The sequence below is a fragment of the Corylus avellana genome, chromosome 7 (genome assembly GCF_965113065.1).
Source record: "Corylus avellana chromosome 7, dhCorAvel1.hap1.2, whole genome shotgun sequence".
In the NCBI taxonomy this organism is placed as follows: Eukaryota; Viridiplantae; Streptophyta; class Magnoliopsida; order Fagales; family Betulaceae; genus Corylus; species Corylus avellana.
The window spans coordinates 8,307,165-8,451,343 of record NC_142496.1 but is presented as its reverse complement, the minus strand read 5'-3'; the positions used below and the strand labels follow the sequence as shown (position 1 = coordinate 8,451,343).

The following is a 144,179-nucleotide window of genomic DNA, read 5'->3' as shown; positions in this document are numbered from 1 at the left end:
GCCATATTGGGCAAGACAGGATGACTAGATTAGCTAGAGAAAGCCTATTAGGCAATCTCGCTAAAGTGTCTATGTCCACATGTGAACATTTGCTTATGGGAAAGTCAATTAGAAAACCGTTTGGAAAAGCCACTAGGGCATCTTTTCCATTGCAATTAGTCCATTCCGACATCTGTGGCCCAATGAATATGAGGGCAAGACATGAGGGGTTCTATTTCATCACATTTATAGATGATTTTTCGCGATACGATCATGTTTATTTGATTTCCCATAAATCTAAAGCAATGGATTGTTTTAGACGATATATGAATATGGTTGAGAATCAACTAGACAAGAGTATTAAAGCTCTAAGAACTGATCATGGACGCGAATATCTTTCTGAGAAATTTAAAAGGCTTTGTGATGAAAAGGGAATAAAAAGGCAACTTACGATGCCAAGTACGCCACAACAAAATGGCATGGCGGAAAAGAGGAATCGAACTCTACTAGAGATGGTTAGGTCAATGATGGCACAAACAAACTTACCAATATCATATTGGGGGGATGCACTTTTGACTGCTGCCTACATTCTTAACCGAGTGCCGTCCAAATCAGTACCTTCTACTCCTTATGAGTTATGGACCGGCAAGAAACCCAATTTGAGTTACTTGTGGTCATGGGGCTCAGCAGGATTTGTTCATGGCACTTCTCATAAGTATAGGAAATTAGGTCCTAGAGAAAAAAAAGTTGTATCTTTTTAAGATATTCATAGCATTCCGAGGGCTACGTGTTGATAGGAGAACAAACCGATGGAAGGGTGATTGAGATAGAATCACGAGATGTGGATTTCATCGAGGATGAGTTTCAAACCAGAGGTGAGGTTGATAGAAATTTAGAGCTCCATAAGACTTTGGATCAAGAGGAAGGCGTTCTAAGTGGCCTAGTTGAGAAGAAATCCCTCAAACTCCTAGGGATAGTGGGAGCATACCACTAGTGGAGGATTCACAAAAACCTCAACCGCGTAGAAGCAAATGTGAAAATCTTCCCCGTTATCGTTTCAAGATTGAAGGGGAAGCTTTCATGATTGCTCCGCATGATGATGATGAGCCTAGGACAGTTTAAGAGGCTCTCTCATCTTCTGCAAAAGATGAGTGGATTAAAGCAATGAATGATGAGATTGAGACAATGAAGACTAACCAGGTCTGGGATTTGGTGAACCTACCTCCAGGGCGAAAGACCATTGGGAACAAATGGGTTCTTAAGGTCAAACACATGGTGAACGGTTCAATAGAAAGGAACAAAGCTCGCCTTGTGGCAAAAGTTTATACCCAACAAGAGGGTATAGATTATGAGGAAACCTTTTCACCAGTAGTAAGGTTTGCCTCAATTCGTCTTATTCTAGCCATAGTTGCTTATATGAATTTGGAACTCTAACAAAGAGACGTTAAAGTAGCTTTTCTCAATGGAGAACAAGATGAGGAGATCTATATAGATCAACCAATTGGTTTTGTGGCTGATGGACAAGAGCGCAAAGTATGCAAGCTCAAACGGTCCATCTATGGCCTAAAGCAATCATTTAGACAATGGTATCTTTGTAACACCCTGAAAATTAATTCATTGGTAATTAACTACATGGTTCGTCTCCCAGCCTTATTCCACTCAGTACAAGACTCAGGGACCTCTACTCCTCAAAAAGACAGAGGATACTAAGTAGTGAAAAATATTAAAGTTCTATAAACATCAATCATTACAACCAAAGCATCTACCAAAGACTTTCAAGTAGCAAAAATCATACTATACACATCATTGTTACAAAGGATTCATGCTATACCTAAATATGCAAGCATGCATAAAAGTTCTAAGTCTACAACATAACTCAAAGTACTAGTTACCATGAGCGCTTGCCTAAGCTTGCAATAAGTCCTCAAGCATCTCCCGGGTTGAATCCTCCAAGATAACCAGATGCTTCACGTTATCCATCTTCTGCTAAGCTATCTATAACAACATAATTGTATATATGGAGGTAAAAAAAGGGAAATAATACAAGGGTAAGTTTGACGACTTAGTGAGTATAAATGTACATGAGGTACCCGCTATTAGTTTGTGGATCCAGTTATTTATAAAGCGCATGCAACATTATGACAATTTATCATTGATGTGATATTTATATATAATATATGTGTATAATCATGAGTAACAGTAATAGTTCAACCGTATGGTCTACCCGAGATATTACCCCTTCTTAGCAGGGTTGACGCTATCCCGAGAGACCTGTAGTACAACACCGTTACCCCAGATATTGCACGGCTACCATACATAACACTAGTGACATGACCGACTCCGACCTTGGGTGGCCCACACTACTAATGATGTCCGTCCTATAATGACCATCCATTGGGAATGGCTGCATCTTGGTCACGAAACCATTGGATCCAAAGCCCACACACACACACATTTGACCATAAAGTTAACTTGTATAGTAAGCCCATGGCCTTTATCCCGCACGTATCGGTGTACCATGTCATACGATGCAATTAATCTTCGCAGTCTTTTACCTGCGTAGTTTTACAAGCCTCATTATTATCTTATTAATCTACACACGTTTTCGCAAAATATGCATGTTTGATATATATATATATATATATATATATATATATATATATATAAAATAGATGTGCAATGCGGGAAAAGTAACAACAAGCATCCATGTGAGTTTACACTCACCCTAGTTGTAAGGCTCCTCTATAAAATTTCCTTGAGGCTCCATAACCTCGAATACTGAGAAAAAGACCTATCATTAGTTCTAAGTCCAAATCAAACGAACCTAGAACATGGAAACAGGAACTGATGAATGACTGACCAAAGTGGCGTTTCCCTAGAACGCTTCTGACCGTACGTCTGGGCTCGTGGCCGTAGATCCGCTAAATTACTTCGGACCGTATGTCCGGGTACGTCCGCTCAGAAAGTTTCAAGTAGAACCTCATTTGGTTGAACCGTCCTCCTATTCTCCCAAACTAATTTCTAAGTTACCAAAAGGCTATCTAGGGTCTCCTAACTCAAAATGAAACCTTCATGCATACGAAATCATGTTAAACCAAGTCAAATGCTAACATTATCAAGATTTAAGACGCAACCTAGCTAGAACTAAAACTAGTAACTTAAGACAACATTTAAGCAACATAACGACGCAAAACGAGCTAGGCTTAAGGGTATTACCTCCTTGAAGCAAAACTTTGAGAACCTCCTCTCTGATAGCACCGAACTCACAAACCTCACACAAAACACACTCACAAGGAGGAATTTTCGCAGAGCCTGGGGGCGAGTTAGGTAATGAATAGTGCCTATAAAATTGAAGGGGTTTATAGCAGATGGCAGTACCAACTTCTCTAAATAGTAGCGGACGTCCAGTACTATAGGGGCGTACGCCCGGTACTATTTACACAGCGGTCCAAAGGCTATAGCATACGATCCAGGTATTATCCAATGGGCATTCCAAAAGTAGTGTACGTCCCGTACTATTGGGGTGTACGTCCATGTACTATTTGCAGAGTACGTCATACTATTGTCAGATTACGTCCGATAGTCCCCCTGCGTACGTCCGCACTAAAAACAAGAGCATACGTCCTCTACTATAGACAAGAGCGTACATTCGGCAACCCTAGCGTACGTCCTCTACTACAAAAAAGAGCGTACGTCTAGCGTACGTCCGTTTCAAAAGTTTAAAATTTCCAAAATGCCCTTCTAAGTTTTCCTAGTGACCCAAAGTCCATCTTAACCCTCTAACTAAGCTATCTAAGCTTAGTTAATTATTTGGGTCACTACAATCTTAGATTCCATCGAGCTATTCTTTTCAATGGGTTCAAGATGATCGAAGAAGATCAGTGTGTTTATGTCAAACGTTCCAAGGGGAGTTTCATCATTTTGTCATTGTATGTTGATGATATATTGTTGGCCGGAAATGATAAGGATATGATAGTCGCCAGCAAAGGGTGGTTGTCCTCCAATTTTGAGATGAAGGACATGGGTGAGGCAGACTATATTCCGAGAGTCAAGATCTTTAGGGATCGATCAAAGAAACTTCTAGGTTTGTCGTAACAAACCTATATAAAGAAGGCTCTTGAACGCTTTCAGATGTATGATTGTAAACCCATTGACAATCCTATTGCTAAAGGCGAGAACTTATGCCTAGAGATGTGTCCTAAGACTCAAGATGAGATAGAAAAGATGACCCGTGTTCCTTATGCTAACGCCATAAGTAGCTTGATGTATGCTATGATGTGTACTCGGCAGGACATATGCTATGCAGTTGGCTTGGTCAGTAGATTCCAGCCTAACCCCGAACAAACCCATTGGAAGGCAGTCAAGAGGATATTAAGATACCTCAAAAGAACTGTAGATTATGTACTTTGCTATCAGGGTTCGAATTTGCGTCTTGTTGGATATAGTGACGCCGATTGGGGTAGTGAACTAGATGAGCGAAAATCGACATCTGGATATCCTTTCTTGCATAATAATGGTGCCATCACTTGGAATAGCAAGAAACAATCCTGTATAGCATTATCGACCATGGAGGCCAAGTATGTAGCTTGTTTTGCAGCGGTTCAGGAAGCTATTTGGTTGAGGAGATTCCTTTAGCATCTTCAGCATCTTAATCATATATATATATATGATTAAGTTTATTAATTAATTTATTTTTTTTAAGTATTATATATTTGTTTCAAATTTAATTTTTAGTTTAATTTTGTTGTCTGGGTGGATTGTTAAGAATATGAATTGTATAAGTATCATATATATAATGCTAGGTTAGACTATTTTATTTATGAACATGAATTGTTTAATTCTTTTAAGTGTCATATATAATATATGCTAGGCTAGGCTATTTTATTTATGAACATGAATTTTTTAACTTTTTTAAGTATCATATATAATGCAAGGCTAGGCAATTTTATTTATTAACATGAATTGTTTAATTCTTTTAAGTGTCTTATATAGTGCTAGGCTAGGCTATTTTATTTATGAATATGAATTGTTTAATTATTTGAAGTATCATATATAATGCTAGGCTGGGCTATTTTATTTATGAACATGAATTGTTTAATTTTTTTAAGTGTCATATATAATGCTAGGCTAGGCTATTTTATTTATGAACTTGAATTGTTTCATTTTTTTTAAGTGTCATATATAATATATGCTAGGCTAGGCTATTTTATTTATGAACATGAATTATTTAATTTTTTGGCTTAATAACTTTTTTGTTATCTCAGTTTTTACTTTTTTTATTTTTTTTCCCCTAAGTTTTAAAACAGGACAAATCTAGTACCCAACCTATAGGAAAAAACAAAATCAATACCTCATTAGTTCCGTTAGTCCCAATTAATGAAATTTCCACGTATCACTCCCATAATATACCACGTGTCCTAAAAATTAAAAATAATAAAATAATAATAAAATAAACTAGCCGGACAGTGGGCGTGCTCCGGCGTGAACTAGCCGGACGGCGCCGCCGTGGCCATACGTGGGTCATTTTCTGCTTCTCCGCCTCTCTCTCTCTCGCCTCACTGTCTCCGTCCCTCTCCCAGCTCTCTCTCTCTTCCTTCAGGTAAGTTTGAGACGAACCAGATGCAGAGGACATGTATGGTATTGATCTTGATCTGCCCTTACCGCAAGTGCAGACAATACCCAAACCGTAAGTTTGGATGAATCTTCTTCCTCATTCCTTGCTAGTGCAGACAATACCCAAACTAGCATTCCAACTCGGCCATCTGGGTTTGCAAAATCAATTTCGTAGAAGCTTTTGCAGAATCAAAAGTTTGCAGAATCATTTTCATTCTCATCCAAACAAGTACAAAACCAACCAACCAAACAACCCACAAATCTTTAACCACCATAAGTCAATTTTCCAAGAAAACCCAACATACTCTCAAATCTCAATTCAGCCACCTACCGAGAACTACCCAGAATTCAGCCATGGCAGAGAACATAAAATCAAAGCCAAAGTTTAATCAACAACAAACTCAATCTTCGATACCCATTCGGCCAAGAATACCCAGAAAATCAACAAAGCACCCAAAACACTAAGAAACAGAGCAAAATCAACCCCTTAGAAACCCAAAACAAGGCAAATCCACCACAACCAAAACAGAACAATCGACCAACCGGCCAAAACACCACAAAAAAAAATTGGACAAAACCCAACCCAGAAAATCAAAAAAAAAAAAAAAAAAAAAAACCCAAAATCAAGCCTCAACTTCAATTGGCTAAGACCTGCCTGGGTTACCGGCGTGGATGAGAGAGAAAGAGGTGACCCACCGGTGTTTTCCATCCTATGTCAATCCAGTGGGGGTGGGTTTGGCTGGTTGGGTGATGGGTTTTTCGATTGCATTCGTGGTATCTGGTGGCTGGCCATCTCCCGTCGATGAGGGGGAGAGGGAAGAGGGAAGAGGAAAGAGAGAGGAACAAAGATGAAGAAGGCAGCTCGTGTGTTTTTTATTTTTTTTAGGTTTAGTTATGATTATTATTATTATTATTATTATTATTTTATTTTTTATTTTTTTAGGACACGTTGCATATTTTGGGAGTGACACGTGGAAATTCTGTATTTGTCCCGTTTTAAAACTTAGGAGAAAAAAATAAAAAAAATGAAAACTTAGGTACCAAAAAAGTTATTAACCCTAATTTTTTTAAGTGTCATATATAATGATACTGTTGATGTATAGTCGGATTTATTTGTGATAATGGAATATTTGTGATAATGAATAGTTGTGATAATGGATTATTTGTTGTAATGGATTATTTGTTATAGTTGATGGGTAGATGGATTATTCATAAAGAGTAATTCTAGAAAGCTTACTTATGTCCTACTAAGAATGATGTGACTATTAAAATCACTATTGGGCTTGTGATTGATCATTATTGGATTTTAATCAAATGATAATTTTAATAGCCACATATTATTAGTAGAACATAAGTAAGTCTTCTAGAATTACTCTAGATGTAAATGGTTAATGAATAGTATTAGTTGATGGATAGATGGATAGTTAGTGTAGTTGTAGTAGATGTGTAACTCATATATTAGGTAGTGCAACACCGGAATTTGGGTAAAATGCCCCCGAAAAATTTCAAAAATAAATATGGGGAGGAAAAAAAATTTCAAAATTACACAACTTAATGACGTGTCAAAATTACACGTCATGAAGAAATGTGACGTGCCAATTTAAAATATGTCACTAATTGGTGACGTGCCAAGATTGGCATGTCGCCTTTAGGAGGGTGACGTGTGTAATTTCACACGTCACCAATTAGTGACATGTGATCAAATCCACACTTCACTAATTTCTGGTATAGACTACAAGTTTTTTTTGCATGTCACCCACATCACTATTGACACGTCACCACACCATTAGTGACCTTTTCTTAGCCTAAAAATGTTACTACTGGTAAGTCATTAAAATGCAACATTTTTGTAGTGACTTCTTATCACCGACTAAGACTCGCTAGGACACTAACTAGGATTCTAACTCTTTATAGAATTTAGAATTGTCTTTACGTGGAACACTAAAACAAAAGTTCCTTATTGAATTAAAAGACTACTGGGGAAACCCTTCTTATTGGCCTACTGCTCCCAAGTCACAAACGTATCAATCACCATCTCAGTTTATTAATTTTTTTTATCCGATAATACATTCGCACATTTCTTTGTTTTCTCTACTCAATTGGGAACTGAAAAGGATAATTAAGACTTATAGAATTTGTTTCATCAAACATACTTTTACTGAACAAGTATTTACTAGCTGTAATTTTCCACTTTTGAGCGAAATTTCGTTTCATAAAAAATAGAAAAAATTATCTTTTCTCCATGAACTATCACTCAATTACTATATACTTTCATCAACTACCAATTTTACATTACAATTCCATCAAAATTACCATTTCATTATTAAAACCCCCATTTCGTCAGTCATGGTCGTTAAGTCGGACGATCAACCCATCACGTGCATGAACAGTACCTGTGAACAGTGTCGTGAATAGTACCTGTGAATAGTGTCATGAACAATACGGTTGACCGTCCAAGTTAATGGCCTTGACTGACAGAATGGAGTTCTGGTAACGAAAGAGTAATTTAATGGGGTCATAATGTAAAGTTGGTAGTTGATAGAAAAAATGATCATCGCGTGATAGTTCATGGGGAAAAGAATAATTTCTCCTAAAAAATTATTAAAAACTATTGGACATTTTCTTGCAAAAGGATTGGCTTCAACAAAATCCCAATCAACTTATAGAGGAGTGAAAATTCCTAGCGAATTCTTCAGTTTTGACTGTTGACGAGTTATGGTGCTGACGTGCAACCAAGTCAACCATGTCAATCAATTGAAGATAGTGAGAACACCACCCCAATCAATTGAACTTTGGGTTGGCGTTTATAGATGAGTTTGGAGCCAAGTTTGAAGTTGTAGATTTCAACATTAACCTGACAGTTGGTTTGGGAAACAAGCTACGCCTATGTATCGTCTTTTATCTATCCTGAATACGATCAATTAAAAAAGAAGATCCTAGGAATGGGATGATGATGATGGAAGAAAGAGAGAGATTGAAATCCATTGTTTAGAAGATCAAGTGATGAGAGATGGGTTTGGAGGCAATATTGTATAATATATGTTGAATGGTGTGAGAGATCAGAGATGGGCGGGTTTTGTCACATTACCAATTATAACATGTTGACGATTTGTTTTAACTTTGACTGAGAAAGGTGACATTGACTCGGACCATAAGTCCCCCACTAGAAAGTTCGCAATAAAATGGCCGAAGGTGAGGTTACGAAAAACACACTAGAGTCCAATCCAGGAATTTTGGCCCCTTTCGAATTTTTTATTTTAATGTTAATAAAAAGTAATTTATGTGATTTAATTTTTTTTTTTAAGAGAAATGTGAAAAAGGTTGTTTGCTAATAGATGAGGCCGAACCCGTGTAGGCATAAACTTTTTTTGTAATATGAGAGGTCAAACACCTAAAATATTTTAATTAAATAGAAGTGAATGATGGAGTCAATGTTCGAACTCGAAACCTTTACTTATGAAAAAAAGAAAATAATATTAAAATAAAAATAAAATAGAAACAAATGATTTTTATGTAGAATATTTAATTAAAATAGTGGGTGAATTTGACGGAATTAAGGTTTGAACCAAAACTTTTGACTTTAATACCATATTAAATTACCATTTATCTCAAAAGATTAATAAATAATGATTTAACATTTTTATTAAAATGGCAAGTGTCAATGCCCAATGGTCACGGCACAATTTAATTATTATTATTTTTAATATATATAATATATTATAAAATCGGTTATTGAATACTTAATTATTAATTGCTTTTGTCAATCCGTATAAATTAACAGTAACGGCAACTAGCTTAAGTAGTTATCTAATTATTATTATTATTATTATTTAAAAAAAAAAATTAGTTATCTAATTATTTAGCTGTCATTATTTTCGGTTAAACCGTTAACAATTTTAACGGTTATTAGCAGTTTATTTTTTATTTCAATCACCATATAATTTTTATTTTTTATTTTTTTTTAAAAAAAAAGCGACAATTATTTACCTTACCACATGCCTAGAGTGAGACCACTCCCGGATTTTCATGTTTTAGTCTTATTTAAATGATATTAAAATGGAGCTTTTTCTTTGCTCTACCATTTATCCACGCGGCCCAAATCCCTTTCAAGCCTGTCATCCTTTCCCCTTCGACCCATATTATTCTAATCCTACCCATTTTACTAGTCGAGTCCAGGCCTGCCCAGAGGAGTTGAAAAACGAAAACATGAGAGCACTCTTAACTCAATCATGCAAGCAAATTTGCCGTCGATTTGCACAAAAAACCAATCTCTTGAGAAACTATTTGCTTTATAAACCTTTTACTTTGAAAGAAAAAAAACTCTTGAGAAAGTCCCATATGAAGAGAAAACGCTTAAATGTTTTAGTCACATTCAAGGATAAATTGTTGATAGTTATGTTGAAGGGCTAACTTTGCATCAAAAAGAGCTGCAAGTGCTTCACCATCATTAAAGTGCGTCACAAGCAAGACCCAAAGTGGCTTCAGTGAAGAGCATGAACCCATCAGAGGAAGTAGCTATTGCTGCTAAGGTTGAGAGAGAATTCCTAATGCTTGCATCAAAGTTTACTTAATTTGATTTAGGGGGAATTGTTTTGAGAGAAGCAGAACATTGGGGGAGGAGTTGTTATGAATGACTGAGTTTTTAGTCTGCCAAATTTTGGTCAAGAATAAGGGAGGCAAAAAGTTGGAAGTGGTGTTTGCAATTGGCCTCTATGTTGAGTGAAAATAAGGTCTAATTATAAATTTAATCCAATCAATTATAGAAAGATCTTCAAAACTCAAAGTGTCCAAAGACCAAGGGGGATAACTTCCAAATAACACACACACAAAAAAAAAAAAAAAAACAAAAACAAAACAAAACAAAAAACAAAAAACAAAAAAACAAAAAAAAAAACAAAAAAAACAAAAAAACAAAAAAAATGGCAAGTTAGAAAGAGATGTTCATAAGTTTTTGGAGAGGACAAAGAGAGTTTTGGTCTTCCCCAAGGCTAAAATTGATCCTTTGATGAATTTTGAGTTTCCAAAAAATGTATATATATATATATATATATATATATATATATATATATATATATCCAATCCTTCTCGAGATGGAGGTTTGGGTAGGAGGAGCGTATGAGATTTTAAGTGAAGAAAATGGATCCAAAAAGGAAGCTAAGAAAAAATTATACATAAAAAAAAAAAGGGAGGGATAATTACCTTTTCCCCTATCAATTATAAAGTATTGTCACTTTGTCCCCATGAACTGACAACCCTATTATGGGCAAAAATGGGATAAAAAATTTCAAGATGGCATCTGAGAAGCACGTGACAGATTGACCGTCTGAGTTAACGCCTTTGACTGACGGAATGAGCTTTTGGGCACAAAATAGTAGTTTAATAGGGACGGGCAGTAGGGTTGTCAGTTATTGAGGGTAAAACGACAATGCGTTGTAATTGATGGGAAAAAAATAATTACCAAAAAAAAAAAAAAAAAAGGCACAAATAAAAGTATTTCTTTCAAAAAAGTGGAGAAAAGAGATGGTCTTTCTCCCTTTTCCTCTCCCAAAAAACAGTCCCGCCAGGCTAATCGATAAGAAATAGTAAAATTAATTATTTAATTAATATTTTAACTATCTCTTCACGTATGGCCCAAACTTCTCTTGAATAAATGAGATGAATTATAAAGATAGAGTATAAACTTAAACTATTACTCTTAATATTCTAACAATTACAACCTACATTGTCCCTTGATGGTGGTTAAAATCTATATATTTTTCATATTACATTGATACTAAAATATTCTCCATTTAGGGTTGATTGTAATCAAATCTTAGAGATTTCATACCATATTTTATATTCTCCCACCTAACATAGTTTTTTCATAAACAGAGAGAGCTTTCTACTGTAAACATCATTCAAGTTAATGAGAATACAATGTGTTAAAAATAGTAAAGATAAAACAGAAATTGAAATGCTCATAAAGTGTGTTACAATGTTGTTTTCCTCATAAGGGTTACAACAAATATTTTTCCAAGATACAATGGAGCCCATAAATCATCTATTGTTTAGTTGCATTTTGCACAAACCAAACTAAACCCGAACGCCTTCAGATTTGTTATTATAGCAAGAGATAGAGACTCAAATTTAAAATACAGAAGGTGTTTGAGAGAAAACAGAAGAAGAGAGAATTTTCTGTGTTGAAAAACTAGACTGTATTGAACTATTTGTAATTTAGTAGTGTTAAAGATAACAGTTATTTATGTATGTTCACTAACGTCACTTAATTTTGAAATTAACAATAATAAACTGTAAATCCAATAGTCATATAACGTTAATCTAATAGTCATAAACTACTAACTAACATTAACAAATCTTGTTTTAATTTTCATTATATTTGATCATCACATTTCCACAAATACTTAATTCTAACCATTAGAGTAAAATACTATCGAGGATGATTCAGTTATAACCGTTAGATCGTAATTGTTAGTAACGATTACTTAAACTTAACTATTAGATTAAACTTAATTTGGTCTCACAATTGACTTTATTAACGGTCCAGTAAATCCTACTATATGATTTACCTTAAAAAATCATATGGTTCAAATCAAACCACTAGATCAAACAATCATGACCATTCAAAAATGAATGATCATGATCGCTCTGAGCTTTGATGCCAAGTGCGTCATCATGTCACGCCCCCAAATCTGGCATTGACCAGTCTGGTAGGGTTACTGTTAATTACCCCAATATAGCTAACTAGAAAACCGTCCCTCTAAGTATCATTAAAGTTAATGCATAGGAATGTGAAATAAATTTGAGTATTCTAATAACCATAAAGGAAGCATATATTATCTTCGAAATTTAGACACAGAGCAACTAATAGAAATAATAAGCTGATCAAACATGGTAACAATATGAAGATCTCTATCTTAAACAATTCCGTAGTGGCAACCTCACCACTCCTCTCTTCCAAGAAGAGGTTTCCAACAAGATATAATAACCGCATAAGTCTAAAGACTTAGTAAGTAAACTCCACAGTTGGATACAACATGAGCTAGTTTTTATTGAGTAGAAATAAACGTGCAATTCGATAGAGGTTTGAAAGAGGTGTTGTCTCTGCTTATACACCATAAAAATATCGTTTTGTTGAAGGAAAGGGGTGCACTTCCAGCGGCAATTGCTTAAGAGTTTTATTATCTCATAACTATCATATATAGTTTTTCTGAGATATTACCCCTTCTCAGCAGGGTTGGCGCTGTCCCAAGGAACTTGTAATACAAACCTTACACTTTGCTTGTAATTTTTTGCCACTTTGTAATGAGTTCTTGTAGTTAAGCTAAGCTTCAATATTCACTATAAATTCAAGAGGAATGCTATGACATATATAGTTTAGGCAATCAAATTTAGTTGTCTTTAATAGTAAGGTGTATTAACAAGCTAATAATTGAGATAATTCATGAAGATTCTCAGTTATTATCTAGCACTAAGATTTCTCTTTCAAGAAAAGATGCATTTTAGTACATTTAAGAATGATCCATGATCGATGACTCCATTGTAGTTGATTGATGTGTGGGTGACCTTGGCGGGGAAGACAAGAACGGCTTGGGTGGGATATGTAAGGAATCGAGGCTTCCTTTCAACATATCCACAACTCTGTTCATTGGTGGTCGGTTTAAAGGTTCAGTCTGTATACACCACAAACTCACTATTATCAGCTTCTTTGCAGTTTCTTTGTCCTCTTCCTTCATAAGGCCCTCCAATCCCAGTTCTTCATCTAGTTCTAGACGCTTGTAAATCCAATGTGGAAAATATAATTCACTAGTATGATCAACCCCGATATCAATATTCTTTCTCCCCCCAACCATTTCTGAAACCATCATTCCATAGCTATAAACATCTGACTTGTGAGATACCCTCCCAATATTTCTAAAAATAAGTTCTGGTGCCACATATCCTACGGTTCCTCTTGCACCTAACATGGATATGATACTCTCTTCTTTAGCGCATATTTTTGCAAGGCCAAAATCAGAAATTTTTGGACAGAAATTCTCATCCAAAAGAATGTTGTGAGGTTTTATGTCAAAATGCAAGATTCGTGTGTTGCAACCTTTATGTAAGTAATCTAGTCCATGAGCAATGCCAAGTGCAATCTTATATGTAGTCTCCCATTCTAATCGACAACTAGCCTTGGAGGGATTTTCTTTGTATATGAACTTCTCGAGTGATCCATTAGGCATAAACTCATAGATAAGAGCTCGTTTAGAACCCTCAAAGCAAAAGCCCAAAAGAGTGACAATGTTGACATGAGATGTCCTACTAATGCTTGCAACCTCGTTAATGAACTCCTCTCCATTACCTCTTGATTCTTTCAAAACCTTCACTGCCACAAGAAAACCATCTTGTAACTTTCCCTTGTAGACACCACCAAAGCCCCCTTCGCCTAATTTATTTCTAAAGAAGTTGGTCATTTTTTTGATATCTGAATAATTGTATCTTCTAATGGCAAGAGGTCCATTGTTCCTTAAAAATGCCTCGACGCTCTTGTGGTTTTGGCTTTCCTTCTTCCAAAAAAAAATTATTTTGCTTGATAAGAACTTTCTCTTGAAGCAGCATATTGCGACCATCAGAACTCCAATTCCAACCGATAAAGGGGCTGTAATCAAATAATAGAAAATTATGAAGTTAAGTGGTGCATAAACCAAAGTAATTCAAACTAGCTATTGAGGGTGTTTTGAACTAAAACTGAAGAAGCAAATTATACGGATGACCTAGCATCCAGTACCTCAAGCACAATAAAAGAGTTAACTTCTGATTGATACGCAAATAGTGAGCCTCTAAGGAAAATCATAAATTATGAAAAATTATCTATTGCAAGTCATAGGGACAAAAACAATGTCATAAGACGGCTCAATATAAGTTAAAAGCTAAGTCAAAAATTAAAATAAGAGGGTTTTAATTTTAATATAGAAATATATTCATTCTTTTATTGCATTAAATAATACTCCAAGTTGGTGTCAATGCAGCGATTACCAAAACTGATAGTAGAACCTTATATCATTGCATGAAATAATACTCAAGGATTTGATAAATAGCTACACCCCACGGAAGTGGTGAAAAGGTGTTACGAGAATTTGTAACCGACCTCTTGAGTTGCCTATCGACAGGATAAGAAGCGGGATCTCGGATCTTATGTTTGCCTATGGTTGCTAGTCTTAATGAAAAGTAGCGTAAGGATATTAGAGGTATCCTCAGCCTCTTTCAAACAATAAGTTTGAGGGATAAATTTATGCATGGTTTCCATTGAATAAACGTCCCCTTTAAATAGAGGAACTAAGCTGCTCAGACTAGAGATCAAACATAGACTACTACTTCTCTGAGAAGTAGAAGATAAGAGACAAACTCCTTGGACTACTTGGAGATGACTCCTATCGACACCGACTAACGGAGATAAACTCCTATAAGAATCTCAACTGGAGATAAACTCCTACAAGACTCCAATTAAATAATGCATGCTATATTCCCTACTAACTTAATACCATTACATTCTCCCTCCCTTAAAAATGCCCTTGTCGTCAAGGGCAAGTTCTGAAAATTGTTGTTGCATCATGGACACGCGCTCCTACGTAGTATCTGCGGGGTTAAATACAAGCAAATGAATCAAAGCTTCTTTGTTGCAATCTTTGCCCCTAAAATCCAATATAGCTTGTAGTTGTAGAACCTGATCCGTGTATGGAATCTTAGGGAGGGAGGTGCTTGGGATTACTCATTGGCCCAACTTCTTCTTGAGTAATGTAACATGAAATACTGGATGTACCTTAGATCCGGTGGGTAACTCTAGGCGATAAGCCACCTCACCTACCCGTTCCACTACTTGATAAGGACCAAAATACTTAGCACCCAACTTCATGTTCACCCTTCTCTCCATCAAAATGTTGTCGATAGGGATGTAGCCTTACATACATAAGGTCACCTAGGAAGAATACCTGTTCTTTGTGGCCTTTACCATAGACTTGCTTCATACGATTCTGAGCTTGGTTGATCTTTAGTTTAACTTGACGTAGTACCTGATCACGTTCCAAAAGGTCTTGTTTTACTGACGCAACTCTTGTTGTTCCCAGAATGTAGGAGAGAAGTGTTGGAAGAGGTCATCCATATATCACCTCAAGTGGTGTCTTCCTTGTACTTGAGTGACAACTTGTATTATAAGTATACTCCACCCATGGCAACCACTTGAACCACTCCTTGGGTTTGTCCCATGTGACACATCTTAAATACATCTCTAATGTTCTATTGACCACCTCGGTTTGACCATCCGTTTGTGGATGATAAGCAAAACTAAAATTAAACCGAGTTCCTTGCAAGCGAGAGAGTTTCTTCCAAAAATTGCTGGTGAAATGTAGGATCTTTGTCACAGACGATGAAAGTAGGCATCCCGTTGAGTTTGAAAATATGCTCAAATAATTTAAAAGCCATTGTGGCCGCTAAGTTTGGATGTTTGAGGGCTACAAAGTGTGCGTATTTAGATAGCTGATCCACCACCACAAAAAATAAATGACTTTCCTTGGGAATGAAGTAAACCTTCAACAAAATCCATGGAAATATCACTCCAAATAGTAGTTGGAATGGGAAGGGGCTGCAGTAATCTGACATGCAAGGTCAATTCAACCTTGTTTCTCTGGCATGCATCACACTCCCTCAAATAAGCCTTTATTTGGGCACATATGCATTGCAGATAGAAAATAGACTTCAAACTATGCCACATTTTATGGAACCCTTCATGTGAACCGATATGCATCTCATGGATTATAGCATTCGTTAAGGGAGATTGTGCCCATAAATAAATCCGATATTTGAAGAAGATTAAACAAGATCTATAACTCCAAGGCCCAATTGCTTTACCTTCCCAAATTTTTTTAACCAAGTTTTGCAACTCCTTTTCGCCAGCTACTTCTTTTTTGATGGGTTCGACCCATTGAAGAACGGGGCTAGGGCTAGAGATAGCTAATACTTGGCCAGACTCTTCTCGGTGTGATAGACTATCAGCTGCTAAGTTTTCCAGCCCCTTTTTGTATTCAGTGGTGAACTCATAACTCATTAGTTTGACCAACCATTTTTGTTGAGCCTTAGTGGTTATGGTTTGGTCCAATAAGTACCTCAGACTTTTATGATTTGTTCTGACAATAAACTTCTGACCTAGTAAATAAGGATGCCATTTTTGAACCGCTGCCATGAGAGCTAACATCTCCCTTTGATAAGTAGAATGTGATTAATTTTTTCCTTTCAAAACCTGCCTAAAGAATGCAATAGATATTGAGTCTTGCATGAATATCGCCCTAATTCCTGAACCTAAAGCATCACACTCTACAACAAAGGTTTTATTGAAATTTGGTAATGCTAGCGGTGGCCTAGTGGTCATAGCTTGTTTGAGGTCAAAAGCCTGTTCCACCTAATCCGACCATTCAAATGCACCCTTTTTTAGTAGCTTGGTATGAGGTCCAGCTATTGACCCATACCCTTGAATAAATTTCATGTGTTATCAAGTAAGCCCCAAAACCCCCCTCAAGGGTTTAACTAATGTTGGCTTAGGCCATTGTAGCATTGCCACAATTTTATTCGGGTCCATAGAAACTCCTTGTTGTGAGAAAACATGGCTCAGATAACTTATTGTGTCTTGACCAAATTGGCATTTTTCACGCCTTGGAAACAGTTGGTGAGCCTTTAAAATTGCCAAAACAGCTTTCACATGCACTAAATGCTCATCCCATGTTTTACTATATATTAAAATATCATCAAAGAAAACCATAACATACCTGCGTAGCAATTCCTTAAAAATCTCATTCATGAGAGATTGGAAGGTGGATGGTGCATTAATTAGTCCGATCGGCATCTCATAGTGCCCGTGACGTGTTCAGAAAGCTATTTTCTCAATACCGTCCTCCGCCATTCTTATTTGATGATAACCCAACCTGAGGTCTAGTTTAGAAAAAATGTGGGCCACATTCAATTCGTCGAGTAGCTCATCAATCACCGGTATGGGAAATTTATCTTTTACAGTTACTGGGTTGAACGCCCTATAATCCATGCAAAACCTCCACGAACCATCATGTTTTTTGACTAGTAAGACTGATGACAAGTACGGGCTAGTACTAGGTCGAACTACGCTAGATTGCAGCAAACTGGTGACCATCTTTTCAATCTCACTTTTTTGATAATGGGGGTAATAGTATGGTCTCACATTAGCTGGCCCATTTCCATGTTTGAGCAGAATTTTGTGATTATGGAGCTTATTAGGTGGCAAACCCTACGGTTCCTAAAAAATCTCAAAGAATTGGTTCAATATTGATGTAGCGTGACGTCATGAGATGCAAAGAATAACAGCAAGAAGAAGGGATAAATATTTCTAGATTTTGAGTCTATCAAAGATCTAAGAAATCTTCTCAAAACGCTAGAGTCTATCTAGGGTTTGAAGAAAAGTGATGAAAAAACTCAACTCTGAGACTTCGTATTGATAAAAACTCAAATATAATAAAAAATCTACGTTCTTGGGATTACAAGCATGTATTTATAGCCCTCAAACTCCTAACCCTAGTAGTAAATAGAAAATAATTCGGTTTAGACTTCTATGACTAATCTCGTCCGAATGAGGCTGTAGACGAGGTTGCAGACGAAGCTCTTGGGAAGTCACTTCATTCATCTTGTCCGAACGACTGCAGGCAAAGTTGTAGAAGAAGCTCTTGGGAAGTCACTTCAGTCATCTCGTTCAGACTACTACAAACGAGGTTGTAGACGGATGTAGACAAGGTTGTCGACGAAGCTCTCAAAAATTACTATGGCAAGTTTTTGAAAGAGGCCCGTTTGGACGGCTTGCGAATGGCTAGCGAACGGAGGCTCTTTTGACCTAGTAAACATCGGAATTAGCAAACTCTCGTGAAACATTACTTTGTATATCTTTGAGTTAGCTTTCCAATTTCACAAAGCTTGCTCCAATCAAAGTTTTCCAACTTCGCAAAGCTTGCTCCAATCAAAGTTTTGAAACTCTAGATATGGCCTTTTTAGCATAACTCGTCAGGTGCGAATTTTCCCTACATTGTCCTCCCTAGATTGGAGAGAATTTGCATTCTCATCATATTAGCTGCTGGTGAACGAAACTTGAGCAATCACCCACCTCGTAATGCTTGTAGGGGATAAGTTCCACCCTACATCAAATATAGACATCAATTGGCATTCAGTGGAACTGGGCCCTCCTTGTTTAGCACCCAATGCAATACTATTGAATTGCCCTTTAGTGGACAACCACCACTCACGTGGCACAATTTGATACACCCATCTTTCTGCCTTTCTTTTCATCTCATTTCCCATAGTTTTGTCTGCTACTACACGGTTTAATGGACACTTCATACCCCTTAGCTCAATCTCCCTCCCTTCCATGAAAACCTCATGAGTAAGCTGGAAAAATCCCATAAAATCGACCCCAAGGTGTGTAGCCACTGTGTCCCTAAATCCACTTCACAGACTTCTAGAGGTAGCATGAAAAAATCTATTACAAATGTCTCACCTTGAAGCGAGAGGAGCATTCCGGTGCACTGACCAGTGCTGTTCAGCTGCTCATTCACCACCGTCACTCTCAACAATCCTGTTGGAGTGGATTTCAGACCAAGTTGTGCCGTTATACGAGAGCTGAGAAAATTGTGTGTGCTTCCGGAGTCCATCCACACTGTCAACCTTTACCTGCCCAATGTTCCTTTCACCCGCATCGTCTGAAGTGTTGGCATTCCCGTGAGAGCATGTAGAGAAATCACTGGATTTTCTTCTTCTCTCTCTATTATACCTATGTATTCCTCTTCATGTGCATCTTCTTCTGTGTATACCCCTTCAATCATGAAACATTTTTTGCATCTATGGCCAGGGACGAATTTATCGTTGCAATTGAAGCATAACCCACAGACTCTTTGGTCTTGCATCTCTGACGAAGATAATCTTCGAATAGCTGGATTTTTGGGATGGACCAAATTTAAGGAAGGAAGGGGTGGCGTCGATTTCCTCTGGGTTGCACGTCAGTCCTCTAAACTCGTTTGCCTTATGCGCCAATTGCGTGCTTCGTACAATCAAGCTAACCCAATTGCATTTGTCACCGTTATGTGTCCCGCCGCCTACACCTCCGTTCTCAGGTTCGCCTTTAGCCCACTCACAAAACACCCAATTAATGTTGGGTGGAGAGTTTCCCTACTCGGCTAAGGAGTTGCTCAAATTGGCGTTGATACTGCATTGAATATGTTTACTACAACTTGGTGAGGTCCCCAAATTGATTTTCAAATATGGTTGGGCCATAACATGTATGGAGGCCAGCCTTCATAGACTCCCATTTCAGGATTTCTTCACTATCTCTAAATAGCTTAACCACATTTGTGCCTCACCTTCTAGATGGTAAGTTGCCATGGGTAATTTATCCTCGTTCTCCGTATGCTTGAATTCAAGAACTTGTTTGACCGTACTAATCCACCTCGTGGGGTCATTCTTTCCGCTGTAGTTTGGGAAGTCCAGCCTCATCTCCTTTTGCCCCATCTAACCAAAGGAACCCGAATGATTTTTGTCCCGAGTTTTGCTAGCGGAGCTCTCTCCAGCCCCATTACTACCTTTAAACAATAAACTGTCTACTTTGGTCGCGTTTTCTTCTAGCTTTCGATTTGTCTTCTTTGACTATTCATCCATTTTCTTGATCAAGCCTTCGATCATGGCTATGAGGCTAGAAAGCTGATGTTCCATCCGATCTATTCTCGGGTCCGCCATTGATGAAGAATTCGGCTATAATGCCTAATTATGATAAGAAGTGGGATCTCGGTTTCTATGCTTGCCTATAGTTGCTAGTTTTAATGAAAACTAACGTAAGGATATTAGAGGTATCCTCAGCCTCTTTCAAACAATGAGTTTAAGGGATAAATTTCTGCATGCTTTTTATTGAAGAAACGTCCCCTTTAAATAGAGGAACTAACCTACTCTAACTAGAAATCAAACATAGACTACTGCTTCTCTAAGAAGTAGGAGATAAGAGACAAACTCCTTGGACTACTTGGAGAGATGACTCCTATCGACACCGACTAATTAAAGGAGATAAACTCTTGTAAGACTCTCAACTGGAGATAAACTCCTACAATACTCCAATTAAATAACGCATGCTATATTCCTTACTAACCATTACAAAAGGGAGCTGCTATTTATGCGTTGAAGATACGACAAATTACCTCAGATGCATTAAAAATTCATGTAAGCTATTCAAGCAAGCATCTTAACGTTAATATCAACAAGAAATTCAATTGAAGAAGTATCTTACCTAATGCGAGAAATATCTTTACATTCCAGTGGCGCTTAGCTGCATGTAAAGTTGTAGAGAAATATTAGTTTTAGTTGAAATAATAAAACATTTAAATGAAAGACAAACACAACCAAATTGACATTCTTTGCATTATACATGTGTGAGTGTGAAATGATACAATCCCACATTAGAAATATGTAAGAAGTGTGAGTAGTAATTAATATAACATTATTACATCCAAACCCTTAAGCCTAAGCTTTTGGGGTTGAATGATGTCTCAACATGCTATAATATAGGTTCTTATAAAAAGACTCCCCAAAGTATCAATCTTCTTAACAAGTGGTATCGGATTTGATGGAGCAAGGACAAAAGTGCGTGACGCGGGTAAAAATCACATAGCTCACAACCACTGGGGGAGGAGAGATCGTTGAGTATACATGTGTGATTGTAACATCGGAAAGATGTAAGAAGTGTGAGTGGTTAATATAGCCTGGTTAAGTCAAAACCCATAGGCTTAAGCTTTTGGATTGAGTGATGTCTCAACATACTATATTATTGTTTCACTAAAAGACTCTCAAAGATATCAATCTCCTTAATAGTTTGAAATCTCAATAGTATTTAACAAAGGTCTGTGAAGATAACTCCACATATATCTCAAAAAGATTCATAATAAGAAAGTTAATTCTATTTCAAATAACCTAAAGGGAACTGAATTTAAATCAACTAAAACTAGTGCTCGCATTGTATAACATTTAACTAAAAGACAAACATATATAGCTAAATATATGTACGTAAAATGTGTGAGTGATTAATATAGCATGATTGCGTCCAAACACATAGGCCTAAACTTTTGCGTTAAGTGCTGTTTCAACATGCTATAACATGGGTTTCTAAAAAAAGACTCTTCAAATATCAATCTCCTTAATAAGTGGTATCAGAGCTGATGAAACGAGGACAAAAGTGTGTGACATGGACAAAATCGACATAGCTTACAACCAAACATGAGGAGGAGATTGTTGAGCATACATGTGTGAGTATAACATTGGAAAGACATAAGAAGTGTAAGTAGTTAATATAGCATAGTTGAGTCCAAACTCATACGGTAAAGCTTTTGGGTTGAGTGCTATTTCAACATACTATATTATTTGCTCACTAAAATACTGTCCAAAGTATGAATGTCCTTAATAGTTCGAAATCTCAATAGTGTTTAACAAAGATCTGTGAAGGTAACTCCACATATATCTGACAGACGAAAGTTAATCCTACTCCAAATAACCTAAAGGGAGCTGAATGTAAATCAACTAAAACTAGTGCTAGCATTGTGCAACATTCTCAAGTAGTAGCATTCTCTTGTCATTCAAAAGACAAAGACAATGCTACTTGAGAGGGAATGAAATTATAAGATTGGAAAAAATTCACTTTACCCCCCTAAAGTTTTAGGAGTTTTTCAATTTGAACCCCAAAGTTTAAGAATTGGCAATGTACCCCCCTAATGTTTCAAAAATTTTTAATTTAAACATTCCGAATCTAATTTATGTCAAATTGGATGGAAATCTATGAAATTACATAATTACCCTCAAGCTTTTTTTTAAAAAAAAAAAAAAAAAAATTTCCAACCAATTTAACGGAAATTAGTAACGGAAGGTTTAAATGGAAAATTTTTGAAACATTAGGAGAGTACATTGTCAATTTTTAAACTTTGAGGTTCAAATTGAAAAAATACCTAAAACTTGAGGGGGTAAAGTAGATTTTTCCTTATAAGATATATAGTGTGGGAAAAAATATCTCCTAGTGGGCCTCACACTTCTACACATATTTAGAAAATGCCCTCACCACTCACCTAATGGCACCTAGGCACTTCATTTTGCACTAGTCACTAGAGGATAAAAGGGGGGCTTTTCCTCTTTCAAATTGTCCAAATTTTTTTGAGGTTAAAATTTTTAGACAACACTACCTTTCTAAATGCACTAACGGGAGAAAATGGAGGGGTTTGAAATGAAAATGATAATTTTCCCAGAAAAGGGGGAGAAAGAAGAGAGAATCCTCTTCTACTTCTCCCTCCCAACTCTCTCCCTTGAAAAAGATTAATCCACAGAGACTCACCTCTCTCCCTCTCTCAAATGCACAGAGACTCACGTCTCTCTCTCTCTCTCTCTCTCTCAAGTTTCTTCATATTTTTGTCCTCCTCCAAGAAACTTATATTTCTAACACATATTGGTTCATTCGAACCTATTTCCTATTGTTTTTTTTTTTTTCATTATATTAAAAAAAAAAAAAAATGTTAACTTAGGCATCGGAAAGTCTTCGGCCCCAACCGAAGACCCTTTGACCTTGCCTTTATTTTGCAGGATCATCAATGACGTACATAAAGTCCTCATGTAGTGGAACCATGAAGAAAAATCATCGAAACAACGGATCCTTGGACAGAAAACGCACCAACATATAGAATTTGTTTCATAAGATAATTTAACATAATTTTATGGAACAAGTATTTAGGGAGTGTTTGACAAACCCTTCTCCACCAAAGCCTTTGTTATTGTAGCTGACGTCAGGGACGAAGCCAAAGATTTTAATGGGGAGGGGCAAAAAAAATATATATGAAATTGATTTATAAAATCAATTTTTAAACTGAAAATATAATACAAACATAGCAATATTTGAAATAAAGTTTATTATGTTCATAATCAAGTAAAATACTAAAGGCAAAATTAAAAGCAATGCTATGGGTACAAGATGTTTAAAATGAGACGTGGCATATTCATGTTGCTTAAAAAATTAAGAACAAATTTGAGTGTCGCTGGACACGAATTTGCGTGTTGGGGTGGTTTTCAGACATATGGTGATTGATGTGAAAGCTGGACGTGAATCTTGAGTGTTTGGGGTGGGTTTCCTTGTAATTTTCACTGATTCATCTGGTTCGACATCAAGAAAGTTGGGTTCAACTCCAGCTCTTGCAGAAACTTAAGTTCATAAAAAGAGGTGAAAAGATCAAGAAACTAGTTTGACTTTGCTTTTGGTGAGAAGATCAGAAAATGTGAGCTTGCATCTAGTTTCAGGCAAACATGTTCGTCTATCTCCTTCATTTTTCAAATGCTCAAAGAATCTGGGGTTGCAGATTAGTTTGCACTTTGCGGCGTAAGTCCCGACTCATCTCTTTAATTCAAAAGTTTTTCTAATGGGTAGGGCCAAATAAGTTTACAATCAAAATATACCTTGTAAACCCCTTTTCGGCTTTCCCCCTCTCCTGCTTTGTTTATATATATATATATATATATATATATATATATAGATATAGATATATATATTGTAAAAAAAATTCTTAGCTCAGGTGACTTAAATTGATGTTGAAAAAAAATAAAAAAATAGAATGTTTAGTATAAAAAAATGAAAAAAAAAAATTTATTTTGTTGTAATTTTTTAATTTGAATAATAGGAAAAAAGTAAATTATGTGATATAAAACATGAAAATGTAAGAATATTTTGATTTTGGTTTTTCTGAGAATATAAAGTATTAATAGTGTTGAAGGGAGAGAAGTGGGTTGCCATAAAGTTCTTATTAGCTTATTTGTAGTTTGATCTATGACCCGTCATACTAAGTGTGCGTGTTTTAATTGTGATTTTACACTCGAACTAGAAAACGAACATCCGTCCGTAATTTGGGTTGGCTTCCACAAACTCCCAATCAATATATAGGGGCGGGAAAATTCGCAGTGATTTCCTCGGTTTTGACTGTTGACAAGCTATGGTGTTGATGTGGTTAATTAAGCAACATATCTAAGATAAATAGATAATGAGAGCATTCTTCTAAATTGAACTTTGGGTTGGCGTTTACCAGAGTCGTCTGACTAGTGTATATAGATCAGTTTGCAACCAAGTTTGACTGGTCAATTTAACTTGCAACCTTTTTACGCAATATTAAAGAAATTTGATAATTAAGGGGAGAAATGACCCTATTCACACAATTCATCTTTTGCTTTTTGTCTGATATGGGCCTTGTTTAACAAACAAGGCGAATATTCGTAAATACTATTTATTTTATTTTTAAAAAAAAATTAACATAAAAATATTCTCATTTTTATATCATTTCATTTATTTATTATATTACATCATTTACTTTTTATTACTATTTAAATAAAAAAACACAACAACTCAAAAAAAATTTATTTTTCAATACAACTTTTTTATTTTTCTATACTAACTATTATACTCATTTTTCCAAACATGACTAGTGGAGTCACTACAAGAAATTAGGTCTTTAGGGGCGACTCAAAGTCGCCCCTAAAGGTCCTAAAGTGGACGCTGTTGCCAACAGCGTCGACTTTTCGACCCTAAAGGTGTCGACGCTAATAGTCCGACCCTAATGATCAAATGTCTAATTATCAGGGTCCACTTAAAAGTCGACCCTAATGATCACTTTTAGCGTCCACTTTATCGCCCCTAAAAGTCGCAATGTTTTGACCCTAAAGATGATGTAAACGGAAGCAAAAGTCGACCCTAATAGTCAAGCATTAGCGTCCACTTTTAGTTAACCATTAGGGTCCACTTTATCGACCCTAATGGTCCTTTAAAAAAAATAATAATAATAACTATCAGCGTCCAAACCAAAGTGGACGCTGATAGTTAACCATTAGGGTCGACTTTTGTCAACCATTAGCGTCCACTTTTGTGGACGCTAATGGTCCAAAATTTTTTTAAAAAAAATTGACTATCAGCGTCCAAATTAAAGTGGACGCTGATAGTTAACCATTAGGGTCCACAAAGTCGACCCTAATGGTCCTAAAAAATCAAAAAAAAAAAAAAATCTGCGATCGATCGCACTCCAAGTGCGATCGATCGCAACATCAGTAAGTTTTCGATCTCAAAATGTAGAAAACCTACTGACGTTGCGATCGATCGCACTTGAAGTGCGATCGATCGCAACGTCAGTAGGTTTTCTACATTTTGAGATCGATCGCACTCCAGTGCGATCGATCGCAGTACCAGTAGGTTTTCAGGTAGGTTTTTTATATTTTGCGATCGATCACATTCCAAGTACGATCGATCGCAAAACCAGGAAACAAATTCATATATTCGTGGAACTTAGATTTATCTTGGCTGCCTTAGAATCCATTTTGGGCTCTATTTTATAATCATTATATGCTGGTTTAAGAGATCCATTAAACTGAAAAATGATGTGCATGTTTGGCGGTAAGGATATCTTTTCCAACTTTCATCCTTGTTCAATTCGGTAGCTTACTTGAGAAAAGACAATATAAAGAACATGGAGAGTTAATCATAGATTATGGTTATCTCATTCTGTTTAGGTAATACGTTTTTATTCCAATAACCTAAGCTAAGTGTTTTGGGTTAGGCAATTCTCCCACAGCTTCCCTGTATGTGTAAAAGAAATTGTAGCCGAATGAACTAACTTTCAGTTGCTTAGCATTTCCTTGGTCTAGGCAAAAATTAATAAATATGGATTTTGGCTGTGGAAAAATATGAAGATTGAGAGGAGAATATTAGCATTTCCTTGGCATTCAGTTTGCTGGAATTTTGACAGAATATTGATAGCTAGTGCAGCCAAGTGCAGGATTTACTCATGAATTTAAGGCTGGAAATTTCGAAACTCTATAAATGTTCCCCTAAAAACATTTATAAAAAGGAAATCTTACCAAGCTTAAAATACATACACAAACATATTTAGGCTTTCATAACACTAACCTTTTTATAGGGATGTCCAAGTCAGCAATATAATGGAGTGTAAAACTGATAAATTCCTGCACATTTTCAATCCATCAGGACAAGGAATTGATAAATATAGTATGCTAGAAAATGTTTTGTACAGAGTTTTGGTCTACCATACAACTCTATAACCTACACCCATAGCCATTCTCACTATCCATTATTACTATAGGCTCGCAGAAGAACAACTAATAAGATGCTTTATGAGCCACAAGACCATTCTCAGAAAATACATAATCGTAGTCATCAATAACTGCAAAGAGAAAAGAGACACTTAATAGTATAGTCATGTACATATGAAAAATTGTGAAGTAGACAACTGCATTTGGCCCTGATTTTGAGAACTATTGAAAACCAATCAGATAATGCTTATAAAGGTTAGACTTGAAACTCATTTATAATCCATAGAAAACATAATGCTTGATTGTCAAGGTTCATGACGAATATTCACATGAAAAATACATTTGAAAGTTAATAACCAAAGTATATTTTTAGATCATGTTGAAACAAATGGAATAATCAAACAGATTTTGGGTTCCTAGCTCTTATAGCTAAGCAATTACCTTTCGAAGTTCCCGCATGAATTCTAACAGCATTGGAGTAACCACCTAGCATTTGAGTGGAAAAAGTTGCATCAAAGACAATTTCAAGCGGATACATGGAAATGTTACTTCCATGCAATAAATCTAAGAAATAACAACTTGCTTACCTATATCCTATGCTGCTGTGACCATAATAATATAAACAATACAATGGAACAAAATTAGCAAGCAAAATGAATCAGAGAAGAAAATTGGTACCTTTCTTGGAGCAGTAAGGGTCCCATCCACATCAAATAAAGCAATTAAACCAGGATTCGTAATGGCCATTTCGCTCAACATATTTTTCTGCAACACCAAATCCACAATATCACAACATCAAAATTATGTAAGACACCACCATTATACCACTAAAACTTTAATAACTAGACAACTAACCGTATCCACAATAGATCGATGACCAAAACACATAAGACCCAACTTATTCTAAAGCCAGCGCACCATCCCAAATAAAAAAAATTAAAAATGCATCTTCTCCACTGTCACACCACCAAAGCAAGCTTTAGCCAAAAAGCTAAAAAAATTCAACACAATCACTCAAAAAACCATAGCCTCATGTATGTTTAGTGTACATAGTTTTTATTAGATGCATTCTCTTGCTAGCGGCAGCTGAAATTAGCTCACAGTACAATTTCCAAATGGGAATTTCAAGAAATGGGCATTGTGCTGAAAACAGAGGAGCAAATTCTCAAAGGGACTGATTGGGAAATCAGGACTCGAGTAATGCGTGCAGGGAAATTCAAGAAATCTGAAATAAATAGGAATCTGTGTTGCAGATCGGGGCTTCAAGATAGAATTCTATGTAAATAAAGCTGTTAATCAGTTTGATTTGAAGGAGTCTCTAATGTCTTTGTAGTTTGTTGTTTGTCTGTAGAAGGTGGTCTAAGTTTGTAGCAGTAGTAAATCTGTGCGCAGTAGCAGTAGGTAGTTGTGTCTCACAGGTGGTAAGTTTGTTTTAGTAAAATGATGCTCATTCATCCAAAAACAAATTTCTACAAATGGGGTTTATACAAGAACAAAGAGAACATGGCAGAGGACAAGAAAAGACAGAAATTTGAAGATGAAAAATCTCATAGAACAAGAACCCAAAAACTTAAATACAAAAACAGAGAAAAATAAAAATAACAGAGAGTGAGAGAGAGACTTGATGACCAGAAGACTGATGAACGGCAGTGCGGCAGATATCGCCAGCCTTCTTACCGGGGCACACGGCATCAACAGAGACTCCAAATGCCTGCAACGCTTGAAAAGGAACCATCGCCTGCAATCAAAAATCACACTGCAAGACATTAATCACATACATCAATTCAAAGGTGCGCCGGAGAGAGAGCTGTCGGAGACAGCTTAGTGCGCCGGAGAGAGAGACGAGCGCCGGAGAGAGAGAGAGAGAGAGAGAGAGAGAGAGAGTGAGAGTGATGAGGGAGGTAAGTGAGAGGGAGAGAGAGGCAGAAATTTCAGAAATTTGAGGGATTTTGGTGTTTTTGAGGTTTGGGGGAAAAAACACAGTGTCTGAAATTTTTGGTTCGAAAATTTCAGACACCGCGCGCGCCACTTGTTGGCGCAAATTAAAATTGAGCATAATCAGCGGCAACAAAATTGGTCGCCGCTATTTAGGATTTTTTTTTTTTTAATTATACTTACAATATTTTTAGAATAATTAAGCACCTTTATATATATATATAGTTACAATTTTTTTTTTTTTTTTAATTATACTTACAATTTTTTTAATTTTTGTTTTTCTTTATTTTCTCTTGTAATATGTTTTTTTTTTATTATTATAATATTAACTAATAATTTCCGTTTAATAAATTTTTATGACAAAGATCATTAAGTTGATATTTATCTTATAATTAATTATAAGATCAATACAAAATCCAAAGATAATATAAGATTAATATAACTAATGCACTAAGATAATATAAAAAGCTTATAGTTCAATTGAATGTTCGGTTAACCTTCAATTGTATCCAGTTTGATCAATCAATTGATCTTATCGTAATCAATATAATTAATTCACTAGAATCTATCGGATGTTTGATCGATCAATTGATTCTATTACGATCAATCGAACTAATTCACTAGGATCGATTGGATTTTCGATCAGATGTTTGATCTTATCACGATCAATCGAACTAACTCACTAGGATCGATTGGATGTTTGATCGATCGGATTTTCGATCCAACATTTGATTGATCATTTGATTCTATCACGATCAATCGAACTAATTCATTAAGATCGATCGGATGTTTGATCGATCATTTGATCCTATTACGATCAATCGAACTAATTCATTAAGATCGATCTCAATCGAACTAATTCATTTGGATCGATCGAATGTTTGATCGATCACTTGATCCTATCACGATCAATCAAATTAATTCAGTAGGATCGATCGGATGTTTGATCGATCATTTGATCCTATTACGATCAATCGAATTAATTCAGTAGGATCCATCGGATGTTCGATCGATCATTTGATCAATTAATTATATATATGAATATATATTATATACATACTTGTTAGTTACTATATACTAACTTAGTATTACTATTAAGTTAAGTGGTAGATCACATGATCTAAAGATGATGTGAATTGTAATTAAAAAAAATAAAAAAAAGATTATGTGAATTATTATATCATATGATCATATATATCACAAATTAAGTGATTAATATTAGAATCAACAATGTGTTTGTTTAGAGATATATGTTGTTGTTATGTTTAGAGTATTATGCTGTAGATATCATTATAAGTTAGATGTTTCGTCATATGGTCTACCATTATAATTTATATGATTATATAAAATGATCAATTGATGATTAAATCATGTGATTATATAATAACAAAATATACATATATAATATGACGTAAGTCAGAAGTATTTACAAACTTATACAAATACAACAATTAAGTACCCAGAGACTTAATAACTAGTTACTTAATAAACTAACATATTAACTAAGTTAATATATTAAATTACTAACCTAGTATAATTTACTATAGGTTATTTTGACAAAAACAAATTATATGTTACTTAATATATATATATATATATATATATATATATATATATATATATATATATATTATACATACTTGTCCGTTAATATATACTAACTTAGTATTACTAAGTAAGTTAACTATTTTCAAAAAACAATGACATGATGATGTGTATTATCATTCTAATTACATTAGATCATAGTTAATTAGTTAATTAAGTATGCTCTAGTGTAATTAGAATGATAATACATATGAACTTGATCTAATAATGTTTTTTTTTTTTTAGAAAACTTTGTCCTATTCTTCATGAATTAAGTTTCATAATATTTAAGTATAATGTATTATCACTATAATTTATATGATTATATGACATGATCAACTGATTATTAAATCAACTGATTATATAATAACAAATTATACATATATAATATGATATAAATATACAAATATATACTAATACAATAATTAAGTATCTTGAGACTTAATACAATAATTAAGTATCTAGAGACTTAGTTTCAATGTATGTTATAAATCCATCTATGTTATACATTACGTTTCAAAAAGCTTAATTTTTTTTTAATTCTTCTAGGCACTCTTTAGGGTCGACAAAAGTCGACCCTAATGCCTAACTATTAGGGTCGACTCTCAAAGTCGACCCTAATAATAGGTCAATAGCGTCCACTCTTAGTGGACGCTATTGGTCATCAAATTTATTTTTTTAATTTTTTTTTAATTCTTCTAGGCACTCTTTAGGGTCGACAAAAGTCGACCCTAATGCCTAACTATTAGGGTCGACTCTCAAAGTCGACCCTAATAATAGGTCAATAGCGTCCATTCTTAGTGGACGCTATTGGTCATCAAATTTATTTTTTTAATTCTTCTACGCACTCTTTAGGGTCGACTTTTGTCGACCCTAATGCCTAACTATTAGGGTCGACTCTCAAAGTCGACCCTAATAATAGGTCAATAGCGTCCACTCTTAGTGGACGCTATTGGTCATCAAATTTATTTTTTTAATTTTTTTTTAATTCTTCTAGGCACTCTTTAGGGTCGACAAAAGTCGACCCTAATGCCTAACTATTAGGGTCGACTCTCAAAGTCGACCCTAATAATAGGTCAATAGCGTCCACTCTTAGTGGACGCTATTGGTCATCAAATTTATTTTTTTAATTTTTTTTTAATTCTTCTAGGCACTCTTTAGGGTAGGGTCGACTTTGAGAGTCGACCCTAATAATAGGTCAATAGCGTCCACTCTTAGTGGACGCTATTGGTCATCAAATTTATTTTTTTAATTTTTTTTTAATTCTTCTAGGCACTCTTTAGGGTCGACAAAAGTCGACCCTAATGCCTAACTATTAGGGTCGACTCTCAAAGTCGACCCTAATAATAGGTCAATAGCGTCCACTCTTAGTGGACGCTATTGGTCATCAAATTTATTTTTTTAATTTTTTTTTAATTCTTCTAGGCACTCTTTAGGGTCGACAAAAGTCGACCCTAATGCCTAACTATTAGGGTCGACTCTCAAAGTCGACCCTAATAATAGGTCAATAGCGTCCACTCTTAGTGGACGCTATTGGTCATCAAATTTATTTTTTTAATTTTTTTTAATTCTTCTAGGCACTCTTTAGGGTCGACAAAAGTCGACCCTAATGCCTAACTATTAGGGTCGACTCTCAAAGTCGACCCTAATAATAGGTCAATAGCGTCCACTCTTAGTGGACGCTATTGGTCATCAAATTTATTTTTTTAATTTTTTTTTAATTCTTCTAGGCACTCTTTAGGGTCGACAAAAGTCGACCCTAATGCCTAACTATTAGGGTCGACTCTCAAAGTCGACCCTAATAATAGGTCAATAGCGTCCATTCTTAGTGGACGCTATTGGTCATCGAATTTATTTTTTTAATTTTTTTTTAATTCTTCTACGCACTCTTTAGGGTCGACTTTTGTCGACCCTAATGCCTAACTATTAGGGTCGACTCTCAAAGTCGACCCTATTGAGCTTTTATGTGATTTTTTTTTTCTTTTTTTATTTTTTTTCCATCTTTCAGCGTCCACTTAAGTGGACGCTATTGGTTAAGTATTAGGGTCGACTATTGTCGACCCTAAAAGTTTTTTTTTCGCCGCTTAAATTTTTCCCGCCCCTAGGATAATTCCCGCGCGTATATTAGGGTCGACTTATTAGCGTCCACTGTAAAGTGGACGCTAATAGTCAACTTTTCGACCCATTATTAGCGTCTACTTCGAGGTGGACGCTAATACGGAACTATTAGGGGCGACTTTGAAAGTCGCCCCTAATAGTTGAGTATTAGGGGCGACTTTTGAGTCGCCCCTAATAAGTCGCCCCTGATGAGTATCTTTCTTGTAGTGAGTGTTATTTGCCAAATACACTCCTAAAGTCATTGTGAGTCCGGTTTATAAACCATCTCTTATATTCAGCTCTATTGTTATTTCTCCCATTATCTTTTATCTATCCTGTGTAGGATGAATTAATGCATGTTTGTTGAATAGGGGATGATTAACTTGGTAGAATGGTAGTAAATTAATTATCTTTTTTACTGGTTCAAGGCTAGAAGCCTAGAACCTCATTAATTCAACCCATATTAGTTAAACGGAAAAAAGCCTAATCCAAGAGAGTGAAAAGTGAGAAGAGAAGAGATCATAGCATACCTTTCATTTGAATCAGACATGTATCATTAGATTGCCATTGGTCACGGCAATAGCAGACAAACGCCCCCGTGGAGTTAGAACCACCGCATACCCCACCTGAATCCTCACACCCCCTACAGAGAATCCCCAATCCATTGCTGTATTCCACCTCAAAACCTTGAACCATTGCTTTCTCAACTGCCGGGCCTCCACCCTGAGGGTCGTCAAGAAGAGCAATAGCACTAGTATTCCGGAGAATCGGAACCTGGATATTGTTGTCGCAATCCCTTCTAAGTCGTGCATGTAATTGGACGCCCAATGGCGATTCGTTTTCCAGGTAATAAGCATTAAATTTCCCATCAGGAGCTCCTTGGCTGCAATTAAATTTATTTCGTAGTGCAGGTATGTTGTTGTCTTGAACATGAGGGCAGCCGTAGAGTAAAGTTAAGTTTTGATCGGTTGAAGCGTAATGAAACAAAGTGTAATTCAAGGTTGTATTTCTCAACTCTGGAGGTGGAGAACAAGGACCATCCAAGAGGTCCAACCTTGAAATGGTAAAGCTTGGATAAGATGAGTTGATGTTTAGCACGCGGAAGTCTAGACCTTCAAATCTCATAACCGGGTACTCATCATCAGTTTCGTGGCAACTGAGCCCATGCCCTGGATGACCGCAATATTCAGGTCGGCCGCCGCCCCAGAAAGGGAACGAAATGTTGACGCTTCCACAGGCATATGTACTGTTGCACACCACAAAAGGATCATCTTCGTCGCAGTAAGACGGCGATAGTATTGTTAAGAAGAAGGAGAGGAATAGGATGATGATGATGGTAGAAAGAGAGAGATGGAAATCCATTGTTTAGAAGATCAAGTGATCAGAGATGGGTTTGGAATTGGAGGAAATGTAATATATGTTGAATGGTGTGAGAGATGGGCGACGGGTTTTGTCACATTACCAATTTACATGCTGACCATTAGTTTTAACTTTGACTGAGAAAGGTGACACTGACTTGGACCGTAAGTCCCCCACTAGAAAGTTCGCAATAAAATGGCCGAAGGTGAGGTTACGAAAAACGCACTAGAGTCCAAATCAAGGAATTTTCCCCTTTTGAATTTTTTATTTTAATGTTAATAAAAAATGATTTATGTGATTTAATTTTTTTTTTTTAAAAGATAAATGTGAAAAAGCTGATTTGGTAATAAAAAAAAAAAAAAAAACTTTTTTAAAAAAAGGGAAAAGAAAAAAAGAAGAAGATATTGGCTTCTTTCTTTTGGAGAAATAAAAAGATGAAAGAGGAATGTTTTGCCAAATACACAAACATCTATCATTTTTAATACTATGTTAAGTTATTATTTGTTCCAAAAGTTTAAGTTAATAAGAATGAATAAATTTAATCACTTAATCATTATTTTAACATTATTTCTCATGTGTAAGCTTAAACTTTCATTTAATAGGTGATTGGCTCAACACATCAAATATTTTAATTAAATCGAGGTGAATGATGGAGTTAAATACTAAATTTTTGAACTCGAAACCTTTAGTTATGAAAAAAAAAATATTGAAATAAAAATAAAATAAAGACAAATGATTTTTACGTGGAACATTTAATTAAAATAGTGGGTAAGTTTTACGGAGTCAAGGTTCGATCCAAAATTTTTGAATTTGATATCATGTTAAATTACTACTTTCAAAAAAAAAAAAATTACTATTTATCCCAAAATGTTAATAAATAATGATTTAGGGTAATGATATAGCGTGTATCATTGTACAATGATGCACGCCAAGCATAAATTTTTTTTTTTAATTTAAAATAATAAAATAATAATAAAAAAAAAAAAGAAATTTACACCCAGCGTGCATCATTGTTGGTGCACGCGGAGCGTGCAGTATATCACTACCTAATGATTTAACATTTTTATTAAAATGGCAAGGGTCAATGGTCATGGCACATTTTAATTATTATTATTTTTAATATATATAATATATTATAAAATCGGTTATTGTATACTCAATTATTATCTGCTTTGAGAATTACTACACTTACAAACACCCTTTACAAACAAACCTTACAAACTGACGTGGTAAAGGAAAAAGACAAAACAATTTTGGGACAAGCTGCCCGTGAGAGACCAGCTGGGTCGCGGGCAGACCCACGCCTGGGTCTGGGTCTGGAAATGGCTTACCTACATAAGAAAATCCTTCACACAAGAAATGAAAGTTTCTACTCAGAAACAACAGCAATGAAGCTTTGATGGAGAACAAAAAAGCAAACGTAGTTGTGTTACAACAGTGGCTGCCCTCATCATTCTCATCCTGGTTTCTCGTGTCTTTCTCGAGCTGTCCAAGGAGCTTCCGCAACCGTTTTCAAAGGGATCCTAAACGACGGCACTGCAGTTGCTGTGAAAAGGATTAACAATGGAGAGGAGCGCGGGGAGAAGGAGTTCAGATCAGAAGTTGCAGCTTCTTGGCTATTGTTGCTGTCCTGGGATGCCTAGGCTTCGTGTTTATGATCAGTTCATCCCAAATGGGTCATTGGATTGTTGGATTTTCCCAAAAAGGGAACCCCAGAACCGGCGTGGTGGGTGCTTGTCGTGTGAGTCAAGGTACAGAGTTGCCATTGATGTTGCTAAAGCACTGTCTTACCTCCACCATGATTGCCGATCAAGGGTCTTGCACCTTGATGTGAAGCCAGAAAATATACTTCTGGATGAGAATTACAGAGCAATTGTGGCAGATTTCGGCCTCTCGAAGCAGGTTGTGGCCAGGCCCACGTGGGTCTGGTCTACCATTTATCCACGCGGCCCAAATCCCTTTCAAGCCTATCACCCCTTCGACCCATATTATTCTAATCCTACCCATTTTACTAGTCGAGTCCAGGCCTGCCTAGAGGAGTTTAAAAAAGAAAACATGAGAGCACTCTTAACTCAATCATGCAAGCAAATTTGCAGTCGATTTTCACAAAAAACTAATCTCTTGAGAAACTATTTGCTTTATAAACCTTTTACTTTCAAAAAAAAAATAAAAAATCTTGAGGAAGTACCAAAAAAAATTTTTGACGTGATAAAAATCACCACGTCAATAAAATTTGACGTGGTAAAACTGGAACATCAAAAAAAGTTTTTTGACGTTCCAGTTTCTGACATGTCAGAAATTTCTAACATGTTAACATTGACACGTCAAAAACTCGGATTTTTTGACACCCGCTTTTTTAACCATTGAGACACGTCAGAAGTCAATGGTAAAAAAAAAAAAAAACTGATTTTTGTAGTGTGAAGAGAAAAAGCTTAAATGTTTTAGTCACCTTCAAGGATAAATTGTTGATAGTTGTGTTGAGGGGCTAATTTTGCAGCAAAGAGAGCTGCAAGTGCTTCACCATCATTTACGTACGTCACAAGCAAGACTTTGGCTTCAGTGAAGAGAATGAACCCAGCAGAGGAAGTAGCTATTGCTGCTAAGGTTGAGAGAGAATTTCCAATGCTCTCATCAAAGTTTACCTAATTTGATTTAGGGGGAATTGTTTTGAGAGAAGCAGAACATTGGGGGATCGAGGAGTTGTTATGGGTGACTGTTTTTAGTCTGCCAAATTTCGGTCAAGAATAAGGGAGGCAAAAAGTTGGAAGTGGTGTTTGCAATTGGCCTCTATGTTGAGTGAAAAATAAGGTCTAATAATAAATTTAATCCAATCAATTATAGAAAGATCCTCAAAACTCAAAGTGTCCAAAGACCAATGGGATATCCAATCCTTCTCGAGATGGGGGGGTTTGGGTAGGAGGAGTGTATGAGGTTTTAAGTGAAGAAAATGGATCCAAAAAAGAAAGCTAAGAAGAAAATTATACATAAAAAACAAAAGAAAGCATAAATAAACGTATTTCTTCCAAAAAAAAGAGGAGAAAAGAGATGGTGTTCTCCCTTTTCCTCTCCCAAAAAACAGACCCACCAGGCCAATAGATAGAGTCGAGTGGATTTGTGAGTTCAGAGTGACGTGGAATTATTCCTCAAAAAAAAAATGCCTTTGGTATATCCCATTTGGATGATGCCATTGGCCTTTAGAAGTGATGGAGAAACATTGAAGTCCAACCAACCCAACACAGAGTTGGGGTCTATATTCTAACTTCATCAACTCAACATACGCCATCCAATCTCCTTTTTCTCTTTTGTTTTCCTCTTTTTGTGTCCCATTTTTGTTACGTGACTTGACCTTAAATTCTGCCTAAAGCAGGGCATCAAACCTCTTGCTCCTTGCCACTCAAATAATTGGCCCCCCTACTCAGAGCATCTCAGATAAAAGTATGCAAAATAGTTACTGAAAAATATAAATTTTTTATCTTTAACTGTTCTTTAATTATATATATATATATATATATATATATATATATACTCCAACAGATTCTTTATTTTCTTTAAAAATTATTTTGTGTAGGAGAGACTATGAGAGAAAGAGGAGGAGAGAGATAAAGTAAAGAAAGAAAGTGAGAGAAAAAAAATAATAAACAATGTTTATAGTGTGAATAGTGTTCTAAATTTTTTTTTTTTAAAAAAAAAAAAAGTTAAATTGCATATTCTGCTAGAAACGAAAAGGCATCCATAATAGTCAGATTTTACTATTATTAGAGATTTGATTATTCTTTTGAAGATGTTCTGAGTAGGACCTTGCAGTACTTAAAAGTGCATTTAGTCTTGCGATTTCGCATATTAAACATATATTTTTACGCAAAATCGTAAAAATTGTCTTTTTTAAGTGTAAATTTTTTTTTTTTTTTTTTTTTTTTTTTTATAAAAAATAGCGGTTTGAATGCAAATGGTGTATTTTTCAAATGCACAATTTCAAAATCTGAACAACGATTTTACCAATGTTTAACTTAAATTTGAAATTGTTATTTTTTAAAATTATATATTTTGAAACTGTTAAACGAACACTTCAGCTTGGGTTACAAAAAAAGTACTGTAAAGTTTTCATGGATTTTCTTAAATCAAATCAAACTATTAACTTTTCTACTGCTAAAGCAAATCCCTTCAAATTTGTTAGTGAATATTCCATAAGATATCTCTTATAGATATGTTAAATTTTTAATATAAAAGTAAAAGCAAACGAATGTTTTATAAGTAAGCTGTACTTGTCACAGACACCCACAACCAACAAAACAAATCAATAAAACAATGCCGGTATGGATCAGCTGCTGCACTAAATTTTGGTACTGATAAGCCACAATTGAGTGTGTTCCATCAGAGAAAATAAATTAAAAATTAAAATAATAATAATAATAATAATAATTAAAAAAAAAAAAAAAAAAAAAAAAAAAAAAAAACATGCACACAACTAACCAACATAATTAATTGAACCAACAAAAGTAGGTTTGAATGCAACGAAGGTTGACGAAATTATAATATGTTTAAATAATATGCACAATAAAGAGGCCAACAATTCACTATGATTTCAGTATAATCTTTTAGGTACATAGTACCAAAATAATGCAATTGAAAATGTTTACAGCAAAGTCGTTTAAACAAGGAGAAACTTCACTTTAACTCTCTGAACTTCTACGCGATTTGACAAATCTCCTAAATTTTTAAATCTCTCACTTTTGACCCTTAAACTCTCAATTTCTCTTAATGTGGACCCCTTCGTTAGTTTTAGCAGTTAAAAATATCAGAAAAGAACAAAATATTCCTAATTTTCATTTTTAAAAAAAATTAAAAAAGTTATGGACTTAAGGATAAAGTTGAAATTTTATACAAAAGTTAGGAGTATAAATGTTATATAACGTTTAAAATATGACGGATGGGTTCAAATTGAGAGAAATTGAAAGTTCAGAGTTTAAAATGAGAGATTTAAAAGTTTAAAGAGTTTGTCAAATCGCATGAAAATTCGGAGGGTTAAACTAAAATTTCTCCTTTTAAACAATTGCTTCAACTCAAATTGAATATTAATTTTTACCTAGGATCGAAAAAGTCCAAAGAGAAACGGTCCATTTCGCCCATTGAAAAATGCACAAGCTAAAATTGACTTTCAATCTTTAAGCAGCGGTTCAACTACTACGTTCGTCCTCCAACTTTGACCCTTATTATCAACTACGTCTCTAAACCATCAATTGTATTAATTTACTCCTTAGGCTTATAATTAAATAGAAAAAAATATAAAAAAAGTCTCATAAACTATTAGCTGTTTGCAATATAGCTTCTTAATGTTCAAAAGGTACTAAAATAGCCCTCCAAATTACCAAAATGTATCAAAAATGCTACTTTTTTTTTATTCCTATAATACCCCTAACTTTTTAACAAATAAAATAATAAAATAATTGTAAAAAAAAAAAAAAGGCCAAAAATTAGTGAAAAATACAAAAAAAAAAAAAAAAAAAGTTTTTTGGAATAAATGAATAATTAGTCACCGTAGTTAACCTAAATTACAAATTGCTTCATGTCGTATTAAAGTAAAATCACAGGGCGAATAAAAACAATTTTTTAACAAAATTTGACTCTAGGGACTAAATTGTTTGTTTGTTTTTTTTTTTTTTTAATATCTCAAGAACCGTACTTTTGATTTTACTATAATACGACATGAATAGTCACTGTAGTTGGCCTAAATTATTTATTTATTCCAAAAAAAACATTTTTTTTTTGTATTTATTCGCCCATTGGTTTTTTTTACAATTATTTTATTATTTTATTTGTTAAAAGAATAGGGGTATTATAGGAATATAAAAAAATAAGTGGCATTTTTTATACATTTTGGTAGTTTGGAGGGCTACTTTAGTACCTTTTGAATATTGGAGGGCTATATTGCAAACGACTTGTAGTTTAGAGGGCTTTTTTATATTTTTTTCCCTAATTAAATCATTGCAATGCAACTTTTACCATTAAAAAAAAATCAATAAAAGGGAACGAATTAAAAGGACATTCATGTAAGAAAATATCAAAATTTTCCTTTCCTAGGAAAATGATTATTAGTGTTTCTGCTTTTTAGGATCCCACCCTCGACTTGGTCTACATATTATAATTATTGTTAAATTATTGTTTATTCTAAAAGTTTAAATTGATAAAAAATAATAAAATTAATTATTTAATTAATATTTTAACTCTTTCCTCATGTGTATGGCTCAAACATCTCTTGAATAAATGAGATGAATTATAAAGACAGTGTATAAACTCAAACTATTACAGTTAATACTCTAACAAATACAGACTACATTGTCCCTTGATGGTTGTTATATATATATATATATATATATATATATATATATATATTTTCATATTACATTGATACTAAAATATTCTCCATTTGGGTTTGATTGTAATAAAATCTTAGAGATTTGATACCATATTTTGTATTCTCCCACCTAACATAGTTTTTCATAAATAGAGAGACCTCTCTACTATAAACATCATTCAAGTAAAGTTAATGAGAGTACAATGTGTTAAAAATAGTAAAGATAAAATAAAAATCAAAATGCTCCTAAGGTGTGTTACAATGTTATTTTCCTTAAGAAATTATTTGCCCCACTAGACTTGGTATGCAAAGGGTTGCAATAAATATTTTTCCAAGATACAATGAATCCCATAAATCCTCTATTGTTTAATTAGTTGCATTTTGCACAAACCAAACTAAACCCGAACACCCTCAGATATTCTATTCTAGCAAGTAATAAAGACTCGAATTTAAAATAGAGAAGGTGTTTGAGAGAAAACAGAAGAAGAGGGAATTTTATGTGTTGAAAACTAGACTGCATTGAACTATTTGTAATTTTGTAGTGTTAAAGGTAGCAGTTATGTATGTATGTTCACTAATGTCACTTAATTTCGAAATTAACAGTAAATCCAACAGTCATATAACGTTAAATCCAATAGTCATAAACTACTAATTAACATTAATTAGCAAATCATATTTTGATGGTCATTATATTTGATCATCACATTTCAACAAATGCTTAATTCTGACCGTTAAGAGTAAAATACTATCAAAGATGATTTAATTATAACCATTAGATCGTAATTGTTAGTAACGATCACTAAATCTTAACTGTTAGATTAAGCTCAATCTGATCTCACAATTGACTTTACTAACGATCTAGTAAATCCTACCATATGATTTAGTATTTACCTTTAAAAAATAAAAAATAAAAAAATAAAAACCTATGGTTCAAATCAAACCACTAGCTAGATTGAAAAATCATGACCATTCAAAAATAAATGGTCATCATTGTTCTAAGCTCTGATGCCAAATGCCAAGTGCCCAATCAAGATGCCACTAGCGCCTTACAACTCACTACCACGCAAATGCACGTACGTGCACTCGGTGCTTTGCACTGTAGTAGACTATACACATAAGTGCATATACCCAAGCATTACTTTAAAGAAAATGCTTAATGATCTCTACAAAGGATCAATCCTTAAGGGCCAAAAACCTTAAGAATCAATCATCCCTTTAACATGATCAAACACATCGTGTCTGATTGCAATTTTAAGGTTTCTTGAAGCCTTAGTTCAGCTATCACTACAAAAATTATGTTGATTAGTAACGTGTTAACTATTCATTACTTTTTGGCACGTTACAAATTAGTAACGTGTCAAAGAGTGACACGTTACTAATTATTTTAGTAACGTGTGAAATTCCACACGTTACAAATTTGTAATGTGTTAGTTTGACACGTTACAAATTAGTAACGTGCCAAAATGACACGTTACAAATTAGTAACGTGCCAAACTGACACGTTACTAATTTTTTGTCAAATTAATTAATACCATTAATATTATTTGGTTACATATTTGTTATTTTAAAAATATATATATGTATTTAAAAAAATACTAGCAACTCTGTATATAGTCTAGAATATTATTTCTAAAAATCACAATTAAATAGTTTAATTATCATTACAATATGATAAATATATCAAATGGAAAGCTTTATCTATATACTAGTGCAGTAATATGAATAATTTAATTTGTACTTGAGCAACAATTGGATCTCTTCGTAGCTACTTTAGTATATGTTATTATAAAATGTAACAAAATTATTATGAAAACTAAATAAATCATTTTAGTATATGCATGTTGTCAATTTATTTAAAAATTTGAAAGAAAAAAAAAACAAATCTTGAAACTAGCTAACACTCACTTTTTAATATCTCTCAAATTAAATATTGCATTAATATCTACTCAAACTACAAAAAAAGTTTGTAAGGTAACCCTTTTTGAACTAAAATGATAAAAATACCCCTATAAAAAATGTAGGGAAAAATACATAAAATCAAGAAAGACATTATTAAAAAATTGGTAACCCATTTCAGCGAGTAATGGGTTAGCATAATTATATGACCATGGGCGGACTCACATATACCATTGGGGGGCCCCAAAAGTTTTAAAATTCTTCTTATAATATGTAAAAGACAAATTATATATTTCTATGTGATTATGTATTTATTTAAGTTCGTTTCCTCAAGTCGAAACAATATAGTTTTAGTCTCTGTATATGACAATTTTATACATCCAGATGGAAGAAGTTTTTCCGACACAATTTTTTACAGAATAAAATCCTAGTCCAACAAGTGTTTTTCCGGCACTATATATATATATATTTTTCGACACAATATACATTTTTTGACACTATATATATATTTTTTTTAAAAAAAAAAAAGATTCAAAAAAATTATTTTTAGCAACTTAGTAACGTGCCACGTGTGGCACGTTACTAATTAGTAACGTGCCACCCGTGGCACGTTACTAAGTTGCCAAAAATTATTTTTTTAAAATTTTTTTTCCCCTGCACGAGTACTTCTCCTCCAAAGTTCTCCTCTTTTTTCCCTCTTCTTTTTCTTCTTCCTTTCCTTTCCCTCCAGTCCAGCGCGCCAGCACCGTGTATCCCCTCCCAAACAGTGATTTTTTTCTCTCTTCCTCCTCCGGCCGTTTGGTTCTCCTCCGGCGTTGCTACATTTCTGCTTCTAGCTCCTCCCACGTGTGCGCCCTGCCTCCTCTCTCCCCCGCTCGTTTCCTCTCTTCTACGTTGGCCGGCGTTGTCTCCCTCCCGGCGGCCTCTGTCACTCCGGCGGCGTCGAACCCAGGTGACTCTCCGACACTCTCCCCCTCTCCAATACTATACTGTAGGTATATACTCAAATTTCTCAAATTTGATGTTTGAGAAATTTGATATAGGAGTGAAAAGAAACCCATTTTAATTTCTCAAATTTGTTTAGCTTTTGTTTGATTTCCTGCAACCATTATTGTTTGAATGTCATATTATTTGTTAATTTTTAGGCTTTTGTTTGATTTCTTGATATTATTGTTTGAATGACATATTAGGAGTTTTGGGGGTTTTGGTTGATTTCTTGATATTATTGTTTGAATGGCATATTATTTGTTAATTTTTAGGCCTTTGTTTGATTTCTTAATATTATTGTTTGAATGACATATTAGGAGTCTTGGAGGTTTTGGTTGATTTCCTAATATTATTGTTTGAATGGCATATTAGGAGTCTTGGGGGTTTTGGTTGATCTCTTGATATTATTGTTTGAATGGCATATTAGGAGTCTTGGGGGTTTTGCTTGATTTCCTAATATTATTGTTTGAATGGCATATTAGGAGTTAATTTTTAGGCTTTTGTTTGATTTCTTGATATTATTGTTTGAATGACATATTAGGAGTCATGGAGGTTTTGGTTGATTTCCTAATATTATTGTTTGAATGGCATATTAGGAGTCTTGGGGGTTTTGTTTGATTTCTTGATATTATTGTTTGAATGGCATATTAGGAGTCTTGGGAGTTTTAGTTGATTTCTTGATATTATTGTTTGAATGGCATATTAGGAGTTTTGGAGGTTTTGGTTGATTTCCTAATATTATTGCTTGAATGGCATATTAGGAGTCTTGGAGGTTTTGGTTGATCTCTTGATATTATTGTTTGAATGGCATATTAGGAGTCTTGGGGGTTTTGGTTAATTTCTTGATATTATTGTTTGAATGGCATATTATTTGTTAATTGTTAGGCTTTTGAATGGTATATATATATATATATATATATATATATATATATATATATATATATATATTTTGTTTGATTTCCTGATATTCGTATTTAATAGTGTATTTATTGTATGCCATTTAAACATATATACCATTAAATATAATAAAATTTGATCCGAATCATAAATAGATCCTCTCCTCTTAACTAGATTTCATAAATTGGCATGCATATTTCGAGGTTTACTTCTGTTTGTCGCCATATATATATATATTAGAATGACCAAATCCGGTTTGTTGAAAACATATTATAGAAAATGCAGTTAAATGCCAATACAACCTCTATTTTTTCTAATATTTAAAGTTAAGACAAATATTAAGACAAATATTATTAAATGGGAATCCTAGCATGTGATCCATTAAATTTTTTTATTCTCTTCCACCGATCGATGTTGGAAGAGAGTAGTGTATTTTCCTTGAATACTGTAAAAGTTACTTGAATGGTTGAGGCTAGTGTATCTTCATTCCATATTCATTCATTTTTTTTTATTTTCAATTTAGTGCTTTTGTTTAGGGTCCTCATAACAAATGTAGTTAAATTAATTAGTGGGCAATATTTTCGATATGGTTATTACAAAACTAACTTCGACTTACTTAATGTACATAGTAACGCTATGGACAAGAGTTGGATGACGAAGTCTAGGGGTACGAAGGAATATAGAGACGGGTGTAAATCATTTGTAGACTTTGCAGTTAGGAATTGTAGAACTCCAAATGGACTTATTGCGTGCCCTTGTAAGATGTGTCGAAACAACAGGAAACACCCGCCAGGGTTGGTTTACGAGCACTTGACAGGGGGGAAAGGAATGTGGCCACAATACCAACAATGAATTTTTCACGGCGAGAGGCCTGTAAGAGCTCCAGTTGAAGACGCTCATTTGAACCGTCCGACCGTACATGCGGGTGAAAGCGGAGAACAAGGTGGAAATATGCACAGCCTGTTGCGTGATTTATTTGGCATGCACGAAGTTAGGGAAGATAATTGTGAGCATCAGGTCGAGGTGGAAGGTGAGGAAGAACACATTGTGCATGATGAAGCCGATGAATGTGACGTACGAAAGTACGAGTACTTACTTAAAAACGCGAACCAGCCACTTCATGAGAAGACCAAACACAGTAAACTGAGTGCTACTGTACATTTGTATAACTTGAAGTGTGTGGGTGGAGTTAGTAATACGATATTCTCAATTTGAAACTTATGCAGACGCAGTTTTATATCCCGCCTGGCTTTGACATTGTGGCGATCAAGAAGGACGCATTCCGTGACATGGGCGACAAGTTGAGGCGTTGGAGACATGACTTTAGAGCGACACTCCATATTCAACGAGGTGAGACGCCTGCGATAGTGAAGCAAAGGATGTCCCAGCTCCTTAAAGAGTACAACATGACAGACGTGGATATATTGTTGGAGCAATAGTGCGATCCCGCGTATCAAGTAGGTTACTAAGTTAATTTCAATTGTGTAGTTTCAGTAACAGTTTAATATTATAAAGATGTGTCACAAATTAATAACGTATATGTGTTGTGTACGTGTAGGACTTTGCTCAGCATATGAGAGAGATACGAGCCAAGAATAACACACCACACTGCACTGGCTCGAAGAGCTTGGCAAGGTTATGCAATGAGGAGGTATGTCTGTCATTTACCATTTATATACATATATATGTCATCATTAATTTAATATACATACTAACATATGGATTGTGTTGTGGGTTTTTAATTGCAGCTAATTAATACGGGCATAACTCTTACTCGAGCGAAGGCTTACATCAAGACTCACCGAAAGACAGACGGTAGCTTCCCAAATCGGGTGGTCGAGGAGAGAGTTGTATGTTGTTTACACCCTTCATCTTTTTATTTGTATTTGTGTATAGAAAATTTATTTGTGATGGACAACATAAATAACAATGATTTGATGTAATGTAACTTACAGTTGTTGATGGAGGAGCTAGTGGAAAACGATCCTGCAGAATTGGTAGACGCTCCTCATGGGACCATTCGGTGGGCACCAAACGACGTATACGCCCAAGTGCACAACTCTAAGCCAGAATATGCGGGTCGTGTTCGGGGGGTTAGTAAGAATATTCTTCCTACGCACGGCAACATCTACTCTTACTATAAACCATCCTCATAGAACCCAAGAAGCTCAAATGTCCCGGAAATGATTGAAAGAGCACTTGGAGCTGAAAGGGAGCAACACAAGATAGATATGGCTGCACAGTTGGCACAGCAGAGGTGTGAGATTACTGTGGAGTTTAACGCACTTATGGCTGCACAGATGGCGGCGTATGAGACCCGACTTCGTGTGCTTGAGAGCTCGAAACATGTCTCCGAGCCAGAGGTGACCAATGTTAGAGCTCCGCCAGACTTAGAATCCCCAGTCCGTGCGATTGTGAGGTCCTCAGTAGCTAGCGGACCAGGTAAAACTATATTAGTTTTTGTTTCTCTTAAAGTAATACGAGTAACTTCTGAAATGGCTATCAATTTAATAGTTAATAAATTTGTTTGGTAATCACACTTTGTTCATATGTTTTTGGAATACATGCATGTGTATAACACATTTATACCGTAATATGTGTAGATGACGTAAGGCTAGAAGCTGAGGATGACAATCAAAACGAACACCCACAACGGACCCCGAGTGGACAAAAGTCTCGCTTATCAAGACATTGTACCACTGGTTCAGCAAGCCCGTATGTATACATATGACTTATTTCGCGCCAGTTATTATCGAATATTTATAAATAGCGTATATACTTAACTCAAAATACTTGGAATTAGGAATACAAATTAATATGTGTTGTGGTTGTGGAAATGCTGGATACGCGTAGATCATATATATGCTTTGTAATTTTAGATCATTTTCACAGTTTGGATTATCATTGAAACTATAGCGTTGTACTCTAAGGTGTGTGTTGGCAGTGTAGCTATAGCGTTGAAGTTATTTATCGTCTGTTTATTCACTTCACTACTGTTAAATATTGTTGAGTATGACGTTTGTATAGTTTGACGAAGTTAGTCGCTTAGGACTTGATGATTCCTGATTGATTGTTCGAGTGTTTGTTTGCTGACTAATTGTTGTGTAATCATTTGCAGTGAGTGCGGAGAAGTCAACCCGTTATGATGGTGTTCACCAGATTTTTTGTTGGGGTGTTTATACGTAATGTACTCGAGAATCACTTAACTTGTATGTTTAAGGTTTTGTTAATGTATATGTATATAGTTATAATTTATTTGTGGACAATGACGTAATATACAACAATGTTGTTGTATATAGATATCAATTTTTGTGGACATGAAATGGATATATGTTGTGGGGAATGTTGGGATAGGACTTGAGAAATGGATGTATGTTGATAGCAATTGATGATGTATGGTGAGAGCAATTTATGATGTATGATCAGGTGTGTACAAATAAACAAAATTTGGAGAAATTAATTTAAAAAAAAAAAAAAAAATTTATGCACAAAATCGTAACGTGTCAAAAACTGACACGTTACTAAGTAGTAACGTGTCAGTTTATGACACGTTACTAATACTTAGTAACGTGCCATAAATCGGCACGTTACTACTTAGTAACGTGTCGATTTATGGCACGTTACTAAGTATTATTAACGTGTCAGTTTTTGACACGTTACTAAGGTAGTAACGTGTCAGTCTTAACACGTTACTAAACGGGATTTAGCAACAATCAAATTCCTAACACGCCAGACACGTTACTATATACATGTTACTAAAATTTAGTAACGTGTTAACCCTAGTGACACGTTACTAAACCACTGTTACTAACCCACATAATTTTTGTAGTGTATAACATCTATGTATTTATCATTAACCTTCACCAAACATTGTTGTACGAATTTTAAGGTACCAAGAGGTTGCCATGATGAAGAGCGTCGTTGTTTCGTTAATTTGAGATTGTATTCAAGAGTTGCTAAACCCCATAGTTATTGTGATGATCAGTTGTTGCATTCACTGTCATTTTATTGTTTAGTGTTGTTTGTTTTCATGGATCTTTAGTCGTTGGTTCAGGTTGGTTGGTCGTTTTAGAGATCATAGAAAGGTTTTTGAGGTCATGTTGATCATTCAGACAGTAGATGTTGTTTGGTTTGAACCCATAGAATTTCTAAAGACAGTAAAAGTCATCTTAGGGTTTGGTAGAGCCGTTTTAGGGTTTAGAAATGTTCTGGACGCGTCAGGAAGTGTTTCTGCCAGCCTAGGATCGATCCTTCTCAGCCCATGATCGATCCTCCCTTAGAATGATTCCAAGTGGTTCTAGCACCCTATTTTGTCAGTTCTTAGGTCATAGGTTAGTGTTTTTGGTCCGGGGGAATTGGCTAACACTAGGGTTTTTGCATATAACTATCTTGGTGAGTTTGAGGCTAGTGTTGAGGACTTTTCCTATGACTCCGGTGATGAAACTCACGTGGATATTGTTATCTGTTTGACATTCTTTTTAGCATACTATGTTTTTTTTTTTTTTTTTTTTTTTTTGAGCATTCTTTCATACTATATATGTTGATATGAAAGAAAACATGACTTATACTTGCTCAAACTATACTTTATGAACATGTGAAGCCTTCCTTTTGTGCATATGAGATAATTTTGCTTTGAGGTGTGATGAATTCATGTAAGTGTTTTATGATGCATGCATAAAAGAAAGATCAAATGAGTTGCACAGTATGAAATGGCCTTAATTAAGTCATGGGCTACTATTATATATATGGGGGTGCTCTATGGTCTAGATTGTGTGCGTTTTGCCATTGGATCCAAGAGATGTAATGAATTCATGTATGCATGGTGGTCACGACCATATGACATTGCTAGCAACATAAGCCACCTAGGTTGGACCCGGTCGGCTATTTTGTGATGACCACTAGCTTATGCACATTGAGGTACATGTATTGTATTGGAGGTTTTTTTGAAAACGCGTAAACCCTATTGAGAATGGGTAAGGGCTCAAATAGACTATATGAAGTTGAGTTATAACAGTATGATCAGAATTTATCATGTACTTATTTCTTTGTTACATTGCATATTTTCAATTGATATCAACTCTCTTACGTACACACCGATACATTTTAATGTGGGAAAACATTTTTATAAAACTATGAGTTCACAAAATGGATAATTGTCTTGCATGTGATTTTATCCCACTTAGTCATGGACTTACACTTGATTTTTCTTTTCCACCTGTGGAACACATTTGTGTTTTGCAGATTGTCAACAACTAGATGGCATGTCATATGAGACGATAGTACTTCTGGAGGATATAGTTAGGACTGTCTTTGATGAGCTAGACTCAAAATGGTTGCCGGGCATGTGAGATAGCAATGGTGATACGTGTAGCGAGATTATCAATATTTTTTTATTTGATTTATCTGCTTATTAAGACTCAGCGATGATTTTTGAGTAATGCTATATGCAAGACTCATCCTCCTAATAGTGATGTGGCCTTTAAATTTACTATTGAATTTGATGATGTATTTCTAGTGACTTAAAGGCCAAATGACCCATATCACTTTTAGAGTGATAAGATTGGGATTATGAGTCTTGCATATAGGTACTCATGATTTTTTTATATTTAATTGGGATCTTTATTATGTCTATAGTTTCTTTACTTATTGATGATTTTGAGGATACTTTGTGGATTGTTATGCTTTACAAATGTAAGAAAACCTACGTTTTCAAATCGCAGTCAAATTTATGCGTTTTTAAAAATGCACAATTTTAAAGGTTAAACTACGATTTTAATTGCCAAATTACAATTTTACCGCACGCTCAATTGTGTCATTAAAAATTTCACGTTTTAAAATCGCTATTGTTAAATCTCAATCCTAAATGGACCCTTAAAATCACATTTTTTATCTACCAAAACACAAGTGTCATATCAACAAAATTGATGATATGCATAATTTGTGTGAGTAATTATTAAATAATTTTTATGTTCAATATGATCATAAGAATGACATGAAAAAACTTAAAAAGGGTTAGGAAGTAATCAAGGAAGAAATTAATAGAAAGACCAAAATTAGAGAATCAAAACAATTACTTTTCTACCTTAAACAATTCACTCAAATTTGGCTCTTTGACGTTTTCCTGCAAAAGCTATTGCCAATGTGAATCTTCATTCTTCCAAGTTCCAATTAACCGTATGGGAATACGAATCGCTTAAACTGCAGGCAGATGAATCCATTCTCCAAGTACTTTTTGGATGAATTCAAATTTTATTTTAATCACACATAACATAATAGCAATTTTTTGCTATTCGTTGAAATTAAAAAATAAAAAATAAAAAAGGCTAAAATCAAATAAAGTAGAGAGCTGATTGATGACATCACAATTAGAATCGAATGCAATGCTACCTACCTTATAGTTATTCTCAAGCGATATCAATAATAGATTTTATTTATTTTTAATTTTTTAATTTTTTGTATTTACAGTTTTCATCTTACTTTGTGGATTCAGAAAAAAAAAAAAAAAAAAAATCTTTCAGCTGTGCAAAAAATATGCCATGATTATCTTGATAATTTAAATTGATATTCATGCATCTGGTTTTGAGTAATACTATTTAGGGCACTTTGAGCATGTATTTGAGGAGTTTATAAGTACGTTTAACACTCAAAAAATTCGAAGAAAGTATTCGTTTATGATCTGTTTGAGATTGTGTTTTGGGGGTTTAAAAATACTTTTAATATTCAAAAAGACCGTTTGAAGAGATAAGTACTTGTTTGGTAAAAAAATAAAAAAATGCTTTTAATGGTCTAACAAGCCTAAAAATGATTAAAAAGCACTTTTGGCAAAAGTTTGAAAATGAAGCTTTTGCCCAAAAGCTCTTTTTTAACTTAAAAAATCTATTTGTTAAACGCAATCCCAAGCAGGCTCTAAGTAAAAGAAAATGAAAGCGCATTTAAGGGTTCAAAAAGCCCAAAAATAGTCAAGACGCACATTTGACAAAAACGCTTTTTGACTTCGAAGCTTTATTTGTCAAACACAATCCCAAACATGCTCTTAGTAAAATAAAATTAAGGGTTCAAAAAGCATAAAAATAGTCAAAACGCACATTTGGCAGGAACGCTTTTGACTTCAAAGCTCTATTTATCAAACGCAATTCTAAACAGACTCTTAATAAACTCTTGTATTACTGTCATACAATTATAATGATATGGTAATGAAAATTAATCTTTAAATCAACAAGAGATTATAAAAATAAAAAAATAATGGCTGATATTCACTGTTATATCATTATAATTATATGACAATCGTATGAGAGTTGACTAAATATTATATCTCTTGATTAAGTATATAAGGAAGGCACTAAAAATTCTTCCAAAAAGTAAGAAAAGAAAATTAGAAAGAAGAGTGGTTTCAAGATAAGAATTGTGACAGGGCACCACAGGTCCACACTGGTACTAATGAATGATGATGCAGGAAAAATGGGGTCCTTGACTCCTTAGTTTATCCAGTTATGTAAAATATAAATTGAATATGTTTCATAATCATTTCCAAAAGTATTTCTAATTTTAATTTGATAATTATGTGATATAAATGTGAGATGCATTTCTATTTTTGTGATGCTTATGCTTAAAAACGTTTTTAATTATTTATTGGTAATTTGTAAAAAAAAATGTATTTTTTATTATGAAAACCAAAAAAGTGCTTTTTTATTTTTTATTTTATTTTAAATATGAAATCTTTCTTATTTCATTCAAAAAAAGATTTAATATCTCTAACATCCCAGAGCATAACTATCTTACATAACATAGCCCAAAGCTATGTTAATACAACATCGTAGATACAATATCAGTAGTCCGAAGGGATAACTTAATCGGCTATGCACGACGCCTCATAAAGTGGAGGTCACTAGTTTGAATTCTCCCTCCCCCTTTCTTGTGTAAATATGTCAAAAAAAAAAAAAAATATCAATAAAATATCACAATAAAAAATTATCCGCATTTGGAAGTACATTTTTCTTTTATTAAAAAAAAAGGAAATTGATTTAAAAACATCTCCAGCAGATGTTAATATGAGCCATTTTGACTCTCCGTAGATGCTTTAAAGTTCAAAGTAAGATGTTTGCTACATTAAACTTTCATATATGTGAAAGTTTACCGTAACACATTGAGTGAATATAATATTGGGGGCAATGATTTACTATTTGTTTTTTGTTTTTTGTTTTTTATTGGTTTCTCTTCCCTTCAAAATGATGAAAAATAATATTTAAAAAAAGTAAATAGTAAAATAATTAATCGTTGAAATTTTACGTTGAAAATGTGTTAGCTAAGATAGAAAAATGTGTATTTTGGGTAACTAAAATAACTACTATTTTCCGAGATGCTATAAGTCTTCCTTATGTTTGTCTTCTTCTTTCTAAAACTAATAGGACTTTATAATTATCATTGGATTGTGATATATTACTATTTAAATTTTGATTTAACGATGATTTTAAAAGCTAAATTAATTTTAAAAAAACACGATAAAATCATGACGAGGACTTTTAGCAGTATTCGATGGGAAACAAAGTAATTTTGTTTTAACCTTTAATAGAAATACTCTAGCCTATTTCAGAAAAAGGAAAATGAATCAATTCTATATTTTTTCAAAGTTTATTAAACTCAACAAATTTAAAATTTATTGCATTATTTACAGTTGAGCCAGTTTAATGATCTACCAAAGCAAGAGCTCTTTAATAATATATTAATATGTAATTTATTTAATTAATGGATCATAATAAAATATAGGAAAATGTATTAATCTTAATTCTTTGCAATCCTTTATAATAAATACACTCCGTTTGAAGCCTTCAGTCTTCCGTCTATCTCTCTGTGCTTCTCTTCACGCCTTGACTCTTGTTTCTTACCTCACGTAAAACCCATTTGGCTCTCATCCAATGCACAGTTCTTGCTCTCTTCGCTTTGAATCTTTCTCATCCAATTTTCGCTATTTTTTTAGCACAACTTTCTGAGATTTCTGGGTATCTTTGGTTTGATCAGTTGAAAGTTGAAACAAATCTCTGATTCGGTCTGAAATTTCTCACGCTGTTGATTGGGTTTTCTCTCTGGTGTTTGGGTACTGCGATAGTTGAGCCATTTTGACTCTTATGGTAGATTTCCAAACTCACTGAGACTTCTTCAAAACTAAAGCCTCCAGACAAGTAATACTTGTATTACTATATCTGGGATTAGTTGGCTTTTCCAGCTTCTTTTTGATAAAAAGAAAAGACTACACAAAGCAAAGATCTTAGAATTTTTTTTTTTTTCTTTCTTTTCTCTCGTTTTTTCCTCCGTTTTCTCACCAACCAAACGGTGGAAATGTTGGGGAGTGGGTTGCGCTTTGGGGCTCTGCGCGGTGAGGACCGGTTTTGCGTCCCAGTGAAAGCAAGAAAGAATCAGAATCAACAAAAACAAGCTCGGAGAGCTAATAAGGGCGATGAGACTGAGAGCCTGGATTCATATAGAAAGATTAAAGACCCTTCAAATTCACTGGCAAAGCCTTCTTTGGAGCAATTCGTAAAGCCTGTTAAGAACCTTGATAGGTTCTTGGAGTCCACCACGCCTTTGGTCCCAGCCCAATATTTCTCCAAGGTTGATCTTTTATCTTCTCTTTGCGTTTGCTTAGTTGTAGTTTTTCTTTGGTTCCTGAGAGAGTGTAGGAGAAAGTATAGAGCACCATAATTTTGTTTGTTGGGTTTTTCTTGTATTTGGGACCTGATAAAGATAGGCGACACTCAACCAATAAAGTACTGGGGACCAAAGGGAACGATCACGTTCAGTCAATCAAGCTTAATTCAGCTCTTTTTTTTGTTTTCTTTAAATTCTTTCCAGATAGTTGATTTTTGGGATGAGTTTGTCAGTTTTAGTTACAAAGGAACAGAAAGATCTTTAGTATGTTTTCTAGATTTGCATTGAGCTTTACTGAATTGGGTTTCTCATATTTGTGGGTCTTGGTAAAAAATTTCTGATTTTTGTGTTCTTGTAGACGACAATGAGGGGGTGGAAGACTTGTGATGTTGAATTTCAACCGTACTTCATGTTGAATGATCTATGGGAAACATTCAAGGAATGGAGTGCGTACGGGGCAGGAGTGCCTTTGGTACTTGATGAGGTTGATTCTGTTGTTCAATATTACGTCCCATACTTATCTGGTATCCAATTATACGGTGAACCTGCTACAAGGTCAAATACTAAGCCAAGGTAGTACTGCTTCTTATGTATGAATATTTCAAGTGTTTATGTATGTTTGAATTCAATACTGATTATACTTACATGTTCAACCAATTATGTTTTGAACATCATATTCATTATCACATCAGGCAATCATAATTACAAAGCCTTGATGGTGTTGGTTCTCTATCACATTGTTGAATAATCATTCTCTTCAATTTTTTCTCAATGAATTGTTTATTTATGTTCAATCTGCTTTTATTGTGAAGAATAATGCCTCTTCTTTGATGCCGTGCTTACTGCTTCTATCGGTTTTCTGACACTCCTGATACTAGGAGACACTACAAGATCAAGAACTTGCTGAAAGATGTTTGAGAGTGGAACTAATTTTTTAATCATGTCAATGGAATTTTTATCTCTTCTCATTCTTTCTGGGAATCAAAAACATAATATTCCTACAAGTAGATTCGTTTCCCGATTATTTGCTGTCTAAGTAGACTTACTTGTAGATCGTCTCCTGCACAGTAAAGAATACTTCATGTCTCTTCAACTTTCAACCTTAAACATTTTCATATTGGGCAGCACTTTAACCAATCTTCTTTGACAAAGTTTAATCTTCTGGCTTATATGAGAATTGAGAAATATCTTTTCTAGTGATTCTTTTTCTTTTGTTAGTTGAAAAACTCACTCTATCCATGGTTGCTGATGTCTCTATCTGGTTGAAGGAAGTTGATTATAGGTGCTTCTCCATAATAGGGACACGGAATAAACACATTGTCTTTAATTATAAAAAAACTGAAGTTGACAGGCTTGTTCCTTCAAATTTATCTTTGAACAGAACCATTATTAGTGTCTCTATGTAAATTTAGCATACAAGGTTGAGTGAACAATGTCAATGGTGCTTTCCTTGTAATATTGTATAAAACGACAAACTAAAAATTAGAAGCCCTACAAATTCGAGAATATTGTGGATTTTCTTACTTTGTTGAGTAGACTTGCATTATTTATTCTTTTTGTAATTGGCTTGTTGTGCTTGGTTTTGTAATTTTTATAATTAAATAAATGGAGAAACACTTATCAAAAAATAAATGGAGAAACTATTCAGAACTTGAATGTAGGACACCATATTCTTTTAGCAATTGGTTCCTTGGAAGCAAATTTTTGACACAATGGCAGCAAAAGTGTTTTTCTATGTATCTATGTCCAACCAAGATCATCTAGCTTAGAAATGGATGAGAACCACACCTTATTTGGCTTCTTATGTGTTAGAATTTTATCTCCTATGATTTTTCAATCTATTTTGTTTATGTTTATTTCATCCTTAGAATACTATTCCTGATTGGTTTCTTCTTTTCAGAATAACAATAGGAAACAATTTCTTTTGGTGTGTTGATGGGTATTTGAGTTTAGCTTCTTACTGTGCACTTATAATCTCTTTTACATTGTTATTGGAGAAGTGGACCGTGCATTTGTTATCCTCTCGACAATGTAATTCAATTGACTCTTGCTACCTAATAAATTCGACCTTGCAAAACAATCATAATAATTGTTTGAAAATTGGTCATATTTTGATATTATTTTTTGTTGAGGATAAAGGGATAATTGGAGCTAACAGTTTTTTCCTTGTTTTGACGTCACACTTAGTTCATAATTAATTGAACAGCCTATATGTACTTGGTCCTCACATAGAAGGTATTGTTGTCAATTGTGACATTATTTGAGCGAATGCCTTCTGTTGATAATTAACAATTTTTCTGTTTGTCCGTGAGCTACATAAGCTACTCTTGTTGAGACACGAGGTATAATAGTTTCACCTCTTACTCTTGATGTCCATGTGCAGAAAGAAAGGATGTTATGTTATTTAATATGTCTCACCTATTTATATGTGTATAAGTTGTTTCCTTTGTTATTTTGTAATAATCCAGTTGCCTTCTCCTATTTTCTGCTCCATTTTTGTTGAACTGTTGTGATTTTTTTCTTCTCCTTACTAGTTTCTTGGAACAATACATCTAGTTCTGCTGCGATTCTTGATGTAATTGTAGGAAACAGTTTATTGGTTTCTAACAAAATTGGACATTGTCATTTGGTTAGGCAAGCTGGTGAAGACAGTGATTGTGACTACTATAGGGATTCAAGCAGTGATGGAAGCAGTGACTATGAAACTGATAAAGGCATAAAATTTACCAGGGAACAGCAGGCTTGTCTCCATCTAACTAGTGAGGTCCCAATTAGATTGGACAAGTTGTCTTTAAATGATAAGCAGAGTGGAAGACAAGAAGGCTTTTCTAGTGATGATGGTGAAGCAGAGAATTCTCTAGGTCAGTTGCTCTTTGAGTTTCTTGAACAGGATCTCCCTTATTGCCGTGTACCATTAGCTGACAAGGTTAGCTAAATTCTTGTTACTATTCACTCGGGCAAGTTTGCGGTATGAACTCTGCATCTTAGTTGTTGTTTTATTGAGGCAGATATTAGATCTTGCATGCCAGTATCCTGGACTGAAGACGTTAAGAAGTTGTGATTTACTGGCAACTAGTTGGATGTCTGTGGCTTGGTAAAGATCTATGTAATCTATATTAGTGTGTTACTTTGTATCATACCAAGATTGATTGGTCTGATGATATGTTTTTTTGTAGGTATCCTATTTATCGAATACCCACAGGCCCAACATTAAAAGATTTGGATGCCTGCTTTTTAACATACCATACCCTTTCCACACAAATGACAGGTAATCTTAGCCTTTCTATAATTTGCATTATTATACTTTACTGGCTTTTATACAGTTGTAGAACATTTTCCTTGTAATTTCCTCCTTATATGCCTTTAAAGAAAAGCCTAGCTTACTCACATCATTTAATCTCTTTGAAACACAACATATAAGCAAACACTATTTCCTTTTTAGATACAATCAATTGAATTGGTGATCGATATGACCTTTTGCTTTAATGTATCTTGAGAAGATCAACTATGGGGATCTTATGGTGGATGGTAACTCTTTCATGTTCGTTTCTTGGGCAAACCCTGAAATTCTTGGTTGCTCCTGCCCAACAAAGGGGAAAATTTCCATTTCTCCACTCAGCATTTGGGGGTTGCAGTGTGTAGCTCTTCACTGTATTTTTATTTCCTTTCAATTTTATTTTGTATTCTTATGATTTCCTTCGCTGTTATGTACTATTCATTTCTAGGAAGGACACCTCATCGTTTGTTGTCTCTCTCTTTCTCTCTCTCTCTCTCTCTCTCACAGATGCACCAAAAATAGTAAATGAATGGTGCATGATATATTGAATAAGCCATAGCAACTATGCGGGGTTTGATAATTTGAGTTCAATTTTGTTATAAATTTGACGTGCTCTGGTGGAATTTATACAGTTCAAATGTCTGATATAAGATGATTTAACTTGTACCCTATGGTATCTATTCAATTCTTAGAATTGGTCTCTTATTGGTTTTTGCAGGTGGTGGAAGTAACCAGGCCCCAATAGTCATTTGTCCAAGTGAGATTGATGGTGTCTCCAAGATTTCCTTTCCTGCTTTTGGAATGGCATCCTATAAGTTAAAAGGATCCATGTGGGTGCAACATGGGGTTAGTGAGTCTCAACTGGCGAATTCCCTCATGCAGGCTGCTGAGAATTGGCTAAGACTGCTTCAGGTCAATCATCCAGATTTCCAGTTCTTTGCTTCACATGGCATGTACTCTGAAATCAAGAGATGACATGCAGCTGGATTATCTTTGCTTGCCACAAGACATAAAGCACTGGGATAAAATGGCACATGATGGAGTTTATACTTTATATGATGTGGATTCCTGTTATGCAAAAGAAACAGAAAAATGTGGACAGTCACATGCAAAACAATATAAAAAGAGAAAATGAATAAAAAGGATGGAAAAGTGAAGACATAAGGCCCAAGAAAGGTGGGGAAAAGAGGCAAATAAAGATGAATATATGGAGATGATACATGGCGGCTGATCTAGCTAAAAAAGTGATGCTTCCACAAGCTGATAGTGCGAATTAGGTCTTACAAGCTCCTTTCATTTTTTTGACTTTTTTTAGTTTATGGCATAATGAGGGATACACAGGTATTACAAGTTTTCAGGAGGCTTTTGGTTGATGTATAAACCATTAACTTTGGCTATCCATATTCTTTTGATAATCTTTACATGTCATTTTGATGAGCAGTGAAGTGAGAAAGGAAATGTAATGCCCTCACATTTTAGTGTAGGCTTGGTATGACAGAAATGTGAGCGTAATTTGTATGCACAGATATATGATTCAATCAATTAAAATTCCTGTAGAAGAAAGAGAGCTCAAAGAACACTGATGATCACAAGGCCGGTAAGCTCTGTATTTTAAAGTGGCCGGATGTTGGCCTATTCACAGTTGCATAAATTCAATCAATTCATATATATTTACATATGCTTTAATGATTTTCTTTTTCTTTTCTTTTTTTTCACCCATTAAAAAAAATGAAAATCCCATCAAGAAAATTAGTGGGTCATATATGTTGCAGTCGGTGAGATGAATCAATCATCAATGGCCTGTTTATATATATATATATATATATTTGCTGCAGCAGCAGGAATGAGATTATTAAACCACACATGCATGAATGAGACAAAACTTTTTGTGTAGATATATTTGTAATGGTTCTGAATCATCAAGTCTATATATAGACTATAGTTGCATGATGCATGATGTATCATGCACGACCACCATGTTTTAATGAAAACTTGTAAAGTCATTTAGTAGCAAAAATGCATGATTTGATAAGATGGTTGTAGCACCTCAGATTTTGAAAGTCTTATTTTAGAAATATTAATTTGATGCTATGATTATATTAATATTCATATTAGGCAATGATGTTAATTCTTGAGGAATTTATGATATTGTATGAATGGTAATTGGAGATTGGTAGGTAGAATAGTATAGGGTAGGTAGAATAGTAAATGGTAGGTATAATAGTATTTGGTAGGTGAAATAGTAAATAAAGGGTAGAATTGTAAATGAAAGGCAGAATAGTATTTGGTTTTTTTCCTATAAATAGAACTCTTCCCCTTCACAATTTTCACCACTCATATCCTCTCTTCCACATATTCTTCCTTCTTCCGTTTTCTACTCGGTCTTTCTTTTTTCTGAAAGTGTTTACATGAAACAGAGAGAGAAAGGGCGAGACAAAGCGTTGCAAGAAAGAAAGAACACGAGAGAGAACGGACTTGAGAAATTAGTTTGAAAGATATACTAGTGGTGTTAGTCAGATTGAAGCAACTAGATCATTCAGACCACTTTTTAGCTTCAGTCTAGATGTAAGTAAATTCATTACCCCTTCTAAAATTACTTCATGTCATGCTATTTATTTATTCTTGTATCAAACTGTAAATGATTATTCTATTTACCAGTCATGGAGATCTGTTGCATGCATGAAGGATTTCTAAAAGAATTATTTAGAATGTTTCTATTCCTTAAATTCTTTCTAAGTAAAACAAGTTTATATTTGGAAAATTTTCCATTTTTTTAGAAAAGAAAGTTAAGAAATGATGATGATTATAAGAAAGAAGAATAATGATAAACCCTCCTACATGTTGCCCTAAGATGCATCAAAAGAAGTACAAAGAAAAGTACAAGAAATGAGTTAAATGTTTATGAAATGAGGGCACATGTATGGAGGAGAGTATTTTTTGTCCCAAGATAAATATGGATGAGAGGAGTTCGGTACTGATACTCGGATGGAGGCGAAACCACTGAAGGAGGCTATGCTAGAAGGTGGTATTCCATCAACATGATCGTTGAGTGCACCAAGAAAAGAGTTAATTGACGGTCGGGCATGGCTGAGGCCACAGTTCAGTGCCATGGTCACAAGGACCCGCAACCCTCGTACACAGGGGTAATAGTGTACATGGGCCATAATATGAGAAAACGATAATATGATTTTCAATGATGATATACTATGATGATATACTATGATAATTTACAACAATGATATACTATGATGATTTTCAACGATGATATACTATGATGATTTATAGCGATGCATTATGATGATGATTTATAAAGATGATTTATGACGATGATCTAATAATAAATGTAATAGTATGTATATGCTACGGAAGATGCAACCGTACATACATGTATTATTATTATGGCCGGATGTATATTTATTTGTAAAAACAATTATCAAAACTGAGAACAAGGAGCAAAACCATTTATGGTTGTGGATTTTACTTGCTGAGCCCCCTTTGGGCTTATTCAGTTTTATTTCTTGTTTTCAGGTAGAAAGGACGCTGTAATAGAAGGCCGGAATGGAGGCGGGAATAATTATTAACTTTCAAAGTCTTTTCATATCAATTATTGTAATAATATAATATTCCGCAAATAAAGTTTAATGTTTTCTAATTTCGCTTGTAATAAAATCTCTTGAATAATGTTTTATACATTTATCGTATCCTTTAAAATCAAGTACTCTGATAGACCTTATAGATCTTTGCAAGAACTTTTGTTGTAAAAGAAGAAAAGTGGCAAACTCAGCCTTAACGGGTTGGGGATGTTACAATAGTACTAGGTAGTTCTATGACCTAACATCATTTTAAGTCTATGTTTACAATATATGTTTCTTTTTATAGAAAATATTTGTCTTTTAAAAAAATGAGAGTTTCATAATGGACCCTTTAATAAGGATCTTTCAAGGAAATGACTTAAAATCTCATACCTAAAAGTCCATTTTTGTTAAATAATATGAAAAGTGATTTTAAAATGAGTCATGAGCATGAATTTTGGGTTAGGTTAGAAAATTTAATGGAAAAAAGACTCATATAAATTGGTCATTTTGAGTGTTAAAACATTTCAGAGCAATAGCTCTTTAAGTGGTGTTAAAACAATTCCAAGAAATTAAGTGATTTCTCATAAATTGCATGAAAGAATAAACTTATAAATTTTATGTGGAGAGCATGTTTGATCCAAATTTTATTAAGTGATAACTCTTAGATGTGTTTAGGTCCAATGGCCCAAGTTGGCTAAGTGTAGAACACTATTTTAGGCCTATTTAGTGAATTGTGGGGCTTAGATGGTTGATCTAGTTAGGTGGAGGTCCAAATAGCTTGTTTCTGACCCAAGTCCCCATAAAAAATAATTTGGAGATTTTTGGATGAAAAAAAAAATAAATTTTTAAGTGAAATTGTATCATTAAACCTTATTTTATTAAATAATCTACTAAAAAATTATATAAATGTTAATGAAAAGTAAAACTCTATTTTCGGTGAATAGCTCTGAGGTCAAGAGGGAGGTAAAGTGAAGGCTTTCTTTTAAAAAAAAAATGATTGGTGTCAATAATTTACTCATATTTCTTCTACAAATTTAATAAATCAACTATTAGATTTGTGAAATGCACCATTGACGTTTGTCATTCACCGTCCCAATTTTCTATCTTAACTCTATTTTGTAAGAAATGGGCTCTAGGGTCTCAGATGTTCCAAGCTAACAAGTCAAGCTAGTCTGGGCCTTTCCAATGGACAACCAAAGGCAACAAGCAACGCTTTAATGTATATGCAATAAGCAATTCAATGGAGTATTACAAACTAAATTTGTTGTATATGTATGCAAAACATGGAAATAAAAAGAAGAAGAAAGAGAAAAGGTCAATATCTTTCTCTGTGCAACATTGTAGCAGCTCACTGTATGTTCAATTAGCAGTATTAATTAGATCTACTGAAGTTTATAATATTAAACAGATATGCCCTTTGTGTAGTTTAGACCAACTTCACTTAGCTCCCACATTAAGGGGGCTTCTCTCTGTTTTTTTTTTTTTTTTTTTTTACATGTCCACGTAAGGAAAAGGGGAGGGGAACTAATGACTTCCACTTCATAAGACGTGGTACACAGTCGATTGAGCTACCCCTCGGAGACAGGGGGTTGGCTCATTCACAATGAATGTCTAAAACAAATTTTGTTTTTCTAGATGAGATATTTAATCATTTATAATAAGGCATTGTTTGTTAAAGAACATGGCAACACGGTACTACTCATTTATTTTAAATTAAAAAAATAATAATGATTGATATAGAAAAGTGAAAAAATAGTACTGAAAAATTAAAAAAATTTATTTTGTAGTGATTTTTTTATTTAAATAGTAGTAAAAAGTAAATAATGTAATATAAAAAGTGAGATGAATAGTATTTACTAGAATGGTGGTGTTTGGGGACTAGCCCTGGCCCAAGTTCTAGAATCCATAGTGGTGTCGCGGGAGGAACACCCAGTGAGTCACAGTCTCACGGAAAAGGATCGTCTCCAGTCCGTTTGGACCCGAGGGAATTCAGTCCCTGCATTATTAGGGGCATTATTGTCCAAAATGTTTTTTTTTTTTTGGACAATAATGCCCCTGAATTAACAGGGACTGGGTTTGGACTGGAGGAGGTTACAGTCCGTGAGTCACAGACGAGCTGGCCTGAGGATGGGAAACAACAAAGTCACCGCTGAGCACTTCCTCCCATAACAATTTGCAATTCTTGTGCCTTTTCTGACTCAAATTCAGCGTCAACATCTCCCTCCATGTCGCGAAGTCCAGGAAGGGCAGAGAATCCAGCAAGCCTTGGCTCATGCTGGGAAAGGGAAGGCTGCTGGGTAGAGGCACTTTTGGGCATGTCTATATTGGGTTTAACAGGTATATACCCTAAAAACAAAATTCTTGGATCCACTATGTCTTTCGATTTTTACTCAGTCACATATAAATGTATAATACTCAATAGGTAATGTAGATCTTTGAAATGTGTGTACACATTTTTAGAGGACCTGATAACAAAAAAATGCATCACAGAGAAGCCAGTGTTGTTGTCACTATGATGCCTAGTCTGATGCGTCACTTCTTATCAAAAAGATTAAAAAGAAATTTCATAGAATTCCTTCCTTCAATTTTAGCATGGAAGTGAAATGAATTGATAAGTTTGATGTTTGATGGTTGAAATGATCAATTGCATGAGCGCTTGTTTTCATATCAAATATGATTAATTTTGTTTGTTAATATCTGGTGCAATTAATATCCTCATCCCTTTTTATTTTCAAATTGTTGGTCATTAATGGAGTTTGTGCATATCTAATTTTATAATCTCAATTGGTTTAGAGAAAATGGTGATTTGTGTGCAATGAGGGAGGTTACATTATTTTCAGACGATGCAAAGTCCAACGAAAGCGCTAAGCCATTAATGCAGGTAACTTGATCTCCAGTGGATTTAAGAAATTTTCTATTGTTTGAATGATTAAGGTTTTGGCTTTTCTATAACTTTGGCCAAATAAATCATTTAGTGGCTTGTTTTGATTGAAGGCAGTTATTACCTTCTGTTTTGGCAGGAAATTGCTTTATTGAGCCGTTTACGACACCCAAATATTGTGCAGTACTATGGGTCTGAAACGGTAGGCTTGAAGTTTATCTCTACTTATTTAGATCTGAGGCATTAAGCATTCTTTATAACTTACGAGTTAATCTATATATATGTTTGTAATTATTGTATTATATGGTTTTGAAATATCTTGCAAAATGCATGCCTTGGATGACACTGACTTTAAAGAAGTCGTAAACATAAATCTTCTATGGTGGTTCGTGAGTCTCATGAACTTTTGAGAACTAACTTTTTTGTTACTTTGAATTGCCTAATTGCATACTACTATCAAATTGATGTGAGGTAGTGCTGCGTCGTGGGCAACATCATATTTTTAATTGTTCATTCAAGTTATCAGTGTATACTAAAGTTTTAAAAACTTCTTGAACAGGTAGGCGACAAACTTTATATACGCCTTGAGTATGTATCTGGTGGCTCTATTTATAAACTTCTCCAACAATATGGACAATTGGGCGAAGCAGCACTCCGGAGTTATACTCAGCAAATATTGTCAGGGCTTGCATATCTACATAATAAACAAACTGTCCACTGGTGAATTGAGTTATCCATTTTCTTGATGTTGTAATTCAAAACAAAAACCTGCTTCTACGATTTTTAGTCTGCCCAACTTAAACGTGGTCATCTTTTTAAACTGGATTTTTTATAGGGATATTAAGGGAGCAAATATATTTGTCGACCCAAATGGCCGTGTCAAGCTGGCAGACTTTGGGATGGCCAAGCATGTAAGTGTAGGCATAATCAATTTTGATTGGAGGTGAGATCGTAACAAAAGCAAATGATATGCATGTTGAATTTGTGAATTGGAATGACTGTTAAAATGGTACATTATACTTGCATGATCAATGTCATAAATCATCAATCAGCAGAATATCAAACCATGTTTGACTTTCATTGTGAGGTTGCATGATCAACCCTGCTTGTCACAACTTATTTGTTTGTGCTTTGCAGATTACTGGGCAGTCGTGCCCATTATCACTCAAGGGAAGCCCTTACTGGATGGCACCTGAGGTCAGAATGTTTCTCGTTTTAGCATGGTTTCCTTAATCATGCCACATTTCTTAATAGTAGATCTTGATTCTCTTCTGCATTGTTTGCCCAGGTTATACGGAACTCAATTGGGAGCAACCTTGCAGTGGATATCTGGAGTCTTGGGTGCACGGTTTTGGAAATGGCCACAACAAAACCACCTTGGAGCCAGTATGAAGGGGTTAGTGGTTTAGTCAAAAGTAGGAGCTTCTAAATTCCTTCCCCACTTCAACACCAACACCAACAACCCAACCACCCCACCCCCACCCCCCCCCCCCCCCCCCCCCCCTTTCCCCCCCCCCCCCATCCCCAGCATTCTCTCATGTATTGGACACATGCATGTCAGTCCATATATATAGAATCTAGGTATTAATCATCTTACTCTTTCTTCTATCTGATCTTTGCATGTTATGGCTTGAAGGTTGCTGCCATGTTTAAGATTGGGAATAGCAAGGAACTCCCACTAATTCCAGATCACCTCTCAGATGATGGGAAGGATTTTGTAAGGAAATGTTTGCAACGCAATCCAGATAATCGTCCTACAGCTCATCAGCTTTTGGAACACCCGTTTGTGAAATATGTTGCACCATTGGAATGACCTATTCTGGGCCCTGAGCCTTCAGATTCACCTGTTGGGGTTACAGATGGAGTGAAAGGTCTGGTATGAAATTTATTTTTACTATAAATGTTAGTCACTTTGTTTTTGTTACAATTTTCATGTATGAATTATGCTATAGTGCAGGTTATCCTGCTTCTCCTTTAATATGCATATTGCAATTTATCAAGCTGCACTGCTCCCAGATGTTTGTGCGTCAGGGAGTGTCTATGAACTTGGCTAAGTATTGTAAGAGAGTGAGATATCACATGGATTTTCTTACTTTCAATCTTGCTTATTTAATTAAGTGTAGTTTGGTGTTTTGAGTGTTGTATATAAGATACTTATCCCAAAAAAAAAAAGAAAAAGAAGGGTTAAATACCTTTTTTGTACCTATGGTTTGGGCCAAAATCAACTGCTCACCTCGGTTTCAAAAAGTGTCACATGCCTAGTAAACCGACATACCAACTTGATACTTCCATCCAGGTTTCATTCAATTTTTTAATAAAACTTCATTGCGCGTAAAAACGAGACACCTATTTGTGTGCCATATATGGGAGACAACTCTTCGTATCACAGGTGATACTTGTGGTATTAAACCACATCATATGCCAAAAATATTAAAAAATTACCAAACTAAATTTTTACCCAAACAAAAACAAAAACAAGATTTAACCAAATTGATTCAACCCTATTTTTCTTGTTGTCCCCAAATCACATGAACAGGTTTGAAGAGAGTAGTGAAAGGCGAGGGGGAGACTGTTGTTTCAAGGTTAAGACAAGATCGATGAGGATGACTGATTAACCATACAACCACACGTACCCCACCTGTATGTTGATCATTGATGTTTTCTATAATTTGTGATAGGCTCTGAATCTGTTAGTGATTTTCTCAGATATTAAACAGTTTGAGAGGGGAAGGTTGTTCATTTCTTCAACAATAGGACTTGAGTATAAGTGATCTCCGGTATTTGGCTTGAGATCAAGGCCATCTTCTCGGACGAATCAACCTTGGTCATCTGGTCACAGACCGTCACTTCCTCATCAAGCTCGGCGAGGTGGTGCACATGATGCTCATGGAATTTGAAACGGCAATCCATGAAGAGTCATTGAAGATTGTCGTCCCCAACGGTGGGGTCCACCCGCTCACACGCTATGTGATGAACTACATCTCTTTCCTCACCAATTACAGTGGCGTACTCGCTGATATAGTTGCTGACTAGGCATTAACAATGCAAGCTCTGTTACCCAAATCCTACTTCAAGAGCCCCGAGTTAGACGATAGTCCGGATTGCGTGGCTAATCCTCGTACTTCTCTTCAAACTCGAGGGCAAAGTTGAGCACTAGAAGACGTGGCACTGTCGTACTTGTTCTTGGCCAACAACCTTCATTATGTCGTCGTTAAGGTCCGCACGTCGAACCTAAAGCTCCTCCTTGGCGATGAATGGGTAGTGAAGCATGAGTCAAAGGTCAAATAGTACACTACCAACTACGAGGGATGGGTTGGAGCAAGGCTTTGGTGTCATTGCCAAAAAAATAAGGTTGAATCGATTTGGGGAAAAATGATAAATGGTTTCAATCTTGTTTGGGTTTAATCTTGTTTTTGTTTTAGTCTAGGTAAAAATTTGTGTGATTTGAGAAGAAAAGGGGAAAACTGGAGTTGATTCAGATTCGTGTTATTTGGGGAAAAAAGAAAACTAGGGTTTGGTTTGGGGAGACACGAATGAATTTGGGCTTGCTACGATTTGGTTTTGATTCAATTTTTGTTAATTTTTGTTTTAAATTTAGTTTACATAATTTTTTTAATATTTTCGACATTTGAGGTGGCATAAATACCGCAAGTACCACTTGTGATATAATGACACGTCATAAGATGTGATGAGTTGTCTTACATATGTGGCACACGGGACAACTGGCGTGTTTTAGGAGCATTGACGTGGAGCTTTGTTAAAAAATTGGATAGAACCTAGATGGAAGTACCAAGTCAGTATTTTGGTATACTAAAGGTATTACCTATTACACTTTTTGAAACTGAGGTGGCCTGTTGAATTTAGCCCAAACCATAGGTATTGAAAAGGTATTTAACCAAAAAAAAAAAAAAAAGAAGTTTTATATAAGTTGTAATAGGAGGTTGGCACAGGAAAAAAAAAAGGGGGTAAAGTTCACTTAACCCCCTCAAACTATCACCCCAATGACAATCTACTCCCTAAACTATCAATTGCGATAATTTACCCCCAAAACTACCAAAACAATGACAATGTATTCCAAATTTTTAAAAAAATGACAAAATTACCCTTACTAAAATAAAAACAAAAATACTAATATTTAATTTTCTTTCAAATTTTTAAGAGTATTTTTGTCTTATTGAAAATTCTATAAGGGTAATTTCGTCGTTTTACTAGCATGGGGGGTACATTGTCATTGTTTTGGTAGTTTGAGGGGTAGATTGTCATTGTAGTGATAGTTTGAGGGGGTTAAATAGACTTTACCCAAAAAAAGAAAAGAAAAAGAAAGTGGAATGTATGTAAAAATCTCTCGTTAACATAATCCTTGGCTAGGGATGGAAGGTGGTGAAAGACACGAAGAATTCTAGTACCTCCTATCAATGGAGTATTAACTTCCTCAAAGCGGCTCATGGGAGAGGGACCCCTTTACCTCTTCTTACACTTTGTTGTATTCCTTTCAAGAGAGGGGTATTTGATGTTAGATCTTCCTATAATGTTCTTGTTTCCCATTATAATACTCCTTTCCCTTGGGGGAGTATTTGGCCAAGTTAAACACCACCAAAATCTGTCATCTTGCACATTTTGGTATTTGTTTTAATTGTTTTGAGTTTATAGAAGTTCTCTATGCTATATGGATATAAAATGTTCGAAACAGTACTACATTTATACTGCGACAAGCTTTCATAAGGCTTATTATCTCGCTTATAAACCCTTTTCCCTATTTAATTAGAAAAAAAAAAGTCCGCATCATTTCTATTTATATATGTAAATTACGCAAAATATGAAGAAACTTAAGCATTTTTAAAAGATTTTAAAACCTTTGGGGTGGTCACAATACCCGTCTTAATAGTACTTTGTCACCGATTTCTAAAACCTTATTTTCCAAAACTATTGAACATACCAAAATATGATTGCAGATATTTAGTTTGATTTAATGATTGTTATTAAATCCCTTAATTTGACAAGAAATGGTAAATTTAATTAATATTTTAACAATAATAACCAGTAAAATAGAAAGTTAATTTTATAATAACTCTTTTAAACCTTGATCCGCTAACTATTCAACGAATATGACCTTCATTCTTAATTCAGAAGTTCATCAAATTTATGTGGGTGGAAAAGCAACGGTATTGACAATTCAACAAATGATAGAAAACATATTAGTTATGGAAATGATAGGTGTTCTCCTTGTCCTATGTGGATATTATTTTCTAAAATCTAAGCGAGAGAAATAAGGTCGACTTTCTTTTTTGTTTTTTTAGAAAATAATATTTACCTATGACTATGAAGACACGAGGAGAACACTTTAAGAGCACCTAGCATTCCCCAACTATTAAGTTCAATTAAAGCATTTGGTTTCGGGCGGTAAACATATTTAAGGAGAATGGTATGCATAAGATGAATCGAAAGAATCTGGACTTTTTATTGGTTAATTTGAGTATGATCTTGCGTTTCCTGCATAAAAAAAAAAAGGACCAACAAAAAAGGTTCAAGAAACTTGTTTTCTTCCTTCAATTACTGTGAAGAACATGAGGTTGATGGCACTAGAAAGTTTCTATTTTTAAACAGAGATCACAACATCGAATCGAAACAGGAAAGTTAATTAAAAACCAAATTTCAGTGAATTTATTTTAAGTTTCATCAAATTCAACTTGAAAAAAATTCGCCACTGAGTTCTTGTTCTTCCTACCTTCACAAAAGACTCCAAGGAACAACTCTGCAAGCCTCCAGGAAAGTGACGCCACTGACTTCAAGGCTTATTGCGGCTTGAGTGACACCCTTTAACTCAAGGGCTAATCACTCTGCCCTTTACAGCAAAACATGGGATCTCAATCACTTATTTCTGGGCTCTTTTCCTGTGTGTACAGTAACAGCAGTCCTAGTAACATAGGTTTCAGCTCAATGTAGATAACGTGTAATCTGTTTTAGTTGTAGTATTTTATTTGTATTCAACTTCTCTAAGTTCAGTCATATATATATATATATTGAACTTGTAGGATTCTTAACTATAGGATCTTGTAAATTGGGTGGAAATCCGGTGGAGAATAAGAGACTCTAGAATGCAGAAAAACCAAAGAGAAAACTAGACAAAAGATTAACGTAAAAATAGAATGGATAATCTGCATTCTCATAGGATTCTGTTTATAGAGTCCCAATACAACTCTTGGTCAAGAGTTACCACTCTTGACCTGCTATCTCCACCTAGAAGTAATTTTACCTTCTTGTAAATCTATATGATCTGGTGTGGGGATGACCACACTAATAATAGTGTGATCATCTTGTGCACCATCACATTACAACCAAAAACTCTATTGGGGTTTTCATTCTTTACCGTTTTCAAAATCAAATTCTAAGAAATACCCAGATATAGAATGACCAGATAAAAAATGAAAGCACTCACCGAAACCTTTGAAACTCGAGAATTATTTATGGAACACTCAGATCCAAGTGGACGAAACCAGACTAATCGATCAACAAGCAAACGAATATGAACAACAAAATTAGAGTTTCTCAGAGATATAAACAGAGAGAGAATTCTAGAGAGAGGAAGAGAAGGGACCGTTAGAGAGAGGGAGAGAATGACGATTCTTCTTATGCTAATGGGGTTTCTCTCTCTCTCTCTGGACTGTATGCGTTTTGAATTTGGTGCCTCCAACGGCTAGTTCCTCTTCTCCGTTTGTTTTCGTATTTTAATAATATATCGACTTTCTCTTCGTATTTATCTTACGTTTTCACGAGTTAATTGCCGAGTATTTAAAGTTGTCCGGGTTTCAACTTTCAAGCTCTAACGGTTTTGTTTTATTTTTTGTTAATTTAATTGAATTCACCGAAAAAAAGGAGAAAAGGCAGAACTTTACATTGCTCGGGTACTCCCTACGAATCTGAGTTATTATGTTTGCTCCCCAAGCAATCTGGAGTGTTTTAATAGGCATCTTTTTGAAATAAGCTAGAAAAGATTTGGTCACTATCTCAATAAACTTTTTGAACCTAACTAAAATAAGGTAGGCCCCCACTTTTTCCTATTCTAAATATCAATAATTCATAATTTTCTAAAGATTTATGAGTATCGAAGGGTCTTAGGCCTCTCTCAATCCCAAAAACTAGCTCAAGATGTAAGACTTTTCCTCACACTTATAAAGTGATCACTAACTTCTTCAACAACCGATGTGTGATAACCCCAACAATCTCCCCCTTACACATCGGGCCCTGAGTCGGAGCAACGACAACCCGTTTCTCCCATGGACTGTTGAGCCGAGACTTGTTGGTAAACCTAGGCTTTGATACCAGTGTTAAGTGGTCTTAAGCCTCTCTCAACCCCAAAAGGTAGCTTAAAAGGTAAGGCTTTCTCTCACACTTATATACTGACCACCAACCTCTTTCACAATCGATGTGAAATTACCCCAATGTACAATGAGAAACCAACTTTGTCCTATAGCTTATAAAGCTATTGAATAACCCCAATTGTTTTTTGTTAGGTTTTTATGCTTATTAGAAAGTTCGCGTGAGAGCTTTCCTAAAGTTTTTGGTTGAGTGCGTTTCCATAAAAATAGGGTGTCAAGGCGGTTACGTACGGTTAGCGGTTAACCGTAACCGCCTTAGCGGTTAGTAGATTTCACTAACCGCAACTGCTAACCGCTTAGCGGTTAACGGTTAGCGGTTAGTGAAATAGATAACCGTTTGCTAACCGCTTTTTTAAATTTTGATTTTTTTTTTAATTTTTTAAGCGTTTTTGGGCTTTTTTTAACCTTTTTTTTTTTTTGAGCCCAATTGCTATAAAAAGAGCCCATATTAAAAAATCAAAAATATTTGACCCAAAATTTACATCTACTTGTACTTTAAAAAAATTTCCTTAAATATTAAATCATAACCGGTTAACTTTTTTTTTTTTTTTTTTAAAAAAACAACATAAAAAAAAAAAAAATTCAACACAACATATAAAAAAAAGGTTCAGAATTTAGACAACTGTCACAACATATAATGATAATACATTAATACTTAAATTGTATTTATAAGTAACACATTGGTCTCGACGATAAAAAAAAAAAAAAAAAAAATCCAATGTCAATTACTTAATTTGATATTATACGAATCATATCATCATTGTACATTAATAATATGATTCACTTGAAGTCTTGAATAAAATATTTGAATTGTCATTAAATCATATGATTAAGTATTGATATTATACATTTATATTATTCATATGCATATGTAGACTTACATAAGTCCTTATAGTATATATAGACTTATAAGTTTATAACATACATTGGAAATAAGTCTCTAGATATTTAATTGTTGTATTAGTATGAATTGGTATACTTATGAGTTATGTCATATTATATATGTGTAATTTGTTATTATATAATCAAATGATTTAATGATCAATTGATCATGTGATATAATCATATAAATTATAGTGATAATATATTAATATTCAAATTGTGATTTAATTATTTTTTAAAAAAAATTGTGATTTAATGATCAAGTGATTATATGATATAATCATATAAATTATAGTGATAATATATTAATACTCATATTGTGATTTAATTATTTTTTAAAAAAATTGTGATTTAATAATCAAGTGATTATGTTATATGTATAAATATTTTTATAATTATAATTATAAAAATATATTATATTAAAAGGCGTTTAGCAGTTACGGTTAGTAAAGCCAATAATCGCTAGACGGTTATAGCGGTTAGGCGGTTAGCTGTTAATACTGTTAAACTGTTAAGCGATTAGCGGTTATAACGGTTTGCGGTTAGCGGACAATTTTTAACCGCCCGCATTGACACCCTACATAAAAATGGCTGAAAAAAGGCTTGATAATTATGTTGACTAGTGACTCAATGAGTGTAATTGGAATAGTAAAGGACAAAATGGAATCTTCATAGTTGTGTCTGCTGACGAACTCAAACGAATCTTGTTGTGTGAAATTGTTTAGGAAATTAGCAAAATTTTAAAAGTCACACATGAAGGTACGAAATCTATCAAAAACCCAACCAAGACTTCTGATGTTGACTTCTAAATTTGAAAATATTTAAATGAAAGATGATGAGAATTTTATGCCCAATTTAATGATGTTGTGAACTCTTCCTTATTATAGATCAGGAATATCCTAAGGAAATGTTTAGACTAAAGGTGACCGCTATAGGGAAAAGCAAGGACTTAGATTCTTTTGTCAGTATCTTTTAGTTTATGATTATATAATCTACATCTTAATTTCTTCCATGCCAGGCCTTTCTCTCTCTTTAGTTATGAAGAAAATTGAGCGGAAACAACAATCTAAAAAATCAATACGACTTTGAAGCGTGTTTGAATACTATTTTTAATGTGATAATTGCCTCCTACTTAAAAGAGTTTGTTGTTGGATTATAGGCAATTCATCTCCAAGATACAGCAAAGTCACCAACTACAGATATCAACGCTACAATATTATGCACTTGACTTAAGAGAATGAGATAAATTAAGTTACAAAATTCGTAGGGTAGATCCCCTATTTGTAGATTTTGAAAGAGCACTTAATTGAAAAGTTACAAATTTTCAATTTACAGTTGCAAATAGTTAAATATAAATAATATAGTTACAACTGCCAACATGCTTGCAATAGGCCTAAAGGTTCAAAGGCACTTATTACAACAAGAGTGACAATGGTTTGACTCCCCGCGGCTGCGCCCAAGCATGGCCGTTACGTGTCCAAACCCGGCTTGATGAAATTAAAATGAAAGAAATTGGTACGTTTGTAATATAAATACTGGTGAAGGCTTTTACCGTCAAGCCGGCCACTTAACCACATCTTTAATATAACAATATAGGGTAAAGTTCTCTTAACTCCTTTAAATTAACATTTCAATGACAATTTTCTCTCAAACTCAAACTATCAATTGCGATAATCTCTCTCCCAAACTACCAATATCAATGACAATGTACTCACTAATTGTAACTAAATGACAAAATTATCTCTATAAAATTTTAAATCAGACTAAAATACCTCTAAAAATTTGAAAAAGCATTAAATATATTTAAAATAAAAAATTAAATATATTTAATATAAAAAAATAAAAAATAAAAAAATTGAAAAAAAAAACAGGGTGGTTCTTTTGAACCACCCCATGGGTGGCAGGGGGTGGCTCCAGGTGCATGGGTGGCCGAGCCACCCTAGATGTTTCTGGGGGTGGTCACAATCAACTTGGGGGTGGCTCGGCCGCCCCCTAACACTTTTGGGGTGGCCGGCTACTGCCAAAAAACTTTTTGGGGGTAGCCGGCCACCCCTAGAAACATATGGGGGAGCTCGGCCACCCCAGTAATGAGGCTAGGGGGCGAATTTTCCGCCCCTGCCACCCATGGGGTGGTTCTTCCTGTGGTTTCATTTTTCCGTTTTTAATTTTTAATATATTTAATTTTTTTTTCTTTTTTATAAATTGAAATAAAGAATTAAATAAATTTTAATATTTTTGTTTTAATTTTAGTAATGATAATTTCATCAATTTATGAGTCTTGGGAGTACATTGTCATTGATTTGATAGTTTGGGGAAGAGATTGTCGCAATTGATAGTTTTGGAGGGAAGAGGAAATGGAGATTATCTTTAGAGTGTTAGTTAAACCACATCTTTAATATAACAATCTATAAATAGTTATCATACTTACTTTATACTCTTTTGTCACAAATTAAAAATTGTGCCTCTCTTCGTTTAAATAATCATTTAGCTATTTTCTCATGTAGATAAGATACATGAGTGGACCCTGTATTATACTTAAAAAAGAATTGGTTAATTTTACGATAATTATAAAGCTATTGATAGTATGTTGCTCATTGTATACATGATAATATGCTAATCAAGGTCCACATAATGTGAATATAATTTTATAAAAAGGGTATTTTAGAAAAATCGGTTAAAATCTAATTCTATTCCAGCATCTTATTATGTTGTACCAAACCAAACTGTGAAATGCATATTAATCAAGGATTCTATTCTTATGTTGTCACCAAACAAAGTAATTCTTGGTAATATTCATTGCTATTCCTGAGTAATCAACATTTCATTCGCACTATGATCCTTACTTATATGATACTAACTATACTTGAAAAAACAACATGAATATATAATTGTATTGACAATTTTTCTTATTAACTCACATTATCTAAAAAATGGTATAAATAAACAACTAAAACCGCACGTGATTCTCTTATGCTTAAAAGTTAGAAGTCTATTGAGCTACTCATTTGAAAAAGATGCTTATTGAAAACATTCTAGATTGCGCAGGGAGCAAACAGGATAACCCGAATTCGTAGGGGTACCCGAGCAATGTAAAGTTCTGCTTTTTGTCCTTTTGTCGGTGAATTCGATTAAATTAACAAAAAAATAAGAATAAAAAAATAAAACAAAACCGTTAGAACTTGAAACCGGTACCGGACAACTTTAAATACTCGGCGATTAACTCACGAAACGTAAATGAAAATACAAAGAGAAAATCGATAAATTATTAAAAAAAAACAAAACAAACAGACAAAGAGGAACTAGCCGTTGGGGGCAGAAATTCAAAAAGCTCAGAGACAGAGAGAGAGAGAGAGAGAGAGAGTGAAAAGCCCCAATAGCTTTTGATTTTGTTTCATAAAGAGTAAGACAAAGAGCACTCAAACCCTAGAATAATCGTCATTCTCTCTCTCTCTCACTCTCTCTCTTTCTCTCTCTAACGCTCCCCTCTCTTCCTCTCTCTAGAATTCTCTCTCTGTTTTATATCTCTAAGAAATTCGAATTTTGTTCTTCGTGTTCGGTAGCTTGTCCATCGATTAAACCGGTTTCGTCCACTCCGATCTCAGTGTTTCTCGAAAATTTCGAGGGTTTCGGTGAGTACTTTCCTTTTTGTGATTTTTATTATTTTGTCTTGGTCTTTCTATATTTGGTTAGATCTCAGAATTCGGTGCTGAAACTCAGTGGTGAATCGAAGAAATGTTTTTTTTTTTTAAAAAAAGTTTCCTTATTTGATACTGTGTGTTTAAAGTTCTGTTTCTGTTTTAGTTTTCAGGTTGAATTTGATGAAATTGAAAATAATGTCAGTGAAATTTGGTTTTAATTAACTTTCCTTTCATGATTCGATCGGTCTCGGTGATCTCTGTTTAAAAATGGAAACTTTTTGTATTTCTTTTTTTTTTTTTGGTTGTTTTAGGGTCAATCAACTTCACGTTCTTAACCTCATCTGAATAATCTTCAAAATGCTGAAAAATTTGGTGATTTAACCTCGTTTGAAGTCGAAAATGAGTAAGAAATTGGAGAAACGGTGTTTTTTTTTTTTTTTTTTTTAAACAAAATAAAAAATAAAAAATAAAAAATATTCGTGTAGTGGTCTCCAAAATGAGGAATAAATGAGATAATTTCGATTTTGCAAGTCGACAAGCTTATCTGGATTCGTTTGGACTGTTTGATCCAGAAAATCTGAAACTGTGGAAGCTTTTGCTTTTCTGATCACTATATGCGCTTGATATTATGCTTTGGTATGTATTAGTTGTCAGTGTTCTCCTTCAAAACAACTCAAAAGAAAAAGAAATTAATTTTGTGATTGATTGGAATGTTGAGGGCAACTATCTGGGAAATAAATTCTGGGAAATGTGTGTATTGCCTTTTTCTGATACTCTTTGGAGGTTTTTGTTGGATTGCTTTTATAATGAATCTTAATGAACCGACTATAAGGAATTTCACCCAAGTTCGTTTAAATAATTATCTGATTGTAGTTGTTTTTTCATAGACTGACCCATGATTGATTTTCACAGATACATTTGGATCTGGCAGAGAGTTCAATTCTATAGCCTCTTGTGGGTGAGGCATAGTTTCCATTTCTGCTTTGTGCTCTTGTTAGTTCAACCTTTGGGGAGCACAGCAACAGATTTTAAGCATAAAAATGACTGTTAGAACTCCAGGAACACCAGCTTCAAAGATAGAGAGGACACCAGTATCAACCCCAGGGGGGCCAAGAGCTAAGGAAGAGAAGATTGTAGTTACAGTACGGTTAAGGCCTTTAAGCAAAAGGGAGCAGCTAGCAAAAGACCAAGTAGCATGGGAGTGCATTGATGATGATACTATTGTTTATAAACCACTACCTCAGGATCGTTCAGCTCAACCAGCCTCATTCACATTTGGTACCATAATTTCTCATTTATAAAAACTTATTTTCTTTTGGTTTATGGTTTCAAAAGTAGCATTTGACTAAGTTCTTCTTGCTGCAGATAAAGTTTTTGGTCCTGCTAGTCTAACTGAGACAGTATATGAGGAAGGAGTAAAGAATGTTGCCCTCTCTGCTTTGATGGGCATCAATGGTAGCACATATTCGTTAATTCATTTATCTTGATTAACTTTTGGTTTTGTTTCTGAATTGAATAATCATTTTATCATATCTTACAATGCAGCAACCATATTTGCATATGGACAAACTAGCAGTGGTAAGACATACACAATGCGGGGAATAACAGAGAAAGCAGTTAATGATATCTATAGGCATATCATGAATGTAAGCCTTTATCAGAACCTAATGCTATTGTTTCCTTTATTTTGGACTCTTGCTAAGAAACCTCACCTGCTGCTTAAATTCTATGCAATGGCGGAGCTTGGGTGGGGTTGGAGAAGACCCAAACAAGATAATTGGTTAATTTGTCATGAGGCCAAGAAAACTCATAAAGTTATGATGATATATGATATTTATACCTAATTCATGATATAAATAACAAAACAAATGATTATTTATTAGTTGTATATGTATGGAGTATTTAGTAATTCTTGAGACACTTATTTGCAGATGTAGACAAACGTTGGGTAGCTACAAAATATTTCTTGTCAAGACTAGTACTGGCTGGTGCAAAAGAAAAAAAGAATAATTATCCTATTTAGTTTATGATATTTTTGCTCTATGATATTTTTTAGTTTTATGACTACCTTCTTGTTTATACTTTCAAAGATCAAGTGGGGTGCCAGATCTTTGTATATATGTAAATTAGGCTAACATATGAAGAAATTTAATCATCTCTAAAAACCTTTGGGGCGACCACAGTTTAAACCCCCTGCCCTAATGGTACTCTGCCACCAATTCTTTGGTTCATGAAGTTATAACAGTAATTATAGGAATTAAGAAGATTGTGCCTTGCAAACTAATTTTGTGCCTATTTTTCATGGTTGCAGACCCCAGAAAGAGATTTTGCAATAAAAATTTCTGGACTGGAAATATATAATGAGAATGTAAAAGACCTGTTAAATGCAGAATCTGGTCGCAATTTGAAGCTGTTGGATGATCCAGAGGTATGTATTGTCTTTGTAAAACCTTTCCAGTATTTAGAATCAAGTCCTGAGTTTTGCGAGAACTACTCCCCCACATCAACTGAAATTTTTGTCATTCTTCGTTTGCAGAAAGGTACTGTGGTTGAAAAGTTGGTAGAGGAAACAGCAAATGATGATCAACATTTGAGACAATTAATCAATATTTGTGAGGGTAAATAATTCTATCCTTAAGCTTGAGTTAGCAAAGCTTCCATATTATTTGTCGTCTTTGTTGGAACTAATTTTCTTTGGTTTTGTAGCTCAAAGGCAAGTTGGTGAAACTGCCCTTAATGATAACAGTTCAAGATCACACCAGATAATAAGGCTGGTAACTTTCGTGGATCTTAATTTCTTTTGATGCTCTTACATACATTTTTTTCTTCTGACAAGTAACTCATTCGCTGTCTTCACAGACAATTGAAAGTACTCTCCGTGAAAATTCTGATTGCGTGAGGTCCTTTGTTGCAACCTTGGTAAATATAAAAACATTCTTACGTTTATGTGATCATTTAGATTGCATGGATGATTACTTCCATTATAAGTTATTGATAAATTCAATCTGCAGAATTTTGTTGATCTAGCTGGAAGTGAAAGAGCTTCACAGACACATGCAGATGGTGCTAGGCTTAGGGAAGGATGCCATATTAACCTCAGCTTGATGACACTCACAACAGTAATCAGAAAGCTCAGGTCAGAATCTACTATAGCTTACTTTCACATGGGGAGACGGTTTACATGTTTTAAAGCCTGCTTTCATCTTAAATATTTGCTTATATGAATGTTTCAAATATAGTTTCATGTGTTTAGGTGAATTTATGTAAAATTTGTATATTGTGATAAACTCATGTCGATTTCAAGAACAATAAGATCAGAGTAGCACAAGCTAGTCTAATCTGTCTCTAAACTTTGGTTTCCTGGCCTCGCTTGATTTTTAACAATATACTCAAAACTCTTTATCATAAACCTGATATGGTATTCATGCCAATTAAGGTTGAAACCTCCAATTGGTGTCTCAACTACATGCTTTCATACTGTAACGTAAGCAACAGCCAGAACAATGAAAGCCCCAAATTACACATAAATAAACTCCTAATGTTACTAATACAAATTCTCAAATTAACAGTGATTCGATGTGAAACCGCCTAATTAAAGGTTTCGGACCTCAATGTAATCTTTGGCCATTAATTTGAGGAGAAAACAACTGCCTATGCAAACTCCAACTTAAGTGCAATCCAAAACATTAATTGTCAATTAATCTCTTCTAAATCACAACTAAACTCAATAGAGCATTCAAACATAATTCTTGGGAGTTGAATTTCATAATAAAATAATCAATGTTCAACATTCTGCATCAGACCATATTCATACCTGAAACCCTAACATCAATCCTTCATCAATTCATTCCAATCCAGTTGGAACCAAACATACCCGTCAGCGTGCAGCTCTAGGAGGAAATCCGGCCACATCAACCAACAGTTTCTTCTAGAATGACTCAGATCGAGTTGTTGAGTCGGGTAGTATTGACACCGATTCTTATGTGACTCAAGGGAGATATGTCTCATACAAGAAGCATTTTAAAGCTTAGTACTATATTTTTTCTATAGTGCTTAGGACATGATCTTCATACCCTTCTTGACAGCTTATTGGTTTTGATTATATTGATATATATGTCTGATATGTTAATAATCTTTTGGTTGCCTCTTGAATCATTTACATGCAGTGTTGGCAAAAGAAGTGGTCATATACCCTACAGAGACTCAAAGCTTACTCGCATATTGCAGCACTCACTTGGTGGGAATGCACGCACGGCCATCATATGTACTCTGAGTCCAGCACTGAGCCATGTTGAACAATCTCGAAACACTCTCTTCTTTGCCACCCGCGCAAAGGAAGTAACAAACAACGCCCAAGTAAACATGGTACTGTTTCTTTCTTTCTTCTTACTGTGTTGATTTGCATTTACCATTGATTTTTCAAATAAAGACCAATGACGAGTTTTTTTTTTTTTTTTTTTTTTCTTTAAACATATTATCAGGTTGTTTCAGACAAGCAGCTAGTAAAACATTTGCAGAAGGAAGTAGCCAGGCTGGAAGCAGAACTGCGCACTCCTGAGCCATCAAAGGAAAAGGACTGGAAAATTCAGCAGGTATATTGTGATACATTTCTGGACTAATTTTGAGTTGATGGAGTGCAATTGAATCCATGATAGTTATGCCATGTTATTGGTCATGTCTAGATGGAGATGGAAATTGAGGAATTGAGACGGCAAAGAGATCTTGCACAATCTCAGGTGGATGAACTACGCAAAAAACTTCAGGAGGACCAGCAGGTCTGTTTTGTCACTGTCTCTATCTCTCTTTTTCTTACATATACGAGTTAAATCATCACTTATCCCAAAAATTTAAATTGATAGGAAAAAGTAAATTTAATCATTTAATCCATATTTTAATACTTACCCTCACGTGTGAGCTCAAATTCTATTTTAATAACTGAGGCCCAACACGTAAAATATTTAATTGAAATGAGGAGTGAATAACTGAGACAAGGTTCGAACATAAGACCTTTGGCTTTGATACCATTGTTAAATCACTACTTATCATAAAAACTTAAACTTATAGAAATGAGTAAATTTAATCATCTAATCAATACTTTCACAATGCATACAGATGAAATACATGATCAATTTCAACTTACTCTTCCATTTCTGTCATTCAGAGTTCAAACCCATTTGAATCACCCCATCCGTCAGTGAAGAAGTGTCTCTCCTATACTGGTACGCTATCACCAAAACTTGAAGGCAAGGAGATAGGTCGTGTTGACAAAGTAAGAAGCACAATGTTGAGGCAGTCTATGAGGCAATCATCAGCTGCTCCATTCACTCTTATGCATGAGATTCGCAAACTAGAACATCTCCAGGAGCAGCTTGGAGAAGAAGCAAATAGAGCGCTGGAAGTACTACAAAAGGAAGTGGATTGTCATAGACTGGGTAACCAAGATGCAGTTGAAACAATTGCAAAGCTGCAAGCAGAAATAAGAGACATGCGTTCCATGCGTCCACTACCAAAAGAAGTTGGAGTTGGAAACGCAGTTGCTCCTAATAAGAGTGTCAGTGCTAATCTGAAGGAAGAGATTACAAGACTTCATTCACAAGGCAGCACCATCGCCAACCTTGAGGAGCAGCTTGAAAATGTTCAGAAGTCTATAGACAAATTGGTAATGTCTCTTCCAAGTAATTATCACGAGTTTAGCAGTGAATCATTGCCCAAGACTAAGAAGGAACAGAAAAAGAAGAAGTTACTGCCTTTGGCTTCTAGTAATGTTGCCAACCGCCCAAATTTTATAAGATCTCCTTGCTCACCTCTATCAGCTTCTCGGCAAGTTTTAGATTCTGATATTGAAAATATAGCTCCTGAGTATGATGATACTGTGTCCAGTGAGACTCTGCCAGAGTCTGAAAAGGAGACACCAACCAAGAGTGAAGATGGTGGAGATGTCTCATCTAAGGAAAACACTCCTGGCTTTCGACGTTGTAGTTCAGTTAACATGAAGAAAATGCAAAAGATGTTCCAAAATGCTGCAGAAGAGAATGTAAGAAGCATAAGAGCATATGTAACAGAACTGAAAGAACGTGTGGCCAAACTCCAATACCAAAAACAACTACTTGTTTGCCAGGTAAAATTGTATTCACTTGTCTTTCTATTGTTAATTTCTTCCTATTTTGTCAACTTTGATTTCATATGAATTTATTATATATGTCTCTAGGTGCTGGAGCTGGAAGCAAATGAAGCAGCTGGGTACAATTTAGAGGATGAAGAAAACATTGAGGCAGAGGAGCCGCAGGTTTCATGGCAAGTGACTTTTAGGGAGCAAAGGCAGCAGATCATCGAGTTATGGGATTTGTGCCACGTCTCCATCATTCACAGGACCCAGTTTTATTTGTTATTCAAGGGGGACCCTGCAGATCAAATTTACATGGAAGTGGAGCTTAGGCGCTTGATATGGTTGCAGCAGCACCTAGCAGAACTCGGGAATGCAAGCCCAGCTCCCATGGGAGACGAGCCCACAATCTCTTTGTCATCAAGGTAGGTGTTCTTCTTCTCTCCCTCTCTTCTCCTTACAGGCAGCTTATCAAAATTGTTGACACTTGAAATAGAGAACTTTTTTCAATCAAAACTTAAGCTGATAAGAATGGATGAATATAATCATTTGATTTAATGAATGTAATCGTTTTGTTTATATTTTAACACTGCAAAAGTGGATAACATATTGATTTAATCATTTGATTCAAGGCAACTCATTGAAATGAATATTAAATATATATCACCTTTTAGTCGTTCAAGTTGACTGAAAAATAGAATTTTCATCTGGTTGTGATGCGCAGTTTCAGAGCACTTAAGCGTGAAAGAGAGTTCCTGGCAAAGAGGTTGACCTCACGTTTGACAGTGGAGGAGAGAGATGCATTGTACATTAAATGGGATATCCCACTTGACGGGAAGCAGAGGAAGATGCAATTTGTAAGCAAGCTTTGGACAGATCCCCATGATGCTAAGCATGTACAGGAGAGTGCTGAAATAGTGGCAAAGCTTGTAGGGTTCTGTGAAAGTGGCAACTTGTCAAAGGAGATGTTCGAGCTTAATTTTGTGCTTCCATCTGATAGGAGGCCATGGCTTATGGGCTGGAATCAAATCTCAAACCTTCTTCATTTGTGATCAAATTACATTTTGTTGACATTGTTATCTCTTGTACATGCATATGAATTTTTGGAGCTTTCCTCCAAAATGTCCAAGCTCTTATTTTTGTGACTCATGGAGGTGACTCATGGAGCACGCTATGTATGATGATGATGATGGCTCCGGATATTAATTTTTGTAATTTTCCTATTTGAATAAAAGAATCGATTCTTTTCGCTTCCTTCTGATTTAGACAGTTAAAGTATTGATTAAATGATTAAACTTACTCTTTTTTATATGCTTAAATTTTGGGATTAGTGATGATTTAGACCAACACTGGCACTTTTCATCCAATACCAAACAGCTATCTAGTTTCTAATTCTTTCCAATTAGCTATATGTGTTTTTCGGGCATTTTTCTCTTCTATATTTTTAAAAGTTGTGTGAAATCTCAATGATATTGTGGCCTCTCAAGCAGAATCATCAGGTAGTGAGAGGAAAAGGTCAAAAGGAGATCGAAATGACTCATCAATAAAGTGAGGGATTTCTTTTAAACCGTAGGGTTCTCCCTCGGCCATTCTATTGGACAAGGCTCTTTTGCTCAATTCTTGTTGTATTGAGTTCTAATAGCATTGTTTCTTGCTGGTTTAATGTTGTAGTGGGGTTTTTACTTTGTACTCTTGATTTTTAAGGAATGTCATTTGCTCCGAAAATGAAAAAAAAAAAAAAAAAAAAAAACAGAGGGCTTTCCGACCTTCTTCTCTCCCTTTCCATTGGCGTGATGAGATATTTTATAGTCAAGATTTAATTTTGTTTTCATCTAACCGTCTATATGCTGCGATATCATTTAAAATTTTTAAATGATGTGGTAACATGTTCACCACATGACATATTGTATACCATTAGATAAAACAAAATAACATTTGAATAGTAAATTGGCTCCTCTCCATTTCACTTGAAATACAAAGGATCCTTATCATTCCGGTCTTACGTCTCCTCTCACTCCCCATTTTTCAATAAATAAGCTCTGCACCCTAAAGGGGACCCTCTCCAAGGAAGGAAACAAAATCTCAGTTTTACAATTAATTTGATGTTGGGTGAAAGCTTAGGTAGTGACTTGACCATTTTCCTAATCTTTATTATCTCTAGAGATATATATAGTATAGGACTTGGAGTTCTCAAAACAAGGCTCTCTACTATCTTGAATTCAAATTGTAAAGCACTAACATAAGTAATGTTTATTATGGCGAGACTGTTTGGCGTGTTAGCATAATGAATATATGCCACTTCATCTTGTTTTGTGGCTTTGCCTTTCTTCAGCAAATGCTGGTTTCAATTTTAAGAAATGCAGTTAAACCCTTTTCATGGAATGTAATTATAAGGATTACTGTTGCCAACATGCACATAAATGTGCATACTTCCATTCTCATGTGTGGAAGTGTGGAAAGAACTTCCATTTTGGAAAATTTTCCAACTTCTGAGCAACTTACCTTCTGGAAAAATTTCAATTCATTGTGTTATGCTGATTTATTGACATCTCTGTTTATATTGCACAGTGTCTGATATCTGAATTTAGGAGTTCAAAAAGTATTACTTTGTAATTTTTTTTTTAATTATCTAGTTGGCACCAAAAATGATGTACTTTAGACATAACATGAAAAGTTGTGGTCACAAACATGTTAAAGGTAACTTCTAGTGATCAGCATCCATGAATGACTAATTGGTAAGCTTGGAAAATACAAAAATCCCTCTGCTGTGGTCTTAATGATGGCCTGATATTCAAATTCCACGAAAGCTCATTTATAATTGTCATTATTATGACACAAATTGATCCACAGTCATTGGTTAAGAAACAACAACAGAGCCGTGACAGTCAAGATAGAAGAGGAAGAGATTAGTCATTATTCATATAGTATGCTTGTTTAGTCATTTCTGTGATAATTTAATGAGAAATGCTATATGTACTTCTTGATGTACCACTGAAAATCACCATTTAGTTTTGGACGGGTGATTTTTTCTGTTAAATTAGAAAGTAAGCACTCGAGAGTACATGTAACATTTTTATAATCTAATTATGATGAGAAATTTTGAGTAGAATCTCTATAAACTTTGATGGAAAGATATGCATGTGTGTGCGTGCGTGCATGTGAGAGAGAGAGAGAGAGTAAAGCAGCAGGACATGGTAGCTATGATTCAACAACATTGATTTTGATAGTACATTAGTAGCCTTGCAACAACTAGTATATATGATAATTAAACCACTCCAACAGACTCAATGTGGGAACATGTGTGCATCCATGACCCAACATTATTTCCATCACAAATACTGCTACTACTAGCTAGCATAAGATATATATATAATAGACCACACCAACTTTAACATAAAATTAATTGACCCTCTAATTATCTCCACCCTTGACACAATGCATCAAAGAAGCTTGGCACATATGGGATGGAGAAACATTCCCTTCACTGTTTTCAGCCATCTAGCACTTGGGGAAGGGAGTTCCACAAGTGTTTGCAACTTTCCTTGCATTGGGGGAGTTCACAAACTTTTTGAGATTGGGATTCTTGAGGTATTGGCAGAGGCAGGGTTTCTGTTCCTTGATCTTACTGCAGCAGACTGTAGATGGTGCACTGGAAGATGTGATTGCACTCACACAAGGGCTCAGCTGTGTGGGGTTGCATGTTACTGCCATTGTTACATGTGCTTTAGCAAGGAGCAGCAGCAGCAGAGTGCAGAGTACTGCAATGTATGATGCCTTCATTTTTCACTCACTTGAGGAAAGCTAAAGATGTGTGTATGTGTGTGTGTGAGAATGTGCTTGAGAGAGAGAGAGAGGGGGAGATGTAGAGAGAGATTGAAGGGTGTGTGGTGCATTTGGCTGGGGTTCCCTCTCAATTTATAGGGGAGAGATCAGTAAAAAGGACAGAGAAAAGGAATAGCAGAAGTGAAGGGAATTTCATACCAGTAAAAAACTACCAAAGAAAATTTTTCAATTAAAATAAAAAAGGAAAAGGAGCCTCCTGTTGGGGCCTATTACTTTAAAGTATTTGTTTTTAGAGAATCTATCTTAGATTATAAAAGGGGAAGGGGGGAGGAGACGGCTACACCAACACACAACAAAGAAAAAAGGCAGGACAACCCAACAATAAGCCCTAATACAACCGAATTAGTGTGAGAAAACATAAAATAAAAGAGAATGTGTCAAATGATTGGAAAAGTTGGTCCATTTCTAAAAAGAGGAAATTATTTCACTTCAAAGATCTAGATCCAAGGATTTCAGTCCATTTTATTTTTATTTTTTCTAAAGGGCAGCTCTTCTCACATTCAACTCTTGGCTCTTTGCCCCCACATTGAGCTATGGGAAATTCATGAATGCGTGACAAGGATGTAGAACATTACACAGAAAGCATACAACAAAATTTTTGAACTGCATGCATGTAAACACCTAATATGAGAGAGGGAGGGAAATTGTTCAAAAGAACCATAACACTATAAATTGGTCGAACCAAAGAACACATCAAGTCAAGTTAGAGCATTTCTTCTGTCAAAGGCTTTTGAAATAATTGATGGCCCCAAAGTCAGTATGCTTTATCAAGTAGCATCATCAATCATCTTTCGGCGTAGCTCAAAGTACACAATGCCATATCAGCGCAAGAAGTCTGTTTTGTGTTAAAATATTAATTAAATGATTAAATTAACCATTTCTTATCAATTTAAACTTTTAGAAAAGTGATGATTTAACATGTTATCTTAGATTGTTGTTCTTTCATTTAAAATTTTACTATCTATAATTTTTGAGTTATTATCTTGAAAAACTAATACCATATTGGTGGCGCAATGATAACAGAAATCCTCTGTGAAGAATAATAACCTTTTCTTTAAAGGCAGGCCTGAGTCCACAATGATTTGCATGGCATTGGCACTTTGTACTTCACATATTTTTTGGTAAATCCAGCCACTTCAGGTGAGAAAAAGTAATGCCCTTTCCATCATGATAACGTTTTAAGCATGGAGAAGGAACTGCTCCACACCATTGACTATCATAAGTATATAAAAGAGGACTGAACCTATCCCCCTTTATATTATTATGGAACAATTTTTATGTATATTTTAATTAATTTCTCTCTCTCTCTCTCTCTCTCTATATATATATATATATATATATATATATATGCAGAGCAGGAATGTGGGTGTGGTGCCTTTCGGTGATGCTGATGTGAGCAATTGCTGCATTTTGATTACAGCTTCATATTGTGGAGCCACATGCCCTTATCATTAGTTTGACCTGCACTATGAGTTTTGTGTATGTAATCAATGATTATAGTCACTAATCATCATGAACCTCGTTGTCGGTACTGCTACCACAATTTGTCCCTTAAGCTTTTGTCCTGGTGAGAAATTCTAAAAGCAACCAGGATGCTTACTGCTGGTGGAATAATAAGAGGATAAGATGAGAAGACTTGTGCTGCATATCAGCATAAATGCATGTTATGCTGGCACATGTACTCGGCTTTTGCCTTCTCGACAGAACATCTTAAAAAGCGCTAGTCGAATCTGTGCGCCTATGAGTGTTTTTATAAATTACTCACTTCATATAAACTATTCATCTTCTCAATCAGGTACCAGAGTGTTAAAATATGGGGAAACTTCATTTTAGATACTTAAACTACCGTACGTTTTGAAAAACTCTCAATTTAACCACCTGAACTTTTAATTTGATTCAATTGATCCCTCCGTCAAATTTTAAACGTTAAAAGTGATAAAATGATGTTTATACCCATGATTTTTTATAAAATTTCAAATTTACCCTTAATTTCAAATTAAAAAGTCATTTTAATTTGAACCCATTTTTTCCTCTTATTTTAAACAAAAATTGAAAGGTAATTTGTGGTATTTTTAGGCATTTTCATTAGAAGTTAATTGCTAAAACTAATGGACGGGGTAAATTGATTGAAATTCAAAGTTCAATGGTGTAAATTGAGAGTTTTTGAATTTTGGGAGAGTTTTCTCAAAATGCGCGATAGTTCAAGAGTTTAAAGTGAAGTTTTTCCTAAAATAAGAGAGGTGGCCAGAAGTTGACACACCCTAACTACTAGGGTACCAAGCAAAATGGGCCTAGACGGGACGCTCATGGCTTGACCTTAGTCCCACCTAAGGTATAAATGTATGGGGCTGAAATTTGCTCTTGAAGCATAGGAATATGTGTTAATATATCAATTAAATGATTAAATTTGCTCTTTCTTATCATTTTAAGCTTTTTGAGATAAATAGCGATTTACAAATGGTATTAGAGTAACCATGATTACCCTATTTCAGTTGTTGAAGGATGTTTCACAATCTTATCAATGTATTAAAATATGAGAGGTCGCCAGAAGTTGACACACCCTAACTACTAGGGTACCAAGCAGAATGGGCCTAGACGGGACGCTCATGGCTTGACCTTAGTCCCACCTAAGGTATAAATGTATGAGGCTGAAATTTGTTCTTGAAGCATAGGAATATGTGTTAATATATCAATTAAATGATTAAATTTGCTCTTTCTTATCATTTTAAGCTTTTTGAGATAAATAGCGATTTACAAATGGTATTAGAGCAACCATGATTACCCTATTTCAGTTGTTGAAGGGATGTTTCGCAATCTTATCAACTTAAGCTTTTGAAATAAGTGGTGATTTAACAATATGGACTTGGAATTGGATACCGGTTTCGACTTCTAAAAGTTTATCCGAGGGCATTAAGCTGTCTCAATTTACTGATATGTAATAATATATACATGATGCCAAATTAGTGGATTTAGGTGATCTATTCAAATACAAGTTGTGCATGCCTGACAAAAGAGGTAATCAATTAGACATTTAGACCCACGGCACTTGAGATTTCTTTCTTAGGCTAAATGTAAGAAAGTGGTAAGATGAGTTGGCTCTTTTAGGAGGTAAAGTTTAGCAGCAGGGCCATGTAGATAAAAAGTGTTAATACTTTTGTAAGCAATTTGCTTTTTTGCCTTTGTAGGCGCCTGCCAGTTGAGATTTCATTGTAGTTGAAGATTTGCACCTATTATATCTGCTTTAAATAATAACCAAAAATCTTATTTTCTGCGCAATCTACATTCCAAATGATTGGATTTAGCTGGCCACATTAAAGAGTAAACACTTGAAAATATATCTAACGATTCTATCGGGATAATAAAAGACAAGAAGAAAAGAGGGGAAGGTGAATGTTTTTCTCGCGGTCGACCAAAAATTACTTTCTAAATGTTGAGAGGAAAATATGAGAGTTGTTGAATAAGAAAAAATAAATAAATGAAATGACAAATTTACTCATAATTAATGAATTTTAAATAAATAAATATAGATATAATGATAATGAATCATAGAAGGGAGGAAAAGACATATTTTTCATCATTTTATATATTTTTATCATCCCTTCTACCAAACCGACATAATGAGAATCTTCGTATCCGTTCGGCATCCGATTCTTTTTTCATTCCTAAATTTTATAAAAAATAATAAAATCAAACTCATTTCTTGACATTAACCTGTTTGGCATCTGATTCTTTTTTCATTCCTACATTTTATAAAAAAAATAATGAAGTCAAACTCATTTCTTGACATTAACGAACAACTTTTTCTTTTTTTCTTTTTATTTTTTTAACTTTTTCGCTTAAAAAAATTGATAATTTCTTTCACTTTTATGTCACGTGAATCCATTCCTTTCTTCTTTGTTCTCTCAAAAAGATTCGCCAAGCACCTTGCTAGTCATAGAGTTTACAGTTAAATTGTGTGATCCAAATTATTTTTGTCAGACTATGTACATGATCATTTACAATAGCTTTTGGATAATGTATTAGAAGCATTCAAGGATTAATCGTCCCTAGCTATGAAAACACTTTTTTCAACTAGAAAAACAAAATTGTACTATACATTTTCTCAAGAACGTCAAATCTCTCTACTTTTTCTTAGGTCAAAAGTCATGTTTATGTTCGTTGAAGGTCTGCCATAGGTATTCTTTAAAGATATGGCCATGATCTATATGTTGACCTAATTTATTAAACCAGTAAGGTTAGAAACCATATAATTAGCACCTTATATATATATATATATATATATATATATATATTATGAAAATGGCCTTAATTATACTATTAATATTTGAAGGCCTTAATTTTATTCAGGGCTTTAGACAGCTGCCTGTTAGCATAACCGAAGAGCCTTCTCTACGGTTGCGTTCTGGGGCGGATAAATTACGTGAATCTTTTTGCCTTTTCTAAGGTTTTTTTTTTTTTTTTTGACTTTTACATGGTTGTTTGGTGCTAATAATCCATGTCCGAAAGACTAATAGAAAGAGGGTGAATTAAAATCATTAGAGCGTGAAAATGAATCATCATTGGTCTTACTGGGAGTGGTCCAGTTGGTCAAAATTAGAGTGCTTGATATGATTATGCGGGCCCTTAAAATCATGGTACTTTCACCTCTTTAATCTCCATGCTTGCATGATCACTAGTGCTTCTATTATTAATAACTCAAGCCAAATGTTGTCTTGGTAGTGGTGAGTGGTGTCACAATGAAAAGCTCACTCAAAAAAAAGTTCTGCAGGCCTCCCATCAATGCCTTCTCTTGTTGTTAGGCCATCAAATCTCCTTCCTAGTTCACCCAAAACAACAAAACTATAGTAACCATAACGTCAACCTTGCATGCTGCTGTCAAATCTGAAAAATTTACTCAAGAGTGTTTGCTGATATTAAAATTTGAAGTCATTTCTCTGAGTTTACGAGTCAGTTTGAATTTGCAATTTCAAAACGTGTGATTTTAAAAATAGTAACTTGAAAATCACAATGCTAAACGCATGGTTAGACTGTAAGCTCTGCTTGGTGTATGAAAATTGGATCCAATAAAGTGCACCAATCCTGATGGATGAAGCACTTGTTGTAATAGAACCAAGCATATTGTACTACATGATTTCAGGCTTCGGAGTTATTCATTACTCATTAGGCACGCCTGTGTATCAACTTTTTGCAGAAAATGGTGTCCAAGAGAGTAAAAGGAAGTCACTTTCATTTATGTCAAAGATCCTAACCAAAACTGTATAGCAATATGATGAAAGACAAAACAAAAAACATTCGTTGGAGGTATACAGGTGATGCCACTGTTGCTTTGGCATAAGCTCCATGGAAAGTTGAAACGATCATATTTTTTATGGGTCATGTTTTTGTGAAGGATTAGGGGAAATCGTTTCAATAACAAGCAGTTGAATAATCAATGCTTTGTAGTGTTCCTATTGAAATTGATTTGGATGGCCTTCATTTAGCAATAGCATATATGGATTGAAAGGAACTGGTCTCATGAACTTTGTTGAAGATATAAGGGTTTGAGCTACATAGAGGAAGATAAAAGATACAGAGATCAATCAAAGGCTTTGCCAAACCTGGGGAATGTGGTTTGCTAAGCTCCAACCTAGTTAAATGCTTAGAAGAGAAAGCAAATTTCAATTTCTTACTCCCAGTGAAATGACCCTTTGCCTAATTCTCCTTTTATATTTGTGCCTAAAAGAATATAAATGGTTATCAAGAGGCACTAGCCAAAACTCCTCTATGTTTGAGATGTCTTTCCTCCACAGCAGAGGAGAACAGGTGAGCTGTGGTGTGCTCTATTAATGATGCTTTAGTTGTATGGATAGAGAAGTGGTAGAATTTTCAGGGAAAAGTTCAGTAAGTTAATCAAAGTCAACTTAAAATCAAACCTTAGTCCCAGCTGATAGCTGGCGCAGTCACATGGACTCTTGCCGATCTTTTATCCTTTTCTTTCAAACTTTTCAACCTACTTACATGAACTCTCTTGGTGAGTTACACATGCATTCAGTTAGTCTTGGGGCCCATAACCTCACCTTCTGTCACATACATACAAGGAAGTTGATCATTTGTGCTAGAGTCCTTCCAAAAAAGTTCACTTTACACACCTTTATTAGCATATGATTACCAGATTCACTAATCTTTGAGAGAATAATTCAACAGAGCTACTTGTCCTTCTCAAACCAGCAGGCCAGAGAAATGCACTCAAGGCAAAGGTGTAACGACTCAGAAAAAGCGCTAATACTCAAAAAAGATTAGTCAATTTGGAGTTCCTTATAATCACTCGTAAGGCCTAGTCTCATCTAGTAAAGAACTAATGTGACACTTAACAATTATGCACTACCACTCTATGTGGATGAAAGTGCTAACTACATCTACAATCACCCCAGAATAATTAGTCAACTTAGAGCTTCCAATAATCACTTATAAAGCTTAGTCTCACATATTAAGAAACCAATGAGGATCTGTTACCTGCAGGCTCAAAAAGGCCTAAAAAAGGGGTATAACATAGCGCAAAGCCCAAAAGAAGGCTTGAAAAAAATGGGGCAAAGCCTAAAAAATATGTTCTGAAACACACAACAAAGCCCAAAAAAGGTTATCAATATGACACCGTAAAGAACTAAGGCCCAAAATAATAAAGCCTTTAAAAACGCTGGTTGGAAAGGCCCAAAGAAATTCCAGAAAAAGCCCAAGTCCACTTTCGACACTATTGCGCAACTACGCCTCCGACATTTTGGAGGTGCAGGCTTGGCAGAAATTCCCTCCATTGGAGGAAAAGTTGGAGGTTTTCAAACTCCTCCGACTCTGGTACATGTGGAAAGCGAAAAGGGGCTTTCCAACTCCAACAGAGTCGGTGCAAACCCCTATACAGGACCTATCTAATGAGAAATGTCACAAACAATTTATATTCAAATAGCAATGATGATAACAAAGTCGACCATTACTACAAGAGGATGGAATTCACTAAAATAAATATTATTAGAATCCTTGAACCAGATGTCTCACCTGCAGACACATCAATCCAAGCACAGATAAGTTCTGCCCCTCATAAAATATGGGCCAGACAGGCTACCCATAGTTCAAAGCAGGAGAATCATATAAACGCTGCTCACAGTCCAGAGGTAAGGAAGCAACCAAAAAGTGCCAGTTCTGCAGGTGATTTGGTATAGTTAGCAACTTAGCATAGAAAAGTGAAAATAGTACCATACAGTTAGCATAGGGAAATTGAACATAATGCTACAATTTTACTACAATTTCTCAGTTGAATACACTACAGCATGAAAATCAATGGTAATATACTTTTGGCCAATGTTTTTTCTCATATAAATGGGAGAAAAGGTAAGTAACTCTTTTTTACCCCCAAATGTTTTGGGCTGAGACATACAGATGAACTTATATTGGCTGAACAGAGAGCTGTGATTATGGAGAAGAAAAAGGTCTGTTCAAAAGTAGCTTCTCTTATGTACAATGACCAAAAAGTGACCCATATGAGAACTTTTGTAATCAATGCTTTCATCATCATTGTTCCTCTCCTTTCTTTTTCCACCTTCTAATTGCCAACTGTTGTTGGTCAGTACTTTCAAATAGATTTTCTTATCCACCTAATATAAGGAAAATTTCATCCACAGTTCAGTTTTTATTGGAACTTTAAAAAGCTATTAAGAAGTACTAATACTGCCATAGCATTGTTGCCCTACTGTTTGTGATTTTTACGTGATAAAAAATAATCGAGGAAAAAGAAATGCTTGAGAATGTGATCTCAAGGATAAGGCATGTCAATACCCACAAAAAGAGTGACATGAACAGATGCCAAACTAGTCTCATGAGCACATAATGTACAGCACTCCCTGTTCTTCAGTTAGGTTCAAAAGACACCCAGCTATTTTTTACAATGGAAGTTATTTACTAACAGAAACATTATTAAAAATTTCTTAATTTCAAGTTTGTGATGGCATACGCAACTGGTATTACAAGAAGGTAACCAAATAACAATGCCATGCTTTTACAAGTCCAAAGGATAATTTTTCTAAACAAAGAAGAGGAAGGGGAAAAAAAGAAGGCCCTGAACGTTTTGAGTTCAGAGTTAGAGCAAGCAAAACTGACCAACATTTCTATCACTTTAGGCATTTTATCAGAATTGTGGGGCCATTTATATATCATTTCAGAACATAGTCCACACCAACCCACCAAAAGATAATGCATGTATTATGATACGAAGTAGATTGGTAGTTTTTCTGTTGGCAAGTAGCGTATTCCAACATAAGGCTCTTTTCCAATCCTTAAGAAAGGATTTTTTTTTTTTTATTATTATTATTAATTCATTTTTTATGAACTGACCATCATAGGGGAAGTAAGGGTTTTGTAGACTGCAGCAATAGACGGAAGAAATTTTTTTCTGGTTAAAATATGCTCAGCTCAGAAATATTAGGTCAGACTGCAGGGATGAAAGGCTTTTGTTTTTTCTTCTCCTTCTTTGCAGGCTTGGGTGGAGACTTTATAATGGATATGGTGCATTGATCCCTTTAAATTCACATTGCAATTATAGATAGAGCTAAGTGGAAATTGTTCTGCGGCTAAAGTATGCTAGGCTTGTAAATATCAGGTCAGACTACAGGGACGAAAGGCCTTCTTTTCATTTTTGGGGTTTTGTGTGAAGACTTTTATAGTGGTTATAGTGCATTGCATCCCATTTATTTTGGAAACTCAAAGCAACAGCTTGATGAAGTTGTTTCAAGTTCATTATTGTTACTAGTGATGGGTTGTACAAAAAAATATCACATTTCAATTATAGATAGAGCTAAGTGATACGATCCTCCTTCGATTCTGATTGTCGTATAGAGTCCTCAGTTGTCTTTCAGATCCAGTCTTAGGTTTCCTCCCCACTCCAATCCAGTAATTCACATCGCAATTATAGATAGAGCTAAGTGACTGATCTTCCTAACCGTCTTTCTGCAATTGTGACTGTATTAAAGAGTACTTAATTGTCATTCAGGTCCAGTCTTAGTGATCCCCCATCCCTCCAGCCCTTACATTAATTGGGAACTCATGGTTGTCAATTCCATTTATTTTGATAAAAAAAAAAAAAAAAAGGATATGTATAACCAATGTACATTGTCTGATGGTGTCTTACACTAGTATCAAATACAATTTATGACATATTATGCATACAATATGTAGTATCTGCACAGTTCAATCACCTCGGTTTCTAAGCAATAGCTAGTTTTAAGCCCCTTTGCTCCATAACATTAATGTAAAAATTTAGGCATTCTACATTGTCAGCAATCATGTATATATAGTTTTACGTACTAACTCGCATACGATACATGGGGACAAGCCTAATAACACTAAATCAGATGCTGGCCTTGCATATGCAGAACAGAAATGGAAACAAACACTAAGACAAAAACTGAGACAATAAATTGGGGGTCACCAAGTCTTGACCAAGCATCTCACAGACAACTAGGCACTGATATCATATCAGTCGTCATCCGTCCTGAAAACATAAAACTTTCAGTGAGAGAGTCAACGAGGCTCTTATACAGTATCAAGCTCGCACATACTAAATCCAAATGTGCCCTACTTTGATTTCCTCTAATTATAGACCTTCTCTCAGCTGATGATTAGCATCCAACACCATATCTTTCAGATATCTATGTATCTAAAGAAACCCAATTTTAGTATGCTGATTTCTATGATCAAATTATTTACATAAAGCATAGAGTGCAGGAAGTTAATAGTCCTCTTTTAGGCAAATTCTATAATTCAAGACAACATTCAACCTAGGTTTATGCTAAAGTACTGGAAAAAAAAGAAAAATATGACAGAGATATCTTAAATGGAAGATGTACACGAACAGTTACAATAATACCTTGAGAATTCAATATGGTATCATTCTGGCTATGTAGCAGAATATTCTAAAAGTCTGAACATTTATAAGCTTTGTTTCTTCATCACAATTAAATTGAAAAGAAAAAACACACTTAGATGGTTTAATAATGGCATACCAAGCAATATTGTCCCAATGAAGGAAACCACCTTGGCCTCTAGAATTTCTGAACTTGTAAACTGAACCCGAGACTAGCCAAAGAAATGATTGAGGGTGTTAAAAAAAATGCCAAAAATTTATATTCTCAACAGGTTGAGATATCAAATTTGGCTTTATTCAAGAGAGAGAGAGAGAACAAAAGAAACAAATAGGCACTATAGAGTTTGAGTCAAGCTCAGGATTACCTTCATAACCCTCAAGAACTGGGTCTTCGGATAGCAAAAGGGGTGTATCTAGGTCAATGAACCTGTTATAGCAAATCACTACTTAGATCTCAAAACACCAGTATAGATGGAAATGCAAATACATGTAAAAAAACATATATAGGTATGTTTATTTGAAAAAAAAAAGGATTATGATATTTACTTGAAACACCCAAGCCCAGCAGCAAGGTGGCCAGCAAAGCCCATGGCTAATCTAGTCTCAACCATACCACCAATCATCAGATCTAACCCTGACGCCCTTGCCACCTCAATAATCTCAAGAGCTCCCACAACCCCAACTTTGGCAAGCTTAATGTTAATGACATCCGCAAGTTTTTCTTGGACTATTTTCTTAACGTCAGCTAGACTCCGACAGCTTTCATCAGCTGCAACAGATACCCCATATTTGTTTTTTGCGATGTCAGTAACATGACCAAGACCTTCCCAATCATCTCTATGAACAGGTTGTTCAAAAAGAATAGGAGTGACACCCATTTCTGCAGGAAAAGTAAAAGTTTAAATTAGTTTCATTGTCTAAAGGAGCACAAATTTTAAGGGAGGATGAATGTAGAACACGCACATTCTAGTATACAGAATAATAACTGTCTTTTGCAAGTTATATGCACCATATACCGTGTAATTTTTCAAGAACTTCAATTGCCTCCTCCGGTTTGTAGCCCTCATTAGCATCCAAGATAAACAAGCACTCAGGATGTGCCCCACGTATGGCCTGAAGAACTTCTATATCTGCTTTTAGATTCTTTCCTACCTTAAGCTTCAAAGTCTTGAATCCTTGATTGTTATACTTGAAAGCCAATTCAGCAGCTTCAGCTGGGGAAACAATTGGAATCTGCATGCCAGCAAAAATGGCTTAAACTTAATTCATGAGAAAAGTTTTACCGTTTCCTTTCCTCCAGTACTAGTTAATAATTACTTAAATTTCTTTATTACACCAACAGAAATGGACACCAAAAGTTCACCAGCCCCACTGGGTGCCTTCAACCAGAAAAAAGGAAAAATGACAATGAAAGAGAGGAGTTGACAATCTTATACTGCCAGAATAGGAACGTACTGTTATATCAGTTGTTATGGTATTTGAAACTCCACCAAACAGTCTCCACAAGGGTACACCAATGCTAGTAGCAACAGCATCTATCACTGCCATTTCGACTCCTGCCCTAACCTTCAATTGCAAAAACAGTTAAATGAGAAATTAAAATACTTTATATAATATAAATATGAGGCCACCAAAAATCTTGGTAAAACCACAAATGTATAAGGATCCAATAACCCTCCGTTTGGTAACTATGAAGAGATTCAAATAAATGAAAGGTAGATTTTAAATTTCTTGTTTTCTTTTCATTAGGATTCCTAAAAGCAAAAAAGTCAACGATCAAGCAATGTTCTTGTATTATATTGAAGATTTGAAGTTTTCTCAGCAGTCAAACACAGCCCAAAAGATTATCATTCAAATCCAAATAATGAAACAGTTACCAATCATCACAACCATCAAAATATGAACTATAACGTACACATACAAAGCTTCAACACCAAGAAAATCAAAGACTCCAGAAAAGGCTAAAATCTCAATCTTACTCACAGAAGCAAACTCATGTCCAGGAAGAACCCCACCAATCTCCGCCAACAACAACCCCAACGTCATAGCCGGAGTCCGCCTTAGCAATTCACAAGCCTCGGCCGCCTTCGCCATCGCCGTGCTTTGGTCCTCAGCAGTCACAAAAGGCAAAATTGGAGCCTCACCCCACCCCACACACCCATTGCTCAGCTCAATCCTGATTGCTACATTCTCCACCCCCTCCAACCTCGACGACGCAATCGTAAACGGCGCAATCAAAGGAACATTCAGTGGCCTATTCTCCGCCCTCTGCACATCAACCTCGAATGTCTCCATCAAGTTCTTGAACCTGAAGCTAGTCTTGGTCTCCGCAGGCGGTGTCGCCGCCATTTTTGTGGTGGAATTGCATGAAACCACGAAAATCAAGTGGGATTTTCGTGAGTCTCGCGGGGGATGCAGGGGAGAACTGTGGATGATATTGTTGGGTGACGAAAACAGAGACAGCCCTGTTGAGAGCATTTTTTTTTGTGGGTTTTACGTGGGGGATTTGACCGATTGATTTGGTTGGATGGCTTCTTGGGTTTGGGGCACTTCGACTGTGAGACAGAAAGAGGTGTGGAGAGCAGCCATTGTACAGGGGTTGGTTGTTGTTAACAAGTGTTGGAACAGAGTGGGAAAGAGTTTGGAAGCATTTTTTAATTCAGATATCAATATTTTAAGACACCATTTTCATGTTATTTTTTTGTCTTTATTGTAAGTGAGACGCTTGTTTACGTTGGAAGCACATGTTTGTCGTACGTTGCTTTAAATCGAATGATGACGATCATGGAAGCCATGTTCACAATCACAAGTTTCTCTCAGGTTCGCTGTCGATCTCTCTGCTGTTATGAATCTTCATACATATATAGACTTCATAAACAAACATCTCTGATCTCACTCGCAGCTCATTTTTGTTTTAAAGAATTGTGAATGCAACAATCACGCTTGACTTTTAATAACATTTTTACAATTATTTAATGCATAGTTGGAGGATATCCTCCGTTTCAAGGATTCTTTTCATACTTATTATGTGATATGTGATAATCAATAAAAATTTTTAAATAATGATGATATATTCATCATGTGGGTATTATGTGGGCCTTTAAATTTGTTGAATAAAATCTTAATCACAAAATTACATCCCTCTTCTCTCCATTTCACTTAAAATAAAAAGAAGGATTAAATTTACTTTACTCTCCTGAAGTTTTAGAGATTTTTCAATTCGAACTCTAATGTTTAAAAATTGACAATGTACCTTTTTAATGTTTCAAAAATTTTCAATTTAGACCAGTTATTAATTTTAGTCTAATTGGGCGAAAATTAAAAAAAAAAAACAAAAAAAAAAAAAAGCATTGAAGGTAATTACGTAATTTCATAGATTTCCGTCCAATTTGACGGAAATTAGTAACGAAAGGTTTGAATTGAAATTTTTTGAAACATTAGGGGGTACATTGGTAATTTTTAAACATTGGAGTTCGAATTAAAAAATCCTTGAAACTTTAGAGGGTAAAGTGAATTTAACCCTAAAAAGAATCAGGTCCCATCTCTTGAGTGCTTTCAATAACAATTTTATTTTTTTTTAAAAAAAACTTCTTAAAAGAACCTCATCCTTTAGTTTACCCTTCCAATTAAGTCTAAGATTATAGTAGAAATTTGAGAATTTAGATACTAAAATTTTAAGAGTTTTATAATCACGTGAGGTTCCATTTTCTTCCTTCATTTCTGCAATCACTTTCAGTGTTACTCATTCCCTACCAAGGAATGCTAGGTGCTCTTATGATGTTGTCTTAGTGTCTTCTTAGTTCTAGGTAGATATTTTCTAAAAATCAAGTAAGAGAAATAAGGGTTATTTTCTTTTTTGCATTTAAAAAAAATAATATACACCTAGAACTAGGAGAATGCTTAACATTTCCCTTCTCTACCCATTAGCTATATGTTCACATACTTGCCAAAAAAATGTGATGTGTTATTCTCGTGTTCTTCTAGTGTTGTCCTGGTTTTAGATGGATATTATTATTTTATTTTATTTTATTTTTTTAAAATTGGCTTCACTGGTTCCTTATTTCTCTCACTTAGTTTTTAGAAAATAATATGCATCTAAGACTAGGAGAACACTAGAAAAACACCAAGAGAACACCTAACATTCCTCAATTTTTTTTCTTAGTTGATAATTAAAAGCTAATAACAATTTTATAACAAAGTTTGAGAAAAAATTTAGGAGTTTTATAATCACCTCTTCCATTTCCTTCCTTCATTTCTCCCATCACTTTCAAAGCCATCCTCTACCCATTGGGCCATTAGCTATCTGTTCTCATTCTTGCCAAAAACTAGTAAATTTTCTTAGTTCATAATTAAAAGGCAATTACACTCTTGTTTCTAATGAATAACCTTTATAACTAATTTTGGTGAAATTCAAAATTAGTACTCCTTGTTATCACCTAAGTTTTCAAGGATCCAACTTTCATTCATGAGCTTCTAAAATACATCTCCGGTACAAAATTGGACGGCCAAGATGCAATTTTACAGAAACGACAAAATAAGTCCCCTGAATCTTTTTCTTTTATTTCTCTTTCTCCCACCTCATCGCACTCCAGCAAACAATATCTTTCCCCGCTGCTTCATCAAACAACCTAAGATCCAAATCTGTTGGAGCCTTTTTCAGGTCCAAGAATTTACTACCCAACAATTTTCTTGATGGTTAAGTAAGGTCAGAGGGTCTTCGGTTAATACTAAAGACTCTCCGATACTTAAGTCAATAACTTAATATCTTTATTTTTGATAAATGTTAAGTGAGGCATGCAAGAAATGAGAATGAGAGTGGGTCATCAAAGGGAGAGAAATACGAGAGAGAGAGAGAGAGAGAGAGAGAGAGGGGTGTGTGAGAGGAAAGAGAGATTATGAGAGAGATGTGTGCGAGAGAGACAATGAGGGTCTCTCGGTGTTCCCCCCCGGGAGGGAGAGGCGTGTGTGAGGAGGAAGAAGTAAAAAGAGAGCCCTTCCTTTTTCTCCCTTTTATCCAAAGATGTAAAAAAGGTGGACACGTGTTATTAAGTGAGTGGATAATAGCATATGGTAAATAAATGTAAAAAAGTAGTCCCACTAGAGGAGATTTTCTCCCCCAACAAAATCCTAACTTTCTCACTTTGACAATCAAGATATCAGACTCAAAACCAGTTTTTGGATTACATAATTATAAAACCATTCTCCTTTCCTTAAAGCTCCAAGCTAGACTACCACCACAAGCTAGAAGAACCCCGGTTGGGGTTTTCTATATATATATATTTTTTATTTTCTTCCCTTTTTGATAGGAAAACTCCCCGCTTTGTTGAGGCCTTGGGTATGTATGGGAAGTCAGGCTGGGGGTGGATTTACAAGTACTGCATGTGATGGAACTTGGAAGAATGTTCTCTATGTGGGCCATGGATGTGTCACTATGATGGGTTTGCACATGCAGATGATTACCTCTGATTACCTCGATCCTGGCGCACAAGCACCCGAAATCAAAGATTATGTGGCGACCCAAAAAAACCTTCATCTCATCTCATAAACATAAATTCATCATATTAGAGTTATTAACTTGCGGCGGAAACATATAAACAAAAAATAATAAATAATTTAGGGGTGAAAAAGTCGGCGATTAACCGCTAACCACTTTTAAAAGAGGGTAATAAACATCGTTAACCGTCTCTCTCTCTCTCTCTCTCTCTCTATATATATATATATATATATATATATTATGAAACATGGTCCTTTTTGTTTAAAATTTTAAATAAATATAAAAATCTAGAAATGATGTCTTATGTAATTTGATATTATTGTATTAATTACCATATAAATAACATCGTTTGTTTTTGCTTTTTTTTTTTTTTAATATTTTCTTTTAAAAAAGGGTTAGCAATTGTTAGAGTTACTAACCGCTAACCGCCGGTTAACCACCTAGGTAGTTAACCGCATAGGCAGTTAGCGGAGGTGGTTAGTAGATTTTACTAACTCCATAGATGGTTACAGTTAGCGGTTAGTGGTTTTAGCCAATAACCGCTAACCATAACCGCCTTTTCACCATTGATAAACATCACTTAACATACAATAACATCTATATTTTAAACATTTACATTAATTATATCTTTACATGTTGAAAAAAAAAATGACTATACAAAAATGTTACAAGCGGCACACAGCCAAAATACATAATTACTGTCATATACAACAAAAATGGTGTACCATAAAAGATTTGACTAAACATTATTTAAACAAAAAATACACTTGGCATCCATGACCTCAACCATAGAAGCTCAACTACGAGGCTATCACATCATCATCAATACTTTAATCACCTGCAACAACAATCCTTTTGGAGTGATAATGCAGATGTAACTAGCTTCTTTTTTTTTTTTTTTTTTTCCGGATTGTTATAAATTAGCATCGCACTGTATGACGTAACCCTGACAAAGACATCAAAGCTTTAAGGAAGAGAGTTTATAACACCTTGGTCCTATAATGAGAAGAGATGAGTAACTCATAAAAAGTGAGTGGTTTATAAAGATACTTATGAGTGCTAAGTCCCACATTGTATACCTAGAGTGTGTTTGAAATTGCGTTTGAGAAATAGAGCTTTTTGGTAAAAACTTCATTTTTAAGCTTTTGCTAAAAGTGTTTTTTTTTTTTTTTTTTTTTTGCAATTTTTAGGTTTTTTGGATCCTTAAAAATGCTTTTAATTTTTTTTATCAAACAAGTATTTTTTCGTCAAACAAACTTTTTGAGTCTTAAAAGTATTTTTAAGCCTCTCAAACGCAATCCCAAAGATGCTCTTATTAGATGAATAAGTGATTTTAAGGAAGCTTAAATTTGATTTTAAGAAAGTTCCAAATTGATTATTCCTTTGGAAATGATAAAAGAAATGTAACTAGCGCTTTTTTTGTCTACTAATGCCGTTGCATTTTCAACACATGCAGTAAATGGATTAATATGGTCAACCATCTCCCGAAGATCATTAGGTAGAGTGAGGCCAATTAATTTGTCGGTGAGAACTGAGAAGAGTGCCATTGAATTGGTTATCCATAATCGAGAAAGTGATAAAAGGATGATACCGCAGGCTGCAGCTAAAGGGAGGGATGCACACGACTGTTGTACGTGGACGGACAAAAAAAAAGGAACTTTACGTCAATCATGTTGATAACGTCATTAATTAATGGGAAAAATATATTTTGCCACCCTCAAAGTTTTATCACTTTTTTTTTTTTTCACTTTTACTTCTAATGTTTAAAAGTAGGCAATATATCCAAACCAAGCTTTTAAAATTGTCAATATTGTCCGTCCGTTACACTAGCCTGTCTTCTCCAATGGAAATCGACCCACGCGCATCGCGCATAGGTTTCTAAGGACGATTGTCAACAAAATACTCTTAAAAAATGATAATTTACCCAAAAATAAAACTTTGGAGGGGCTGAAACCAACTCCATTAGAGTGGTTCGCTAGCCCCTAGCTAGCTAGCTGAATGGGGGTGGCTCTGCAACCACCCCTATTTGGCCACAAGAGGGTGGTCGAGCCATCACTATGGGCCGAGCCACTCTCAAGTTGGCCTAATAGGGTTGGTTGAACCACCTCCTTAACAAAATAAGGGTGGTTTCTAGGGTTTAGGAGTGATCGAACCACCCTTATGCATGAGCCATGAGGGTGGTCCACCACTCCTTTGGCCAAATTAATGGTGGAGGCCAAGCCACCACATACCCTTTGGGGGTGGTTTTGGCCATCCCTATTTGGCCACTTGAGGGTGATTGAACCACCTCTATTTTTTTTTTTTTTTTTTTTTTTGAGTTTTTTAATTTTCTTTTTAATTTTTGTTTTAACTGTTATTTTATTTTATTAATTATATATTTTTAGGGGTATTTTGGGGACATTTGTCCCTAAATCAATTTATGTCAGAGTAGATGGACAATATTGCAAATTCAAAAAATTTAATTATATTGTCAATTTTTAAACATTGAAGACAAAAGTTAAAAAGTAATGAAACTTTGGGAGTAATTAAAATGTATATTTTCCTTAATTAATTCTTTTAACAAATGACGTCGTCCTATTTAAAAGTGGGGGGGACAAGGGAGGCTCCCCAACCATGAGATATCCTATCTGGAAAACGCACCTGGCTACCCTTCATATATGTAAGATGCACTAATATTCCCAATGCTAAGTTAGCTTCTAAAGGAGAACTTGATTTAAAGGACACTAGCAACTAATGAAATTATTGAATCCTGTACGTTGGTTGTTTATCAATGACGTTTAGAACATGTTTGAAGGTAAAACATATATATTGAAGGAAAGAGAGAACAAATCAATTCATGAGCTTGGGAGTATCAAACCTAACTTGAGCTAGGGTGCATTGCTTCTGCTGTCTATAATTATAATTTAGAGTATTTTTGGTGTCACACGTGTAAAAAGTTGCAATAGACTGCATGCACAAGTTATGCCACTCTTGGCGGCCGCGGGCATGCAAAGCAATCCTCAAATCCCATTCCTTACTTTGTCATAGTTTACTTCACAATCAAGCTTAGAATTCTAACCACCCCTATTTTCATATAAAACTCGGTGAAAATATTAGCAGAACATATCACGTTCTTTTGAGAATAACCATGACAAGTTATTTTGGAAGAGATGTACATGAATTGCTCGGAGGAGGAGAAGGTACTGTATATATATATATTCACTCTCGTTCTAAAGACAAATCTGTATGCATAGCTTGTTATTTTGCAGGTTGCTTTTACTTTTGCTTATATATATACTGAATGACTTGCAAAATTGTGGGAAAAGGTGCTTTTAATACTATTCTCTATTGGGTTTCAGAATCGCCCTCTGTTGATAATCACTCATACAATTTTGTTTAAAAAATGTAGAATAATGAGAATCATAATCAATGGAGTCAAGCTCGATGGTGACATGAGATTATGATAATCACTCATACTATTTGAATTTTTTTTTCAACTATCTTTCTCATGACTAGATGAATTGGAATTGGATTTGCAGTGGCAGAAGTGTTGTTATGGAAGAAGAGAAATGCATCAGCTGCACTTTTGATTGGGACGACAATCATATGGTTTCTTTTTGAAGTCGTGGAGTACAATTTTGTTGCCCTCTTCTGCCACATCTCCATCACCGCAATGCTCTTATTCTTCTTATGGTGCACGGGTGCAGAAATTTTCAGATGGTACTTCTTTCTTTCTCATTAGATACATTAAGGGATTTTTCTGTCCAAATAATTATGCTTGTTATCATCATCAGTACTTGTGATAAATCAGGCCCTTTTTTCTTTTGATTCGGAATGTTGGTATGGAAACAAGGAGTAATGCTATATCCGAAATGTATTTTCCACTTCAATCCCCGGTTTATTCTAAAGGAAAATGCACTTCGTTTCGATGAAATCCAGATAAAAATGTGAGATATAGCATTACTCGATTGGAAAAAAAACATGACCTCATTTAAAGGACCAGCCATCGAAAACTCCCTTAGGCATGCCACAAATCGAGATACAATGCACGCAAAAAACGAAGGATATTTTATAAGATTGAACCAGGATATAGAGCTTATTAAAATATTTGATTAAATGATTAAATTTATTTATTCCTATATGTTTAACTTTTTAGGGCAAATGATGATTTAACATGGTATCAAAATTAGAGATCTTGAGTTTGAATACACTCTCATTTAAATTAAAATTTTCATTTAAATGATTAAATTTATTTCTTCCTATCAGCTTAAGCTCTAAGCTTAAATCAAGTCTCTTTCATTAATTACCTTCCCATTTCAATTAAGATTTTGGGGACAAGTAGTAATTAAACAAAGGTATCTCTTATGTGTGTAACTCAAGCATTTTCCAATGTGGTTGTTCATAGGAAGAACTCTTTTACGTTTCTTGAGAAGGTTGTATCCGAGGCATGCCCTTTCTCTAGTTCTATCTATAGTACTAGCTTATAAATTTTCTTCAGGGATCCTCCCAAGATACCAGAAAGTATCTTGCAGGAGTCTGCATTCAAAGAAGTAGCTTCCACCTTCCACACAAGATTCAATCAGTTATTGTCAAAGCTCATGGACATTGCATACGGAAAAGATCCACCACTCTTCCTTTTGGTATTTTAAAATTATTAACCATTCTTTTTCCTCCATTACAGTGAAGAAATTCACTACAAGAACACTAATCAAGGTCTCCCTTTATTAATTCTTCAGGCAATTTTTTCTCTCTATATATTATCAGTGGTTGGAACCTATGTCAGCTTTCTGAATCTCCTTTATTTTGGTAAGAGTTATCTGCTTTTTCCTATTGGTCATGCATGATATTATTGCGAGCATCATGGGCTAAGTTTGTCTTGTTTGTTGTGTCGTGTCCTAAGGTTTGGTTTGCATGCAAACACTGCCATATCTGTACGACCGATATAAGGACGAGGTTGATTCTCTAGTCGGCGAAGTAATCAGAGACATGAAAACAAAGTACAGCAAATTCGATTCAAAGTTCCTTAACAAGATTCCAAGAGGGCCTGTGAAGGAAAAGAAAGTCGGATAAAGATGGCTACAGCAGCTTATTATCTCCCCGTGAAGGAGTAAGGCATTCTTATGGAAATGCAAAGCTTTGTAATTATAAAACGATTATGCTCATTTACTTTTAAAAGTTTGTATAAAGGAATGTAGATACATCTAGTGGAAGTGAGAAAATAATTCTATTTACTTGTAAATTATACCGTGAGAAAGGAAGAAGATTGTTGCAACGTGGGTGTGGTGAATTGCAAAATCAAACAAACATACATGAATCACTACTATTCCCAAAACCAAGAAGAATCAAGGAATTGAGGGAAACTAGAAGAAAACTGAATCTTAGGAAGTTTCTTATAGAAAACTATGAAAATACAGCATAAACTATGCACTATGTCGTCCCCATTGGGTTTATATAGAAAATAGAGTACTAAACCTAGTAAAACACGAAATTAAGGCACACAATTGCGATCTCATTCAGATGGATTATTTCCAGTCCAGGTGGGAGATTGATTGAGACTCCGACCGTATGCCTCAAGAATAAGTACTTAGTCGAATGAGATATGACTGAATGACTTGGGTCCCAACGCCGATCTTAATCATGAACCTTCATTCAAACACAGACCAACCACCACTCTGAACGAGGCTCTCAGAAATTCTTCCCTGAGCTCATCACACATGCACTGTCGGATGAGCTTTAAACCTCAATGGGACGCCGATATCTCATCTAGATTTCTTCAAGAATTCAAATGCAACTTGGTCTACATCATCCTCTCTGAGTTGAAGAGAATTCTCCTGGAATTCGCATCCTCATCCAATGAGTCTTCTGTCTATAGAACAAAATGCCTAACATTGAATACATTGAACGTCTTGATATGGCTTGGAAGTTTCAACTAATATGCATTACGATTTATCTTTTCCCAACGTCCCAATTTTCCTTATAGTAAAATTATTATACTCTCCCACACAAAGACCTTGCCTCGGGCATAACCCATAAAGAAATAATGATTCAAAAACTTCACCAACAACGATTCAACAAGCATCGAGCCACGAGCTTGGGGGACTAAGACCTATGCCACGGGCTAGGCACCCCAACACTTGTGGTCTTGACTAAGCACCTGACGGCCAATACTTCACCCTTACTATTGAAGGACTGAGGCAACCTTGATTGCGAGCACACATAAGGCCTTGTTTGGTAAATAACAAGTCCTTTACAATGCACTATTCATGATTGGTGAGAAAAAAAAATGAGTGTAATAATTAGTATAGAAAAGTGAAAAAGTTGTATTGATAAGTGAGAAAATTTTGTTTTATAGTAATTTTTTTTATTTAAATACTAATAAAAAGTGAATGATGTGATATAAAAAGTGAGAATGTTTTGATTTTGATTATTTTGAAAAATGAGATGAATAGTGTGGGGAAATGTGATGTTGTTTAACAAACAACACCAAGATTTTAATGGCCAACCTGCCCAAGGAGATTGTTAGGTTGTAAAAATTGGTCACATTCAATGTGCAAAATCTCATGCGTAATTCTTTTCTTTACCCTAAGTTTGGTATGAAAATTTCAATGGATTAGCGGGTTTCAAAGTTATTGATATGTAAGGTTCAAAGCCTATCACGATGGACAAGTGATTAAAAGCTACATGGAAGTCTCAGCTTTCTCGCATTCAAAGCCCATCGCAATGGGGATGTAGCACAATGCCACAGATAAATCCCAACCTTCTCCTGTTCAAATTCCATCACAACGGGGATGTGATGTACAGCCACAGAAAATCCATGACCTTCTCCATTCATAGCGTGTTAGAGCGGGGATGTAACACACAGAGTAACGCCTCACAAATTTAAATAGTACATATTTTTAAATTACAATTCGAGGTCCACAGGAATGCAGAAATATTTAATATTATTCATAATTTAGTTAATTAAATATTGAAATGGGTAAATACAAATTGAAAACTATATTATTATACTTAAATCCTATAAAAATTATTCGAGAAGATTCTGTGAACCGAACGATGGATGTCATCGATGGATCGATGGAACCCTAGCATCAAACGATTGATGAAGGCAATGATCGACCGTTGTGTAGTTATAAGGAATAAAAATAAGGGCTAAATACACTTTACCCACCAAATTTTGATCCAATTTTCAATTTGACCTCAAATGTTTCAATTTTTACAATGTACCCCACCAAAGTAAAAAAAAAAAAAAAATTCAATGTGACCCATCCGTTAACCATTTCCGTTTTCTCTAACGAAAATAATGAAAAATATTAAATTGCCCATACAATTTGATCTTTTATTTTTATTTTTTTCATTTAAAAGAAAATAGCAAAAAAAAAAAAACAAAAAAAAAATCTGGCCACCCCCCATCTGGCCAAATTGGGGGATTGTGTAACACCCGAAAAATTAATTAACTTCACGTTTCGTCTTCTAGCCTTATTCTGCAATGAACAAGACTCAGAGATCTCTATTCCTCAAAAAGAGGATACTAAGCAGTGGAAACATTAAGATTTGATAAACATTAATCATTACAATTAGAGCATCTACCAAGAATCATTAAAGTAGCTGAAAATCACACTATATATATCATCTTTACAAGGGATTCATGCTATACCTTAATATGCAAGCATGCATCAAAGCTTTTAAGTGTACAACATAACTCAAAATTACTAGTTACCATGAGCACCCGCATAAGCTTGCAATAAGTCCTCAAGCATCTCTCGGATCGAATCCTCCACAATAATAGGATGCTTCTCTGTACTCGTCTTCTGCTAAACTATTTATAACAGTATAGTTGTATATATGAAGAAAAAGATAAAAGAATATAAGGGTAAGTCTAACGACTTAGTGAGTATAAATGTACATGAAGTACCAGTCATTAAATTGTGAATTTAGTTGTTTATAAAGCACATGGAGCAGTTGTATATATGAAGAAAAAGATAAAAGAATACAAGGGTAAGTCTAACGACTTAGTGAGTATAAATGTACGTGAAGTACCAGTCATTAAATTGTGAATTTAGTTGTTTACATTAAATTGTGAATTTAGTTGTTTATAAAGCACATGGAGCACTATAAGGTGACAATTTATCATGGATGCAATACACACACACACACACACACACACACACACACACACACACACACACACACATGTTGTAATATGAGAATCATGTCATATTAACCCTTCTCAGCAGGGTTGGAGCTGTCCAGAGGGACCTGTAATACAATATCGGTGCTCCAGATATTGTACGTTATCGTCCATAACACTAGCACACTAGCAGCCTGACCGATTCTGACCTCGGTGGCCTATGCTAGTAGTGATGTACGTCCTGTAGTGACCAACCATTAAGCATGGTTGCGCCGGTCATGAAATAATCATTGGATCCAAGGCCCACATATGCACACATTTGATCATAAAGTTAACCTGTATAGTAAGCTCATGGCTGTTATCCCACATGTATTGGTGTACCATGTCATACGATGCAATAAATCTTATCCATCTTTTACATACATGCTTTTACAAGTCTCATCATTATTTTGTTAATCAACATACATTTTCACAAAAAGAGAGTTCACAGTATTCCAAAATGTATTTCATGAGATTTGTAAATATGCATGTTTGATATATATAAAATAGTCGTGCAATGCGGGAAAAGTAACGACAAGCATTTATGTGAGTTTGTAGTCACCCGGGTTGTAAGGTTCCTCCATAAAATCCCATTAAGGTTCTATAACCTTGAATACTGAGAAAATACCTTTCATTAGTTCTAAACTCGAGCAAAAACGAACATAGAACATGAAAACAAGGGCTATAAAACGTTGGGCCAAGATGGTGTTTCCCCTAAAACGTCTCTAGGTGAAAACAAGGGCTATAAAACGTCGGGCCAAGATGGTGTTTCCCCTGAAACGTCTCTGGGAGAGCGTTTGGCTAGAGAGGTTCAGGTGGAACCTCATTTAATCCAATGTTTTCCTAAGCCTTCTCAACTGGTCCTAGGGCCACAAAAAAGGTTTCTAACACTTTCTAACCAAAACAACATCTCCATACATAAAGAAATACATCCAACGGAAAGGAAATACAAAACCAAGCTTAAGTCAAGTCCAAAGACAACAACCTAACTAAAAGTTCAAACCAACAACTAAGCTAACTATGAAAAGTATTTAAACAACATAAGAACTAAGTAAGGAACAAGGTAGGCTTAGAATATTACCTCCTTGGAGTAAGACCTCCAAGAAATCTCTCATTCTCCTCTAAGAATGCTCACAACTCACAAAATCACTCAAACAGAGGTTCTAGAGGGCAACAGAGGCATAATGAGGCTTAGGGGTCGAGTGGGGAGGGGTATTTATAGGGTAGGAAAAGCTGAGGGTGTTGTAGGAGAAGTTCTAAAAAGGTGCAAGCGCTCGTGTATTGTTTATCTAGGAGTTTTTAGGTTGCAGGTCGTACGCTTGGTCAAAAACCATTAGTCATCAAAAAGTTAACGAGCGCTCAGTCTAGTCCCCACACGAGCGCTCGTGTACAGTAGTCAGGTGAGTGCTCGTGTGGTCCCCCATGCGAGCATTTGTGTATTGTAGCTTAGAAAGTCCAAAATTCCAAAAATGCCCCTCCAGCTGTCTCTAGTGACCCAAAGTCCAATTAACTACCTAATCAAGTTGTCTTAAGCCTAATTAATTATTTTGGGTCACTACAGCGTGCCACCCCCATGGCTTATAGGGGGTGGCCGACTACCCATTGGGGGGGGGGGATCGGGCGAGCCACCTCCAAGACCCATGGGGGGTGGCCGACCACCCCCTTTGACCACTTGGGGGGCAAAGTTTGGAGGTGGTTTCGGTCACCCCCATTTGGGCCCTTGGACGTGGTTGGCCACCCCCCATGGGTCAAACAGATATGGCTAGCGAACGACGGCTTTCGTAGCTACTTCAACAATTTCCCTTCGCGAGCATGTGACCTTATCTTGTCAGTACCCATGGCTGGTACAATCTTTTGAAGACCTTTTACCTTCACATCTACCTTGCTCCTCTTTATGGAATCCTTAGCTTTCTAGTTTACATCATTTGTCCTAGGTTGGAGAGAATTCACTTGCGAATTCACACCCTCAACATTAAAGTTCGCAGGGGTTAATTTCTACCCTACATCATTTTTATTCTTTAAGTTTGTTTGTTTTGTTTTGATGATTTTTCTCTATTTTTTTTTCAAGCCTTTGGAGCCATCCAACAATTTCTGTAAGGCAGGAATAGACCTTTGATTTTTATATACTGTTGTGGTAATGGAGAAAATACATGTGTAGTGGATATAAATAACTCCCATTCTCATTTGCGTTTATATGGACAATAATTAAGCAATTGCAATTGGCCACATGGCTACCTTGTCTACAAGGAAAACAAATCATTCACTCCTAGAATCATTTCAACACGAAAACTTGATTGCAAGTAAACAAAAGATTTCCAATGGCCAACTAGTTGGACTCGTCAGCCATAGGAATGGGGCTACTGGAGTACTCTGTTACTGAAGGGCCTCTGATGCCTAACCAGTGGGTCTTTGGGCCGAAGAAAGCATGTGGCTTTGGTCCACCACATGTCTAAGGCACAAACTCGCTGTCTGGCAATTTGGCATATAGATATTGTACACTAAATCCCTTTCACCCCGCATATACGTCCAAACAATTTTGGCCTTTTAAGGTAACATGATTTTCCTTTCATTACCTTGCCATTTGGGATTAATCTGCCGAAGAAAGCACAATGGAGACACCCTAGGAAAAGAAACCAAATTATGATGTAATCACCACCTCCAGGGCTACTGTTGGGATATAAATTACAAGTGAACCCCACCCAAGTAGCCTCTCCATGGAAGGTAATCAAGCTATCCAATTACAATCACGTACCTTTAAGGAAAACAAATCAAGGATTCTTCACATGAAAACTATATGATCCACATAATAAAAGACCTACACAAAAAATCATACCTTACTCGTATCAAGGCTATCATATCGGACAAGGAGCTTCTCCCTTAAAATTGGGTATACCATCTACAGGTGTCAACCTGGCCCCGATTCCCAGTTATTGGTCAAAACCGGGAACCGGTACTCGGGTATCCCAGTTATTAATTTTCGAAAATTGGAACCAGGTAATCGATTCCCGGTCAACCGGTTATACAATAACCAGCCGGTTCCGGCCCCTTGCTGGCCACCCCATCTGGCCCTTAGGGGTGGCTCCTCGCCGGTTTGGGCAAATGAAAGGAAAAGGAACAAATGGCGAAGTACAAATTGTGCCGCTTCAACAAACTTAGCCTCGATGGGTGGTTTTAGTGCTACAAGAAATGGGAACTACAAAGCTCAAGACCCAATACCAATTCTTGTAATTGATCTTTTGTTAACTTGCACTCACTTCCCAATTCACAGTAAATTACTAAGCCGGCCTTGAAACGACCTAGCCATTCAACCCATTTTTCTTCCAAAGTAGAGGCTGGTGGGTCTACTAGAATTGGTCCTAAAACAAGCACGGGCTTCTCAAACTGGCTCATAAGATAGTCAATACAAGGCCGCTCAATTTCTCTACATGCCCATAATCCTAGCCGATAATAGTGTAAAAGTGCTTAATTTCTCTATTAAAATAAGTATTATTGTACTTTATTATGTTCTAATTCTTGCATTTTATATTCAATTGTGGAATATTGGTTAATTATTAATCTTAAACTTTATTTGGTATATTAATGCAAGAAATTGTGTTTTTTTAGGAATTGTCATAATTAGGCAAGCCAAGGAGTGAATAAGACAAAGAAAAAAATTGCTAACTAAAAGAAAAGAAAGAAAAGCAAACATAAGTAGCGATCAAAACAAGGGAACAAAAGTGAGACCAAAGGAGAGAAGAAGCCATACTTGTAGGTCCTATCGTGAAATTCTCACTAAAAAGACCAAAGAGGAGTATAATTAAAAGAGAAGAAACGTGAAGAGAGTTGCTACGCGTCCGGAAGTTTTTCCCAAATCTTGCTTCTGGACTGACGTGAAGACAGATGTGGCTCAGCCATGTTGGTCTTGAAGAAAAAAATAATAATTTTGATTGTGAGCTCCTCCTTTTTACTAACAAAATGACAGACATGACATTTATTAATTGCTCCCTGAGAAATCGATGCGGAAGAAAGAAATCAAACGACTCTCTCTCCATTTTCATCTTTTTTTTTTTTTTTACATGTTCACATAAGGGAAGGAGGAGAGGAGATTCGAACTAGTGACCTTCGATTCATTAAACGTGGTCCACAGCCGACTGAGCTACTTCTTGGGGACTCCATTTTCATCTTTTGAGTTGCTCTCCATTTCTGGTTTTTCACCTAGAAGCTTGTGTTTTTGCTTATGAGAAAAGAAATCAAAGCAAGTCTCTCTCTTCTTTTCACGGTTTCACCTTCTGGGTTTCTCTCTTCATTTTTAGGTTTTTAATTGAATTATCTTGGTCATTTAGAACCGCATGTACTGATCATTGAATGAGAAAATCTTGGTATTTGACCAATTTTATCAGACAAAAATGATACTTGTAGTTCAATGGGTATCTCAGACTTTTAAGCAAAAAGCCAGGAAGGCAATAATCAACTATATGTTCGACCATTACAAAAAGCTAAACCAAAACAACCCATCAACTTATATTCCAATCTCTCCCCTCCCCGGATGCTAGATTGAATCAACAAGGTCGTTAGGGGTGTCATGAGCAAAGAATTTCAACGAAAAACAGAGAGAGCAGAGGAAATAGAGAGCAAAACTGTTTGCAAAGTGTTTGAGAAAATATTGGTTTTTTCATGGAAGACAATGACCCCTTAACAGATTTTATATAGGAGCAAATGGAAGTGACCCACGCGGGTCTCTGCCGTGACCCAGGCAAGTCTGGCCAGACACAGTCGTGGGTCACTGACCTAGGCGGGGCACTTGGTGACCCACAACTGGGTTTGGCAAGACCCACATGGGTCACCAGCGTGGCTGTTGAATAATAAACTTAATTTTCATATTTAGTTGAGTCTTTACATTTTATATTCTTATATTTACTAAGTGTCTTTTTATTTCATATTTTCATATGTTACTAAATGAGTTGAAGAGGTTGTATCTTTTAGTTTTTCAAGAATTATTTTATATAGGAGTTACATGGGAGTTATATGAGATGTAAATGAATAAAGTTATTGTGAAAAAGTTAGAAGGGTCATTTGTATCCTGTAAATACTGTTGTTACCGTGCACAATAATTTATGAACAATATAGAATCGAAAAGAGATAGAGATTAAGAGAGAGAGAGAGAGAGAGAGAGAGTCAACACACAGATTTATGTGGTTTGGCAATTTGCTTACGTTATAGAGATGCGACTATATTTTTACTCTTAAGGATTCAGGGTTATATCATACATATATATAGAAAAGCTCTAAACCCTACTTGTGCGGACTTATTAAGGAAATTCCCAAAATACCCCGCTCCGTGAACGTCGCTAGCGCAATGTTCACTCCGCTCCCGTTTACTTGGCCTTCCATTGGTATTAATATGAGCCACCAGTTCCAACAATCTCCACCTTGGCGAGTATTCACATTTTCAGAGATAATCATTTGGATTACCTAGAACTGATAGGTTTGGGGATGTCGCCGCCGCTCTCTTCTCCTCTCTAGCACTTGGAGACATTTGTCAAGTCCAAGCAATGCTTGAACTTATCTGCAGTAACAAGCTTTGTCAACATGTCTGCTGCACTCTTAAAAGTGTGGATCTTCTCAAGTAACAATTCACTTGTAGCAACCAATTCCCTGATCTTGTAAAACCTCACATTAATGTGCTTAGTTCTTGCATGATACACCTGGTTCTTTGCCAAGTAAATGGCACTTTGGCTGTCACAATGCAATGAAACTCCACCTTGCTGAATACCTGGCTCCTTGATTAATCCATCTTCTAATGAATTCAAACTTGTAGGTTATAGTGATAGCGATTGGGGTAGAGATGTATATGATAGAAAGAGCACCTCCGGATTTGTTTTCTATTTGGGGAGTTCGGCATTTACTCGGAGTTCTAAAAAGCAACCAATTGTGACACTTTCAACATGTGAAGTTGAATATGTTACCGCTACATCATGTGTTTGTCATGCAATTTGGTTAAGGAGATTGATGAAAGAGCTACACATACCACAAGAGGATGCTACAAAAATATTTCTTGACAACAAGTCAGCACTTGCATTGGCAAAAAATCCGGTTTTCCATGATCGAAGCAAACACATCGACATAAAATATCATTTTCTTAAAGAATGCGTTGTCAAGACAGATGTACAACTCAAGTTTGTGAAGACTCACGATCAAGTTGCAAATATTTTTACGAAGCCTCTAAAGAATGACATTTTTAGCAAACTACGAGCATTAGTTGGAGTCACTAGAAATTAAGTTTAAAAGGGGGTGTTGAATAATAAACTTAATTTTAACATTTAGTTGAGTCTTTTCATTTCATACTCTTATCTGTTACTAAGTGTCTTTTCATTTCATATTCTCATATGTTACTAAGTGAGTTGAAGATGTTGTATCTTTTAGTTTTTCAAGAATTATTTTACATATGAGTTACATAGGAGTTATATGAGATGTAAATGAATGAAATTATTATGAAGAAGTTAGAAGTGTCATTTATATCCTATAAATACCCATGTAAGCAAGTTATTTTATTAAGTTGAATATTCCTCTTCCTATTTTGTGTTATCTCTTAGTGAGTGTTATTTTCAATTTTTCAACAAAGTGGCTATGCAGTTTCCGGCAATGAAGAATAAAGGGATGATGAGTGATGATTTTAATTAGAGTGGACAAGGTAGAAGAAAGGTTTCCGGTGATGATTTTAACCGAGTGATGATTTCCGGCGATGAGGCAGAAAGGGAGAAGAAAGCTTTGGTGAAAAATCCTGTGTTTTATTCATTGCTGTGTCACGTTTGTTTTGGCGAAAAATCCTGGTGTCCACCTGCAAGCTTGTCTGTCGGTAAAGACTGCCAGCACCATAGATGATTTCCAGCTTTTGAAATTTGGGGCCTTTTGGGAAGAAATAACAGGAAGAGAAGGTGGGAATGGTTGTGGTGGGCCAGCCACCGTCTTGGCTCAGCAATGAAACATATGATCCTTTCCGACGATGAAGAAGAACGGGAATGGTGGTCTGGTTTTCCAGAAGGTGAAAATGGAGAGAGACTCCTGTCATTTTGTCAGTAAAAAGAAGGAGCTCACAATCAAAATTATTATTTTTTTCTTCAAGACCAACGTGGCTGAGTCACGTCTGTCTCCACGTCAGTCCAGAAGCAAGATTTGGGAAAAGCTTCCGGGTCTCTAGCATTTCTCAAACGTGAAAGCTTGGGAGAAAGAAGAAAGAAGAAGAAAAAAAAGGTGAAACCAAGTTGTGGGCCATGTCCATAAAGTAAGCAAAGAATGTGTGGGAATAGCAAAACAAAGAAAGGAAAAGGAGACAAAATAAGAGTCTTTTCTTTAGTGTGAAAGAGTGGAACGTGGACAAGAAACAAAAGAAAAGAGAGAAGCCCATATTGCATTAAAAAATTAAGAGTGAAAACATATTCTTTGGCGAGCACGTAATTCAAGCCTCACAGTAGACTCCTATATGGGTTCTATTCCGTTTAGGAAAAATGTCAAAAAAATCACAAAAATCACCCACAATAGACTCTTTAAATAAGCCATAAATATTAGGATCGTTATAGTGAAACTTAAAGTATTGAGTTGCACTGTAAAATTCCCATCCATTATTATAAACATAAAAAAATACTCTCTCATCTCATGTGTCTCTATGCATGTTGCCCCTTTTTCTTTTGCTGAAACTTCCATGAAAAAAGAGAAAGTAAAGTAAAGGTAAATGTCATAAGAATACGTAATAGAATGCTAGGTAGATCCTTGAATCCCTACTTATTTTCTCATTTATTTGTACGTAGTTCTATTTTACGTAATTTAGTTATGTTAATTTCATCACTTCATTGCTCTACTTTTTAGTGGAAAACAACAATCAAATCTTTTTACTTTTCTACACAATAATAAGAATTATACTCTAGTGTTTTATCATTCCTTGTGGATCGACCTTGTACTTACTGAGAATTATTACTTGCGATAGCTTGCATTTGGGTTTCCATTCTTTTTGGCACAGCACTAGCGCGTTAGCCTCATCTGAGCTTGTAAATACGCGATCAATAAAAAGGACATTGCCATCAAACTTAAGTTTTGACAATGCAAGTACCATCTTCATTTTTTTGTCATTACTCAAGTACCATTTGTGATACAAATTGAAACCGAAGTAGCAAAAAATAAAGTTGTTAAACCAAATGGGGCTGAAAGATATTTAACCCTTATTTTAATATAAACATTTCTCTTTTTTCTCTCATCTTTCATCTTTTTGTCTTTAATTGGGGATTGTATTGAGATTTTGTGAAAAAAAAGTGAAGGTAGGTAGAAAATTTGTATTTTGTAAAGAAATAATATTTTAATAGTATAGAGAAAGGTAAGGGAAGCTATTGTAAAATATATTTTCATAAGGAAGCAAAAAGTAATTTTATGTCTTAAATTTAGAGAAAATCAAAGAGAAGCTTTGCTAATGCTATTACAAACTGCAGCTGCATCGCGGTATGAGCTACCTAACAAGTGACAAGTCTTCTCACTTTCCTTATTTCCATTGCTTTGTTTCTTCTCTTGTAAAGTCTTCCACCTTCTTCCCCTCCCATTTGTATATATAGTATTATCTCTTGTAACTGAAATATGCAATAGAAACAAAACAAGATGTAGCCTTCTACTTTATCCTCGTGTTCTTCTCGATACTTCTTCCCTTTTTTCTTGATCTTCTCTCTTTACAAACCTTCAACTTCTTCCTTCTTTAATTCTAATACATTTTCCCAATTAAAGTTTAAGAATTTCTCAAAAAAATTAAAGTTTAAGAAAACATTAGACTGATAATTTTAAGAAATTAACTACTTAGACTTTTTTCCATTTTATATTTCCATCATTCCACACGCATATACTTTACACGTAGAGGAGGTGAATCCTGCGACGACCATGCAAAGACTGTACGGATTCTGGGCCCACCAAAAGCAGTTCTATGAAAAAAAGGTTTTAAGAAATAATCATCTTCGAAGGGGGTCTACCGTGACTATACAACGACCTGGGAATCAACTACCTTGGACGAATACTTTATCTGTTTACACCGGCGAGAGTATCGATAAGGTTGCTACACAGGACTCAGGAGAACATATAGTGACAGAGTAGCAGGACAGACATGCTTTCCACGCATCTACTTTTTTTCCTTCTCAAAGATTTCTTCCCCAATAAAAATGCTTATATGTTCTCCTGCTTTTTTCTGTCATCATTCTTTTTCCTTTCTTTCTTTCAACTTTCATGTAATTTTGCTTTTAGTGTTAAGAAAAAAACAGTAGTTTAGATTCAGAGTACTCAGGCCAACCTCTCCGAGAGCATAATGGAGTAAGGAGAGAAAGGGGAAATGTCAGTGACACTAGCTGCCGTCCCAATATTTTTCCACGTCTCTTCGTCTTTCTTCTGTTACTCTTTCTAAGCTACAATGCCACGTCGAGGCCGTGGCAAGCAACCTCACTCTCGCCAGGACCAGCCGTCTCCGGCGGCTCATCAAGGCTTTGGAAGAGGCAGTGGTGGAGGAGGAAGTGGCCCGGGTGCTCCTTCAGGCTTCTCTCCAGCTGCTCCGCCGACCGCTTTTTTATCAGTGGCTCCTCCGGCCACTTCTTTTCCGGCAGATCCTCTTCTAGGATCTGCTTTTCCGGTCGCACCTTCACCAGTCGCTTCTCAGGCTGGACCTCCTCCGCTAGCTCTAGCTTCATGGGATTCGTCTGTGGCGTCGAGCTCGGCTCTGCCACTGGTTTCAGATTCAACCTCTGCGGCTGCTCTGAGCCATGAAATCGACGAGAAACTTACATTGCAGGTTCCAGCGCCTCTGCAATTTCCTTTGATCTTTTCAAAGAGGCCTGGGTACGGAACCATCGGAAAGAGAATCGCTGTCCGAGCAAATCATTTTCTTGTGGAAGTCGCGGACAGAGATCTCCATCACTACGACGTGGGTAGCTGTACTCAAATACTCTTCTTTTTTTCTTTTTCCTTATATATATATATATATATATGTGTGTGTGTGTGTGTGTAAAAAGCCGGTAATATGCATTTATAAACGAAATTCTTGTTTATCGTTCTGTTTCTTCTATTATGTTTTATTTGACTTGAGTGAGATATAGATATTCATTCTTCCCTACCATTTTGCAAGATTTGCAGTCTTATTGGGTTGTTTTCGAGATGTTACATTGTTTTTAATTTGAGATATACTGTGGATGAAGGTGTGATTCGTGTGAAGTGGGATTTACATTTGCATTCGTGGAATGTAAAGAGTGGTCCATATATGGAGATGACATTTTTTTTTTTGTCTTTTTTGTCGAAAGCCGAAGCAATTCTCTTTTGTTTTGTTTTTGTTTTTTTTTTTCGGGGGTTCATCACGCATTTATTTGTGGATAGATGATGTGTTTTGTTGTTTTAATTTAAATTGTTATAGGTTTCCATTAAACCTGAGGTTACTTCAAAGGAACTCAACGGAGTTATAATTAGCGAGCTGGTTAAGTTGTACAAAGAATCACACTTGGGTAACCGAAGTCGTGCATATGATGGGAGGAAGAACCTCTATACGGCAGGGCCATTGCCGTTTATGTCGATGGACTTTGTTATCAACTTAATTGACAATGATGATCATCGTGCCTCATCATCTGGTTCAATGAGGTATTTTTCCTTTTTGGAGTGTGTCTGTTCGAGTTTATCTCATCTTTTTCAAGTTTATTTTTTCATTTTTCATTTTATATGAATGCCTTTCTCCCCCCAATGTGCAGAAAAGAATGTACGTTCATAGTGACAATCAAGTTTGCTTCTAAGGTTGACATTCACCATCTTCGACAGTTTTTGAGCGATAGGCAAGTAGATGCTCCAATGGAAACCTTACAAGTTCTTAGTGTGGTTCTTCAAGCGGCATCATCAGAGATGTAATCTATTTTTTTTCCTCTTAGAATTGTGTCCAATATTGGTTGTATGAAATATATTAACTTGGTGAAAGTTCGATTATAGGTATAATGTTGTGGGGAGGTCATTTTTCCATCCTCAGTTGGGTCAAGAGGGTGAGCTGGGTAGTGGTATAGATTACTGGAGAGGGTATTATCAGAGTCTTCGCCCAACCCAAATGGGACTTTCCCTTAGTATTGGTATTGCTTCCCTCCTCTCCTTTTGGGATTCATGTAGAGCAACTTGTTTCAGTAGGAATTGCGCTGACATTACCTTCTTTTTGACATTTGATTCTCATGTTGCAGATGTGTCAGCTAAGCCTTTCTATGAACCAATTCTTGTGACAGAGTTTCTTGCAAAACATTTTAATTTCAATTTTTCAAGCCTTCTGTCTGACCAAGATCGTCTGAAGGTTACTTTTGCTAATATAAGATTTGGTGCTCTATGATTTAACCATGACTTTGAATGAAAGATGTAAAGAACTTGCATCTTTGTTTCCTTTTAAAATCATTGGCAGGATGGTGTCCCTTCTCATGCACTACATATATTATCTTTGTTTTCCTTTCCTGCTATTTACTTGAGAAAGTTTTTGCTTACAATTGTTTGTTGATGCATGGACTAGTTATTTCTTTTCTTCTTTATTTTTTTCAACTTTTTACTCTGTTTCTTAAGTTTATGGAGTAAAACTATTTTCATCTTGATTCCCAGATTAAAAAAGCACTGAGAGGAGTCCAAATAGAGGTTACTCATAGGAAGTATTTCAACAGTTACAAAATCACTGGGGTAACAACACAACCAACTAGCGAGTTAAGGTGAGTCACTACGATTCGTTTCTCTCCCTGTCCCATAAGAATATCACTTACCATGATGGATTGTAACTGTCTCTATCTCTATTCTTTGCATTTCCTTCTGCTGTGAGCTTTTTTATTTTGGTGATTATTATTGTCCGATTTTTGTTCCTATAGGTTCACTCTTGATGACAAGAAAAAAAAAATGTCACTCGCTCAATATTTTTGTGAGAAATATAATATTGTGCTTCAGAACGTGAATCTGCCTGCCCTTCAAGCTGGGGGTGATGGAAAACCTATTTATTTGCCAATGGAGGTGGTCTCATTGCTGTAGATAATTTTTTTTCCCTTTATTTTATGTCTATCTTTCATTTTTGTTTATGAAGGAATTTCTTTGTGTTACAGCTTTGTAAGATTGTTGCTGGACAGAGATACTCCAAGAGATTAAATGAAAGACAAGTAATTAATCTATTAAGAGCAAATTGTCAACGGCCTCAAGAAAGGGAAAATAGTATCAAGGAGGTAGCTTGATGTTGTTAATTTGGTGATAAATTGTCTTTATCTAGTTAATTTGTATGAGTCCATAAATTTAACCAATATGGTTTCCTAGAAATAAATTGAATGGAGAGTTGCTTATGTCAATAACATCGAGATAGATTGTTCTCTTTTGTACAAGATGGTTAGGAAAAAGAATTTCAATGGCAGTTCGCTCGTAAATACAGAGTTCGGAATTCAAGTAAGGGATGAACATTCATTGGTTGATGCTCGAGTTTTGCCATCTCCAATGGTAATTTTCGGTCTGTGTTTGTTTGAGCTATTTAGACAATCTTACACTCAAATTTAATCTCACTTTCACTTTTGCAGCTTTTATATCATAATACAGGGAGAGAACAATGGGAACAACCTAGAATGGGACAGTGGAATATGATAAACAAGGTTACATCATAGTTTAATTTTGTCGTTGGTTGCTTGGTTCTAGCAAAGTATGCTTGTTTCTTTTCACCTATCTACTGGCAACCAGTAAATAACATTACAACTACTTTGGAAGGTGGATTTGTTGCATCAAAAGTGCTCACTAAGACTTAAAGGGAATGGTTATTGAAATGATACACAGGGACAGGACATGTGCTGGAATCATGAACATATTATAAGCTAGACTAACGTTTGTGATGCTGATATTGTAGAGAATGATCAACGGCGGTCGAGTTGAATTTTGGACATGTGTGAACTTCTCTAAACGAGTGAAGATAGATTTCCCATTTGAATTTTGTGACCAATTGATCAACATGTGCAATAGGAAAGGAATGGTACGACTTCATGATTAAATGATTACTTTTGATTGCGCGCATGACGTACAAATTCTATTGTGAATCTAAATAATTGACTTTGTGGATGCTTTTGACTATCTTGCCAGGTTTTCAACCCAAAACCTTTGATTCCCATACGTTCAGCCTATTCTATTCAAGTTGAGATGCCTCTCAAGGATATTCACAAGCAGTGTGTGGCTAAGTTGAAAGAAATTGGACAAGAAGGAAAACAACTTCAGCTATTGATAATTATTTTGCCTGACTTCATTGGGTTGTATGGTGAGTAATTTAATTGGTATTTAGATTTCGTGATTGTTAGAATAATGAATATTGATTAAATGATTAAATTTACTTCTTCTTATCATCTTAAAATTTTAGGATTAGTGGTAGTTTAATATGGTATCAAAGCTAAAGGTCCTGAGATCGAACATTCTCCAACATTTACCTCTCATTTTAATTAAATATTCCACATGTTGGTCATTATCTATTAAAAGGGAGTTTGAGCACACGCGTGATGGAAAGTGTTAAAGTAATAATGAAGTGATTAAATTTACATCTTCCCATCAGCTTAAGCTTTTAGAACAAGTGGTGATTTAACATGGCATTAAAATCAAATGTCATGAATTGGAAAGTCATTGAATCCCCCATTTAAATTAAACATTTCACATGTTAGGCCTTAGTTATTAAAAGAGAGTTTGTGCCTACATGAAATGGTGTTTTAACATGGTAAAGGACCAAAATGTCTTAAATTCGAATCTTGTCTTAGTCATTCACCCCCATTTAAATTAAACATCCTATTTATGCCCACACATGAGCGGGAGTGTTAGAATAATGATTAAATGATTAAATTTAGGTCTTCCTATCCGTAAGTTCTTGTTGGCTTAATTCGGTAAGCAAAATGGTGACCAAAAGTGCCAAGATTCATCATCCATTCAATTACTGTTCGGATGAGAAGAAGTGCCGTTCGGATGCTCGAAGAATTCTATTTTCCCCGAGAGCCTCGTCTGCAATCTCGTTTGCAATCCCATCCGGACGAGCTCGTTAAACAAGGATTCCCAAGAGCCTCGTCTGCAGTCTTGTTTGAACCCCGTCCGGACGAGCTCGATAAACAAGAATTCCCAAGAGCCTCGTCTGCAATCTCGTCTGAATCCTGTCCGGACGACTTTTATTAAAAAGGTCATATCTTGAGTTTCAGGCCTCTGATTGGAACAATCTTTGTGGCGTTGGAAAGCTAACTCAAGGATCTACAAAGTAATGTTTCACAAGGTTTAGCTAATTCCAATGTTTACTGGGTCAAAACGGGCCATAAAGAGAAGACTATGAAGCTGGGCGGAATGGCTCGTGTGCAATCTCGTCCGGATGAGATTGCAGACGGCCATGTGTTAAAAACACATTCTAGCTGTGTTTTGTTGTCCAGTCCGGACGGCACATGTTCCCGTCCGGACGCCGCGTACCTGTAACAGTTTTAAATGAATATAAACTCTTTCCTAGGTCTAGGTATGATGGGACTATTATAAATACATCTCTATAGGAAGATAGAGCAACGAATTTCTGATCTAGAATTCGCCGTTGTGTGCTAAGAGAGTTTGTGACATAGAGAGTTTGTTCTCTCTCTTAGAGTGATCGTTTGTGTTTATTTATTGATTGTTGAAGTAGAGTTAATCGGAGTTCCGGTGAAAGGAGATCACGTAGAAGGATTGTGCCAGCTGTCTCTGGAAAGGGCTATTGTGGTAGAAGGCAAGTGGATCGCTTGTCTTATACAAGATCGTGTCAATTGCAAAGGTTTTGTAAGTGTGAACGTCTTGTAATCCTTTATTCTTTTACTGAGTTAGTTGATTTCCTGGGTTTGGCTGCCCCGAAGAGGTTTTACAATTAGAGAGTTCTCTAATTGGTTTCCTCTTCGTAACCAAAATATCTGTGTTCTTTATTGCTCATTGCATATCTGGTTTTGGTTAATTATTATTTGTTAGGTCAGATCTATTTCCGCATAATATTGTGTGAAACACCTATACATTCAGAATAGGTGTCGTTCGGAATCGTATATAGAATTTTCACTATCAACTTAAGCTTTTAAGATAAGTGGTAGTTTAACAGTGAAAGAACCATTTTATTTTGCTCAAAAGAGTACTTGCTTTCCACAGGAAAAATTAAACGAGTATGTGAAACAGAACTGGGAATCATTTCTCAGTGTTGTCAGCCCCATCAAGCATCAAAGCTTAATATGCAATATCTGGAAAATGTGGCCCTCAAAATCAATGTGAAGGTCTGTTCCATTTGATTCTTGATCATTGTCTCTTGTAAAATTCTTGGGGTTTCAATTTTTGAACTGAAAATTAAAATCTTTACAGGTTGGGGGACGTAACACTGTGTTAAATGATGCTATTCAAAGAAATATTCCTCTTGTGACTGATCGCCCTACAATTATATTGGGTGCGGATGTGATCCATCCCCAGCCAACAAATGTCTCTTCTCCTTCAATAGCAGCGGTATGTTTTGTAGTTTTCTTGCCCCTTAATAACTTAGTTGTATTGAATGGTTCAATTGATTGACACAGGTAGTGGCTTCCATGGATTGGCCTGAGGTCACCATGTACAGAGGAGTTTTCTCTGCACAGCCTTCTCGTGTTGAAATTATCCAAGATCTCTATAAATCAATTCAGGATCCTGAAAAGGGCTTAGTTCATGAAGGAATGATTAGGTTGGAAGTTGACATGCATACTACTTTATTGTTGTAGTTGAATGTTTTTTTTTTTTTGTGTCTCACCCCATTATCCATGGCCTCTTTGCAGGGAACTACTTATTGCATTCAGAAGATCAACTAATCATAGACCTCACAGGATTATATACTACAGGTAAAATTTGTTTTCAATCATGAAAAAATTATTATTACTATTATTATTATTATTTGTATTATATCATTTTGTTTTACTTGGCAGAGATGGTGTCGGTGAAGGCCAATTCAGTCAAGTCCTATTATATGAGATGGATGCAATAAGAAAGGTATTATAGATCTTGCTTTGAAGTGTGAACTGAGTCACCGTATGGGGGATACCAAGATGTGTTGAGATAAGAATGCCTCCATAGTTTGTAATCAGAAGGAACATTTCACAAAAACTAAGAGCATGTTTGAGATTGCGTTTAAGAAATATAATTTTTCTTTTAAGCAAAAGCTTCATTTGTAAGCTTTTATCAAAAGTACGTTTTTGCCACTTTTAGAGTAAAATGTCAAAGTACGTATGAAATTTTTAACTAAACATGTCAGTTTTTATTTGGTATAAGTTTTTAGGTACTAAAAATACTTTTTAAGCTCTGTAACGCAATCTCAAACAGGGTCGAAAAAGTTTCAAAAATCAATATGATTGATTGTTATATTTGATTTGAATCTATCAACGGCCCTTTTTTTTTTCTTTCATTTTTTATTTATTTTTTTAATTTTTTGTATTGTATATTGGTTTAAATTAAAATTAAGTTATGTGTACAACATAACAGTAAAAAAATCACTCATGTTTTCTATGTGATTTTATTAGTTTTTGTAGTTTCCTTATGTTGAGCATGGTTAGTTTGATGCAACTCTAATTTGTAAGACTTTCTTCTAGGCCTGTCTCTCGCTAGAGGATGGATATCTACCGCTTGTTACTTTTGTCATGGTGGAAAAAAGACATCATACACGGCTTTTTCCTGCGAATCATACAAATCGTGATCAGACACACCAGAGTGGCAATATTCTACCAGGTACCTAAGTTTAATCTCCATGTGGTTTTCTAGAACACCACTGATTTTGTTGAATATGTCTAGGCACTGTTGTCGATACCCAGATTTGCCATCCAACGGGGTTTGACTTTTTCCTCAACAGCCATGTTGGAACTCAGGTAAAACTAGAGCAATTTAGTGGAATTCACTTTACCTTGATTGTAAAGGAATAATTTGATTTTTCATTTGTATTGCACTTGTAGGGAACTAGCCGGCCTGCATACTACCGTGTGTTGTATGATGAGAACAAATTCAGTGCAGATTCCTTACAGATGTTAACAAACAATTTATGTTACACGTAATGTCCTTTTGATCCTCGGTTCTTTTGACTTCATACCATGCATAACAAAACATTTCTATTTTCTGTATTTCATTGCTCACTACATTCTTTTTCAGCTATGCAAGGTGCACTCGATCAGTTTCAATAGGTTTGATCTCCTTCTTTATTTTTATTTATTTATTTTGATCTAAATTAGCATTAAGTAGTGGATGCTATTTCCAGCACTGAAATGATATTTGCGTATGTAGTTCCTCCTGTGTATTATGCCCACTTGGTAGCTGTTCGAGCACAATATTACATTAAGGGTGAGGCATTAGACAGTGGCTCTACAAGCCGGACCCTTCCCCTGATCAAGGATAACGTAAAAGATGTCATGTTTTATTGTTGAAATGACATTTTGTTAGAGGATAAACCTCAGCTCACTCTTCTCCTCCTTTCATGCTAGACAGCAGCCAAGTTGATGTAGATTGGAATTCAAGGCTTATCTTATCTTATCTTATCTTTTAGTCTTTTATTAGGTTTTTTTTGTTAGTTGTTTATTCTATCTTATCTTTCAGTCTTTATTTGAATTAGGTTTCTTTATTAATCTTTTATTTGGTTTAGTTGTCTTTTGTAGACTTCTAAATTAACTTTATTTCATTGTTATCTTAGGACTAGAAGTCTTGGGCTATAAATATACGCTTATAGCCTTTAACAATTCAGTTATGATTATTATTGAGTTTTGTTTAATAAGAATTACTTAGAGTTGAGTTTCTTCTTTGTGTTCCTTCAAAACCTAGAGAGTATCTACCTTTTGTCAAGAAGATTTTTTAGATCATTGATAGAATCAAGATCTAGAAGTATTTATCTACTGCTTAATGTTATTATTTGCTACAGCCCACTAAGTTACGCTGCATCAGTTGGTATTAGAGCTCCAGTTTTCTTTCCATGAATGAGGAGGAGCAACCGTCTGGCAGACATGAACAAGGTGTATGTGCGCACGGAGGCAGTACGTAAGAAGCAACCGGTGATTCGTTTGCGGCACATGGAGGAGAGGTTTGGTGGTCTAACCGTGCGGAATGAGGGGTGTGCGCGCACCCAACATGGGGTCCCTACCGATCACTCGGCCGACATGGATGGTCCAAGCGTTTGTCGTCGTCAACCAAAACTGAGATACGTGGGGGTGGAAGACAAATTTATCGTCGAGGGTGAACCTGTCAATCCTTATGCGGGGCACGGAGTGCGGAAAGAATTTCCAATGACACAAGCTCATGCTATATCACGGGACGCAGACGTCAATCTCGACATCCGAAAAGAAAAAATAGAAAATTCCTACAAAAAAAAGGTGTCTTGGGAGATGGCGGAGGTCAAGCATCAATCGGTGTCCCGATACATTGGTGGTACGTACCGACAATTTCAAACTACATGCACCATTGGAGGCAAGGTGGCCAAGCTTGTCATCGATCCAAGGAGTGGTATGAATTTAGTCTCGGAGGAAGCAGTTCAGAAGCTAGGGCTTGAGATTGAGAGACATCCTACTCCCTATCGGTTGGAATGGCTCACGAAAGGAAACGAGGTAACGATTTCTAGACGTTGTCTAGTGTCTTTTTCTATTGGAGCTAAATATGTGGATCATGTGTGGTGTGATGTGGTCGACATGGATACGTGTCACCTATTGTTGGGAAAGCCATGAAAATATGATAGAGCTGCTATCCATGATGAAACAAAGAACACGTACAACTTCATGTTTGGTGAAACCAAATTGAAGTTGCTACATAGCCCATGGGCGGAGCCAAAAGCTTCACAAGGGGATGATCAATCCTTTGTAGCCAAGTAGGAGTTGACGGACAAGGAAAGTGGCATCAAGGGAGAGGTGCCGGGGCCGATAAAGGAGCTGTTGGGGAGATGTGTCGACATAGTCCAAGCAAAATTACCGAAAGTGATGCCAACATTGCAAGACATTCAACCTCAACTTGATTTGGTACCGCAAACTAATGTTACTAATCATCCGCACGACATCAAGAGTTCTAAAAAGCTTGAAGAATTGGGGAAACAAGTGGAAGAGGTAAACCTTTTAGAGAGTATCGCAATTTTTCATGAAGAAGAGAAACCCTTGGAAGAGGTAAGTCTTTCGGAGAGTTTTGCAATTTTTCATGAAGAAGAGGAACCCTTTGGAAGAGGTAAATCTTTTGGATAGTTTTGCACTTTTTGACGACAATTCTACATATCATGTGCCTGATAAGAGCCTCGAAGATAAAGTCTTCGATTTTAGTGTTGAGCCAATTGACTATGTTGATTTCATTGGGATAGATGCTATTTTATCAAATTATTCTAACCAAAATTGTGATGAGATCTATATGGTGGAGAAGACTTTTCTATCAAAGATTGAAAGGATCTTTATGAGTTCTTTGGGGATTCTCATGGCTTGTGGGAAGAGCAAAGCACGAGAGAAGCATGACAAGTCTACACAGCAAAGGGGTGTGTGGGGATTTCAAGACAAACATCAAGGTACTTCGATGATGAGAAGCGTCACGCTTATTGTGGAATGTTACCTCGTCTTGATCTTGAGGAATGGTGAGTGGAATGAGTTGATTGGGCATCCGAAGGACCGTAAAGAACCGGCCGAATTCGAGGATGAATTCTCTCCAACATGGGGAGAATGATGCAGATATAGTTTAGAACGGCTTATCTTATCTTATCCTATTTTACATTTCAGTCTTTTGTTTAAACTACGTTTCTTTGTTAGTTTGTTATTATATCTTATCTTTCAGTCTTTCATTTTGAATTAGGTTATTTGTTAGTCTTCTATTTGGTTTTGTCTTCTTTCATGGACTTCTAAACCAACTTTATTTCATTGTTACTTTAGGGCTAGGAGTCATGGGCTATAAACATATGCTTATAGCCTTTAACAATTCAATTTATGATTATTATTGAGTTTTGTTAAATAAGAATACTCAGAGTTGAGTTTCTTTGTGTTTTTTCCTTAAACCCTAGATAGGCTCTAGTTTTTAAGAAGATTTCTTAGATCCCTTGATAGTCACAAGGTCTAGAAGTATTTATCCACTGCTTAATGTTGTTATTCACTGCAGCCTACTAAGTCACGCTGCATCAGATGATGCAGATATAGTTTAGAACGACTTATCTTATCTTATCCTATTTTACATTTCAGTCTTTTGTTTAGACTAGGTTTCTTTGTTAGTTTGTTACTCAATCTTATCTTTCAGTCTTTCATTTTGAATTAGGTTCTTTGTTAGTCTTTTATTTGGTTTAGTCTTCTTTTATAGACTTTTAAACCAACTTTATTCATTGTTATTTTAGGGCTAGGAGTCTTGGGCTATAAGTATATGCTTATAGCCTTTAACAATTCAGTTTATGATTATTATTGAGTTTGTTTAATAAGAATTACTCAGAGTTGAGTTTCTTCTTTGTGTTCCTTCAAAACCTAGAGAGTATCTAGCTTTTGTCAAGAAAATTTCTTAGATCATTGATAGAATCAAGATCTATAAGTATTTATCCACTGCTTAATGTTGTTATTCACTGCAGCCCACTAAGTCACTCTGCATCAGTTGGTATCAGGGCTCAATTACTTTCCATGATTGGGGAGGAGCAATTGCTTTACAGACATGAACGAGATGTACGTGCGTATGGAGACAGCACGTAAGGAGCAACTGGCGATTCGTTTAAGGCACATGAGTGGTGGGCCGAACAATTGTCGTCACCAACCAAGACTGCGATACGCAGAGGCGAAGGCAAATCTATCGCTGAACCTTGGCAACACACGGAGGATCAATTCAGGGCTATGAGGGATCAAATTGAAGACCTCACTACCCAATTATCCAACTTGTGTGGTCAACATGGGAACGGATCTAAAAGCCCATTTGCGGAACGCCGAACGCACGGACGTCAGCACCTTGCGCAAGCTCATGCCAATCAGTGGGTAAGTAGATTCAAACTCAAAATTCTGAAATTCGACAAGGATCTAGAACCCGACAAATATCTAGATTGGGTGTTGGCTGTTGAAGACGTTTTTGAATTTAACGGGATGCCTGATGAGCAACAAGTCTCTTTGGTGGTACATACATTCCAGGGAAGAGTTGGTGCGTGGTGGCAACAACTGAAGAGAACCAGAAAGCGGGGAGGCAAATTGAAGATCAATAGTTGGGAAAAACTATTGAAATATATGCGCGTCGCTTTCTTACCCCATAGTTATACCATGGGCCAGAAGTCACAAAATTGGAGACAAGGGTCTATGGCTGTGACAAAGAAAATAGAAAATTCCTACAAAAAAAAGTGTTTAGGGAAACATGAAGTGAGGCGAAGAGTCCACGACAGGCCAATTGGGCCCTTACTTGCCAACCACAAATTCATAAACCGAATCCATATTCTGTGGAGGAGGAAAAAGAATCTGTGGATGAAGAGTTTCAGGAGTCCGAATTCATTGATGAAGAGTTTAGACATGAAGATGTTGAAGATCCTTCACAAGGATTTGTGGATTGGGATTCCCCACCAACCTATGATGACGATGTCAATGAGGAAGAACCAAGTGAAGGACATTTGGCATCTGACCTAGAGGACGAGTACAAAGAGGATGGATTTTCTCCCATGCTTGATGGCCACTACCCTGAAGAAGATGACCAAAAGGAAGAGTACAAAGAAGATGGTTTTTCTCCCATGTTTGGCGGCCTCTACCTCGAAGATGATCAATTGGAAGAAGAAGAGCCTACGGGTGACATCGACAATTATAAAGAGGTTGATGAAGACCGTTCAGGTGAAGTGTCTAATTTTAATGGTGAAGAGGTTGATTATGTTGATTTCATTGGTGTTGAGGATATTTTAAATTCTCCTAACAAAGATTATGATGAGTTTTATGCGGAAGAGGAAAATTATATGTTCACAAGGGAAACAACGGTTGACCCGTCTTGGAGTATCTTCATCACACATGAGAGGGAGAAAGAACGAGAGATGAAGAGCAAATCTGAAGTATTGTCAAGTAGTGTGTGGGGCTTTCATGACGACCATCAAGGTATTTCAATGATGAGAAGCGTCACGTTTATTTTGGGATGTTGCCTTGTTTTGATCTTAAGGAAGGGCGAGTAGAATGAGTTGACTGAACATCCGAAAGACCGTGGAAAAGACAGTCCGAATTCGATGACGAATTCTCTCCAACCTCGGGAGGATGATGTAGATTGGAATTCAAGGCTTATCTTATCTTATCTTATCTTATCTTTTAGTCTTTTATTAGGTTTCTTTGTTAGTTGTTTATTCTATCTTATCTTTTAGTCTTTATTTGAATTAGGTTTCTTTGTTAGTCTTTTATTTGGTTTAGTTGTCTTTTGTAGACTTCTAAATTAACTTTATTTCATTGTTATCTTAGGACTAGAAGTCTTGGGCTATAAATATACGCTTATAGTCTTTAACAATTCAGTTTATGATTATTATTGATTTTTGTTTAATAAGAATTACTCAGAGTTGAGTTTCTTCTTTCTGTTCCTTCAAAACCTAAAGAGTATCTAGCTTTTGTCAAGAAGATTTCTTAGATTATTGATAGAATCAAGATCTAGAAGTATTTATATGCTACTTAATGTTGTTATTCGCTGCAGCCCACTAAGTCACGCTGCATTACAAGTTTTTCTATTTTCCTCTATTTGTTTCATGCCTAAAAGCACTAGCAGCAGATGCCTTACATGCCATTCATTTCTTTATGTTTAAGAAAAATTTCAAAAAAACTCAAAAATCTACTCATATCAGATTTCCTACATTTAACCATCCTTAAGAGTTATTGCAGTGTTTCCTGATGTGTAGGGAATCAAAAATGGTTTCCTATACATTATTTTAAGGGTTAAATACCTTTCAGCCCCCTGTGATTTAATAACTTTATTTTTTGTCGTCTCGGTTTCAATTCCTATCACAAATGGTACTTGAGTAATGGATACAAACAGAAATAGTACTTTTGTCAATTTATCGTCCAAAATTTGACAGAAAGCCAGGTCAGCATCATTAAAAAATTGACATGTGTCCATATACTAATTAAAAATAAAAAATCAAAAATTTTAATATTAAAAAATTAGTAAAAATAAAAAAAATCAAAAATAAAATACCGAGCCACCCCTTTCCCTTTGTTGGCCACCCCATCTTGCCCTTAGGAGTGGCTCCTTGCTGGTTTGGGTAGATGAAAGGAAAAGGAACAAATGGCGAATTGCAAATAGATTCCGGTAGTGTCGCTTCAACAGACTTAGCCCCGATGGGTGGTTTCAGTGCTGCAAGAAATGGGAACCGCAAAGCTCAAGACCCAATACCAATTCCTGTAATTGATCTTTTGTTAACTTGCACTCACTTCCCAATGCACAATAAATGACTGAGCCGGCCTTGAAACGACCTAGCCATTCAACCCATTTTTGTTCCAAAGTACAGGCTGGTGGGATCTACTAGAATTGGTCCTGAAACAATCACGAGCTTCTCAAACTGGCTCACAAGATAGTCAATACAAGGCCGGTCAATTTCTCTACATGCCCAGAATCCTAGCCAATAATAGTTTAAAAGTGCTTAATTTCTCTATTAAAGTAAGCATTATTGTATTTTATTATGTTCTAATTCTTGCATTTTATATTTAGGGGAAAATGCAGTTTACTCCCTGAAGTTTCAAGAATTTTTCAATTTTAGCCCCAAAGTTAAAAAATTAGCAATCTACCTTCCTGAAGTTTAAAAAATTGACAATTTAAACCATCCGTTTAATTTTTTCGTCAAAATGGACGAAAATCTATGAAATTACATCATTACCCTCAAGCTTTTTGAAAAATATTTCCGTCAAATTTAACGGAAAAATTAAACGGAAGGTTTAAATTGCTAATTTTTGAAACTTTAGTGGGGTAGATTGCCAATTTTTGAACTTTGAGGTTAAAATTGAAAAACTCCTGAAACTTTAGGGAGGTAAACTGCATTTTCCCCTTATATTTAATTGTGAAATATTGGTTAATTATTAATCTTAAACTTAATTTGGTATATTAATGCAAGAAATTGTGTTTTTTAGGAATTGTCATAATTAGCCAAGCCAAGGAGTGAATAAGACAAAGAAACAAATTGCTAAGTAAAAGACAAGAAAGAAAAGCAACATAAGTGGCCATCAAAACAAGGGAACAGAAGTGAGACTAAAGGAGAGAAGAAGCCATACTTGTAGGCCCTATCGTGAAATTCTCACCAAAGAGACCAACGAGGAGTATAATTAAAAGGGAAGTAACGTGAAACGTGAAAGCTTGAGAGAAAGAAAGAAAGAAAAAGAAAAAAAAAGGTAAAACCAAGTTGTGGGCCCATGTATATAAAGAAAGCAAACAATGTGTGGGGATAGCAAAACAAAGAAAGAAGAAGGAAACAAAATAAGAGTCTTTTCTTTAGTGTGAGAGTGGAACGTGGACAAGAAACAAAAGAAAAGAGAGAGCCCATATTGCATTAAAAAATTATGAGTGAAAACCTATTCTTTTGAGGAGCACGTAATTCAAGCCTCATAGGAGACTTCTATATGGGGTTCCGTTTCGTCTAGGAAAAATGTCAAAAATGTCAAAAAAAAATTACAAAAAATCATTCACAGTAGACTTTTTAAATAAGCCCTAAACATTATGATCACTAAAGTGAAACCTAAAGCATTAGGTTGCACTGTAGCGTTCCCATCCATTACTATTAAACATAAAAAAATATTCTCTCATCTCACGTGCCTCTATGCACGCTACCCCTTCTTACCTTTTTCTTTTGCTGAAACTTTCATGGTACAAAAAAAGAAAGTGAAAGTAAATGTCTCAAGAATACGTAATAGAATGTTAGATAGGTCCTTGAATCCCTAGTTATTTTCTCATTTATTTTTATGTAGTTTTATTTTACGTAATTTAGTTTTGTTAATTTCATCACTTTATTGCTCTCCTTTTTAGTGGAAAACAACAATCAAATCTTTTTACTTTTCCACACAATAATAAGAATTATACTTTAGTGTTTTACCATTCCTTGTGGATCAACCTCGTACTTACCGAGAATTATTACTTGCGATAGCCTACACTTGGGTTTGCATTCTTTTTGGCACAGCACTAGCGCTTCAGCCTCATCTGGGCTTGTAAATAGGCGATCAATAAAAAGGACATCGCTGCCAAACTTTAGTTTTGACAACCCAAGTATCATCTTCATTTTTTGCTATTACTCAGGTACCATTTGTGATACGAATTGAAACGACCGAAAGGACAAAAAATAAAGTTGATAAACTATATGAAGGTATTTAACCCTTATTTTAATATAAACATTTATTTTTCCTCTCTCATCTTTCATCTTGTTGTCTTTAACTGGCACTACAAAAAAATTGTATTTTTTCTGACGTGTCAGGTAGTTTGACACGTCAGAAAACGTCAATGACGGGGCCTTTTTGACGTGTTTCACGCGTCAACATTATAAGTGTTAGAAATGAAAAATTTCTGATGTGTCAAGTTTCAACCCGTCAGAAATTTCTGACGTGTCAAATTGTGACACGTCAGAAATTATTTTTTGATGTTTCAAATTTGACACGTCAGAATTTTCTGACGTGTGAGAACTACCACGTCAGAAAATTTTCTGACGTGGTACTTCTGACGCGCGTCAGAAAATTAAAAAACTAATTAATTAATTATTTTTTTATTCTGGAATTTTTTTTGAATTAAAAATTTATTAATTTAAATTATTATTTTTTTTTTGGGAATTCCTCTGCACGGCAACTCCCTCACGCTGCCGTGCAGATCTGTGTTTCTCAACACAAATCAAAAAATAGCTGTGTTGAGAAACACAGCTATTTTCTGCAGTCGTGCTCTGCACCAGAGATCGCACCATCTCTGCACTATGGTGTACAGAGATTGATCTCTGCACACCATGGTGCAGAGATGGTGCGATCTCTGCACCATCTTCTTCCTCGATCTTCTTCTTCTCTTCCTTTTTTTTTTTTTTTTTTTTCTCCCTTTCTTTTCTTCTGCAGCTTCTCTTCTCTCTTTCTTTTTCTTCTGCAGCTTCTCTTCTTCTTCTCTTCTCCCTTTCTTTTTCTTCCTCTCTTCTCCTTTTCTTTTTGTTCTCCTTCTTCTGCCTAATTTCTTCAATCTGCCGTGGGAAATTAGGAGGGAAGAATAAATGAATGAGGAGGGAGAGAGAGTGTGGGAAAAATAAATGAGGAGGGAAGAATAAAAAGAGGAAAAAAGTGGAGGGAAAATAAGAAGAGAGAAAATTTTCAAAATTTCGGACTTTTTTTTTTTTTTTTTTTTTTCCTGATGCACCAATTTTGGCACGTCAGAAAATTCTGACGCGCCACTTTGGCACGTCAGAAAATTCTGACGTATCATACTAGTACGTCAGAATTTTGTGCTATTTTTAGCACGTCAGAACAAAAATTATGTACTGTTTGTCACGTCAGAAAATATCAATTTTTTTGTAGTGTGGGGATTGTATTGAGATTTTGTGAAAAAAGTGAGGGTAGGTAGGAAATTTGTATTTTGTAAAGAAATAATATTTTAATAGTATAAGGTTGTAAGGAAAGTTATTGTGAAATATATTTTCATAGAAAAGCAAAAAGTAGTTTTATACCTTAATCTTAAAAAAAACCAAAAGAAAATTGCTCCTAGTGCTATAACAAACTGCAGCTGTATCGCCGTTTGAGCTACTTGACAAGCGACAAGTCTTCTCACTTTCCTTATTTGCATTGCTTTGTTTCTTCTCTTGTAAAGTCTTCCACCTGCTTCCCCTTTCATATGTATATATAGTATTATCTCTTGTAACTGAAATATGTAACAGGAACAAAACAAGATGTAGCCTTCTATTTTATCTTCGTGTTCTTCTCGATTCTTCTTCCCTTTTTTCTTGGTCTTCTCTCTTCTCTTTAATTCTATTACATTTTCCCAATTAAAGTTTAAGAATTTCTCAAAAAAATTAAAGTTTAAGAAAACATTAGACTGATAATTTTAAGAAACTACTCAGACCTTTTTCCATTTTATATTTCTTTCATTCCACACGCATATACTTTACACGTACGTAGAAGGAGGTGAATCCTGCGACGACCATGCAAAGACTGTACGGATTCTGGGTCCACCAAAAGCAGTTCGATGAAAAAAAGGTTTTAAGAAATAAGCATCTGCGAAGGGGGTCTACCCTGACTATACAACGACCTGAGAATCAGCTACCCTTGGACGAATACTTTATCTGTTTATACCGGCGAGAGTATCGATAAGGTTGCTACACAGGACTCAGGAGAACATATAGTGACAGTGTAGTAGAACAGACATGCTTTCCACCTACTTTTTTAGGAGAACATATAGTAACAGTGTAGTAGAACAGACATGCTTTCCACCTATTTTTTTACCTTAGGAAGAAGTTAGGTGTTTTCCTATTTTTTTTCTAATTGTGATGTAACTTTTAAATTACGGTTGAATCATTGTTATTTTTAATTTATTAATAATTTTAAAAATTATATCACAGTTGGAAAAATACTAGAAGAACACCAAGCTTTTGATTCTCAAAGATTTCTTTCCCCCAATAAAAATGCTTATATGTTCTCCTTCTTTTTTTCCTGTCATCATTCTGTTTCCTTCCTTTCTTTCTCTCTTTCAACTTTCATGTAATTTTGCTTTTAGTGTTAGGAAAAAAATAGTAGTTTAGATTCTGAGTACTCAGGCTAAACTCTCCGAGACCATAAACTTTCATTAAATGTCAGTGACACTAGCTGCCGTCCCATCCATTAGCTTTGTCCCATTTTTCCACGTCTCTTCCTTTCTCACCTGTTACTCTTTCTAAGCTACAATGCCGCGTCGACGCCGTGGAAGAGGCAGAGGCGGTGGCGGTGGACAAGGTGGAGGAGGAAGTGGCCCGGGTGCTCCCTCTGGCTCCTCTCCACCTGCTCCACCGTCCGCTTTTTTATCGGTGGCTCCTCCAGCCACTTCTTTTCCGGCCACACCTTCAGCAGTCGCTTCTCCGGCTGGACCTCCTCCGCTAGCTCTAGCTTCAAGCGATTCTTCTGTGGCGTCGAGCTCAGCTCTGCCACTGGTTTCAGATTCAACCTCTGCGGCTCCTCTGAGCCGTGAAATCGACGATAAACTTACATTATTGCAGGTTCCAGCGCCTCTGCAATTTCCTTTTACCTTTCCAAAGAGGCCTGGGTACGGAACCATCGGAAAGAGAATCGCTGTCCGAGCAAATCATTTTCTTGTGGAAGTCGCGGACAGAGATCTCCATCACTACGCCGTGGGTAGCTGTACTCAAATGCTCTTCTCTTCTTTTCTTTTATTTTTATTTTATTTTATATATATAACCGGTAATATGCATTTATAGACGAAATTCTTGTTTATCGTTCTGTTTCTTCTATTATGTTTTCTTTGACTTGAGTGAGATATAGATATTCATTCTTCCCTACCATTTTGCAACATTTGCAGTCTTATTGGGTTGTTTTCGAGATGTTACATTGTTTTTAATTTGAGATATACTGTGGATGAAGGTGTGATTCGTGTGAACTGGGATTTGCATTTGCATTCGTGGAATGTAAAGAGTGGACCATAATATATGGAGATGACATGTTTTTTTTTGTTTGTCCATTTTATTTTACTTTATTGTTTTTCTGTCGAAAGCCAAAGCGGTTCTCAAGTATTTATTTGTGGACATATGATATGTTATGTTGTTTTAATTTAAATTGTTATAGGTTTCCATTACACCCGCGGTTACTTCAAAGAAAATCAACCGAGTTATAATTAACCAACTGGTTAACTTATACAAAGAATCACACTTGGGTAGCCGAAGTCCTGCATATGATGGCCGGAGTAACCTCTATACAGCAGGGCCATTGCCGTTTAAGTCGATGGACTTTGTTATCAAGTTAATTGAAAATGATGATCATCGTGCCTCATCATCTTGTTCAGTGAGGTATTTTTCTTTTTTGGAGTGTGTCTGCTTGAGTTTATCTCATCTTTCTCAAGTTTATTATTTCATTATTCATTTTATCTGAATGCCTTTTCTCCTCCCAATGTGCAGAAAGGAATATCGGTTTATAGTGACAATCAAGTTCATTTCTAGGGCTGACATTCACCATCTTCGACAGTTTTTGAGCGGTAGGCAACTGGATGCTCCACAAGAAACCATACAAGCTCTTAGTGTGGTTCTTAAAGCGACATCATCAGAGAAGTAATCCATTTTTTTCCTCTTAGAATTGTGTCCATTTTTGTTATCCTTGTACTTATAGATTGCCTCGTAGATATATTGCATGCAGAAAATATATTAAGTTGGTGAAAGTTCGACTATAGGTACAACGTTGTGGGGAGGTCATTTTTCCATCCTGAGTTGGGTCGAATGGGTGAACTGGCCGGTAATGGTATAGAATATTGGAGAGGATATTATCAGAGTCTTCGTCTAACCCAAATGGGACTTTCCCTTTGTATTGGTATTGCTTCAATGCTCTCCTTTGGGATTCATGTAGAGCAACTTGTTTCAATAAGAATTGCACTGACATTACCTTGCTTTTGACATTTGATTCTCATGTTGCAGATGTGTCAGTTCAGCCTTTCTATGAACCAATTCTTGTGATAGAGTTTCTTGCAAAACATTTTAATTTCCATTTTTCAAGCAGTATGCCTGATCAAGATCGTCAGAAGGTTTCTTTTGCTACTATAAAATTTGGTGCTCTATGATTTAACTATGACTTCGAATGAAAGCTGCACGTACTTGCATCTTTGTTTCCTTTTAAAATCATTGGCAGGATGGTGTCCCTTCCCATGCACTATATATATATATTTGCTTTTCTTTCCAGCTATTTGCTTGAGAAAGTTTTTGCTAACAATTGTTTGTTAATGCATGGATTCTTTTTAATATGTTTCTTAGGTTTATTGAGTACAACTCTTTTCCTTTTGATTCCCAGATTAACAAAGCACTGAGAGGAGTCCAAATTGAGGTTACTCATAGGGAGTATTTCAAAAGTCACAAAGTCACTGGGATAACAACACAACCAACTAGCGAGTTAACGTATATCACTTACCATATGGGATTGTGACTGCATGTCTCTATTTCTCTTCTCTGCATTTCTTTCTGGTGTACGTTTTTTTTTTTTTATTTAATTTTTATTTTGGTAATTATTGTCTGCTTTTTGTTCCTATAGGTTTACTCTTGGTGACAAGAAAACAAAAAAGTCAGTCACTGAATATTTTTATGATAAATATAACATTGCGCTTCAGAATCTGCCTGCCCTTCAAGCTGGGAGTGATGCCAAACCTATTTATTTGCCAATAGAGGTTGTCTTATTGCTATAGACAGTTTTTTTGTTTTCCCTTTATTTTGTGTCAGCATTATGACTAGCTTTCATATATGTTTATGATGGTCTTTCTTTGTGTTATAGCTTTGTAAGATTGCAGCTGGACAAAGATACTTCAAGCGATTAAATGAAAGACAAGTAATTAATCTATTAAGAGCAACTTGTCAACGGCCTCAAGAAAGGGAAAATAGAATCAAGGAGGTAGTTTGATGTTGTTAATTTGGTGATAAATTGTCTTTATCTCGTTTGTATGACTACATAAATTTAACCAATATGGTTTTCTTGAAATAAATTGAATGGGGAGTTGCTTATGCCAGTAATATCATGATGGATTGTTCTCTTTTGTACAAGATGGTTGGGAAAAACAATTTTAATGGCAGTTCGCTTGTAAATACGGAGTTTGGAATTCAAGTAAGGGATGAACATTCATTGGTTGATGCTCGAGTTTTGCCATCTCCAATGGTAATTTTCGGCTTGTGTTTGTTCGAGCTATTTTTTGCAATCTTACATTCAAATTTAATCTCACTTTCACTTTTGCAGCTTTTATATCATAATACTGGGATAAAACAAAGGGAACAACCTAGAATGGGACAGTGGAATATGATAAACAAGGTTAGATCATAGTTTAATTTTGTCGTTGGTTGCTTGGTAGCAAATTAGGCTTGTTTCGTTTCACCTATCTACTGGCAACCAGTAAATAACATTACAACTACTTTGGAAGTTGGGTTTGGTGCATCAAAAAGTGATTTTTCTGCAAACTCATTATGCTCCCTATGACTTAAAGGGAATGGTTATTGAAAATGATAAACATGGACAGGACATGTGCTGGAATCGTGAACATATTATAAGCTAGATTAACCTTTGTGATGCTGATATTGTAGAGAATGATCAACGGCGGTCGAGTGGAATTTTGGACATGTGTGAACTTCTCTAAACGAGTGAACAGAGATTTGCAATTTGAATTTTGTGACCAATTGATCAATATGTGCAGTAGCAAAGGAATGGTATGACTTCATGATTAAATGATTACTTTTGATTGCGTGACGTGCAGATTTTATTGTGAATCTAAATAATTGGCTTTGTGGATGCTTTTGAATATCTTGCCAGGTCTTTAACCCAAACCCTTTGCTTCCCATACATTCAGCTTGTTCTAGTCAAGTTGAGATGGCTCTTAGGGATATTCACAAGCAGTGTGTGGCTAAGTTTAAAGAAATTGGACAAGCAGGAAAACAACTTCAGCTATTGATAATTATTTTGCCGGACTTCACTGGGTCGTATGGTGAGTAATTTAATTGGCATTCAGATTTCGTGATTGTTAGAATAATGAATATTGATTAAATGATTAAATTTACATCTTTCTATCAATTTAAGCTTTTGGGATATATGGTAGTTTAACATAGTATCAGAGTTAAAGGTCTTGGGATCGAACCTTGACTCCATTATTTACCTCTAATTTCAATTAAATATTTTACGTGTTGGTCTTCATCTACTAAAAGGGGGTTTGAGTCCACACATGATGGAGAGTGTTAGAGTAATAATTAATTAATTAAATTTACCTCTTCCTATAAGGACAAATGGTGATTTAACATGGTATTAAATCCAAATGTCCCGAATTCGAATCATTGACCCCGCATTTAAATTAAAGATTCCACGTGTTGGGTCTTACCTATTAAAAGCAATTATGCTTACACATGAAATGGTGTTTTAACATATTATCGGAGCTAAATATCTTGAATTCGAACCTTGTCTCAGTCATTCAATCCCCATTTAAATTAAACATCACATTTGTGCCCACACGTGAGGGGAAGTGTTAGAATAATGAATATTGATTAAATGATTTAATTTAGCTCTTCCTATCAGTTTGGGCTTTTGAGATAAGTGGTGGTTTAACTGTGATAAAAACGAGCTTCTTTTGCTCAAAAGATTACTTACTGTTCACAGGACAAATTAAACGAGTATGTGAAACAGAACTGGGAATCGTTTCTCAGTGTTGTCAGCCTCGCCACGCATCAAAGCTTAATATGCAATATCTTGAAAATATGGCCCTCAAAATCAACGTGAAGGTTTGTTCCATTTGATTATTGATTGACTCTGGTAAAATTATTGGGATTTCAATTTTTGGACTAAGAATTAAAACCTTTACAGGTTGGGGGACGTAACACTGTGTTAAATGATGCTTTTCAAAGAAATATTCCTCTTGTGACTGATCGCCCTACAATTATATTGGGTGCGGGTGTGACCCATCCCCAGCCAGGAGATGACTCTTCTCCTTCAATAGCAGCGGTATGTTTTGTAGTTTTCTTGCCCCTTTATAACTTAGTTGTATTAAATGGTTCAATTGATTGACATAGGTAGTGGCTTCCATGGATTGGCCTGAGGTCACTAAGTACAGAGGAGTTTTCTCTGCACAACCTCCTTGTGAAGAAATTGTCCAAGATCTCTATGCATCATTCCAGGATCCTCAAAGGGGCTTAGTTCATGGAGGAATGATTAGGTTAGAAGTTGACATGCATATTGTTTTATAGTTGTAGCTGATTTTTTTTTTTTTGGTCTCACCCCATTATATATCCACGGCCTCTTTGCAGGGAACTACTTATTGCATTCAGAAAGTCCACTAATCAAAAACCCCACAGGATTATATTCTACAGGTAAAATTTGTTTTCAATCATGAAAAGATTTTATTTTTTTTTATTTTTTTGTATGGCTTTCTTATATAATTTTGTTCTACTTGGCAGAGATGGTGTCAGTGAAGGCCAATTCAGTCAGGTTCTACTTTATGAGATGGATGCAATAAGAAAGGTATTATAGATCTTACTGTGAAGTGTGAACTGAGCCACTGTATAGGGGGTACCAAGATGTGTTATGTGTAGAACATAACAGTAAAAACCATCACTCATGTTTTCTTCCAGGCCTGTCTCTCACTAGAGGATGGATATCTGCCACCTGTTACTTTCGTGGTGGTGCGAAAAAGACATCATACACGGCTTTTTCCTGCAGATCATACAAATCGTGATCAGATAGACCAGAGTGGCAATATTCTTCCTGGTACCTAAGTTTATCCTCTCTGTGGTCAATTATAGATATTTTTTTGTTCTAGAACACCACTGATTTTGTAGATCGAATATGTCTAGGCACTGTTGTCGATACCCAGATTTGCCATCCAACAGAGTTTGACTTTTACCTCAATAGCCATGCTGGAATTCAGGTAAAGCTATAGCCATTTGGTGGAATTAATTTTCAAAGCACTTAACTTAAGTTATGAATGGGATTCATAATATATATATTTTATAAAGACAAACCTTGATTCTAAAGGAATAATTTGATTTTTCGTTTATATTGAACTTGTAGGGAACTAGCCGGCCTGCACACTACCACGTGTTATATGATGAGAACAACTTCAATGCAGATTCCTTACAGATGTTAACAAATAATTTATGTTACACGTAATGTCCTTTTGATCCTCAGTTCTTTTGATTTTAATATGTTAAATTACTACTTGTCTTAAAAGCTTAATCTTATAAGATGAGATAAATTTAATTATTAAATCAATACTTAAACACTCCCTCCTACGTGTGTGAGCTCAAACTCCCTTTTAATAGGTGAGTGCCAACACGTTAAATATTTAACTTAAATGGACATGAATTAACGAAATCGTGGTTCGAACTTAGGACTTCTGGCTTTAATATTATTTAATAGTAAAAGTTTAAGCTTATAGGATGCGATAAATTTAATTATTTTCGTCTTCTGTATTTTTTTGCTCACAATTTCCTTTTCAGCTATGCAAGGTGCACTCGCTCTGTTTCCATAGGTTTGATCTCCTTCTTTCTTTTTTATTTTATTTTTATCTAAATTAGAATTATGTTGTGGATGCTATCTACACCACTAAAATGATATTTGCGTATGCAGTTCCTCCTGTTTATTATGCCCATTTGGCAGCTGTTCGGGCACGTTATTACATTGAGAGTGAGACATTAAATAGTGGCTCTACAAGTGGGAGTGAGAACAGAGTGGAGATTCGGCCCCTTCCTCTAATTAAGGATAACGTGAAAGATGTTATGTTTTATTGCTGAATGAGTTTGCCCTTTCCTTTTACTGCATCGGAATGAAGAAGTATCTGAATGGTATGATATAGTTTATGTTGCCAAGGCTTTTAGATTTTGATTATCTTTTGGGTATTTTTCTTCACATTTGTGCAACTGTTGGTTTTTCAACGTGCATCTAAACCGTGGTTATAATGGTTTTTATACGTACACCTTGAAGGAAATGTAAATATTGTTCTTGAGTGTGTTTTATGTTTGAGCAACTGTTGGCTTTGCAATCTGCTTTGCTTTGCAATGTGCTTTTGAACCCTGGTTGTAGGACTCTTGAAAGTGGTCATCCTTGTACTGATGACCACTTTGGGTAAGTTGTTTTGTAAATGGTCATTGTACTGATGCAGTGGAACAAAACTATTCATTTTCTGTCCCGACAGTATAAATTATGGTCGGTTCCTGTTAATACGATCATTTTGCCATGTGACATGGTTGGTTCAGGGGTTGTACAAGGAAATGTGATTTAGGAGAATTAGCAACTAATTTGAAATATATTGATACAAAAGATCGGATTGAGGTCTCTGGCAATAGTGGGAAAATTGTCCACCAAATTTTTTTGAAATCCTGTCCATCTATTTTCATCCAACAACCATTATTTTGTCACGTGTCTCACTCAATATAAAATAATAAAATATTATTATTTAAAAAAAAAATAAATATAAAATCAAATAATAAAAAATAAAAATAATTATTAAAAAGGGAAAATTTCAGTTTACTCTCCTAAAGTTGACAGTGTTTTTCAATTCGAACACTAAAGTTTCAATTTTTGCAATCCACTCTCCCAAAGTTGCAATTTGACCAATTGTATCCAAAGCTTTTTATATTGCCCCTAATTTTTATTTTTTTTATTTATATTTTTATGAAGAAAAAAAATAAATTTTGGGGGTGCAAAAATGGCCCGATGGCCAAAGGGGTGGCTAAGGCCAATTTTAAAAAAGGATTAAATTCACTTTACCCCCTGAAGTTTCAGGAGTTTTCAATTCGAACCTCAATGTTTAAAAATTAGAAATGTACCTCCCCTAATGTTTAAAAAATTTTCAATTCAGATCTTCTGTTATTAATTTCCGTCTAATTGGACGGAAATCATTCCACGTGCGTCTCATGTGGGATTTTGATGCCTTCTATTCAAATTTTGCCCTCATTAAAACTTATGGAATTACGTAATTACCCTCAATTTCATAGGTTTTAATGAGGGCAAAACTGGAATAGAGGGCATCAAAATCTCACGTGAGAC

At 35.4% G+C, this 144,179-nt stretch overlaps 9 protein-coding genes, 1 long non-coding RNA gene and 1 pseudogene across 18 annotated transcripts; 8 read left to right on the top strand and 3 right to left on the bottom strand.

Moving 5' to 3' along the window:
- Positions 1-13,100: 13,100 nt before the first annotated feature.
- On the bottom strand, positions 13,101-33,725 carry LOC132185309 (LEAF RUST 10 DISEASE-RESISTANCE LOCUS RECEPTOR-LIKE PROTEIN KINASE-like 2.1 pseudogene; annotated as a pseudogene).
- Positions 33,726-46,187: 12,462 nt separating this feature from the next.
- LOC132168605 (uncharacterized) lies at positions 46,188-47,102 on the top strand. Its single transcript, XR_015912793.1, has 3 exons — positions 46,188-46,279; positions 46,441-46,552; positions 46,956-47,102. It is a non-coding gene; the product is annotated as an uncharacterized LOC132168605 (long non-coding RNA).
- A 5,584-nt stretch (positions 47,103-52,686) lies between these two features.
- Positions 52,687-58,171, top strand: LOC132184399 (uncharacterized). The gene is made up of 6 exons (XM_059598026.2): positions 52,687-53,443; positions 53,838-54,052; positions 56,114-56,405; positions 56,488-56,573; positions 56,656-56,747; positions 57,475-58,171. The coding sequence occupies exons 1-6, from the start codon at positions 53,171-53,173 to the stop codon at positions 57,729-57,731; spliced, it is 1,215 nt and encodes a 404-aa protein (XP_059454009.2). The 5' UTR covers positions 52,687-53,170; the 3' UTR covers positions 57,732-58,171.
- A 4,152-nt stretch (positions 58,172-62,323) lies between these two features.
- On the top strand, positions 62,324-66,783 carry LOC132185314 (mitogen-activated protein kinase kinase kinase YODA-like). 8 transcript variants are annotated; one of them, XR_015912825.1, is made up of 9 exons: positions 62,330-62,668; positions 63,125-63,212; positions 63,352-63,414; positions 63,772-63,932; positions 64,048-64,123; positions 64,350-64,409; positions 64,501-64,608; positions 64,849-65,852; positions 65,919-66,783. XR_015912825.1 is itself a non-coding variant. In XM_088518200.1 (8 exons), the coding sequence occupies exons 1-8, from the start codon at positions 62,604-62,606 to the stop codon at positions 64,863-64,865; spliced, it is 657 nt and encodes a 218-aa protein (XP_088374326.1). In that variant the 5' UTR covers positions 62,324-62,603; the 3' UTR covers positions 64,866-64,954. The 8 variants fall into 8 exon arrangements, 3 of the variants coding, with proteins under 3 accessions (XP_088374326.1, XP_088374325.1, XP_088374324.1); XR_015912827.1 differs by having other exon boundaries at positions 64,849-65,083; positions 65,749-66,782; XR_015912826.1 differs by having other exon boundaries at positions 64,849-65,088; positions 65,749-66,782.
- Positions 66,784-74,924: 8,141 nt separating this feature from the next.
- HIK (ATP binding microtubule motor family protein) lies at positions 74,925-82,359 on the top strand. The gene is made up of 15 exons (XM_059597195.2): positions 74,925-75,099; positions 76,021-76,386; positions 76,474-76,563; positions 76,654-76,754; positions 77,420-77,536; positions 77,645-77,726; positions 77,815-77,882; positions 77,968-78,027; positions 78,120-78,244; positions 79,275-79,473; positions 79,590-79,700; positions 79,791-79,883; positions 80,270-81,226; positions 81,317-81,636; positions 81,936-82,359. Exons 2-15 carry the CDS (start codon positions 76,149-76,151, stop codon positions 82,261-82,263), a joined length of 2,889 nt encoding a protein of 962 aa, XP_059453178.2. The 5' UTR covers positions 74,925-75,099; positions 76,021-76,148; the 3' UTR covers positions 82,264-82,359.
- Positions 82,360-84,388: 2,029 nt separating this feature from the next.
- Positions 84,389-85,115, bottom strand: LOC132184835 (Bifunctional inhibitor/lipid-transfer protein/seed storage 2S albumin superfamily protein). Its single transcript, XM_059598608.2, has one exon. It carries the CDS (start codon positions 84,989-84,991, stop codon positions 84,710-84,712), a length of 282 nt encoding a protein of 93 aa, XP_059454591.1. The 5' UTR covers positions 84,992-85,115; the 3' UTR covers positions 84,389-84,709.
- Positions 85,116-91,033: 5,918 nt separating this feature from the next.
- CYP77A5P (cytochrome P450, family 77, subfamily A, polypeptide 5) lies at positions 91,034-97,593 on the bottom strand. Of its 2 annotated transcripts, XR_009440537.2 has the most exons (8): positions 96,924-97,593; positions 96,396-96,506; positions 95,957-96,173; positions 95,487-95,820; positions 95,306-95,367; positions 95,080-95,152; positions 92,081-92,224; positions 91,034-91,113 (listed from the first exon to the last, which is right to left on the bottom strand). XR_009440537.2 is itself a non-coding variant. In XM_059597638.2 (7 exons), coding segments are annotated over exons 1-7 (1,293 nt in total). In that variant the 5' UTR covers positions 97,419-97,593; the 3' UTR covers positions 91,965-92,223. The 2 variants fall into 2 exon arrangements, 1 of the variants encoding a protein (XP_059453621.2); XM_059597638.2 differs by lacking the exon at positions 91,034-91,113 and having other exon boundaries at positions 91,965-92,224.
- Positions 97,594-103,554: 5,961 nt separating this feature from the next.
- On the top strand, positions 103,555-105,666 carry LOC132185665 (Reticulon family protein). The gene is made up of 5 exons (XM_059599431.2): positions 103,555-103,613; positions 103,953-104,133; positions 104,912-105,053; positions 105,150-105,219; positions 105,314-105,666. The coding sequence occupies exons 1-5, from the start codon at positions 103,562-103,564 to the stop codon at positions 105,481-105,483; spliced, it is 615 nt and encodes a 204-aa protein (XP_059455414.2). The 5' UTR covers positions 103,555-103,561; the 3' UTR covers positions 105,484-105,666.
- Positions 105,667-117,818: 12,152 nt separating this feature from the next.
- LOC132183761 (protein argonaute 5) lies at positions 117,819-126,100 on the top strand. The gene is made up of 22 exons (XM_059597173.2): positions 117,819-118,498; positions 118,982-119,202; positions 119,310-119,459; positions 119,542-119,675; positions 119,781-119,887; positions 120,184-120,287; positions 120,441-120,579; positions 120,669-120,785; positions 120,940-121,050; positions 121,128-121,199; positions 121,448-121,570; positions 121,678-121,849; positions 123,712-123,833; positions 123,919-124,056; positions 124,125-124,267; positions 124,359-124,421; positions 124,506-124,569; positions 125,166-125,301; positions 125,365-125,438; positions 125,523-125,617; positions 125,716-125,747; positions 125,848-126,100. Exons 1-22 carry the CDS (start codon positions 117,992-117,994, stop codon positions 125,985-125,987), a joined length of 2,964 nt encoding a protein of 987 aa, XP_059453156.2. The 5' UTR covers positions 117,819-117,991; the 3' UTR covers positions 125,988-126,100.
- A 385-nt stretch (positions 126,101-126,485) lies between these two features.
- LOC132185910 (uncharacterized) lies at positions 126,486-129,923 on the top strand. The gene is made up of 2 exons (XM_059599723.2): positions 126,486-127,154; positions 129,122-129,923. Exons 1-2 carry the CDS (start codon positions 126,531-126,533, stop codon positions 129,203-129,205), a joined length of 708 nt encoding a protein of 235 aa, XP_059455706.2. The 5' UTR covers positions 126,486-126,530; the 3' UTR covers positions 129,206-129,923.
- A 6,269-nt stretch (positions 129,924-136,192) lies between these two features.
- Positions 136,193-143,309, top strand: LOC132183762 (protein argonaute 5). The gene is made up of 22 exons (XM_059597174.2): positions 136,193-136,804; positions 137,256-137,476; positions 137,585-137,734; positions 137,854-137,990; positions 138,095-138,201; positions 138,465-138,568; positions 138,702-138,834; positions 138,939-139,055; positions 139,206-139,316; positions 139,395-139,466; positions 139,736-139,858; positions 139,962-140,133; positions 140,796-140,917; positions 141,000-141,137; positions 141,206-141,348; positions 141,440-141,502; positions 141,590-141,653; positions 141,764-141,899; positions 141,986-142,059; positions 142,203-142,297; positions 142,631-142,662; positions 142,761-143,309. Exons 1-22 carry the CDS (start codon positions 136,364-136,366, stop codon positions 142,922-142,924), a joined length of 2,919 nt encoding a protein of 972 aa, XP_059453157.2. The 5' UTR covers positions 136,193-136,363; the 3' UTR covers positions 142,925-143,309.
- Positions 143,310-144,179: the final 870 nt, after the last annotated feature.

Excerpts from the sequence above, each read along its gene's own strand:
- LOC132185314 (XM_088518198.1), top strand. The coding sequence starts at position 62,604 with ATGCTGGGAAAGGGAAGGCTGCTGGGTAGAGGCACTTTTGGGCATGTC. Across the intron at positions 62,669-63,124 it reads GTCTATATTGGGTTTAACAG|AGAAAATGGTGATTTGTGTG; the intron begins GTATATACCCTA and ends CAATTGGTTTAG. Across the intron at positions 64,124-64,349 it reads ACTTTGGGATGGCCAAGCAT|ATTACTGGGCAGTCGTGCCC; the intron begins GTAAGTGTAGGC and ends TGTGCTTTGCAG.
- LOC132185665 (XM_059599431.2), top strand. The coding sequence starts at position 103,562 with ATGACAAGTTATTTTGGAAGAGATGTACATGAATTGCTCGGAGGAGGA. Across the intron at positions 105,054-105,149 it reads ATCCACCACTCTTCCTTTTG|GCAATTTTTTCTCTCTATAT; the intron begins GTATTTTAAAAT and ends TTAATTCTTCAG. Across the intron at positions 105,220-105,313 it reads TCTGAATCTCCTTTATTTTG|GTTTGGTTTGCATGCAAACA; the intron begins GTAAGAGTTATC and ends TCGTGTCCTAAG.
- LOC132183762 (XM_059597174.2), top strand. The coding sequence starts at position 136,364 with ATGCCGCGTCGACGCCGTGGAAGAGGCAGAGGCGGTGGCGGTGGACAA. Across the intron at positions 139,859-139,961 it reads TGTGCAGTAGCAAAGGAATG|GTCTTTAACCCAAACCCTTT; the intron begins GTATGACTTCAT and ends ATATCTTGCCAG. Across the intron at positions 141,349-141,439 it reads GTTCATGGAGGAATGATTAG|GGAACTACTTATTGCATTCA; the intron begins GTTAGAAGTTGA and ends GCCTCTTTGCAG.
- LOC132184399 (XM_059598026.2), top strand. The coding sequence starts at position 53,171 with ATGTTGGGGAGTGGGTTGCGCTTTGGGGCTCTGCGCGGTGAGGACCGG. Across the intron at positions 56,574-56,655 it reads AGTTGGATGTCTGTGGCTTG|GTATCCTATTTATCGAATAC; the intron begins GTAAAGATCTAT and ends GTTTTTTTGTAG. Across the intron at positions 56,748-57,474 it reads CCTTTCCACACAAATGACAG|GTGGTGGAAGTAACCAGGCC; the intron begins GTAATCTTAGCC and ends TGGTTTTTGCAG.
- LOC132185910 (XM_059599723.2), top strand. The coding sequence starts at position 126,531 with ATGAGGAGGAGCAACCGTCTGGCAGACATGAACAAGGTGTATGTGCGC. Across the intron at positions 127,155-129,121 it reads GGCTCACGAAAGGAAACGAG|CCCACTAAGTCACTCTGCAT; the intron begins GTAACGATTTCT and ends TATTCACTGCAG.
- LOC132183761 (XM_059597173.2), top strand. The coding sequence starts at position 117,992 with ATGCCACGTCGAGGCCGTGGCAAGCAACCTCACTCTCGCCAGGACCAG. Across the intron at positions 119,460-119,541 it reads CAAGCGGCATCATCAGAGAT|GTATAATGTTGTGGGGAGGT; the intron begins GTAATCTATTTT and ends GTTCGATTATAG. Across the intron at positions 125,748-125,847 it reads CACTCGATCAGTTTCAATAG|TTCCTCCTGTGTATTATGCC; the intron begins GTTTGATCTCCT and ends TTGCGTATGTAG.
- HIK (XM_059597195.2), top strand. The coding sequence starts at position 76,149 with ATGACTGTTAGAACTCCAGGAACACCAGCTTCAAAGATAGAGAGGACA. Across the intron at positions 76,387-76,473 it reads ACCAGCCTCATTCACATTTG|ATAAAGTTTTTGGTCCTGCT; the intron begins GTACCATAATTT and ends TTCTTGCTGCAG. Across the intron at positions 76,564-76,653 it reads TGCTTTGATGGGCATCAATG|CAACCATATTTGCATATGGA; the intron begins GTAGCACATATT and ends CTTACAATGCAG.
- LOC132184835 (XM_059598608.2), bottom strand. The coding sequence starts at position 84,991 with ATGAAGGCATCATACATTGCAGTACTCTGCACTCTGCTGCTGCTGCTC.
- CYP77A5P (XM_059597638.2), bottom strand. The coding sequence starts at position 97,418 with ATGCTCTCAACAGGGCTGTCTCTGTTTTCGTCACCCAACAATATCATC. Across the intron at positions 96,507-96,923 it reads CTGGACATGAGTTTGCTTCT|GTTAGGGCAGGAGTCGAAAT; the intron begins GTGAGTAAGATT and ends TTGCAATTGAAG. Across the intron at positions 95,368-95,486 it reads GCTGGGCTTGGGTGTTTCAA|GTTCATTGACCTAGATACAC; the intron begins GTAAATATCATA and ends TTGCTATAACAG.